Here is a 144,179-nt window from a genome sequence, read left to right as displayed (position 1 = left end):
TGAATGATCCACACATTAGTACTGGAAATGTACTGAAGGATCCACAACTTAGTACTGGGCAAGTACTGAATTATCCACACATTATTACTGGGGAAATACTGAATAACCCACATATTAGTACTGGAGCAATACAGAATGAATTACACCTTAGCACTGGGGAAGTACAGAATGATCCACACATTAGTACTGGAGATGTACTGAATCACCCCACCTTAGCACTGGGGAAGTATTGAATGATCCACACCTTAATACTCGGAAAGTACTGAATGAACCACAAATAGTACTAGACCAGTACAGAATGATCCACACCTTCGTATTGGGGGAGTACTGAATGAACCACACATTAGTACTGAATTATTTACACATTAATACTGGATTAATACTAAATTATCAACATTTTAGTACTGGGGAGAACTGAATGATACACACAATAGTAAAAGAGCAGTACTGAATGATCCACAACTTTGTATTGGGGAAGTACTGAATTATCCACACATTATTACTGGGGAAGTACTGACTGATCCACACATTAGTACTAGAGCAGTATTGAATGTTCCACACCTTAGTACTGGAGATGTACTGAATTTTCCACACCTTGGTACTGGAGAAATACTGAGTGATCCACACATTAGTACTGGATATGTACTGAAGGATCCACAACTTTGTACTGTGGAAGTAATGAATTATCCACACATTATTACTGGGGAAGTACTGAATAACCCACATATTAGTACTGGAGCAATACAGAATGAATTACACCTTAGCACTGGGGAAGTACAGAATGATCCACACATTAGTACTGGAGATGTACTGAATCACCCCACCTTAGCACTGGGGAAGTATTGAATGATCCACACATTAGTACTGGGGAAGTACTGAAGGATCCACAAATTAGTAATGGAGAATTACTGAATAGTCCATACATTAGTACTGGAGAAGTACTAAATGATCCATACATTAGTACTGGAGCAGTACTGAATTATCCACACCTTAGACTGCGGAAGTACTGAATTATCCACACCTTAGTACTAGGGAACTACGGAATTATCCACACATTATTACTGGGAAAGTACTCAATAACCCACATATTAATACTGGACCAATACTGAATGATTCACACCTTAGTTCTGGAGAAATACTGAATTATCCACGCATTAGTGCTGGGGAAGTACTGAATGATCCACAAATTAGTAATGGAGAATTACTGAATAGTCCATACATTAGTTCTGGAGAAGTACTAAATAATACATACATTAGTACTGGAGCAGTACTGAATGATCCACACCTTACTACTGGAGATGTACTGAATGATCCACACCTTAGTAATTGAAAACTACTTCATGATCCACACCTTAGTACTCGGAAAGTACTGAATGAACCACAAATAGTACTAGACCAGTACAGAATGATCCACACCTTCGTATTGGCGAAGCACTGAATGAACCACACATTAGTACTGAATTATTTAAACATTAATACTGGATGAATACTAAATTATCAACATTTTAGTAATGGGGAGAACTGAATGATACACACAATAGAACAAGAGCAGTACTGAATGATCCACAACTTTGTATTGGGGAAGTACTGAATTATCCACACATTATTACTGGGGAAGTACTGACTGATCCACACATTAGTACTGGAGCACTATTGAATGATCCAAACCTTAGACTGCGGAAGTACTGAATTATCCACACCTTAGTACTAGGGAACTACAGATTATCCACACATTATTACTGGGGAAGTACTGAATAACCCATATATTAATACTGGAGCAATACTGAATGATTCACACCTTCGTACTGGAGAAATACTGAATTATCCACGCATTAGTACTGGGGAAGTATTGAATGATCCACACATTAGTACTGAGGAAGTACTCAATCATCCACATATTAGTACTGGAGAAGTACTGAATGACCCACAACTTAGTACTGCAGAATAGGTAATGATCCATACATTAGGTCACGAGAAGTACTGAAGGATCCACAAATTAGTGCTGGGGAAGTACTCAATGATCCATATATTACTTCTGGTTAAGTAATGAATGACCCTAAATTTAGTACTGGAGACGTACGGAATGATCCATACATTAGTACTGGAGTAGTACTGAATGTTCCACACCTTAGTACTGGAGATGTACTGAATGATCCACACCTTAGAAATCGAGAACCACTTAATGATCCATACCTTAGTACTGGGAAAGTACTGAATGAACCACAAATAGTACTAGACCAGTACAGAATGATCCACACCTTCGTATTGGGGAAGTACTGAATGAACTACACATTAGTACTGAATTATTTACACATTAATACTGGATGAATACTAAATGATCAACATTTTAGTACTGGGGAGAACTGAATGATACACACATTAGTACTGGAGAAGTACTGAATGATCCACACATTAGTACTTGGAGAGTACTTAATTGTCCACACGTTAGTACTGGTGAAGTACTGAATGGTCCATACATTAGTATCGGATAATTACTGAATGATCCACAATTTAGTACCGGGGAAGTACTGAATGGTCCATACATTAGTATCAGAGAAGTACTGAATGATCCACACATTAGTAGTGGGGAAGTACTGAATAATCCATACAATAGTACTAGAGCAGTACTGAATGATCCACACATTAGTACTGGAGCAGTACTAAATGATCCACACATTAGTACTAGGGAAGTGCTCAATGATCCACATATTAGTACTGAAGTAGAGAATGACCCACAACTTAGTACTGGAGAAGTACGGAATGATCCATAAATTAGTACTGGAGCAGTACTGAATGATCCACAACTTAGTACAGGGGATGTACACAATGATCCACATATTAGTACTAGAGAAATACTGAATGATCCACAACTTAGAACTGAGGAAGTACTGGATGATCCAAAATTTGTACTGGAGAAGTTCTGAATGATCCACACCTTATTACTGGGGAAGTTCTGTAAGATGAATGATACACACATGAGTACTTGGGAAGTACTGAATGATCCAATCTTAGTACAGGAGAAGTATTGAAAGATCCACAAATTAATATTCCAGAAGTACTGAATGATTCTCACCTTTGTACTGGGGAAGTACTCAATGATCCATATATTAGTACTGGCGAAGTACGGAATGATCCACAACGTCATACTGGAGAAGTACGGAATGATCGATACATTCGTACTGGAGCAATACTGAATGATCCACACCTTAGTACCGGAGAAGTACTGAATGATCCACAACTTAGAACTAAGGAAGTACTGAATGATCCAAAATTAGTACTGTGAAAGTACTGAATGATCCACACTTTAGTAATGGAGAAGAACTGAATGATGCACACATTAGTACTGGCGAAGTACTGAATTATACAAATGAGTACTGGGGAATACTGAATGATCCACACATTAGTACTGAGGAAGTACTCATTGATCCACATATTAGTACTGGAGAATTACTGAATGACCCACAACTTAGTACTGGAGAAGTACGAAATGATCCATACATTAGTACTGGAGCAGAACTAAATGATCCACACCATATTACTGGGGAAGTACTCAATGATCCACATATTAGTACTGGAGAAGTACTGAATGATCTACACCTTATTATTGAGGAAGTACTGTAAGATCCACACATTAGTACCGGAGCAGTACTGAATGATCCACACCTTAGTGATGGAGAAGAACTGAATGATCCACATATTCGTACTGGGGAAGTCCTGAATTATCCACACATTTGTGATTGAGAAATACTCAGTGAACTACACATTAGTACTGGAACAGTGCTGAATGATCCTCACTTTAGTACTGGGGAAGTACTCAATGATCCACATAATAGTACTGGAGAAGTACGGAATGATCCATACATTAGTACTGGAGCAGTACTTAATGATCCACACCTTATTAATTGGGAAGTACTGGATGATCCACACATTAGTACTGGAGAAGTACTGAATGATCCACACAACTGTACTGGAGAAATGCTGAATGCTCCAAACAGTACAGGTGAATTAATGAATTATGCACATATTAGTACTGGTGAAGTACTGAATGATACACACATTAGTACTGGGAAATACTGAATGATCCACACATTAGTACTGGAAATGTACTGAAGGATCCACAACTTAGTACTGGGCAAGTACTGAATTATCCACACATTATTACTGGGGAAGTACTGAATAACCCACATATTAGTACTGGAGCAATACAGAATGAATTACACCTTAGCACTGGGGAAGTACAGAATGATCCACACATTAGTACTGGAGATGTACTGAATCACCCCACCTTAGCACTGGGGAAGTATTGAATGATCCACACATTAGTACTGGGGAAGTACTGAAGGATCCACAAATTAGTAATGGAGAATTACTGAATAGTCCATACATTAGTACTGGAGAAGTACTAAATGATCCATACATTAGTACTGGAGCAGTACTGAATTATCCACACCTTAGACTGCGGAAGTACTGAATTATCCACACCTTAGTACTAGGGAACTACGGAATTATCCACACATTATTACTGGGAAAGTACTCAATAACCCACATATTAATACTGGACCAATACTGAATGATTCACACCTTAGTTCTGGAGAAATACTGAATTATCCACGCATTAGTGCTGGGGAAGTACTGAATGATCCACAAATTAGTAATGGAGAATTACTGAATAGTCCATACATTAGTTCTGGAGAAGTACTAAATAATACATACATTAGTACTGGAGCAGTACTGAATGATCCACACCTTACTACTGGAGATGTACTGAATGATCCACACCTTAGTAATTGAAAACTACTTCATGATCCACACCTTAGTACTCGGAAAGTACTGAATGAACCACAAATAGTACTAGACCAGTACAGAATGATCCACACCTTCGTATTGGCGAAGCACTGAATGAACCACACATTAGTACTGAATTATTTAAACATTAATACTGGATGAATACTAAATTATCAACATTTTAGTAATGGGGAGAACTGAATGATACACACAATAGAACAAGAGCAGTACTGAATGATCCACAACTTTGTATTGGGGAAGTACTGAATTATCCACACATTATTACTGGGGAAGTACTGACTGATCCACACATTAGTACTGGAGCACTATTGAATGATCCAAACCTTAGACTGCGGAAGTACTGAATTATCCACACCTTAGTACTAGGGAACTACAGATTATCCACACATTATTACTGGGGAAGTACTGAATAACCCATATATTAATACTGGAGCAATACTGAATGATTCACACCTTCGTACTGGAGAAATACTGAATTATCCACGCATTAGTACTGGGGAAGTATTGAATGATCCACACATTAGTACTGAGGAAGTACTCAATCATCCACATATTAGTACTGGAGAAGTACTGAATGACCCACAACTTAGTACTGCAGAATAGGTAATGATCCATACATTAGGTCACGAGAAGTACTGAAGGATCCACAAATTAGTGCTGGGGAAGTACTCAATGATCCATATATTACTTCTGGTTAAGTAATGAATGACCCTAAATTTAGTACTGGAGACGTACGGAATGATCCATACATTAGTACTGGAGTAGTACTGAATGTTCCACACCTTAGTACTGGAGATGTACTGAATGATCCACACCTTAGAAATCGAGAACCACTTAATGATCCATACCTTAGTACTGGGAAAGTACTGAATGAACCACAAATAGTACTAGACCAGTACAGAATGATCCACACCTTCGTATTGGGGAAGTACTGAATGAACTACACATTAGTACTGAATTATTTACACATTAATACTGGATGAATACTAAATGATCAACATTTTAGTACTGGGGAGAACTGAATGATACACACATTAGTACTGGAGAAGTACTGAATGATCCACACATTAGTACTTGGAGAGTACTTAATTGTCCACACGTTAGTACTGGTGAAGTACTGAATGGTCCATACATTAGTATCGGATAATTACTGAATGATCCACAATTTAGTACCGGGGAAGTACTGAATGGTCCATACATTAGTATCAGAGAAGTACTGAATGATCCACACATTAGTAGTGGGGAAGTACTGAATAATCCATACAATAGTACTAGAGCAGTACTGAATGATCCACACATTAGTACTGGAGCAGTACTAAATGATCCACACATTAGTACTAGGGAAGTGCTCAATGATCCACATATTAGTACTGAAGTAGAGAATGACCCACAACTTAGTACTGGAGAAGTACGGAATGATCCATAAATTAGTACTGGAGCAGTACTGAATGATCCACAACTTAGTACAGGGGATGTACACAATGATCCACATATTAGTACTAGAGAAATACTGAATGATCCACAACTTAGAACTGAGGAAGTACTGGATGATCCAAAATTTGTACTGGAGAAGTTCTGAATGATCCACACCTTATTACTGGGGAAGTTCTGTAAGATGAATGATACACACATGAGTACTTGGGAAGTACTGAATGATCCAATCTTAGTACAGGAGAAGTATTGAAAGATCCACAAATTAATATTCCAGAAGTACTGAATGATTCTCACCTTTGTACTGGGGAAGTACTCAATGATCCATATATTAGTACTGGCGAAGTACGGAATGATCCACAACGTCATACTGGAGAAGTACGGAATGATCGATACATTCGTACTGGAGCAATACTGAATGATCCACACCTTAGTACCGGAGAAGTACTGAATGATCCACAACTTAGAACTAAGGAAGTACTGAATGATCCAAAATTAGTACTGTGAAAGTACTGAATGATCCACACTTTAGTAATGGAGAAGAACTGAATGATGCACACATTAGTACTGGCGAAGTACTGAATTATACAAATGAGTACTGGGGAATACTGAATGATCCACACATTAGTACTGAGGAAGTACTCATTGATCCACATATTAGTACTGGAGAATTACTGAATGACCCACAACTTAGTACTGGAGAAGTACGAAATGATCCATACATTAGTACTGGAGCAGAACTAAATGATCCACACCATATTACTGGGGAAGTACTCAATGATCCACATATTAGTACTGGAGAAGTACTGAATGATCTACACCTTATTATTGAGGAAGTACTGTAAGATCCACACATTAGTACCGGAGCAGTACTGAATGATCCACACCTTAGTGATGGAGAAGAACTGAATGATCCACATATTCGTACTGGGGAAGTCCTGAATTATCCACACATTTGTGATTGAGAAATACTCAGTGAACTACACATTAGTACTGGAACAGTGCTGAATGATCCTCACTTTAGTACTGGGGAAGTACTCAATGATCCACATAATAGTACTGGAGAAGTACGGAATGATCCATACATTAGTACTGGAGCAGTACTTAATGATCCACACCTTATTAATTGGGAAGTACTGGATGATCCACACATTAGTACTGGAGAAGTACTGAATGATCCACACAACTGTACTGGAGAAATGCTGAATGCTCCAAACAGTACAGGTGAATTAATGAATTATGCACATATTAGTACTGGTGAAGTACTGAATGATACACACATTAGTACTGGGAAATACTGAATGATCCACACATTAGTACTGGAAATGTACTGAAGGATCCACAACTTAGTACTGGGCAAGTACTGAATTATCCACACATTATTACTGGGGAAGTACTGAATAACCCACATATTAGTACTGGAGCAATACAGAATGAATTACACCTTAGCACTGGGGAAGTACAGAATGATCCACACATTAGTACTGGAGATGTACTGAATCACCCCACCTTAGCACTGGGGAAGTATTGAATGATCCACACATTAGTACTGGGGAAGTACTGAAGGATCCACAAATTAGTAATGGAGAATTACTGAATAGTCCATACATTAGTACTGGAGAAGTACTAAATGATCCATACATTAGTACTGGAGCAGTACTGAATGATCCACACCTTACTACTGGAGATGTACTGAATGATCCACACCTTAGAAATCGAGAACTACTTAATGATCCATACCTTAGTACTGGGAAAGTACTGAATGAACCACAAATAGTACTAGACCAGTACAGAATGATCCACACCTTCGTATTGGGGAAGTACTGAATGAACTACACATTAGTACTGAATTATTTACACATTAATACTGGATGAATACTAAATGATCAACATTTTAGTACTGGGGAGAACTGAATGAGACACACATTAGTACTGGAAAAGTACTGAATGATCCACACATTAGTACTTGGAGAGTACTTAATTGTCCACACGTTAGTACTGGTGAAGTACTGAATGGTCCATACATTAGTATCGGAGAATTACTGAATGATCCACAATTTAGTACCGGGTAAGTACTGAATGGTCCATACATTAGTATCGGAGAAGTACTGAATGATCCACACATTAGTAGTGGGGAAGTACTGAATAATCCATACAATAGTACTAGAGCAGTACTGAATGATCGACACATTAGTACTGGAGCAGTACTAAATGATCCACACATTAGTACTAGGGAAGTACTCAATGATCCACATATTAGTACTGAAGTAGAGAATGACCCACAACTTAGTACTGGAGAAGTACGGAATGATACACACATTAGTACTGGGAAATACTGAATGATCCACACATTAGTACTGAGGAAGTACTGAATGATCCACAACTTAGAACTAAGTACTGAATGATCCAAAATTAGTACTGTGAAAGTACTGAATGATCCACACTTTAGTACTGAGGAAGTACTCAGTGATCCACATATTAGTACTGGAGAATTACTGAATGATCCACACCATATTACTGGGGAAGTACTCAATGATCCACATATTAGTACTGGAGAAGTACTGAATGATCCACACCTTATGAACACATTAGTACTGGCGAAGTACTGAATTATACACATGAGTACTGGGGAATACTGAATGATCCACACCTTAGTACTGAGGAAGTACTCAGTGATCCACATATTAGTACTGGAGAATTACTGAATGATCCACACCATATTACTGGGGAAGTACTCAATGATCCACATATTAGTACTGGAGAAGTACTGAATGATCCACACCTTATTATTGAGGAAGTACTGTAAGATCCACACATTAGTACCGGAGCAGTACTGAATGATCCACACCTTAGTGATGGAGAAGAACTGAATGATCCACATATTAGTACTGGGGAAGTCCTGAATTATCCACACATTTGTGATTGAGAAATACTCAGTGATCTACACATTAGTACTGGAACAGTGCTGAATGATCCTCACTTTAGTACTGGGGAAGTACTCAATGATCCACATAATAGTACTAGAGAAGTACGGAATGATCCATACATTAGTACTGGAGCAGTACTGAATGATCCACACCTTATTAATTGGGAAGTACTGGATGATCCACACATTAGTACTGGAGAAGTACTGAATGATCCACACAATTGTACTGGAGAAATGCTGAATGCTCCAAACCTTAGTACAGGTGAATTAATGAATTATGCACATATTAGTACTGGAGAAGTACTGAATGATACACACATTAGTACTGGGAAATACTGAATGATCCACACATTAGTACTGAGGAAGTACTCAATCATCCACATATTAGTACTGGAGAAGTACTAAATTACCCACAACTTAGTACTGCAGAAGTAGGTAATGATCCACACATTAGTACCGGGGAAGTACTGAAGGATGCACAACTTAGAAATGGAGAATTACTGAATAATCCATAGATTAGTACTGGAGCAGTACTGAATGATTCACACATTAGTACTCGAGATGTACTGAAGGATCCACACCTTAGTACTGGAGCAGTACTGAATGATTCACACCTTAGTACTGGAGAAATACTGAATTATCCACGCATTAGTACTGGGGAAGTACTGAATGATCCACACATTAATACTGGAGATGTACTGAATGACCCCACGTTAGTACTGGGGAAGTACTGAATGATCCACACATTTGTACTCGAGAAGTACTGAAGGATCCACACCTTCGTATTGGGGAATTACTGAATGAACCATACATTATTACTGGAGAAGTACTGACTGATCCACACATTAGTACTGGAGTAGTACTGAATGTTCCATGCCTTAGTACTGGGGAAGTACTAAATTATCCACTCCTTGGTACTGGGGAAATACTGAATGATCCACACATTAGTACTGGATATGTACTGAAGGATCCACAACGTAATACTGGGGAAGTTCTGAATGATCCACACAATAGTACAAGAGCAGTACTGAATGATCCACAACTTTGTATTGGGGAAGTACTGAATTATCCACACATTATTACTGGGGAAGTACTGACTGATCCACACATTAGTACTGGAGCAGTACTGAATTATCCACACCTTAGACTGCGGAAGTACTGAATTATCCACACCTTAGTACTAGGGAACTACGGAATTATCCACACATTATTACTGGGGAAGTACTCAATAACCCACATATTAATACTGGACCAATACTGAATGATTCACACCTTAGTTCTGGAGAAATACTGAATTATCCACGCATTAGTGCTGGGGAAGTACTGAATGATCCACAAATTAGTAATGGAGAATTACTGAATAGTCCATACATTAGTTCTGGAGAAGTAATAAATGATCCATACATTAGTACTGGAGCAGTACTGAATGATCCACACCTTACTACTGGAGATGTACTGAATGATCTACACCTTAGTAATTGAGAACTACTTCATGATCCACACCTTAGTACTCGGAAAGTACTGAATGAACCACAAATAGTACTATACCAGTACAGAATGATCCACACCTTCGTATTGGGGAAGTACTGAATGAACCACACATTAGTACTGAATTATTTACACATTAATACTGGATGAATATTAAATTATCAACATTTTAGTACTGGGGAGAACTGAATGATACACACAATAGTACAAGAGCAGTACTGAATGATCCACAACTTTGTATTGGGGAAGTACTGAATTATCCACACATTATTACTGGGGAAGTACTGACTGATCCACACATTAGTACTGGAGCAGTATTGAATGATCCACATCTTAGACTGCGGAAGTACTGAATTATCCACACCTTAGTACTAGGGAACTACAGAATTATCCACACATTATTACTGGGGAAGTACTGAATAACCCATATATTAATACTGGAGCAATACTGAATGATTCACACCTTCGTACTGGAGAAATACTGAATTATCCACGCATTAGTACTGGGGAAGTATTGAATGATCCACACATTAGAACTGAGGAAGTACTCAATCATCCACATATTAGTACTGGAGAAGTACTGAATGACCCACAACTTAGTACTGCAGAATAGGTAATGATCCATACATTAGGTCACGAGAAGTACTGAAGGATCCACAAATTAGTGCTGGGGAAGTACTCAATGATCCATATATTAGTTCTGGTTAAGTACTGAATGACCCTAAATTTAGTACTGGAGACGTACGGAATGATCCATACATTAGTACTGGAGTAGTACTGAATGTTCCACACCTTAGTACTGGAGATGTACTGACTTTTCCACACCTTGGTACTGGAGAAATACTGAGTGATCCACACATTAGTACTGGATATGTACTGAAGGATCCACAACTTTGTACTGTGGAAGTAATGAATTATCCACACATTATTACTGGGGAAGTACTGAATAACCCACATATTAGTACTGGAGCAATACAGAATGAATTACACCTTAGTACTGGGGAAGTATTGAATGATCCACACAATAGTACAAGAGCAGTACTGAATGATCCACAACTTTGTATTGGGGAAGTACTGAATTATCCACACATTATTACTGGGGAAGTACTGACTGATCCACACATTAGTACTGGAGCAGTACTGAATTATCCACACCTTAGACTGCGGAAGTACTGAATTATCCACACCTTAGTACTAGGGAACTACAGAATTAGCCACACATTATTACTGGGGAAGTACTGAATAACCCATATATTAATACTGGAGCAATACTGAATGATTCACACCTTAGTTCTGGAGAAATACTGAATTATCCAATCATTAGTGCTGGGGAAGTACTGAATGATCCACAAATTAGTAATGGAGAATTACTGAATAGTCCATACATTAGTTCTGGAGAATACTAAATGATCCATACATTAGTACTGGAGCAGTACTGAATGATCCACACCTTACTACTGGAGATGTACTGAATGATCCACACCTTAGTAATTGAGAACTACTTCATGATCCACACCTTAATACTCGGAAAGTACTGAATGAACCACAAATAGTACTAGACCAGTACAGAATGATCCACACCTTCGTATTGGGGGAGTACTGAATGAACCACACATTAGTACTGAATTATTTACACATTAATACTGGATTAATACTAAATTATCAACATTTTAGTACTGGGGAGAACTGAATGATACACACAATAGTAAAAGAGCAGTACTGAATGATCCACAACTTTGTATTGGGGAAGTACTGAATTATCCACACATTATTACTGGGGAAGTACTGACTGATCCACACATTAGTACTAGAGCAGTATTGAATGTTCCACACCTTAGTACTGGAGATGTACTGAATTTTCCACACCTTGGTACTGGAGAAATACTGAGTGATCCACACATTAGTACTGGATATGTACTGAAGGATCCACAACTTTGTACTGTGGAAGTAATGAATTATCCACACATTATTACTGGGGAAGTACTGAATAAACCACATATTAGTACTGGAGCAATACAGAATGAATTACACCTTAGTACTGGGGAAGTATTGAATGATCCACACAATAGTATAAGAGCAGTACTGAATGATCCACAACTTTGTATTGGGGAAGTACTGAATTATCCACACATTATTACTGGGGAAGTACTGACTGATCCACACATTAGTACTGGAGCAGTACTGAATTATCCACACCTTAGACTGCGGAAGTACTGAATTATCCACACCTTAGTACTAGGGAACTACGGAATTATCCACACATTATTACTGGGGAAGTACTCAATAACCCACATATTAATACTGGACCAATACTGAATGATTCACACCTTAGTTCTGGAGAAATACTGAATTATCCACGCATTAGTGCTGGAGAAGTACTGAATGATCCACAAATTAGTAATGGAGAATTACTGAATAATCCATACATTAGTTCTGGAGAAGTACTAAATGATCCTAACATTAGTACTGGAGCAGTACTGAATGATCCACACCTTACTACTGGAGATGTACTGAATGATCCACACCTTAGTAATTGAGAACAACTTCATGATCCACACCTTAGTACTCGGAAAGTACTGAATGAACCACAAATAGTACTAGACCAGTACAGAATGATCCACACCTTCGTATTGGGGAACTACTGAATGAACCACACATTAGTACTGAATTATTTACACATTAATACTGGATGAATACTAAATTATCAACATTTTAGTACTGGGGAGAACTGAATGAAACACACAATAGTACAAGAGCAGTACTGAATGATCCACAACTTTGTATTGGGGAAGTACTGAATTATCCACACATTATTACTGGGGAAGTTCTGACTGATCCACACATTAGTACTAGAGCAGTACTGAATTATCCACACCTTAGACTGCGGAAGTACTGAATTATCCACACCTTAGTACTAGGGAACTACAGAATTATCCACACATTATTACTGGGGAAGTACTCAATAACCCACATATTAATACTGGACCAATACTGAATGATTCACACCTTAGTTCTGGAGAAATACTGAATTATCCACGCATTAGTGCTGGGGAAGTACTGAATGATCCACAAATTAGTAATGGAGAATTACTGAATAGTCCATACATTAGTTCTGGAGAAGTACTAAATGATACATACATTAGTACTGGAGCAGTACTGAATGATCCACACCTTACTACTGGAGATGTACTGAATGATCCACACCTTAGTAATTGAGAACTACTTCATGATCCACACCTTAGTACTCGGAAAGTACTGAATGAACCACAAATAGTACTAGACCAGTACAGAATGATCCACCCCTTCGTATTGGCGAAGTACTGAATGAACCACACATTAGTACTGAATTATTTACACATTAATACTGGATGAATACTAAATTATCAACATTTTAGTAATGGGGAGAACTGAATGATACACACAATAGTACAAGAGCAGTACTGAATGATCCACAACTTTGTATTGGGGAAGTACTGAATTATCCACACATTATTACTGGGGAAGTACTGACTGATCCACACATTAGTACTGGAGCAGTATTGAATGATCCACACCTTAGACTGCGGAAGTACTGAATTATCCACACCTTAGTACTAGGGAACTACAGAATTATCCACACATTATTACTGGGGAAGTACTGAATGATCCACACATTCGTACTGGAGCAGTACTAAATGATCCACACATTAGTACTAGGGAAGTGCTCAATGATCCACATATTAGTACTGAAGTAGAGAATGACCCACAACTTAGTACTGGAGAAGTACGGAATGATCCATACATTAGTACTGGAGCAGTACTGAATGATCCACAACTTAGTACAGGGGATGTACACAATGATCCACATATTAGTACTAGAGAAATACTGAATGATCCACAACTTAGAACTGAGGAAGTACTGGATGATCCAAAATTTGTACTGGAGAAGTTCTGAATGATCCACACCTTATTACTGGGGAAGTTCTGTAAGGTGAATGATACACACATGGGTACTTGGGAAGTACTGAATGATCCAATCTTAGTACAGGAGAAGTATTGAAAGATCCACAAATTAATATTCCAGAAGTACTGAATGATTCTCACCTTTGTACTGGGGAAGTACTCAATGATCCATATATTAGTACTGGCGAAGTACGGAATGATCCACAACGTCATACTGGAGAAGTACGGAATGATCGATACATTCGTACTGGAGCAATACTGAATGATCCACACCTTAGTACCGGAGAAGTACTGAATGATCCACAACTTAGAACTAAGGAAGTACTGAATGATCCAAAATTAGTACTGTGAAAGTACTGAATGATCCACACTTTAGTAATGGAGAAGAACTGAATGATGCACACATTAGTACTGGCGAAGTACTGAATTATACAAATGAGTACTGGGGAATACTGAATGATCCACACATTAGTACTGAGGAAGTACTCATTGATCCACATATTAGTACTGGAGAATTACTGAATGACCCACAACTTAGTACTGGAGAAGTACGAAATGATCCATACATTAGTACTGGAGCAGAACTAAATGATCCACACCATATTACTGGGGAAGTACTCAATGATCCACATATTAGTACTGGAGAAGTACTGAATGATCTACACCTTATTATTGAGGAAGTACTGTAAGATCCACACATTAGTACCGGAGCAGTACTGAATGATCCACACCTTAGTGATGGAGAAGAACTGAATGATCCACATATTCGTACTGGGGAAGTCCTGAATTATCCACACATTTGTGATTGAGAAATACTCAGTGAACTACACATTAGTACTGGAACAGTGCTGAATGATCCTCACTTTAGTACTGGGGAAGTACTCAATGATCCACATAATAGTACTGGAGAAGTACGGAATGATCCATACATTAGTACTGGAGCAGTACTGAATGATCCACACCTTATTAATTGGGAAGTACTGGATGATCCACACATTAGTACTGGAGAAGTACTGAATGATCCACACAACTGTACTGGAGAAATGCTGAATGCTCCAAACAGTACAGGTGAATTAATGAATTATGCACATATTAGTACTGGAGAAGTACTGAATGATACACACATTAGTACTGGGAAATACTGAATGATCCACACATTAGTACTGGAAATGTACTGAAGGATCCACAACTTAGTACTGGGCAAGTACTGAATTATCCACACATTATTACTGGGGAAGTACTGAATAACCCACATATTAGTACTGGAGCAATACAGAATGAATTACACCTTAGCACTGGGGAAGTACAGAATGATCCACACATTAGTACTGGAGATGTACTGAATCACCCCACCTTAGCACTGGGGAAGTATTGAATGATCCACACCTTAATACTCGGAAAGTACTGAATGAACCACAAATAGTACTAGACCAGTACAGAATGATCCACACCTTCGTATTGGGGGAGTACTGAATGAACCACACATTAGTACTGAATTATTTACACATTAATACTGGATTAATACTAAATTATCAACATTTTAGTACTGGGGAGAACTGAATGATACACACAATAGTAAAAGAGCAGTACTGAATGATCCACAACTTTGTATTGGGGAAGTACTGAATTATCCACACATTATTACTGGGGAAGTACTGACTGATCCACACATTAGTACTAGAGCAGTATTGAATGTTCCACACCTTAGTACTGGAGATGTACTGAATTTTCCACACCTTGGTACTGGAGAAATACTGAGTGATCCACACATTAGTACTGGATATGTACTGAAGGATCCACAACTTTGTACTGTGGAAGTAATGAATTATCCACACATTATTACTGGGGAAGTACTGAATAACCCACATATTAGTACTGGAGCAATACAGAATGAATTACACCTTAGCACTGGGGAAGTACAGAATGATCCACACATTAGTACTGGAGATGTACTGAATCACCCCACCTTAGCACTGGGGAAGTATTGAATCATCCACACATTAGTACTGGGAAAGTACTGAAGGATCCACAAATTAGTAATGGAGAATTACTGAATAGTCCATACATTAGTACTGGAGAAGTACTAAATGATCCATACATTAGTACTGGAGCAGTACTGAATTATCCACACCTTAGACTGCGGAAGTACTGAATTATCCACACCTTAGTACTAGGGAACTACGGAATTATCCACACATTATTACTGGGAAAGTACTCAATAACCCACATATTAATACTGGACCAATACTAAATGATTCACACCTTAGTTCTGGAGAAATACTGAATTATCCACGCATTAGTGCTGGGGAAGTACTGAATGATCCACAAATTAGTAATGGAGAATTACTGAATAGTCCATACATTAGTTCTGGAGAAGTACTAAATAATACATACATTAGTACTGGAGCAGTACTGAATGATCCACACCTTACTACTGGAGATGTACTGAATGATCCACACCTTAGTAATTGAAAACTACTTCATGATCCACACCTTAGTACTTGGAAAGTACTGAATGAACCACAAATAGTACTAGACCAGTACAGAATGATCCACACCTTCGTATTGGCGAAGCACTGAATGAACCACACATTAGTACTGAATTATTTACACATTAATACTGGATGAATACTAAATTATCAACATTTTAGTAATGGGGAGAACTGAATGATACACACAATAGAACAAGAGCAGTACTGAATGATCCACAACTTTGTATTGGGGAAGTACTGAATTATCCACACATTATTACTGGGGAAGTACTGACTGATCCACACATTAGTACTGGAGCACTATTGAATGATCCAAACCTTAGACTGCGGAAGTACTGAATTATCCACACCTTAGTACTAGGGAACTACAGATTATCCACATATTATTACTGGGGAAGTACTGAATAACCCATATATTAATACTGGAGCAATGCTGAATGATTCACACCTTCGTACTGGAGAAATACTGAATTATCCACGCATTAGTACTGGGGAAGTATTGAATGATCCACACATTAGTACTGAGGAAGTACTCAATCATCCACATATTAGTACTGGAGAAGTACTGAATGACCCACAACTTAGTACTGCAGAATAGGTAATGATCCATACATTAGGTCACGAGAAGTACTGAAGGATCCACAAATTAGTGCTGGGGAAGTACTCAATGATCCATATATTAGTACTGGTTAAGTACTGAATGACCCTAAATTTAGTACTGGAGACGTACGGAATGATCCATACATTAGTACTGGAGTAGTACTGAATGTTCCACACCTTAGTACTGGAGATGTACTGAATTTTCCACACCTTGGTACTGGAGAAATACTGAGTGATCCACACATTAGTACTGGATATGTACTGAAGGATCCACAACTTTGTACTGTGGAAGTAATGAATTATCCACACATTATTACTGGGGAAGAACTGAATAACCCACATATTAGTACTGGAGCAATACAGAATGAATTACACCTTAGTACTGGGGAAGTATTGAATGATCCACACAATAGTACAAGAGCAGTACTGAATGATCCACAACTTTGTATTGGGGAAGTACTGAATTATCCACACATTATTACTGGGGAAGTACTGACTGATCCACACATTAGTACTGGAGCAGTACTGAATTATCCACACCTTAGACTGCGGAAGTACTGAATTATCCACACCTTAGTACTAGGGAACTACGGAATTATCCACACATTATTACTGGGGAAGTACTCAATAACCCACATATTAATACTGGACCAATACTGAATGATTCACACCTTAGTTCTGGAGAAATACTGAATTATCCAATCATTAGTGCTGGGGAAGTACTGAATGATCCACAAATTAGTAATGGAGAATTACTGAATAGTCCATACATTAGTTCTGGAGAATACTAAATGATCCATACATTAGTACTGGAGCAGTACTGAATGATCCACACCTTACTACTGGAGATGTACTGAATGATCCACACCTTAGTAATTGAGAACTACTTCATGATCCACACCTTAATACTCGGAAAGTACTGAATGAACCACAAATAGTACTAGACCAGTACAGAATGATCCACACCTTCGTATTGGGGGAGTACTGAATGAACCACACATTAGTACTGAATTATTTACACATTAATACTGGATTAATACTAAATTATCAACATTTTAGTACTGGGGAGAACTGAATGATACACACAATAGTAAAAGAGCAGTACTGAATGATCCACAACTTTGTATTGGGGAAGTACTGAATTATCCACACATTATTACTGGGGAAGTACTGACTGATCCACACATTAGTACTAGAGCAGTATTGAATGTTCCACACCTTAGTACTGGAGATGTACTGAATTTTCCACACCTTGGTACTGGAGAAATACTGAGTGATCCACACATTAGTACTGGATATGTACTGAAGGATCCACAACTTTGTACTGTGGAAGTAATGAATTATCCACACATTATTACTGGGGAAGTACTGAATAAACCACATATTAGTACTGGAGCAATACAGAATGAATTACACCTTAGTACTGGGGAAGTATTGAATGATCCACACAATAGTATAAGAGCAGTACTGAATGATCCACAACTTTGTATTGGGGAAGTACTGAATTATCCACACATTATTATTGGGGAAGTACTGACTGATCCACACATTAGTACTGGAGCAGTACTGAATTATCCACACCTTAGACTGCGGAAGTACTGAATTATCCACACCTTAGTACTAGGGAACTACGGAATTATCCACACATTATTACTGGGGAAGTACTCAATAACCCACATATTAATACTGGACCAATACTGAATGATTCACACCTTAGTTCTGGAGAAATACTGAATTATCCACGCATTAGTGCTGGAGAAGTACTGAATGATCCACAAATTAGTAATGGAGAATTACTGAATAATCCATACATTAGTTCTGGAGAAGTACTAAATGATCCTAACATTAGTACTGGAGCAGTACTGAATGATCCACACCTTACTACTGGAGATGTACTGAATGATCCACACCTTAGTAATTGAGAACAACTTCATGATCCACACCTTAGTACTCGGAAAGTACTGAATGAACCACAAATAGTACTAGACCAGTACAGAATGATCCACACCTTCGTATTGGGGAACTACTGAATGAACCACACATTAGTACTGAATTATTTACACATTAATACTGGATGAATACTAAATTATCAACATTTTAGTACTGGGGAGAACTGAATGAAACACACAATAGTACAAGAGCAGTACTGAATGATCCACAACTTTGTATTGGGGAAGTACTGAATTATCCACACATTATTACTGGGGAAGTTCTGACTGATCCACACATTAGTACTGGAGCAGTACTGAATTATCCACACCTTAGACTGCGGAAGTACTGAATTATCCACACCTTAGTACTAGGGAACTACAGAATTATCCACACATTATTACTGGGGAAGTACTCAATAACCCACATATTAATACTGGACCAATACTGAATGATTCACACCTTAGTTCTGGAGAAATACTGAATTATCCACGCATTAGTGCTGGGGAAGTACTGAATGATCCACAAATTAGTAATGGAGAATTACTGAATAGTCCATACATTAGTTCTGGAGAAGTACTAAATGATACATACATTAGTACTGGAGCAGTACTGAATGATCCACACCTTACTACTGGAGATGTACTGAATGATCCACACCTTAGTAATTGAGAACTACTTCATGATCCACACCTTAGTACTCGGAAAGTACTGAATGAACCACAAATAGTACTAGACCAGTACAGAATGATCCACCCCTTCGTATTGGCGAAGTACTGAATGAACCACACATTAGTACTGAATTATTTACACATTAATACTGGATGAATACTAAATTATCAACATTTTAGTAATGGGGAGAACAGAATGATACACACAATAGTACAAGAGCAGTACTGAATGATCCACAACTTTGTATTGGGGAAGTACTGAATTATCCACACATTATTACTGGGGAAGTACTGACTGATCCACACATTAGTACTGGAGCAGTATTGAATGATCCACACCTTAGACTGCGGAAGTACTGAATTATCCACACCTTAGTACTAGGGAACTACAGAATTATCCACACATTATTACTGGGGAAGTACTGAATGATCCACACATTCGTACTGGAGCAGTACTAAATGATCCACACATTAGTACTAGGGAAGTGCTCAATGATCCACATATTAGTACTGAAGTAGAGAATGACCCACAACTTAGTACTGGAGAAGTACGGAATGATCCATACATTAGTACTGGAGCAGTACTGAATGATCCACAACTTAGTACCGGGGATGTACACAATGATCCACATATTAGTACTAGAGAAATACTGAATGATCCACAACTTAGAACTGAGGAAGTACTGGATGATCCAAAATTTGTACTGGAGAAGTTCTGAATGATCCACACCTTATTACTGGGGAAGTTCTGTAAGATGAATGATACACACATGGGTACTTGGGAAGTACTGAATGATCCAATCTTAGTACAGGAGAAGTATTGAAAGATCCACAAATTAATATTCCAGAAGTACTGAATGATTCTCACCTTTGTACTGGGGAAGTACTCAATGATCCATATATTAGTACTGGCGAAGTACGGAATGATCCACAACGTCATACTGGAGAAGTACGGAATGATCGATACATTCGTACTGGAGCAATACTGAATGATCCACACCTTAGTACCGGAGAAGTACTGAATGATCCACAACTTAGAACTAAGGAAGTACTGAATGATCCAAAATTAGTACTGTGAAAGTACTGAATGATCCACACTTTAGTAATGGAGAAGAACTGAATGATGAACACATTAGTACTGGCGAAGTCCTGAATTATACACATGAGTACTGGGGAATACTGAATGATCCACACCTTAGTACTGAGGAAGTACTCATTGATCCACATATTAGTGCTGGAGAATTACTGAATGACCCACAACTTAGTACTGGAGAAGTACGAAATGATCCATACATTAGTACTGGAGCAGAACTAAATGATCCACACCATATTACTGGGGAAGTACTCAATGATCCACATATTAGTACTGGAGAAGTACTGAATGATCCACAACTTATTATTGAGGAAGTACTGTAAGATCCACACATTAGTACCGGAGCAGTACTGAATGATCCACACCTTAGTGATGGAGAAGAACTGAATGATCCACATATTAGTACTGGGGAAGTCCTGAATTATCCACACATTTGTGATTGAGAAATACTCAGTGATCTACACATTAGTACTGGAACAGTGCTGAATGATCCTCACTTTAGTACTGGGGAAGTACTCAATGATCCACATAATAGTACTGGAGAAGTACGGAATGATCCATACATTAGTACTGGAGCAGTACTGAATGATCCACACCTTATTAATTGGGAAGTACTGGATGATCCACACATTAGTACTGGAGAAGTACTGAATGATCCACACAATTGTACTGGAGAAATGCTGAATGCTCCAAACCTTAGTGCAGGTGAATTAATGAATTATTCACATATTAGTACTGGAGAAGTACTGAATGATACACACATTAGTACTGGGAAATACTGAATGATCCACACATTGGTACTGAGGAAGTACTCAATCATCCACATATTAGTACTGGAGAAGTACTGAATTACCCACAACTTAGTACTGCAGAAGTAGGTAATGATCCACACATTAGTACCGGGGAAGTACTGAAGGATGCACAACTTAGAAATGGAGAATTACTGAATAATCCATAGATTAGTACTGGAGCAGTACTGAATGATTCACACATTAGTACTCGAGATGTACTGAAGGATCCACACCTTAGTACTGGAGCAGTACTGAATGATTCACACCTTAGTACTGGAGAAATAGTGAATTATCCACGCATTAGTACTGGGGAAGTACTGAATGATCCACACATTAATACTGGAGATGTACTGAATGACCCCACGTTAGTACTGGGGAAGTACTGAATGATCCACACATTTGTACTCGAGAAGTACTGAAGGATCCACACCTTCGTATTGGGGAATTACTGAATGAACCATACATTATTACTGGGGAAGTACTGACTGATCCACACATTAGTACTGGAGTAGTACTGAATGTTCCATGCCTTAGTACTGGGGAAGTACTAAATTATCCACTCCTTTGTACTGGGGAAATACTGAATGATCCACACATTAGTACTGGATATGTACTGAAGGATCCACAACGTAATACTGGGGAAGTTCTGAATGATCCACACAATAGTACAAGAGCAGTACTGAATGATCCACAACTTTGTATTGGGGAAGTACTGAATTATCCACACATTATTACTGGGGAAGTACTGAATAACCCATATATTAATACTGGAGCAATACTGAATGATTCACACCTTCGTACTGGAGAAATACTGAATTATCCACGCATTAGTACTGGGGAAGTATTGAATGATCCACACATTAGTACTGAGGAAGTACTCAATCATCCACATATTAGTACTGGAGAAGTACTGAATGACCCACAACTTAGTACTGCAGAATAGGTAATGATCCATACATTAGGTCACGAGAAGTACTGAAGGATCCACAAATTAGTGCTGGGGAAGTACTCAATGATCCATATATTAGTACTGCTTAAGTACTGAATGACCCTAAATTTAGTACTGGAGACGTACGGAATGATCCATACATTAGTACTGGAGTAGTACTGAATGTTCCACACCTTAGTACTGGAGATGTACTGACTTTTCCACACCTTGGTACTGGAGAAATACTGAGTGATCCACACATTAGTACTGGATATGTACTGAAGGATCCACAACTTTGTACTGTGGAAGTAATGAATTATCCACACATTATTACTGGGGAAGTACTGAATAACCCACATATTAGTACTGGAGCAATACAGAATGAATTACACCTTAGTACTGGGGAAGTATTGAATGATCCACACAATAGTACAAGAGCAGTACTGAATGATCCACAACTTTGTATTGGGGAAGTACTGAATTATCCACACATTATTACTGGGGAAGTACTGACTGATCCACACATTAGTACTGGAGCAGTACTGAATTATCCACACCTTAGACTGCGGAAGTACTGAATTATCCACACCTTAGTACTAGGGAACTACGGAATTATCCACACATTATTACTGGGGAAGTACTCAATAACCCACATATTAATACTGGACCAATACTGAATGATTCACACCTTAGTTCTGGAGAAATACTGAATTATCCACGCATTAGTGCTGGAGAAGTACTGAATGATCCACAAATTAGTAATGGAGAATTACTGAATAATCCATACATTAGTTCTGGAGAAGTACTAAATGATCCTAACATTAGTACTGGAGCAGTACTGAATGATCCACACCTTACTACTGGAGATGTACTGAATGATCCACACCTTAGTAATTGAGAACAACTTCATGATCCACACCTTAGTACTCGGAAAGTACTGAATGAACCACAAATAGTACTAGACCAGTACAGAATGATCCACACCTTCGTATTGGGGAACTACTGAATGAACCACACATTAGTACTGAATTATTTACACATTAATACTGGATGAATACTAAATTATCAACATTTTAGTACTGGGGAGAACTGAATGAAACACACAATAGTACAAGAGCAGTACTGAATGATCCACAACTTTGTATTGGGGAAGTACTGAATTATCCACACATTATTACTGGGGAAGTTCTGACTGATCCACACATTAGTACTGGAGCAGTACTGAATTATCCACACCTTAGACTGCGGAAGTACTGAATTATCCACACCTTAGTACTAGGGAACTACAGAATTATCCACACATTATTACTGGGGAAGTACTCAATAACCCACATATTAATACTGGACCAATACTGAATGATTCACACCTTAGTTCTGGAGAAATACTGAATTATCCACGCATTAGTGCTGGGGAAGTACTGAATGATCCACAAATTAGTAATGGAGAATTACTGAATAGTCCATACATTAGTTCTGGAGAAGTACAAAATGATACATACATTAGTACTGGAGCAGTACTGAATGATCCACACCTTACTACTGGAGATGTACTGAATGATCCACACCTTAGTAATTGAGAACTACTTCATGATCCACACCTTAGTACTCGGAAAGTACTGAATGAACCACAAATAGTACTAGACCAGTACAGAATGATCCACCCCTTCGTATTGGCGAAGTACTGAATGAACCACACATTAGTACTGAATTATTTACACATTAATACTGGATGAATACTAAATTATCAACATTTTAGTAATGGGGAGAACTGAATGATACACACAATAGTACAAGAGCAGTACTGAATGATCCACAACTTTGTATTGGGGAAGTACTGAATTATCCACACATTATTACTGGGGAAGTACTGACTGATCCACACATTAGTACTGGAGCAGTATTGAATGATCCACACCTTAGACTGCGGAAGTACTGAATTATCCACACCTTAGTACTAGGGAACTACAGAATTATCCACACATTATTACTGGGGAAGTACTGAATGATCCACACATTCGTACTGGAGCAGTACTAAATGATCCACACATTAGTACTAGGGAAGTGCTCAATGATCCACATATTAGTACTGAAGTAGAGAATGACCCACAACTTAGTACTGGAGAAGTACGGAATGATCCATACATTAGTACTGGAGCAGTACTGAATGATCCACAACTTAGTACCGGGGATGTACACAATGATCCACATATTAGTACTAGAGAAATACTGAATGATCCACAACTTAGAACTGAGGAAGTACTGGATGATCCAAAATTTGTACTGGAGAAGTTCTGAATGATCCACACCTTATTACTGGGGAAGTTCTGTAAGATGAATGATACACACATGGGTACTTGGGAAGTACTGAATGATCCAATCTTAGTACAGGAGAAGTATTGAAAGATCCACAAATTAATATTCCAGAAGTACTGAATGATTCTCACCTTTGTACTGGGGAAGTACTCAATGATCCATATATTAGTACTGGCGAAGTACGGAATGATCCACAACGTCATACTGGAGAAGTACGGAATGATCGATACATTCGTACTGGAGCAATACTGAATGATCCACACCTTAGTACCGGAGAAGTACTGAATGATCCACAACTTAGAACTAAGGAAGTACTGAATGATCCAAAATTAGTACTGTGAAAGTACTGAATGATCCACACTTTAGTAATGGAGAAGAACTGAATGATGAACACATTAATACTGGCGAAGTCCTGAATTATACACATGAGTACTGGGGAATACTGAATGATCCACACCTTAGTACTGAGGAAGTACTCATTGATCCACATATTAGTGCTGGAGAATTACTGAATGACCCACAACTTAGTACTGGAGAAGTACGAAATGATCCATACATTAGTACTGGAGCAGAACTAAATGATCCACACCATATTACTGGGGAAGTACTCAATGATCCACATATTAGTACTGGAGAAGTACTGAATGATCCACAACTTATTATTGAGGAAGTACTGTAAGATCCACACATTAGTACCGGAGCAGTACTGAATGATCCACACCTTAGTGATGGAGAAGAACTGAATGATCCACATATTAGTACTGGGGAAGTCCTGAATTATCCACACATTTGTGATTGAGAAATACTCAGTGATCTACACATTAGTACTGGAACAGTGCTGAATGATCCTCACTTTAGTACTGGGGAAGTACTCAATGATCCACATAATAGTACTGGAGAAGTACGGAATGATCCATACATTAGTACTGGAGCAGTACTGAATGATCCACACCTTATTAATTGGGAAGTACTGGATGATCCACACATTAGTACTGGAGAAGTACTGAATGATCCACACAATTGTACTGGAGAAATGCTGAATGCTCCAAATCTTAGTGCAGGTGAATTAATGAATTATTCACATATTAGTACTGGAGAAGTACTGAATGATACACATATTAGTACTGGGAAATACTGAATGATCCACACATTAGTACTGAGGAAGTACTCAATCATCCACATATTAGTACTGGAGAAGTACTGAATTACCCACAACTTAGTACTGCAGAAGTAGGTAATGATCCACACATTAGTACCGGGGAAGTACTGAAGGATGCACAACTTAGAAATGGAGAATTACTGAATAATCCATAGATTAGTACTGGAGCAGTACTGAATGATTCACACATTAGTACTCGAGATGTACTGAAGGATCCACACCTTAGTACTGGAGCAGTACTGAATGATTCACACCTTAGTACTGGAGAAATAGTGAATTATCCACGCATTAGTACTGGGGAAGTACTGAATGATCCACACATTAATACTGGAGATGTACTGAATGACCCCACGTTAGTACTGGGGAAGTACTGAATGATCCACACATTTGTACTCGAGAAGTACTGAAGGATCCACACCTTCGTATTGGGGAATTACTGAATGAACCATACATTATTACTGGGGAAGTACTGACTGATCCACACATTAGTACTGGAGTAGTACTGAATGTTGCATGCCTTAGTACTGGGGAAGTACTAAATTATCCACTCCTTTGTACTGGGGAAATACTGAATGATCCACACATTAGTACTGGATATGTACTGAAGGATCCACAACGTAATACTGGGGAAGTTCTGAATGATCCACACAATAGTACAAGAGCAGTACTGAATGATCCACAACTTTGTATTGGGGAAGTACTGAATTATCCACACATTATTACTGGGGAAGTACTGACTGATCCACACATTAGTACTGGAGCAGTACTGAATTATCCACACCTTAGACTGCGGAAGTACTGAATTATCCACACCTTAGTACTAGGGAACTACGGAATTATCCACACATTATTACTGGGGAAGTACTCAATAACCCACATATTAATACTGGACCAATACGGAATGATTCACACCTTAGTTCTGGAGAAATACTGAATTATCCACGCATTAGTGCTGGGGAAGTACTGAATGATCCACAAATTAGTAATGGAGAATTACTGAATAGTCCATACATTAGTTCTGGAGAAGTACTAAATGATACATACATTAGTACTGGAGCAGTACTGAATGATCCACACCTTACTACTGGAGATGTAATGAATGATCCACACCTTAGTAATTGAGAACTACTTCATGATCCACACCTTAGTACTCGGAAAGTACTGAATGAACCACAAATAGTACTAGACCAGTACAGAATGATCCACACCTTCGTATTGGGGAAGTACTGAATGAACCACACATTAGTACTGAATTATTTACACATTAATACTGGATGAATACCAAATTATCAACATTTTAGTAATGGGGAGAACTGAATGATACACACAATAGTACAAGAGCAGTACTGAATGATCCACAACTTTGTATTGGGGAAGTACTGAATTATCCACACATTATTACTGGGGAAGTACTGACTGATCCACACATTAGTACTGGAGCAGTATTGAATGATCCACACCTTAGACTGCGGAAGTACTGAATTATCCACACCTTAGTACTAGGGAACTACAGAATTATCCACACATTATTACTGGGGAAGTACTGAATAACCCATATATTAATACTGGAGCAATACTGAATGATTCACACCTTCGTACTGGAGAAATACTGAATTATCCACGCATTGGTACTGGGGAAGTATTGAATGATCCACACATTAGTACTGAGGAAGTACTCAATCATCCACATATTAGTACTGGAGAAGTACTGAATGACCCACAACTTAGTACTGCAGAATAGGTAATGATCCATACATTAGGTCACGAGAAGTACTGAAGGATCCACAAATTAGTGCTGGGGAAGTACTCAATGATCCATATATTAGTTCTGGTTAAGTACTGAATGACCCTAAATTTAGTACTGGAGACGTACGGAATGATCCATACATTAGTACTGGAGTAGTACTGAATGTTCCACACCTTAGTACTGGAGATGTACTGAATGATCCACACCTTAGAAATCGAGAACCACTTAATGATCCATACCTTAGTACTGGGAAAGTACTGAATGAACCACAAATAGTACTAGACCAGTACAGAATGATCCACACCTTCGTATTGGGGAAGTACTGAATGAACTACACATTAGTACTGAATTATTTACACATTAATACTGGATGAATACTAAATGATCAACATTTTAGTACTGGGGAGAACTGAATGATACACACATTAGTACTGGAGAAGTACTGAATGATCCACACATTAGTACTTGGAGAGTACTTAATTGTCCACACGTTAGTACTGGTGAAGTACTGAATGGTCCATACATTAGTATCGGAGAATTACTGAATGATCCACAATTTAGTACCGGGGAAGTACTGAATGGTCCATACATTAGTATCGGAGAAGTACTGAATGATCCACACATTAGTAGTGGGGAAGTACTGAATAATCCATACAATAGTACTAGAGCAGTACTGAATGATCCACACATTAGTACTGGAGCAGTACTAAATGATCCACACATTAGTACTAGGGAAGTACTCAATGATCCACATATTAGTACTGAAGTAGAGAATGACCCACAACTTAGTACTGGAGAAGTACGGAATGATCCATACATTAGTACTGGAGCAGTACTGAATGATCCACAACTTAGTACAGGGGATGTACACAATGATCCACATATTAGTACTAGAGAAATACTGAATGATCCACAACTTAGAACTGAGGAAGTACTGGATGATCCAAAATTTGTACTGGAGAAGTTCTGAATGATCCACACCTTATTACTGGGGAAGTTCTGTAAGATGAATGATACACACATGGGTACTTGGGAAGTACTGAATGATCCAATCTTAGTACAGGAGAAGTATTGAAAGATCCACAAATTAATATTCCAGAAGTACTGAATGATTCTCACCTTTGTACTGGGGAAGTACTCAATGATCCATATATTAGTACTGGCGAAGTACGGAATGATCCACAACGTCATACTGGAGAAGTACGGAATGATCGATACATTCGTACTGGAGCAATACTGAATGATCCACACCTTAGTACCGGAGAAGTACTGAATGATCCACAACTTAGAACTAAGGAAGTACTGAATGATCCAAAATTAGTACTGTGAAAGTACTGAATGATCCACACTTTAGTAATGGAGAAGAACTGAATGATGAACACATTAGTACTGGCGAAGTACTGAATTATACACATGAGTACTGGGGAATACTGAATGATCCACACCTTAGTACTGAGGAAGTACTCATTGATCCACATAGTAGTACTGGAGAATTACTGAATGACCCACAACTTAGTACTGGAGAAGTACGAAATGATCCATACATTAGTACTGGAGCAGAACTAAATGATCCACACCATATTACTGGAGAAGTACTCAATGATCCACATATTAGTACTGGAGAAGTACTGAATGATCCACACCTTATTATTGAGGAAGTACTGTAAGATCCACACATTAGTACCGGAGCAGTACTGAATGATCCACACCTTAGTGATGGAGAAGAACTGAATGATCCACATATTAGTACTGGGGAAGTCCTGAATAATCCGCACATTTGTGATTGAGAAATACTCAGTGATCTACACATTAGTACTGGAACAGTGCTGAATGATCCTCACTTTAGTACTGGGGAAGTACTCAATGATCCACATAATAGTACTGGAGAAGTACGGAATGATCCATACATTAGTACTGGAGCAGTACTGAATGATCCACACCTTATTAATTGGGAAGTACTGGATGATCCACACATTAGTACTGGAGAAGTACTGAATGATCCACACAATTGTACTGGAGAAATGCTGAATGCTCCAAACCTTAGTACAGGTGAATTAATGAATTATGCACATATTAGTACTGGAGAAGTACTGAATAATACACACATTAGTAATGGGAAATACTGAATGATCCACACATTAGTACTGAGGAAGTACTCAATCATCCACATATTAGTACTGGAGAAGTACTGAATTACCCACAACTTAGTACTGCAGAAGTAGGTAATGATCCACACATTAGTACCGGGGAAGTACTGAATGATCCACAAATTAGTAATGGAGAATTACTGAATAGTCCATACATTAGTTCTGGAGAAGTACTAAATGATACATACATTAGTACTGGAGCAGTACTGAATGATCCACACCTTACTACTGGAGATGTAATGAATGATCCACACCTTAGTAATTGAGAACTACTTCATGATCCACACCTTAGTACTCGGAAAGTACTGAATGAACCACAAATAATACTAGACCAGTACAGAATGATCCACACCTTCGTATTGGGGAAGTACTGAATGAACCACACATTAGTACTGAATTATTTACACATTAATACTGGATGAATACTAAATTATCAACATTTTAGTAATGGGGAGAACTGAATGATACACACAATAGTACAAGAGCAGTACTGAATGATCCACAACTTTGTATTGGGGAAGTACTGAATTATCCACACATTATTACTGGGGAAGTACTGACTGATCCACACATTAGTACTGGAGCAGTATTGAATGATCCACACCTTAGACTGCGGAAGTACTGAATTATCCACACCTTAGTACTAGGGAACTACAGAATTATCCACACATTATTACTGGGGAAGTACTGAATAACCCATATATTAATACTGGAGCAATACTGAATGATTCACACCTTCGTACTGGAGAAATACTGAATTATCCACGCATTAGTACTGGGGAAGTATTGAATGATCCACACATTAGTACTGAGGAAGTACTCAATCATCCACATATTAGTACTGGAGAAGTACTGAATGACCCACAACTTAGTACTGCAGAATAGGTAATGATCCATACATTAGGTCACGAGAAGTACTGAAGGATCCACAAATTAGTGCTGGGGAAGTACTCAATGATCCATATATTACTTCTGGTTAAGTACTGAATGACCCTAAATTTAGTACTGGAGACGTACGGAATGATCCATACATTAGTACTGGAGTAGTACTGAATGTTCCACACATTAGTACTGGAGATGTACTGAATGATCCACACCTTAGAAATCGAGAACCACTTAATGATCCATACCTTAGTACTGGGAAAGTACTGAATGAACCACAAATAGTACTAGAACAGTACAGAATGATCCACACCTTCGTATTGGGGAAGTACTGAATGAACTACACATTAGTACTGAATTATTTACACATTAATACTGGATGAATACTAAATGATCAACATTTTAGTACTGGGGAGAACTGAATGATACACACATTAGTACTGGAGAAGTACTGAATGATCCACACATTAGTACTTGGAGAGTACTTAATTGTCCACTCGTTAGTACTCGTGAAGTACTGAATGGTCCATACATTAGTATCGGAGAATTACTGAATGATCCACAATTTAGTACCGGGGAAGTACTGAATGGTCCATACATTAGTATCGGAGAAGTACTGAATGATCCACACATTAGTAGTGGGGAAGTACTGAATAATCCATACAATAGTACTAGAGCAGTACTGAATGATCCACACATTAGTACTGGAGCAGTACTAAATGATCCACACATTAGTACTAGGGAAGTGCTCAATGATCCACATATTAGTACTGAAGTAGAGAATGACCCACAACTTAGTACTGGAGAAGTACGGAATGATCCATACATTAGTACTGGAGCAGTACTGAATGATCCACAACTTAGTACAGGGGATGTACACAATGATCCACATATTAGTACTAGAGAAATACTGAATGATCCACAACTTAGAACTGAGGAAGTACTGGATGATCCAAAATTTGTACTGGAGAAGTTCTGAATGATCCACACCTTATTACTGGGGAAGTTCTGTAAGATGAATGATACACACATGGGTACTTGGGAAGTACTGAATGATCCAATCTTAGTACAGGAGAAGTATTGAAAGATCCACAAATTAATATTCCAGAAGTACTGAATGATTCTCACCTTTGTACTGGGGAAGTACTCAATGATCCATATATTAGTACTGGCGAAGTACGGAATGATCCACAACGTCATACTGGAGAAGTACGGAATGATCGATACATTCGTACTGGAGCAATACTGAATGATCCACACCTTAGTACCGGAGAAGTACTGAATGATCCACAACTTAGAACTAAGGAAGTACTGAATGATCCAAAATTAGTACTGTGAAAGTACTGAATGATCCACACTTTAGTAATGGAGAAGAACTGAATGATGAACACATTAGTACTGGCGAAGTACTGAATTATACACATGAGTACTGGGGAATACTGAATGATCCACACCTTAGTACTGAGGAAGTACTCATTGATCCACATATTAGTACTGGAGAATTACTGAATGACCCACAACTTAGTACTGGAGAAGTACGAAATGATCCATACATTAGTACTGGAGCAGAACTAAATGATCCACACCATATTACTGGGGAAGTACTCAATGATCCACATATTAGTACTGGAGAAGTACTGAATGATCCACACCTTATTATTGAGGAAGTACTGTAAGATCCACACATTAGTACCGGAGCAGTACTGAATGATCCACACCTTAGTGATGGAGAAGAACTGAATGATCCACATATTAGTACTGGGGAAGTCCTGAATTATCCACACATTTGTGATTGAGAAATACTCAGTGATCTACACATTAGTACTGGAACAGTGCTGAATGATCCTCACTTTAGTACTGGGGAAGTACTCAATGATCCACATAATAGTACTGGAGAAGTACGGAATGATCCATACATTAGTACTGGAGCAGTACTGAATGATCCACACCTTATTAATTGGGAAGTACTGGATGATCCACACATTAGTACTGGAGAAGTACTGAATGATCCACACAATTGTACTGGAGAAATGTTGAATGCTCCAAACCTTAGTGCAGGTGAATTAATGAATTATTCACATATTAGTACTGGAGAAGTACTGAATGATAAACACATTAGTACTGGGAAATACTGAATGATCCACACATTAGTACTGAGGAAGTACTCAATCATCCACATATTAGTACTGGAGAAGTACTGAATTACCCACAACTTAGTACTGCAGAAGTAGGTAATGATCCACACATTAGTACCGGGGAAGTACTGAAGGATGCACAACTTAGAAATGGAGAATTACTGAATAATCCATAGATTAGTACTGGAGCAGTACTGAATGATTCACACATTAGTACTCGAGATGTACTGAAGGATCCACACCTTAGTACTGGAGCAGTACTGAATGATTCACACCTTAGTACTGGAGAAATAGTGAATTATCCACGCATTAGTACTGGGGAAGTACTGAATGATCCACACATTAATACTGGAGATGTACTGAATGACCCCACGTTAGTACTGGGGAAGTACTGAATGATCCACACATTTGTACTCGACAAGTACTGAAGGATCCACACCTTCGTATTGGGGAATTACTGAATGAACCATACATTATTACTGGGGAAGTACTGACTGATCCACACATTAGTACTGGAGTAGTACTGAATGTTCCATGCCTTAGTACTGGGGAAGTACTAAATTATCCACTCCTTGGTACTGGGGAAATACTGAATGATCCACACATTAGTACTGGATATGTACTGAAGGATCCACAACGTAATACTGGGGAAGTTCTGAATGATCCACACATTAGTACTGGAGATGTACTGAATCACCCCACCTTAGCACTGGGGAAGTATTGAATGATCCACACCTTAATACTCGGAAAGTACTGAATGAACCACAAATAGTACTAGACCAGTACAGAATGATCCACACCTTCGTATTGGGGGAGTACTGAATGAACCACACATTAGTACTGAATTATTTACACATTAATACTGGATTAATACTAAATTATCAACATTTTAGTACTGGGGAGAACTGAATGATACACACAATAGTAAAAGAGCAGTACTGAATGATCCACAACTTTGTATTGGGGAAGTACTGAATTATCCACACATTATTACTGGGGAAGTACTGACTGATCCACACATTAGTACTAGAGCAGTATTGAATGTTCCACACCTTAGTACTGGAGATGTACTGAATTTTCCACACCTTGGTACTGGAGAAATACTGAGTGATCCACACATTAGTACTGGATATGTACTGAAGGATCCACAACTTTGTACTGTGGAAGTAATGAATTATCCACACATTATTACTGGGGAAGTACTGAATAACCCACATATTAGTACTGGAGCAATACAGAATGAATTACACCTTAGCACTGGGGAAGTACAGAATGATCCACACATTAGTACTGGAGATGTACTGAATCACCCCACCTTAGCACTGGGGAAGTATTGAATGATCCACACATTAGTACTGGGGAAGTACTGAAGGATCCACAAATTAGTAATGGAGAATTACTGAATAGTCCATACATTAGTACTGGAGAAGTACTAAATGATCCATACATTAGTACTGGAGCAGTACTGAATTATCCACACCTTAGACTGCGGAAGTACTGAATTATCCACACCTTAGTACTAGGGAACTACGGAATTATCCACACATTATTACTGGGAAAGTACTCAATAACCCACATATTAATACTGGACCAATACTGAATGATTCACACCTTAGTTCTGGAGAAATACTGAATTATCCACGCATTAGTGCTGGGGAAGTACTGAATGATCCACAAATTAGTAATGGAGAATTACTGAATAGTCCATACATTAGTTCTGGAGAAGTACTAAATAATACATACATTAGTACTGGAGCAGTACTGAATGATCCACACCTTACTACTGGAGATGTACTGAATGATCCACACCTTAGTAATTGAAAACTACTTCATGATCCACACCTTAGTACTCGGAAAGTACTGAATGAACCACAAATAGTACTAGACCAGTACAGAATGATCCACACCTTCGTATTGGCGAAGCACTGAATGAACCACACATTAGTACTGAATTATTTACACATTAATACTGGATGAATACTAAATTATCAACATTTTAGTAATGGGGAGAACTGAATGATACACACAATAGAACAAGAGCAGTACTGAATGATCCACAACTTTGTATTGGGGAAGTACTGAATTATCCACACATTATTACTGGGGAAGTACTGACTGATCCACACATTAGTACTGGAGCACTATTGAATGATCCAAACCTTAGACTGCGGAAGTACTGAATTATCCACACCTTAGTACTAGGGAACTACAGATTATCCACACATTATTACTGGGGAAGTACTGAATAACCCATATATTAATACTGGAGCAATACTGAATGATTCACACCTTCGTACTGGAGAAATACTGAATTATCCACGCATTAGTACTGGGGAAGTATTGAATGATCCACACATTAGTACTGAGGAAGTACTCAATCATCCACATATTAGTACTGGAGAAGTACTGAATGACCCACAACTTAGTACTGCAGAATAGGTAATGATCCATACATTAGGTCACGAGAAGTACTGAAGGATCCACAAATTAGTGCTGGGGAAGTACTCAATGATCCATATATTACTTCTGGTTAAGTAATGAATGACCCTAAATTTAGTACTGGAGACGTACGGAATGATCCATACATTAGTACTGGAGTAGTACTGAATGTTCCACACCTTAGTACTGAAGATGTACTGAATGATCCACACCTTAGAAATCGAGAACCACTTAATGATCCATACCTTAGTACTGGGAAAGTACTGAATGAACCACAAATAGTACTAGACCAGTACAGAATGATCCACACCTTCGTATTGGGGAAGTACTGAATGAACTACACATTAGTACTGAATTATTTACACATTAATACTGGATGAATACTAAATGATCAACATTTTAGTACTGGGGAGAACTGAATGATACACACATTAGTACTGGAGAAGTACTGAATGATCCACACATTAGTACTTGGAGAGTACTTAATTGTCCACACGTTAGTACTGGTGAAGTACTGAATGGTCCATACATTAGTATCGGATAATTACTGAAGGATCCACAATTTAGTACCGGGGAAGTACTGAATGGTCCATACATTAGTATCGGAGAAGTACTGAATGATCCACACATTAGTAGTGGGGAAGTACTGAATAATCCATACAATAGTACTAGAACAGTACTGAATGATCCACACATTAGTACTGGAGCAGTACTAAATGATCCACACATTAGTACTAGGGAAGTGCTCAATGATCCACATATTAGTACTGAAGTAGAGAATGACCCACAACTTAGTACTGGAGAAGTACGGAATGATCCATACATTAGTACTGGAGCAGTACTGAATGATCCACAACTTAGTACAGGGGATGTACACAATGATCCACATATTAGTACTAGAGAAATACTGAATGATCCACAACTTAGAACTGAGGAAGTACTGGATGATCCAAAATTTGTACTGGAGAAGTTCTGAATGATCCACACCTTATTACTGGGGAAGTTCTGTAAGATGAATGATACACACATGGGTACTTGGGAAGTACTGAATGATCCAATCTTAGTACAGGAGAAGTATTGAAAGATCCACAAATTAATATTCCAGAAGTACTGAATGATTCTCACCTTTGTACTGGGGAAGTACTCAATGATCCATATATTAGTACTGGCGAAGTACGGAATGATCCACAACGTCATACTGGAGAAATACGGAATGATCGATACATTCGTACTGGAGCAATACTGAATGATCCACACCTTAGTACCGGAGAAGTACTGAATGATCCACAACTTAGAACTAAGGAAGTACTGAATGATCCAAAATTAGTACTGTGAAAGTACTGAATGATCCACACTTTAGTAATGGAGAAGAACTGAATGATGCACACATTAGTACTGGCGAAGTACTGAATTATACAAATGAGTACTGGGGAATACTGAATGATCCACACATTAGTACTGAGGAAGTACTCATTGATCCACATATTAGTACTGGAGAATTACTGAATGACCCACAACTTAGTACTGGAGAAGTACGAAATGATCCATACATTAGTACTGGAGCAGAACTAAATGATCCACACCATATTACTGGGGAAGTACTCAATGATCCACATATTAGTACTGGAGAAGTACTGAATGATCTACACCTTATTATTGAGGAAGTACTGTAAGATCCACACATTAGTACCGGAGCAGTACTGAATGATCCACACCTTAGTGATGGAGAAGAACTGAATGATCCACATATTCGTACTGGGGAAGTCCTGAATTATCCACACATTTGTGATTGAGAAATACTCAGTGAACTACACATTAGTACTGGAACAGTGCTGAATGATCCTCACTTTAGTACTGGGGAAGTACTCAATGATCCACATAATAGTACTGGAGAAGTACGGAATGATCCATACATTAGTACTGGAGCAGTACTTAATGATCCACACCTTATTAATTGGGAAGTACTGGATGATCCACACATTAGTACTGGAGAAGTACTGAATGATCCACACAACTGTACTGGAGAAATGCTGAATGCTCCAAACAGTACAGGTGAATTAATGAATTATGCACATATTAGTACTGGTGAAGTACTGAATGATACACACATTAGTACTGGGAAATACTGAATGATCCACACATTAGTACTGGAAATGTACTGAAGGATCCACAACTTAGTACTGGGCAAGTACTGAATTATCCACACATTATTACTGGGGAAGTACTGAATAACCCACATATTAGTACTGGAGCAATACAGAATGAATTACACCTTAGCACTGGGGAAGTACAGAATGATCCACACATTAGTACTGGAGATGTACTGAATCACCCCACCTTAGCACTGGGGAAGTATTGAATGATCCACACATTAGTACTGGGGAAGTACTGAAGGATCCACAAATTAGTAATGGAGAATTACTGAATAGTCCATACATTAGTACTGGAGAAGTACTAAATGATCCATACATTAGTACTGGAGCAGTACTGAATGATCCACACCTTACTACTGGAGATGTACTGAATGATCCACACCTTAGAAATCGAGAACTACTTAATGATCCATACCTTAGTACTGGGAAAGTACTGAATGAACCACAAATAGTACTAGACCAGTACAGAATGATCCACACCTTCGTATTGGGGAAGTACTGAATGAACTACACATTAGTACTGAATTATTTACACATTAATACTGGATGAATACTAAATGATCAACATTTTAGTACTGGGGAGAACTGAATGATACACACATTAGTACTGGAAAAGTACTGAATGATCCACACATTAGTACTTGGAGAGTACTTAATTGTCCACACGTTAGTACTGGTGAAGTACTGAATGGTCCATACATTAGTATCGGAGAATTACTGAATGATCCACAATTTAGTACCGGGTAAGTACTGAATGGTCCATACATTAGTATCGGAGAAGTACTGAATGATCCACACATTAGTAGTGGGGAAGTACTGAATAATCCATACAATAGTACTAGAGCAGTACTGAATGATCCACACATTAGTACTGGAGCAGTACTAAATGATCCACACATTAGTACTTGGAGAGTACTTAATTGTCCACACGTTAGTACTGGTGAAGTACTGAATGGTCCATACATTAGTATCGGATAATTACTGAATGATCCACAATTTAGTACCGGGGAAGTACTGAATTGTCCATACATTAGTATCGGAGAAGTACTGAATGATCCACACATTAGTAGTGGGGAAGTACTGAATAATCCATACAATAGTACTAGAACAGTACTGAATGATCCACACATTAGTACTGGAGCAGTACTAAATGATCCACACATTAGTACTAGGGAAGTGCTCAATGATCCACATATTAGTACTGAAGTAGAGAATGACCCACAACTTAGTACTGGAGAAGTACGGAATGATCCATACATTAGTACTGGAGCAGTACTGAATGATCCACAACTTAGTACAGGGGATGTACACAATGATCCACATATTAGTACTAGAGAAATACTGAATGATCCACAACTTAGAACTGAGGAAGTACTGGATGATCCAAAATTTGTACTGGAGAAGTTCTGAATGATCCACACCTTATTACTGGGGAAGTTCTGTAAGATGAATGATACACACATGGGTACTTGGGAAGTACTGAATGATCCAATCTTAGTACAGGAGAAGTATTGAAAGATCCACAAATTAATATTCCAGAAGTACTGAATGATTCTCACCTTTGTACTGGGGAAGTACTCAATGATCCATATATTAGTACTGGCGAAGTACGGAATGATCCACAACGTCATACTGGAGAAATACGGAATGATCGATACATTCGTACTGGAGCAATACTGAATGATCCACACCTTAGTACCGGAGAAGTACTGAATGATCCACAACTTAGAACTAAGGAAGTACTGAATGATCCAAAATTAGTACTGTGAAAGTACTGAATGATCCACACTTTAGTAATGGAGAAGAACTGAATGATGCACACATTAGTACTGGCGAAGTACTGAATTATACAAATGAGTACTGGGGAATACTGAATGATCCACACATTAGTACTGAGGAAGTACTCATTGATCCACATATTAGTACTGGAGAATTACTGAATGACCCACAACTTAGTACTGGAGAAGTACGAAATGATCCATACATTAGTACTGGAGCAGAACTAAATGATCCACACCATATTACTGGGGAAGTACTCAATGATCCACATATTAGTACTGGAGAAGTACTGAATGATCTACACCTTATTATTGAGGAAGTACTGTAAGATCCACACATTAGTACCGGAGCAGTACTGAATGATCCACACCTTAGTGATGGAGAAGAACTGAATGATCCACATATTCGTACTGGGGAAGTCCTGAATTATCCACACATTTGTGATTGAGAAATACTCAGTGAACTACACATTAGTACTGGAACAGTGCTGAATGATCCTCACTTTAGTACTGGGGAAGTACTCAATGATCCACATAATAGTACTGGAGAAGTACGGAATGATCCATACATTAGTACTGGAGCAGTACTTAATGATCCACACCTTATTAATTGGGAAGTACTGGATGATCCACACATTAGTACTGGAGAAGTACTGAATGATCCACACAACTGTACTGGAGAAATGCTGAATGCTCCAAACAGTACAGGTGAATTAATGAATTATGCACATATTAGTACTGGTGAAGTACTGAATGATACACACATTAGTACTGGGAAATACTGAATGATCCACACATTAGTACTGGAAATGTACTGAAGGATCCACAACTTAGTACTGGGCAAGTACTGAATTATCCACACATTATTACTGGGGAAGTACTGAATAACCCACATATTAGTACTGGAGCAATACAGAATGAATTACACCTTAGCACTGGGGAAGTACAGAATGATCCACACATTAGTACTGGAGATGTACTGAATCACCCCACCTTAGCACTGGGGAAGTATTGAATGATCCACACATTAGTACTGGGGAAGTACTGAAGGATCCACAAATTAGTAATGGAGAATTACTGAATAGTCCATACATTAGTACTGGAGAAGTACTAAATGATCCATACATTAGTACTGGAGCAGTACTGAATGATCCACACCTTACTACTGGAGATGTAATGAATGATCCACACCTTAGAAATCGAGAACTACTTAATGATCCATACCTTAGTACTGGGAAAGTACTGAATGAACCACAAATAGTACTAGACCAGTACAGAATGATCCACACCTTCGTATTGGGGAAGTACTGAATGAACTACACATTAGTACTGAATTATTTACACATTAATACTGGATGAATACTAAATGATCAACATTTTAGTACTGGGGAGAACTGAATGATACACACATTAGTACTGGAAAAGTACTGAATGATCCACACATTAGTACTTGGAGAGTACTTAATTGTCCACACGTTAGTACTGGTGAAGTACTGAATGGTCCATACATTAGTATCGGAGAATTACTGAATGATCCACAATTTAGTACCGGGTAAGTACTGAATGGTCCATACATTAGTATCGGAGAAGTACTGAATGATCCACACATTAGTAGTGGGGAAGTACTGAATAATCCATACAATAGTACTAGAGCAGTACTGAATGATCCACACATTAGTACTGGAGCAGTACTAAATGATCCACACATTAGTACTAGGGAAGTACTCAATGATCCACATATTAGTACTGAAGTAGAGAATGACCCACAACTTAGTACTGGAGAAGTACGGAATGATACACACATTAGTACTGGGAAATACTGAATGATCCACACATTAGTACTGAGGAAGTACTGAATGATCCACAACTTAGAACTAAGTACTGAATGATCCAAAATTAGTACTGTGAAAGTACTGAATGATCCACACTTTAGTAATGGAGAAGAACTGAATGATGAACACATTAGTACTGGCGAAGTACTGAATTATACACATGAGTACTGGGGAATACTGAATGATCCACACATTAGTACTGAGGAAGTACTCATTGATCCACATATTAGTACTGGAGAATTACTGAATGATCCACACCATATTACTGGGGAAGTACTCAATGATCCACATATTAGTACTGGAGAAGTACTGAATGATCTACACCTTATTATTGAGGAAGTACTGTAAGATCCACACATTAGTACCGGAGCAGTACTGAATGATCCACACCTTAGTGATGGAGAAGAACTGAATGATCCACATATTAGTACTGGGGAAGTCCTGAATTATCCACACATTTGTGATTGAGAAATACTCAGTGATCTACACATTAGTACTGGAACAGTGCTGAATGATCCTCACTTTAGTACTGGGGAAGTACTCAATGATCCACATAATAGTACTGGAGAAGTACGGAATGATCCATACATTAGTACTGGAGCAGTACTGAATGATCCACACCTTATTAATTGGGAAGTACTGGATGATCCACACATTAGTACTGGAGAAGTACTGAATGATCCACACAATTGTACTGGAGAAATGCTGAATGCTCCAAACCTTAGTACAGGTGAATTAATGAATTATGCACATATTAGTACTGGAGAAGTACTGAATGATACACACATTAGTACTGGGAAATACTGAATGATCCACACATTAGTACTGAGGAAGTACTCAATCATCCACATATTAGTACTGGAGAAGTACTAAATTACCCACAACTTAGTACTGCAGAAGTAGGTAATGATCCACACATTAGTACCGGGGAAGTACTGAAGGATGCACAACTTAGAAATGGAGAATTACTGAATAATCCATAGATTAGTACTGGAGCAGTACTGAATGATTCACACATTAGTACTCGAGATGTACTGAAGGATCCACACCTTAGTACTGGAGCAGTACTGAATGATTCACACCTTAGTACTGGAGAAATACTGAATTATCCACGCATTAGTACTGGGGAAGTACTGAATGATCCACACATTAATACTGGAGATGTACTGAATGACCCCACGTTAGTACTGGGGAAGTACTGAATGATCCACACATTTGTACTCGAGAAGTACTGAAGGATCCACACCTTCGTATTGGGGAATTACTGAATGAACCATACATTATTACTGGAGAAGTACTGACTGATCCACACATTAGTACTGGAGTAGTACTGAATGTTCCATGCCTTAGTACTGGGGAAGTACTAAATTATCCACTCCTTGGTACTGGGGAAATACTGAATGATCCACACATTAGTACTGGATATGTACTGAAGGATCCACAACGTAATACTGGGGAAGTTCTGAATGATCCACACAATAGTACAAGAGCAGTACTGAATGATCCACAACTTTGTATTGGGGAAGTACTGAATTATCCACACATTATTACTGGGGAAGTACTGACTGATCCACACATTAGTACTGGAGCAGTACTGAATTATCCACACCTTAGACTGCGGAAGTACTGAATTATCCACACCTTAGTACTAGGGAACTACGGAATTATCCACACATTATTACTGGGGAAGTACTGAATAACCCACATATTAGTACTGGAGCAATACAGAATGAATTACACCTTAGCACTGGGGAAGTACAGAATGATCCACACATTAGTACTGGAGATGTACTGAATCACCCCACCTTAGCACTGGGGAAGTATTGAATGATCCACACCTTAATACTCGGAAAGTACTGAATGAACCACAAATAGTACTAGACCAGTACAGAATGATCCACACCTTCGTATTGGGGGAGTACTGAATGAACCACACATTAGTACTGAATTATTTACACATTAATACTGGATTAATACTAAATTATCAACATTTTAGTACTGGGGAGAACTGAATGATACACACAATAGTAAAAGAGCAGTACTGAATGATCCACAACTTTGTATTGGGGAAGTACTGAATTATCCACACATTATTACTGGGGAAGTACTGACTGATCCACACATTAGTACTAGAGCAGTATTGAATGTTCCACACCTTAGTACTGGAGATGTACTGAATTTTCCACACCTTGGTACTGGAGAAATACTGAGTGATCCACACATTAGTACTGGATATGTACTGAAGGATCCACAACTTTGTACTGTGGAAGTAATGAATTATCCACACATTATTACTGGGGAAGTACTGAATAACCCACATATTAGTACTGGAGCAATACAGAATGAATTACACCTTAGCACTGGGGAAGTACAGAATGATCCACACATTAGTACTGGAGATGTACTGAATCACCCCACCTTAGCACTGGGGAAGTATTGAATGATCCACACATTAGTACTGGGGAAGTACTGAAGGATCCACAAATTAGTAATGGAGAATTACTGAATAGTCCATACATTAGTACTGGAGAAGTACTAAATGATCCATACATTAGTACTGGAGCAGTACTGAATTATCCACACCTTAGACTGCGGAAGTACTGAATTATCCACACCTTAGTACTAGGGAACTACGGAATTATCCACACATTATTACTGGGAAAGTACTCAATAACCCACATATTAATACTGGACCAATACTGAATGATTCACACCTTAGTTCTGGAGAAATACTGAATTATCCACGCATTAGTGCTGGGGAAGTACTGAATGATCCACAAATTAGTAATGGAGTATTACTGAATAGTCCATACATTAGTTCTGGAGAAGTACTAAATAATACATACATTAGTACTGGAGCAGTACTGAATGATCCACACCTTACTACTGGAGATGTACTGAATGATCCACACCTTAGTAATTGAAAACTACTTCATGATCCACACCTTAGTACTCGGAAAGTACTGAATGAACCACAAATAGTACTAGACCAGTACAGAATGATCCACACCTTCGTATTGGCGAAGCACTGAATGAACCACACATTAGTACTGAATTATTTACACATTAATACTGGATGAATACTAAATTATCAACATTTTAGTAATGGGGAGAACTGAATGATACACACAATAGAACAAGAGCAGTACTGAATGATCCACAACTTTGTATTGGGGAAGTACTGAATTATCCACACATTATTACTGGGGAAGTACTGACTGATCCACACATTAGTACTGGAGCACTATTGAATGATCCAAACCTTAGACTGCGGAAGTACTGAATTATCCACACCTTAGTACTAGGGAACTACAGATTATCCACACATTATTACTGGGGAAGTACTGAATAACCCATATATTAATACTGGAGCAATACTGAATGATTCACACCTTCGTACTGGAGAAATACTGAATTATCCACGCATTAGTACTGGGGAAGTATTGAATGATCCACACATTAGTACTGAGGAAGTACTCAATCATCCACATATTAGTACTGGAGAAGTACTGAATGACCCACAACTTAGTACTGCAGAATAGGTAATGATCCATACATTAGGTCACGAGAAGTACTGAAGGATCCACAAATTAGTGCTGGGGAAGTACTCAATGATCCATATATTACTTCTGGTTAAGTAATGAATGACCCTAAATTTAGTACTGGAGACGTACGGAATGATCCATACATTAGTACTGGAGTAGTACTGAATGTTCCACACCTTAGTACTGGAGATGTACTGAATGATCCACACCTTAGAAATCGAGAACCACTTAATGATCCATACCTTAGTACTGGGAAAGTACTGAATGAACCACAAATAGTACTAGACCAGTACAGAATGATCCACACCTTCGTATTGGGGAAGTACTGAATGAACTACACATTAGTACTGAATTATTTACACATTAATACTGGATGAATACTAAATGATCAACATTTTAGTACTGGGGAGAACTGAATGATACACACATTAGTACTGGAGAAGTACTGAATGATCCACACATTAGTACTTGGAGAGTACTTAATTGTCCACACGTTAGTACTGGTGAAGTACTGAATGGTCCATACATTAGTATCGGATAATTACTGAATGATCCACAATTTAGTACCGGGGAAGTACTGAATGGTCCATACATTAGTATCGGAGAAGTACTGAATGATCCACACATTAGTAGTGGGGAAGTACTGAATAATCCATACAATAGTACTAGAGCAGTACTGAATGATCCACACATTAGTACTGGAGCAGTACTAAATGATCCACACATTAGTACTAGGGAAGTGCTCAATGATCCACATATTAGTACTGAAGTAGAGAATGACCCACAACTTAGTACTGGAGAAGTACGGAATGATCCATACATTAGTACTGGAGCAGTACTGAATGATCCACAACTTAGTACAGGGGATGTACACAATGATCCACATATTAGTACTAGAGAAATACTGAATGATCCACAACTTAGAACTGAGGAAGTACTGGATGATCCAAAATTTGTACTGGAGAAGTTCTGAATGATCCACACCTTATTACTGGGGAAGTTCTGTAAGATGAATGATACACACATGGGTACTTGGGAAGTACTGAATGATCCAATCTTAGTACAGGAGAAGTATTGAAAGATCCACAAATTAATATTCCAGAAGTACTGAATGATTCTCACCTTTGTACTGGGGAAGTACTCAATGATCCATATATTAGTACTGGCGAAGTACGGAATGATCCACAACGTCATACTGGAGAAGTACGGAATGATCGATACATTCGTACTGGAGCAATACTGAATGATCCACACCTTAGTACCGGAGAAGTACTGAATGATCCACAACTTAGAACTAAGGAAGTACTGAATGATCCAAAATTAGTACTGTGAAAGTACTGAATGATCCACACTTTAGTAATGGAGAAGAACTGAATGATGAACACATTAGTACTGGCGAAGTACTGAATTATACACATGAGTACTGGGGAATACTGAATGATCCACACCTTAGTACTGAGGAAGTACTCATTGATCCACATATTAGTACTGGAGAATTACTGAATGACCCACAACTTAGTACTGGAGAAGTACGAAATGATCCATACATTAGTACTGGAGCAGAACTAAATGATCCACACCATATTACTGGGGAAGTACTCAATGATCCACATATTAGTACTGGAGAAGTACTGAATGATCTACACCTTATTATTGAGGAAGTACTGTAAGATCCACACATTAGTACCGGAGCAGTACTGAATGATCCACACCTTAGTGATGGAGAAGAACTGAATGATCCACATATTCGTACTGGGGAAGTCCTGAATTATCCACACATTTGTGATTGAGAAATACTCAGTGAACTACACATTAGTACTGGAACAGTGCTGAATGATCCTCACTTTAGTACTGGGGAAGTACTCAATGATCCACATAATAGTACTGGAGAAGTACGGAATGATCCATACATTAGTACTGGAGCAGTACTTAATGATCCACACCTTATTAATTGGGAAGTACTGGATGATCCACACATTAGTACTGGAGAAGTACTGAATGATCCACACAACTGTACTGGAGAAATGCTGAATGCTCCAAACAGTACAGGTGAATTAATGAATTATGCACATATTAGTACTGGTGAAGTACTGAATGATACACACATTAGTACTGGGAAATACTGAATGATCCACACATTAGTACTGGAAATGTACTGAAGGATCCACAACTTAGTACTGGGCAAGTACTGAATTATCCACACATTATTACTGGGGAAGTACTGAATAACCCACATATTAGTACTGGAGCAATACAGAATGAATTACACCTTAGCACTGGGGAAGTACAGAATGATCCACACATTAGTACTGGAGATGTACTGAATCACCCCACCTTAGCACTGGGGAAGTATTGAATGATCCACACATTAGTACTGGGGAAGTACTGAAGGATCCACAAATTAGTAATGGAGAATTACTGAATAGTCCATACATTAGTACTGGAGAAGTACTAAATGATCCATACATTAGTACTGGAGCAGTACTGAATGATCCACACCTTACTACTGGAGATGTACTGAATGATCCACACCTTAGAAATCGAGAACTACTTAATGATCCATACCTTAGTACTGGGAAAGTACTGAATGAACCACAAATAGTACTAGACCAGTACAGAATGATCCACACCTTCGTATTGGGGAAGTACTGAATGAACTACACATTAGTACTGAATTATTTACACATTAATACTGGATGAATACTAAATGATCAACATTTTAGTACTGGGGAGAACTGAATGATACACACATTAGTACTGGAAAAGTACTGAATGATCCACACATTAGTACTTGGAGAGTACTTAATTGTCCACACGTTAGTACTGGTGAAGTACTGAATGGTCCATACATTAGTATCGGAGAATTACTGAATGATCCACAATTTAGTACCGGGTAAGTACTGAATGGTCCATACATTAGTATCGGAGAAGTACTGAATGATCCACACATTAGTAGTGGGGAAGTACTGAATAATCCATACAATAGTACTAGAGCAGTACTGAATGATCCACACATTAGTACTGGAGCAGTACTAAATGATCCACACATTAGTACTAGGGAAGTACTCAATGATCCACATATTAGTACTGAAGTAGAGAATGACCCACAACTTAGTACTGGAGAAGTACGGAATGATACACACATTAGTACTGGGAAATACTGAATGATCCACACATTAGTACTGAGGAAGTACTGAATGATCCACAACTTAGAACTAAGTACTGAATGATCCAAAATTAGTACTGTGAAAGTACTGAATGATCCACACTTTAGTAATGGAGAAGAACTGAATGATGAACACATTAGTACTGGCGAAGTACTGAATTATACACATGAGTACTGGGGAATACTGAATGATCCACACCTTAGTACTGAGGAAGTACTCATTGATCCACATATTAGTACTGGAGAATTACTGAATGATCCACACCATATTACTGGGGAAGTACTCAATGATCCACATATTAGTACTGGAGAAGTACTGAATGATCCACACCTTATTATTGAGGAAGTACTGTAAGATCCACACATTAGTACCGGAGCAGTACTGAATGATCCACACCTTAGTGATGGAGAAGAACTGAATGATCCACATATTAGTACTGGGGAAGTCCTGAATTATCCACACATTTGTGATTGAGAAATACTCAGTGATCTACACATTAGTACTGGAACAGTGCTGAATGATCCTCACTTTAGTACTGGGGAAGTACTCAATGATCCACATAATAGTACTGGAGAAGTACGGAATGATCCATACATTAGTACTGGAGCAGTACTGAATGATCCACACCTTATTAATTGGGAAGTACTGGATGATCCACACATTAGTACTGGAGAAGTACTGAATGATCCACACAATTGTACTGGAGAAATGCTGAATGCTCCAAACCTTAGTACAGGTGAATTAATGAATTATGCACATATTAGTACTGGAGAAGTACTGAATGAAACACACATTAGTACTGGGAAATACTGAATGATCCACACATTAGTACTGAGGAAGTACTCAATCATCCACATATTAGTACTGGAGAAGTACTAAATTACCCACAACTTAGTACTGCAGAAGTAGGTAATGATCCACACATTAGTACCGGGGAAGTACTGAAGGATGCACAACTTAGAAATGGAGAATTACTGAATAATCCATAGATTAGTACTGGAGCAGTACTGAATGATTCACACATTAGTACTCGAGATGTACTGAAGGATCCACACCTTAGTACTGGAGCAGTACTGAATGATTCACACCTTAGTACTGGAGAAATACTGAATTATCCACGCATTAGTACTGGGGAAGTACTGAATGATCCACACATTAATACTGGAGATGTACTGAATGACCCCACGTTAGTACTGGGGAAGTACTGAATGATCCACACATTTGTACTCGAGAAGTACTGAAGGATCCACACCTTCGTATTGGGGAATTACTGAATGAACCATACATTATTACTGGAGAAGTACTGACTGATCCACACATTAGTACTGGAGTAGTACTGAATGTTCCATGCCTTAGTACTGGGGAAGTACTAAATTATCCACTCCTTGGTACTGGGGAAATACTGAATGATCCACACATTAGTACTGGATATGTACTGAAGGATCCACAACGTAATACTGGGGAAGTTCTGAATGATCCACACAATAGTACAAGAGCAGTACTGAATGATCCACAACTTTGTATTGGGGAAGTACTGAATTATCCACACATTATTACTGGGGAAGTACTGACTGATCCACACATTAGTACTGGAGCAGTACTGAATTATCCACACCTTAGACTGCGGAAGTACTGAATTATCCACACCTTAGTACTAGGGAACTACGGAATTATCCACACATTATTACTGGGGAAGTACTCAATAACCCACATATTAATACTGGACCAATACTGAATGATTCACACCTTAGTTCTGGAGAAATACTGAATTATCCACGCATTAGTGCTGGGGAAGTACTGAATGATCCACAAATTAGTAATGGAGAATTACTGAATAGTCCATACATTAGTTCTGGAGAAGTAATAAATGATCCATACATTAGTACTGGAGCAGTACTGAATGATCCACACCTTACTACTGGAGATGTACTGAATGATCTACACCTTAGTAATTGAGAACTACTTCATGATCCACACCTTAGTACTCGGAAAGTACTGAATGAACCACAAATAGTACTAGACCAGTACAGAATGATCCACACCTTCGTATTGGGGAAGTACTGAATGAACCACACATTAGTACTGAATTATTTACACATTAATACTGGATGAATATTAAATTATCAACATTTTAGTACTGGGGAGAACTGAATGATACACACAATAGTACAAGAGCAGTACTGAATGATCCACAACTTTGTATTGGGGAAGTACTGAATTATCCACACATTATTACTGGGGAAGTACTGACTGATCCACACATTAGTACTGGAGCAGTATTGAATGATCCACATCTTAGACTGCGGAAGTACTGAATTATCCACACCTTAGTACTAGGGAACTACAGAATTATCCACACATTATTACTGGGGAAGTACTGAATAACCCATATATTAATACTGGAGCAATACTGAATGATTCACACCTTCGTACTGGAGAAATACTGAATTATCCACGCATTAGTACTGGGGAAGTATTGAATGATCCACACATTAGTACTGAGGAAGTACTCAATCATCCACATATTAGTACTGGAGAAGTACTGAATGACCCACAACTTAGTACTGCAGAATAGGTAATGATCCATACATTAGGTCACGAGAAGTACTGAAGGATCCACAAATTAGTGCTGGGGAAGTACTCAATGATCCATATATTAGTACTGGTTAAGTACTGAATGACCCTAAATTTAGTACTGGAGACGTACGGAATGATCCATACATTAGTACTGGAGTAGTACTGAATGTTCCACACCTTAGTACTGGAGATGTACTGACTTTTCCACACCTTGGTACTGGAGAAATACTGAGTGATCCACACATTAGTACTGGATATGTACTGAAGGATCCACAACTTTGTACTGTGGAAGTAATGAATTATCCACACATTATTACTGGGGAAGTACTGAATAACCCACATATTAGTACTGGAGCAATACAGAATGAATTACACCTTAGTACTGGGGAAGTATTGAATGATCCACACAATAGTACAAGAGCAGTACTGAATGATCCACAACTTTGTATTGGGGAAGTACTGAATTATCCACACATTATTACTGGGGAAGTACTGACTGATCCACACATTAGTACTGGAGCAGTACTGAATTATCCACACCTTAGACTGCGGAAGTACTGAATTATCCACACCTTAGTACTAGGGAACTACAGAATTAGCCACACATTATTACTGGGGAAGTACTGAATAACACATATATTAATACTGGAGCAATACTGAATGATTCACACCTTAGTTCTGGAGAAATACTGAATTATCCAATCATTAGTGCTGGGGAAGTACTGAATGATCCACAAATTAGTAATGGAGAATTACTGAATAGTCCATACATTAGTTCTGGAGAATACTAAATGATCCATACATTAGTACTGGAGCAGTACTGAATGATCCACACCTTACTACTGGAGATGTACTGAATGATCCACACCTTAGTAATTGAGAACTACTTCATGATCCACACCTTAATACTCGGAAAGTACTGAATGAACCACAAATAGTACTAGACCAGTACAGAATGATCCACACCTTCGTATTGGGGGAGTACTGAATGAACCACACATTAGTACTGAATTATTTACACATTAATACTGGATTAATACTAAATTATCAACATTTTAGTACTGGGGAGAACTGAATGATACACACAATAGTAAAAGAGCAGTACTGAATGATCCACAACTTTGTATTGGGGAAGTACTGAATTATCCACACATTATTACTGGGGAAGTACTGACTGATCCACACATTAGTACTAGAGCAGTATTGAATGTTCCACACCTTAGTACTGGAGATGTACTGAATTTTCCACACCTTGGTACTGGAGAAATACTGAGTGATCCACACATTAGTACTGGATATGAACTGAAGGATCCACAACTTTGTACTGTGGAAGTAATGAATTATCCACACATTATTACTGGGGAAGTACTGAATAAACCACATATTAGTACTGGAGCAATACAGAATGAATTACACCTTAGTACTGGGGAAGTATTGAATGATCCACACAATAGTATAAGAGCAGTACTGAATGATCCACAACTTTGTATTGGGGAAGTACTGAATTATCCACACATTATTACTGGGGAAGTACTGACTGATCCACACATTAGTACTGGAGCAGTACTGAATTATCCACACCTTAGACTGCGGAAGTACTGAATTATCCACACCTTAGTACTAGGGAACTACGGAATTATCAACACATTATTACTGGGGAAGTACTCAATAACCCACATATTAATACTGGACCAATACTGAATGATTCACACCTTAGTTCTGGAGAAATACTGAATTATCCACGCATTAGTGCTGGAGAAGTACTGAATGATCCACAAATTAGTAATGGAGAATTACTGAATAATCCATACATTAGTTCTGGAGAAGTACTAAATGATCCTAACATTAGTACTGGAGCAGTACTGAATGATCCACACCTTACTACTGGAGATGTACTGAATGATCCACACCTTAGTAATTGAGAACAACTTCATGATCCACACCTTAGTACTCGGAAAGTACTGAATGAACCACAAATAGTACTAGACCAGTACAGAATGATCCACACCTTCGTATTGGGGAACTACTGAATGAACCACACATTAGTACTGAATTATTTACACATTAATACTGGATGAATACTAAATTATCAACATTTTAGTACTGGGGAGAACTGAATGAAACACACAATAGTACAAGAGCAGTACTGAATGATCCACAACTTTGTATTGGGGAAGTACTGAATTATCCACACATTATTACTGGGGAAGTTCTGACTGATCCACACATTAGTACTAGAGCAGTACTGAATTATCCACACCTTAGACTGCGGAAGTACTGAATTATCCACACCTTAGTACTAGGGAACTACAGAATTATCCACACATTATTACTGGGGAAGTACTCAATAACCCACATATTAATACTGGACCAATACTGAATGATTCACACCTTAGTTCTGGAGAAATACTGAATTATCCACGCATTAGTGCTGGGGAAGTACTGAATGATCCACAAATTAGTAATGGAGAATTACTGAATAGTCCATACATTAGTTCTGGAGAAGTACTAAATGATACATACATTAGTACTGGAGCAGTACTGAATGATCCACACCTTACTACTGGAGATGTACTGAATGATCCACACCTTAGTAATTGAGAACTACTTCATGATCCACACCTTAGTACTCGGAAAGTACTGAATGAACCACAAATAGTACTAGACCAGTACAGAATGATCCACCCCTTCGTATTGGCGAAGTACTGAATGAACCACACATTAGTACTGAATTATTTACACATTAATACTGGATGAATACTAAATTATCAACATTTTAGTAATGGGGAGAACTGAATGATACACACAATAGTACAAGAGCAGTACTGAATGATCCACAACTTTGTATTGGGGAAGTACTGAATTATCCACACATTATTACTGGGGAAGTACTGACTGATCCACACATTAGTACTGGAGCAGTATTGAATGATCCACACCTTAGACTGCGGAAGTACTGAATTATCCACACCTTAGTACTAGGGAACTACAGAATTATCCACACATTATTACTGGGGAAGTACTGAATGATCCACACATTCGTACTGGAGCAGTACTAAATGATCCACACATTAGTACTAGGGAAGTGCTCAATGATCCACATATTAGTACTGAAGTAGAGAATGACCCACAACTTAGTACTGGAGAAGTACGGAATGATCCATACATTAGTACTGGAGCAGTACTGAATGATCCACAACTTAGTACAGGGGATGTACACAATGATCCACATATTAGTACTAGAGAAATACTGAATGATCCACAACTTAGAACTGAGGAAGTACTGGATGATCCAAAATTTGTACTGGAGAAGTTCTGAATGATCCACACCTTATTACTGGGGAAGTTCTGTAAGGTGAATGATACACACATGGGTACTTGGGAAGTACTGAATGATCCAATCTTAGTACAGGAGAAGTATTGAAAGATCCACAAATTAATATTCCAGAAGTACTGAATGATTCTCACCTTTGTACTGGGGAAGTACTCAATGATCCATATATTAGTACTGGCGAAGTACGGAATGATCCACAACGTCATACTGGAGAAGTACGGAATGATCGATACATTCGTACTGGAGCAATACTGAATGATCCACACCTTAGTACCGGAGAAGTACTGAATGATCCACAACTTAGAACTAAGGAAGTACTGAATGATCCAAAATTAGTACTGTGAAAGTACTGAATGATCCACACTTTAGTAATGGAGAAGAACTGAATGATGCACACATTAGTACTGGCGAAGTACTGAATTATACAAATGAGTACTGGGGAATACTGAATGATCCACACATTAGTACTGAGGAAGTACTCATTGATCCACATATTAGTACTGGAGAATTACTGAATGACCCACAACTTAGTACTGGAGAAGTACGAAATGATCCATACATTAGTACTGGAGCAGAACTAAATGATCCACACCATATTACTGGGGAAGTACTCAATGATCCACATATTAGTACTGGAGAAGTACTGAATGATCTACACCTTATTATTGAGGAAGTACTGTAAGATCCACACATTAGTACCGGAGCAGTACTGAATGATCCACACCTTAGTGATGGAGAAGAACTGAATGATCCACATATTCGTACTGGGGAAGTCCTGAATTATCCACACATTTGTGATTGAGAAATACTCAGTGAACTACACATTAGTACTGGAACAGTGCTGAATGATCCTCACTTTAGTACTGGGGAAGTACTCAATGATCCACATAATAGTACTGGAGAAGTACTGAATGATCCATACATTAGTACTGGAGCAGTACTGAATGATCCACACCTTATTAATTGGGAAGTACTGGATGATCCACACATTAGTACTGGAGAAGTACTGAATGATCCACACAACTGTACTGGAGAAATGCTGAATGCTCCAAACAGTACAGGTGAATTAATGAATTATGCACATATTAGTACTGGAGAAGTACTGAATGATACACACATTAGTACTGGGAAATACTGAATGATCCACACATTAGTACTGGAAATGTACTGAAGGATCCACAACTTAGTACTGGGCAAGTACTGAATTATCCACACATTATTACTGGGGAAGTACTGAATAACCCACATATTAGTACTGGAGCAATACAGAATGAATTACACCTTAGCACTGGGGAAGTACAGAATGATCCACACATTAGTACTGGAGATGTACTGAATCACCCCACCTTAGCACTGGGGAAGTATTGAATGATCCACACCTTAATACTCGGAAAGTACTGAATGAACCACAAATAGTACTAGACCAGTACAGAATGATCCACACCTTCGTATTGGGGGAGTACTGAATGAACCACACATTAGTACTGAATTATTTACACATTAATACTGGATTAATACTAAATTATCAACATTTTATTACTGGGGAGAACTGAATGATACACACAATAGTAAAAGAGCAGTACTGAATGATCCACAACTTTGTATTGGGGAAGTACTGACTGATCCACACATTAGTACTAGAGCAGTATTGAATGTTCCACACCTTAGTACTGGAGATGTACTGAATTTTCCACACCTTGGTACTGGAGAAATACTGAGTGATCCACACATTAGTACTGGATATGTACTGAAGGATCCACAACTTTGTACTGTGGAAGTAATGAATTATCCACACATTATTACTGGGGAAGTACTGAATAACCCACATATTAGTACTGGAGCAATACAGAATGAATTACACCTTAGCACTGGGGAAGTACAGAATGATCCACACATTAGTACTGGAGATGTACTGAATCACCCCACCTTAGCACTGGGGAAGTATTGAATGATCCACACATTAGTACTGGGAAAGTACTGAAGGATCCACAAATTAGTAATGGAGAATTACTGAATAGTCCATACATTAGTACTGGAGAAGTACTAAATGATCCATACATTAGTACTGGAGCAGTACTGAATTATCCACACCTTAGACTGCGGAAGTACTGAATTATCCACACCTTAGTACTAGGGAACTACGGAATTATCCACACATTATTACTGGGAAAGTACTCAATAACACACATATTAATACTGGACCAATACTGAATGATTCACACCTTAGTTCTGGAGAAATACTGAATTATCCACGCATTAGTACTGGGGAAGTATTGAATGATCCACACATTAGTACTGAGGAAGTACTCAATCATCCACATATTAGTACTGGAGAAGTACTGAATGACCCACAACTTAGTACTGCAGAATAGGTAATGATCCATACATTAGGTCACGAGAAGTACTGAAGGATCCACAAATTAGTGCTGGGGAAGTACTCAATGATCCATATATTAGTACTGGTTAAGTACTGAATGACCCTAAATTTAGTACTGGAGACGTACGGAATGATCCATACATTAGTACTGGAGTAGTACTGAATGTTCCACACCTTAGTACTGGAGATGTACTGACTTTTCCACACCTTGGTACTGGAGAAATACTGAGTGATCCACACATTAGTACTGGATATGTACTGAAGGATCCACAACTTGGTACTGTGGAAGTAATGAATTATCCACACATTATTACTGGGGAAGTACTGAATAACCCACATATTAGTACTGGAGCAATACAGAATGAATTACACCTTAGTACTGGGGAAGTATTGAATGATCCACACAATAGTACAAGAGCAGTACTGAATGATCCACAACTTTGTATTGGGGAAGTACTGAATTATCCACACATTATTACTGGGGAAGTACTGACTGATCCACACATTAGTACTGGAGCAGTACTGAATTATCCACACCTTAGACTGCGGAAGTACTGAATTATCCACACCTTAGTACTAGGGAACTACAGAATTAGCCACACATTATTACTGGGGAAGTACTGAATAACACATATATTAATACTGGAGCAATACTGAATGATTCACACCTTAGTTCTGGAGAAATACTGAATTATCCAATCATTAGTGCTGGGGAAGTACTGAATGATCCACAAATTAGTAATGGAGAATTACTGAATAGTCCATACATTAGTTCTGGAGAATACTAAATGATCCATACATTAGTACTGGAGCAGTACTGAATGATCCACACCTTACTACTGGAGATGTACTGAATGATCCACACCTTAGTAATTGAGAACTACTTCATGATCCACACCTTAATACTCGGAAAGTACTGAATGAACCACAAATAGTACTAGACCAGTACAGAATGATCCACACCTTCGTATTGGGGGAGTACTGAATGAACCACACATTAGTACTGAATTATTTACACATTAATACTGGATTAATACTAAATTATCAACATTTTAGTACTGGGGAGAACTGAATGATACACACAATAGTAAAAGAGCAGTACTGAATGATCCACAACTTTGTATTGGGGAAGTACTGAATTATCCACACATTATTACTGGGGAAGTACTGACTGATCCACACATTAGTACTAGAGCAGTATTGAATGTTCCACACCTTAGTACTGGAGATGTACTGAATTTTCCACACCTTGGTACTGGAGAAATACTGAGTGATCCACACATTAGTACTGGATATGTACTGAAGGATCCACAACTTTGTACTGTGGAAGTAATGAATTATCCACACATTATTACTGGGGAAGTACTGAATAAACCACATATTAGTACTGGAGCAATACAGAATGAATTACACCTTAGTACTGGGGAAGTATTGAATGATCCACACAATAGTATAAGAGCAGTACTGAATGATCCACAACTTTGTATTGGGGAAGTACTGAATTATCCACACATTATTACTGGGGAAGTACTGACTGATCCACACATTAGTACTGGAGCAGTACTGAATTATCCACACCTTAGACTGCGGAAGTACTGAATTATCCACACCTTAGTACTAGGGAACTACGGAATTATCCACACATTATTACTGGGGAAGTACTCAATAACCCACATATTAATACTGGACCAATACTGAATGATTCACACCTTAGTTCTGGAGAAATACTGAATTATCCACGCATTAGTGCTGGAGAAGTACTGAATGATCCACAAATTAGTAATGGAGAATTACTGAATAATCCATACATTAGTTCTGGAGAAGTACTAAATGATCCTAACATTAGTACTGGAGCAGTACTGAATGATCCACACCTTACTACTGGAGATGTACTGAATGATCCACACCTTAGTAATTGAGAACAACTTCATGATCCACACCTTAGTACTCGGAAAGTACTGAATGAACCACAAATAGTACTAGACCAGTACAGAATGATCCACACCTTCGTATTGGGGAACTACTGAATGAACCACACATTAGTACTGAATTATTTACACATTAATACTGGATGAATACTAAATTATCAACATTTTAGTACTGGGGAGAACTGAATGAAACACACAATAGTACAAGAGCAGTACTGAATGATCCACAACTTTGTATTGGGGAAGTACTGAATTATCCACACATTATTACTGGGGAAGTTCTGACTGATCCACACATTAGTACTAGAGCAGTACTGAATTATCCACACCTTAGACTGCGGAAGTACTGAATTATCCACACCTTAGTACTAGGGAACTACAGAATTATCCACACATTATTACTGGGGAAGTACTCAATAACCCACATATTAATACTGGACCAATACTGAATGATTCACACCTTAGTTCTGGAGAAATACTGAATTATCCACGCATTAGTGCTGGGGAAGTACTGAATGATCCACAAATTAGTAATGGAGAATTACTGAATAGTCCATACATTAGTTCTGGAGAAGTACTAAATGATACATACATTAGTACTGGAGCAGTACTGAATGATCCACACCTTACTACTGGAGATGTACTGAATGATCCACACCTTAGTAATTGAGAACTACTTCATGATCCACACCTTAGTACTCGGAAAGTACTGAATGAACCACAAATAGTACTAGACCAGTACAGAATGATCCACCCCTTCGTATTGGCGAAGTACTGAATGAACCACACATTAGTACTGAATTATTTACACATTAATACTGGATGAATACTAAATTATCAACATTTTAGTAATGGGGAGAACTGAATGATACACACAATAGTACAAGAGCAGTACTGAATGATCCACAACTTTGTATTGGGGAAGTACTGAATTATCCACACATTATTACTGGGGAAGTACTGACTGATCCACACATTAGTACTGGAGCAGTATTGAATGATCCACACCTTAGACTGCGGAAGTACTGAATTATCCACACCTTAGTACTAGGGAACTACAGAATTATCCACACATTATTACTGGGGAAGTACTGAATGATCCACACATTCGTACTGGAGCAGTACTAAATGATCCACACATTAGTACTAGGGAAGTGCTCAATGATCCACATATTAGTACTGAAGTAGAGAATGACCCACAACTTAGTACTGGAGAAGTACGGAATGATCCATACATTAGTACTGGAGCAGTACTGAATGATCCACAACTTAGTACAGGGGATGTACACAATGATCCACATATTAGTACTAGAGAAATACTGAATGATCCACAACTTAGAACTGAGGAAGTACTGGATGATCCAAAATTTGTACTGGAGAAGTTCTGAATGATCCACACCTTATTACTGGGGAAGTTCTGTAAGGTGAATGATACACACATGGGTACTTGGGAAGTACTGAATGATCCAATCTTAGTACAGGAGAAGTATTGAAAGATCCACAAATTAATATTCCAGAAGTACTGAATGATTCTCACCTTTGTACTGGGGAAGTACTCAATGATCCATATATTAGTACTGGCGAAGTACGGAATGATCCACAACGTCATACTGGAGAAGTACGGAATGATCGATACATTCGTACTGGAGCAATACTGAATGATCCACACCTTAGTACCGGAGAAGTACTGAATGATCCACAACTTAGAACTAAGGAAGTACTGAATGATCCAAAATTAGTACTGTGAAAGTACTGAATGATCCACACTTTAGTAATGGAGAAGAACTGAATGATGCACACATTAGTACTGGCGAAGTACTGAATTATACAAATGAGTACTGGGGAATACTGAATGATCCACACATTAGTACTGAGGAAGTACTCATTGATCCACATATTAGTACTGGAGAATTACTGAATGACCCACAACTTAGTACTGGAGAAGTACGAAATGATCCATACATTAGTACTGGAGCAGAACTAAATGATCCACACCATATTACTGGGGAAGTACTCAATGATCCACATATTAGTACTGGAGAAGTACTGAATGATCTACACCTTATTATTGAGGAAGTACTGTAAGATCCACACATTAGTACCGGAGCAGTACTGAATGATCCACACCTTAGTGATGGAGAAGAACTGAATGATCCACATATTCGTACTGGGGAAGTCCTGAATTATCCACACATTTGTGATTGAGAAATACTCAGTGAACTACACATTAGTACTGGAACAGTGCTGAATGATCCTCACTTTAGTACTGGGGAAGTACTCAATGATCCACATAATAGTACTGGAGAAGTACTGAATGATCCATACATTAGTACTGGAGCAGTACTGAATGATCCACACCTTATTAATTGGGAAGTACTGGATGATCCACACATTAGTACTGGAGAAGTACTGAATGATCCACACAACTGTACTGGAGAAATGCTGAATGCTCCAAACAGTACAGGTGAATTAATGAATTATGCACATATTAGTACTGGAGAAGTACTGAATGATACACACATTAGTACTGGGAAATACTGAATGATCCACACATTAGTACTGGAAATGTACTGAAGGATCCACAACTTAGTACTGGGCAAGTACTGAATTATCCACACATTATTACTGGGGAAGTACTGAATAACCCACATATTAGTACTGGAGCAATACAGAATGAATTACACCTTAGCACTGGGGAAGTACAGAATGATCCACACATTAGTACTGGAGATGTACTGAATCACCCCACCTTAGCACTGGGGAAGTATTGAATGATCCACACCTTAATACTCGGAAAGTACTGAATGAACCACAAATAGTACTAGACCAGTACAGAATGATCCACACCTTCGTATTGGGGGAGTACTGAATGAACCACACATTAGTACTGAATTATTTACACATTAATACTGGATTAATACTAAATTATCAACATTTTATTACTGGGGAGAACTGAATGATACACACAATAGTAAAAGAGCAGTACTGAATGATCCACAACTTTGTATTGGGGAAGTACTGAATTATCCACACATTATTACTGGGGAAGTACTGACTGATCCACACATTAGTACTAGAGCAGTATTGAATGTTCCACACCTTAGTACTGGAGATGTACTGAATTTTCCACACCTTGGTACTGGAGAAATACTGAGTGATCCACACATTAGTACTGGATATGTACTGAAGGATCCACAACTTTGTACTGTGGAAGTAATGAATTATCCACACATTATTACTGGGGAAGTACTGAATAACCCACATATTAGTACTGGAGCAATACAGAATGAATTACACCTTAGCACTGGGGAAGTACAGAATGATCCACACATTAGTACTGGAGATGTACTGAATCACCCCACCTTAGCACTGGGGAAGTATTGAATGATCCACACATTAGTACTGGGAAAGTACTGAAGGATCCACAAATTAGTAATGGAGAATTACTGAATAGTCCATACATTAGTACTGGAGAAGTACTAAATGATCCATACATTAGTACTGGAGCAGTACTGAATTATCCACACCTTAGACTGCGGAAGTACTGAATTATCCACACCTTAGTACTAGGGAACTACGGAATTATCCACACATTATTACTGGGAAAGTACTCAATAACCCACATATTAATACTGGACCAATACTGAATGATTCACACCTTAGTTCTGGAGAAATACTGAATTATCCACGCATTAGTGCTGGGGAAGTACTGAATGATCCACAAATTAGTAATGGAGAATTACTGAATAGTCCATACATTAGTTCTGGAGAAGTACTAAATAATACATACATTAGTACTGGAGCAGTACTGAATGATCCACACCTTACTACTGGAGATGTACTGAATGATCCACACCTTAGTAATTGAAAACTACTTCATGATCCACACCTTAGTACTCGGAAAGTACTGAATGAACCACAAATAGTACTAGACCAGTACAGAATGATCCACACCTTCGTATTGGCGAAGCACTGAATGAACCACACATTAGTACTGAATTATTTACACATTAATACTGGATGAATACTAAATTATCAACATTTTAGTAATGGGGAGAACTGAATGATACACACAATAGAACAAGAGCAGTACTGAATGATCCACAACTTTGTATTGGGGAAGTACTGAATTATCCACACATTATTACTGGGGAAGTACTGACTGATCCACACATTAGTACTGGAGCACTATTGAATGATCCAAACCTTAGACTGCGGAAGTACTGAATTATCCACACCTTAGTACTAGGGAACTACAGATTATCCACATATTATTACTGGGGAAGTACTGAATAACCCATATATTAATACTGGAGCAATACTGAATGATTCACACCTTCGTACTGGAGAAATACTGAATTATCCACGCATTAGTACTGGGGAAGTATTGAATGATCCACACATTAGTACTGAGGAAGTACTCAATCATCCACATATTAGTACTGGAGAAGTACTGAATGACCCACAACTTAGTACTGCAGAATAGGTAATGATCCATACATTAGGTCACGAGAAGTACTGAAGGATCCACAAATTAGTGCTGGGGAAGTACTCAATGATCCATATATTAGTACTGGTTAAGTACTGAATGACCCTAAATTTAGTACTGGAGACGTACGGAATGATCCATACATTAGTACTGGAGTAGTACTGAATGTTCCACACCTTAGTACTGGAGATGTACTGAATTTTCCACACCTTGGTACTGGAGAAATACTGAGTGATCCACACATTAGTACTGGATATGTACTGAAGGATCCACAACTTTGTACTGTGGAAGTAATGAATTATCCACACATTATTACTGGGGAAGTACTGAATAACCCACATATTAGTACTGGAGCAATACAGAATGAATTACACCTTAGTACTGGGGAAGTATTGAATGATCCACACAATAGTACAAGAGCAGTACTGAATGATCCACAACTTTGTATTGGGGAAGTACTGAATTATCCACACATTATTACTGGGGAAGTACTGACTGATCCACACATTAGTACTGGAGCAGTACTGAATTATCCACACCTTAGACTGCGGAAGTACTGAATTATCCACACCTTAGTACTAGGGAACTACGGAATTATCCACACATTATTACTGGGGAAGTACTCAATAACCCACATATTAATACTGGACCAATACTGAATGATTCACACCTTAGTTCTGGAGAAATACTGAATTATCCAATCATTAGTGCTGGGGAAGTACTGAATGATCCACAAATTAGTAATGGAGAATTACTGAATAGTCCATACATTAGTTCTGGAGAATACTAAATGATCCATACATTAGTACTGGAGCAGTACTGAATGATCTACACCTTACTACTGGAGATGTACTGAATGATCCACACCTTAGTAATTGAGAACTACTTCATGATCCACACCTTAATACTCGGAAAGTACTGAATGAACCACAAATAGTACTAGACCAGTACAGAATGATCCACACCTTCGTATTGGGGGAGTACTGAATGAACCACACATTAGTACTGAATTATTTACACATTAATACTGGATTAATACTAAATTATCAACATTTTAGTACTGGGGAGAACTGAATGATACACACAATAGTAAAAGAGCAGTACTGAATGATCCACAACTTTGTATTGGGGAAGTACTGAATTATCCACACATTATTACTGGGGAAGTACTGACTGATCCACACATTAGTACTAGAGCAGTATTGAATGTTCCACACCTTAGTACTGGAGATGTACTGAATTTTCCACACCTTGGTACTGGAGAAATACTGAGTGATCCACACATTAGTACTGGATATGTACTGAAGGATCCACAACTTTGTACTGTGGAAGTAATGAATTATCCACACATTATTACTGGGGAAGTACTGAATAAACCACATATTAGTACTGGAGCAATACAGAATGAATTACACCTTAGTACTGGGGAAGTATTGAATGATCCACACAATAGTATAAGAGCAGTACTGAATGATCCACAACTTTGTATTGGGGAAGTACTGAATTATCCACACATTATTACTGGGGAAGTACTGACTGATCCACACATTAGTACTGGAGCAGTACTGAATTATCCACACCTTAGACTGCGGAAGTACTGAATTATCCACACCTTAGTACTAGGGAACTACGGAATTATCCACACATTATTACTGGGGAAGTACTCAATAACCCACATATTAATACTGGACCAATACTGAATGATTCACACCTTAGTTCTGGAGAAATACTGAATTATCCACGCATTAGTGCTGGAGAAGTACTGAATGATCCACAAATTAGTAATGGAGAATTACTGAATAATCCATACATTAGTTCTGGAGAAGTACTAAATGATCCTAACATTAGTACTGGAGCAGTACTGAATGATCCACACCTTACTACTGGAGATGTACTGAATGATCCACACCTTAGTAATTGAGAACAACTTCATGATCCACACCTTAGTACTCGGAAAGTACTGAATGAACCACAAATAGTACTAGACCAGTACAGAATGATCCACACCTTCGTATTGGGGAACTACTGAATGAACCACACATTAGTACTGAATTATTTACACATTAATACTGGATGAATACTAAATTATCAACATTTTAGTACTGGGGAGAACTGAATGAAACACACAATAGTACAAGAGCAGTACTGAATGATCCACAACTTTGTATTGGGGAAGTACTGAATTATCCACACATTATTACTGGGGAAGTTCTGACTGATCCACACATTAGTACTGGAGCAGTACTGAATTATCCACACCTTAGACTGCGGAAGTACTGAATTATCCACACCTTAGTACTAGGGAACTACAGAATTATCCACACATTATTACTGGGGAAGTACTCAATAACCCACATATTAATACTGGACCAATACTGAATGATTCACACCTTAGTTCTGGAGAAATACTGAATTATCCACGCATTAGTGCTGGGGAAGTACTGAATGATCCACAAATTAGTAATGGAGAATTACTGAATAGTCCATACATTAGTTCTGGAGAAGTACTAAATGATACATACATTAGTACTGGAGCAGTACTGAATGATCCACACCTTACTACTGGAGATGTACTGAATGATCCACACCTTAGTAATTGAGAACTACTTCATGATCCACACCTTAGTACTCGGAAAGTACTGAATGAACCACAAATAGTACTAGACCAGTACAGAATGATCCACCCCTTCGTATTGGCGAAGTACTGAATGAACCACACATTAGTACTGAATTATTTACACATTAATACTGGATGAATACTAAATTATCAACATTTTAGTAATGGGGAGAACTGAATGATACACACAATAGTACAAGAGCAGTACTGAATGATCCACAACTTTGTATTGGCAAGTACTGAATTATCCACACATTATTACTGGGGAAGTACTGACTGATCCACACATTAGTACTGGAGCAGTATTGAATGATCCACACCTTAGACTGCGGAAGTACTGAATTATCCACACCTTAGTACTAGGGAACTACAGAATTATCCACACATTATTACTGGGGAAGTACTGAATGATCCACACATTCGTACTGGAGCAGTACTAAATGATCCACACATTAGTACTAGGGAAGTGCTCAATGATCCACATATTAGTACTGAAGTAGAGAATGACCCACAACTTAGTACTGGAGAAGTACGGAATGATCCATACATTAGTACTGGAGCAGTACTGAATGATCCACAACTTAGTACCGGGGATGTACACAATGATCCACATATTAGTACTAGAGAAATACTGAATGATCCACAACTTAGAACTGAGGAAGTACTGGATGATCCAAAATTTGTACTGGAGAAGTTCTGAATGATCCACACCTTATTACTGGGGAAGTTCTGTAAGATGAATGATACACACATGGGTACTTGGGAAGTACTGAATGATCCAATCTTAGTACAGGAGAAGTATTGAAAGATCCACAAATTAATATTCCAGAAGTACTGAATGATTCTCACCTTTGTACTGGGGAAGTACTCAGTGATCCATATATTAGTACTGGCGAAGTACGGAATGATCCACAACGTCATACTGGAGAAGTACGGAATGATCGATACATTCGTACTGGAGCAATACTGAATGATCCACACCTTAGTACCGGAGAAGTACTGAATGATCCACAACTTAGAACTAAGGAAGTACTGAATGATCCAAAATTAGTACTGTGAAAGTACTGAATGATCCACACTTTAGTAATGGAGAAGAACTGAATGATGAACACATTAGTACTGGCGAAGTCCTGAATTATACACATGAGTACTGGGGAATACTGAATGATCCACACCTTAGTACTGAGGAAGTACTCATTGATCCACATATTAGTGCTGGAGAATTACTGAATGACCCACAACTTAGTACTGGAGAAGTACGAAATGATCCATACATTAGTACTGGAGCAGAACTAAATGATCCACACCATATTACTGGGGAAGTACTCAATGATCCACATATTAGTACTGGAGAAGTACTGAATGATCCACAACTTATTATTGAGGAAGTACTGTAAGATCCACACATTAGTACCGGAGCAGTACTGAATGATCCACACCTTAGTGATGGAGAAGAACTGAATGATCCACATATTAGTACTGGGGAAGTCCTGAATTATCCACACATTTGTGATTGAGAAATACTCAGTGATCTACACATTAGTACTCGAACAGTGCTGAATGATCCTCACTTTAGTACTGGGGAAGTACTCAATGATCCACATAATAGTACTGGAGAAGTACGGAATGATCCATACATTAGTACTGGAGCAGTACTGAATGATCCACACCTTATTAATTGGGAAGTACTGGATGATCCACACATTAGTACTGGAGAAGTACTGAATGATCCACACAATTGTACTGGAGAAATGCTGAATGCTCCAAACCTTAGTGCAGGTGAATTAATGAATTATTCACATATTAGTACTGGAGAAGTACTGAATGATACACACATTAGTACTGGGAAATACTGAATGATCCACACATTAGTACTGAGGAAGTACTCAATCATCCACATATTAGTACTGGAGAAGTACTGAATTACCCACAACTTAGTACTGCAGAAGTAGGTAATGATCCACACATTAGTACCGGGGAAGTACTGAAGGATGCACAACTTAGAAATGGAGAATTACTGAATAATCCATAGATTAGTACTGGAGCAGTACTGAATGATTCACACATTAGTACTCGAGATGTACTGAAGGATCCACACCTTAGTACTGGAGCAGTACTGAATGATTCACACCTTAGTACTGGAGAAATAGTGAATTATCCACGCATTAGTACTGGGGAAGTACTGAATGATCCACACATTAATACTGGAGATGTACTGAATGACCCCACGTTAGTACTGGGGAAGTACTGAATGATCCACACATTTGTACTCGAGAAGTACTGAAGGATCCACACCTTCGTATTGGGGAATTACTGAATGAACCATACATTATTACTGGGGAAGTACTGACTGATCCACACATTAGTACTGGAGTAGTACTGAATGTTCCATGCCTTAGTACTGGGGAAGTACTAAATTATCCACTCCTTTGTACTTGGGAAATACTGAATGATCCACACATTAGTACTGGATATGTACTGAAGGATCCACAACGTAATACTGGGGAAGTTCTGAATGATCCACACAATAGTACAAGAGCAGTACTGAATGATCCACAACTTTGTATTGGGGAAGTACTGAATTATCCACACATTATTACTGGGGAAGTACTGAATAACCCATATATTAATACTGGAGCAATACTGAATGATTCACACCTTCGTACTGGAGAAATACTGAATTATCCACGCATTTGTACTGGGGAAGTATTGAATGATCCACACATTAGTACTGAGGAAGTACTCAATCATCCACATATTAGTACTGGAGAAGTACTGAATGACCCACAACTTAGTACTGCAGAATAGGTAATGATCCATACATTAGGTCACGAGAAGTACTGAAGGATCCACAAATTAGTGCTGGGGAAGTACTCAATGATCCATATATTAGTACTGCTTAAGTACTGAATGACCCTAAATTTAGTACTGGAGACGTACGGAATGATCCATACATTAGTACTGGAGTAGTACTGAATGTTCCACACCTTAGTACTGGAGATGTACTGACTTTTCCACACCTTGGTACTGGAGAAATACTGAGTGATCCACACATTAGTACTGGATATGTACTGAAGGATCCACAACTTTGTACTGTGGAAGTAATGAATTATCCACACATTATTACTGGGGAAGTACTGAATAACCCACATATTAGTACTGGAGCAATACAGAATGAATTACACCTTAGTACTGGGGAAGTATTGAATGATCCACACAATAGTACAAGAGCAGTACTGAATGATCCACAACTTTGTATTGGGGAAGTACTGAATTATCCACACATTATTACTGGGGAAGTACTGACTGATCCACACATTAGTACTGGAGCAGTACTGAATTATCCACACCTTAGACTGCGGAAGTACTGAATTATCCACACCTTAGTACTAGGGAACTACGGAATTATCCACACATTATTACTGGGGAAGTACTCAATAACCCACATATTAATACTGGACCAATACTGAATGATTCACACCTTAGTTCTGGAGAAATACTGAATTATCCACGCATTAGTGCTGGAGAAGTACTGAATGATCCACAAATTAGTAATGGACAATTACTGAATAATCCATACATTAGTTCTGGAGAAGTACTAAATGATCCTAACATTAGTACTGGAGCAGTACTGAATGATCCACACCTTACTACTGGAGATGTACTGAATGATCCACACCTTAGTAATTGAGAACAACTTCATGATCCACACCTTAGTACTCGGAAAGTACTGAATGAACCACAAATAGTACTAGACCAGTACAGAATGATCCACACCTTCGTATTGGGGAACTACTGAATGAACCACACATTAGTACTGAATTATTTACACATTAATACTGGATGAATACTAAATTATCAACATTTTAGTACTGGGGAGAACTGAATGAAACACACAATAGTACAAGAGCAGTACTGAATGATCCACAACTTTGTATTGGGGAAGTACTGAATTATCCACACATTATTACTGGGGAAGTTCTGACTGATCCACACATTAGTACTGGAGCAGTACTGAATTATCCACACCTTAGACTGCGGAAGTACTGAATTATCCACACCTTAGTACTAGGGAACTACAGAATTATCCACACATTATTACTGGGGAAGTACTCAATAACCCACATATTAATACTGGACCAATACTGAATGATTCACACCTTAGTTCTGGAGAAATACTGAATTATCCACGCATTAGTGCTGGGGAAGTACTGAATGATCCACAAATTAGTAATGGAGAATTACTGAATAGTCCATACATTAGTTCTGGAGAAGTACTAAATGATACATACATTAGTACTGGAGCAGTACTGAATGATCCACACCTTACTACTGGAGATGTACTGAATGATCCACACCTTAGTAATTGAGAACTACTTCATGATCCACACCTTAGTACTCGGAAAGTACTGAATGAACCACAAATAGTACTAGACCAGTACAGAATGATCCACCCCTTCGTATTGGCGAAGTACTGAATGAACCACACATTAGTACTGAATTATTTACACATTAATACTGGATGAATACTAAATTATCAACATTTTAGTAATGGGGAGAACTGAATGATACACACAATAGTACAAGAGCAGTACTGAATGATCCACAACTTTGTATTGGGGAAGTACTGAATTATCCACACATTATTACTGGGGAAGTACTGACTGATCCACACATTAGTACTGGAGCAGTATTGAATGATCCACACCTTAGACTGCGGAAGTACTGAATTATCCACACCTTAGTACTAGGGAACTACAGAATTATCCACACATTATTACTGGGGAAGTACTGAATGATCCACACATTCGTACTGGAGCAGTACTAAATGATCCACACATTAGTACTAGGGAAGTGCTCAATGATCCACATATTAGTACTGAAGTAGAGAATGACCCACAACTTAGTACTGGAGAAGTACGGAATGATCCATACATTAGTACTGGAGCAGTACTGAATGATCCACAACTTAGTACCGGGGATGTACACAATGATCCACATATTAGTACTAGAGAAATACTGAATGATCCACAACTTAGAACTGAGGAAGTACTGGATGATCCAAAATTTGTACTGGAGAAGTTCTGAATGATCCACACCTTATTACTGGGGAAGTTCTGTAAGATGAATGATACACACATGGGTACTTGGGAAGTACTGAATGATCCAATCTTAGTACAGGAGAAGTATTGAAAGATCCACAAATTAATATTCCAGAAGTACTGAATGATTCTCACCTTTGTACTGGGGAAGTACTCAATGATCCATATATTAGTACTGGCGAAGTACGGAATGATCCACAACGTCATACTGGAGAAGTACGGAATGATCGATACATTCGTACTGGAGCAATACTGAATGATCCACACCTTAGTACCGGAGAAGTACTGAATGATCCACAACTTAGAACTAAGGAAGTACTGAATGATCCAAAATTAGTACTGTGAAAGTACTGAATGATCCACACTTTAGTAATGGAGAAGAACTGAATGATGAACACATTAATACTGGCGAAGTCCTGAATTATACACATGAGTACTGGGGAATACTGAATGATCCACACCTTAGTACTGAGGAAGTACTCATTGATCCACATATTAGTGCTGGAGAATTACTGAATGACCCACAACTTAGTACTGGAGAAGTACGAAATGATCCATACATTAGTACTGGAGCAGAACTAAATGATCCACACCATATTACTGGGGAAGTACTCAATGATCCACATATTAGTACTGGAGAAGTACTGAATGATCCACAACTTATTATTGAGGAAGTACTGTAAGATCCACACATTAGTACCGGAGCAGTACTGAATGATCCACACCTTAGTGATGGAGAAGAACTGAATGATCCACATATTAGTACTGGGGAAGTCCTGAATTATCCACACATTTGTGATTGAGAAATACTCAGTGATCTACACATTAGTACTGGAACAGTGCTGAATGATCCTCACTTTAGTACTGGGGAAGTACTCAATGATCCACATAATAGTACTGGAGAAGTACGGAATGATCCATACATTAGTACTGGAGCAGTACTGAATGATCCACACCTTATTAATTGGGAAGTACTGGATGATCCACACATTAGTACTGGAGAAGTACTGAATGATCCACACAATTGTACTGGAGAAATGCTGAATGCTCCAAACCTTAGTGCAGGTGAATTAATGAATTATTCACATATTAGTACTGGAGAAGTACTGAATGATACACATATTAGTACTGGGAAATACTGAATGATCCACACATTAGTACTGAGGAAGTACTCAATCATCCACATATTAGTACTGGAGAAGTACTGAATTACCCACAACTTAGTACTGCAGAAGTAGGTAATGATCCACACATTAGTACCGGGGAAGTACTGAAGGATGCACAACTTAGAAATGGAGAATTACTGAATAATCCATAGATTAGTACTGGAGCAGTACTGAATGATTCACACATTAGTACTCGAGATGTACTGAAGGATCCACACCTTAGTACTGGAGCAGTACTGAATGATTCACACCTTAGTACTGGAGAAATAGTGAATTATCCACGCATTAGTACTGGGGAAGTACTGAATGATCCACACATTAATACTGGAGATGTACTGAATAACCCCACGTTAGTACTGGGGAAGTACTGAATGATCCACACATTTGTACTCGAGAAGTACTGAAGGATCCACACCTTCGTATTGGGGAATTGCTGAATGAACCATACATTATTACTGGGGAAGTACTGACTGATCCACACATTAGTACTGGAGTAGTACTGAATGTTCCATGCCTTAGTACTGGGGAAGTACTAAATTATCCACTCCTTTGTACTGGGGAAATACTGAATGATCCACACATTAGTACTGGATATGTACTGAAGGATCCACAACGTAATACTGGGGAAGTTCTGAATGATCCACACAATAGTACAAGAGCAGTACTGAATGATCCACAACTTTGTATTGGGGAAGTACTGAATTATCCACACATTATTACTGGGGAAGTACTGACTGATCCACACATTAGTACTGGAGCAGTACTGAATTATCCACACCTTAGACTGCGGAAGTACTGAATTATCCACACCTTAGTACTAGGGAACTACGGAATTATCCACACATTATTACTGGGGAAGTACTCAATAACCCACATATTAATACTGGACCAATACGGAATGATTCACACCTTAGTTCTGGAGAAATACTGAATTATCCACGCATTAGTGCTGGGGAAGTACTGAATGATCCACAAATTAGTAATGGAGAATTACTGAATAGTCCATACATTAGTTCTGGAGAAGTACTAAATGATACATACATTAGTACTGGAGCAGTACTGAATGATCCACACCTTACTACTGGAGATGTAATGAATGATCCACACCTTAGTAATTGAGAACTACTTCATGATCCACACCTTAGTACTCGGAAAGTACTGAATGAACCACAAATAGTACTAGACCAGTACAGAATGATCCACACCTTCGTATTGGGGAAGTACTGAATGAACCACACATTAGTACTGAATTATTTACACATTAATACTGGATGAATACCAAATTATCAACATTTTAGTAATGGGGAGAACTGAATGATACACACAATAGTACAAGAGCAGTACTGAATGATCCACAACTTTGTATTGGGGAAGTACTGAATTATCCACACATTATTACTGGGGAAGTACTGACTGATCCACACATTAGTACTGGAGCAGTATTGAATGATCCACACCTTAGACTGCGGAAGTACTGAATTATCCACACCTTAGTACTAGGGAACTACAGAATTATCCACACATTATTACTGGGGAAGTACTGAATAACCCATATATTAATACTGGAGCAATACTGAATGATTCACACCTTCGTACTGGAGAAATACTGAATTATCCACGCATTGGTACTGGGGAAGTATTGAATGATCCACACATTAGTACTGAGGAAGTACTCAATCATCCACATATTAGTGCTGGAGAAGTACTGAATGACCCACAACTTAGTACTGCAGAATAGGTAATGATCCATACATTAGGTCACGAGAAGTACTGAAGGATCCACAAATTAGTGCTGGGGAAGTACTCAATGATCCATATATTAGTTCTGGTTAAGTACTGAATGACCCTAAATTTAGTACTGGAGACGTACGGAATGATCCATACATTAGTACTGGAGTAGTACTGAATGTTCCACACCTTAGTACTGGAGATGTACTGAATGATCCACACCTTAGAAATCGAGAACCACTTAATGATCCATACCTTAGTACTGGGAAAGTACTGAATGAACCACAAATAGTACTAGACCAGTACAGAATGATCCACACCTTCGTATTGGGGAAGTACTGAATGAACTACACATTAGTACTGAATTATTTACACATTAATACTGGATGAATACTAAATGATCAACATTTTAGTACTGGGGAGAACTGAATGATACACACATTAGTACTGGAGAAGTACTGAATGATCCACACATTAGTACTTGGAGAGTACTTAATTGTCCACACGTTAGTACTGGTGAAGTACTGAATGGTCCATACATTAGTATCGGAGAATTACTGAATGATCCACAATTTAGTACCGGGGAAGTACTGAATGGTCCATACATTAGTATCGGAGAAGTACTGAATGATCCACACATTAGTAGTGGGGAAGTACTGAATAATCCATACAATAGTACTAGAGCAGTACTGAATGATCCACACATTAGTACTGGAGCAGTACTAAATGATCCACACATTAGTACTAGGGAAGTACTCAATGATCCACATATTAGTACTGAAGTAGAGAATGACCCACAACTTAGTACTGGAGAAGTACGGAATGATCCATACATTAGTACTGGAGCAGTACTGAATGATCCACAACTTAGTACAGGGGATGTACACAATGATCCACATATTAGTACTAGAGAAATACTGAATGATCCACAACTTAGAACTGAGGAAGTACTGGATGATCCAAAATTTGTACTGGAGAAGTTCTGAATGATCCACACCTTATTACTGGGGAAGTTCTGTAAGATGAATGATACACACATGGGTACTTGGGAAGTACTGAATGATCCAATCTTAGTACAGGAGAAGTATTGAAAGATCCACAAATTAATATTCCAGAAGTACTGAATGATTCTCACCTTTGTACTGGGGAAGTACTCAATGATCCATATATTAGTACTGGCGAAGTACGGAATGATCCACAACGTCATACTGGAGAAGTACGGAATGATCGATACATTCGTACTGGAGCAATACTGAATGATCCACACCTTAGTACCGGAGAAGTACTGAATGATCCACAACTTAGAACTAAGGAAGTACTGAATGATCCAAAATTAGTACTGTGAAAGTACTGAATGATCCACACTTTAGTAATGGAGAAGAACTGAATGATGAACACATTAGTACTGGCGAAGTACTGAATTATACACATGAGTACTGGGGAATACTGAATGATCCACACCTTAGTACTGAGGAAGTACTCATTGATCCACATATTAGTACTGGAGAATTACTGAATGACCCACAACTTAGTACTGGAGAAGTACGAAATGATCCATACATTAGTACTGGAGCAGAACTAAATGATCCACACCATATTACTGGGGAAGTACTCAATGATCCACATATTAGTACTGGAGAAGTACTGAATGATCCACACCTTATTATTGAGGAAGTACTGTAAGATCCACACATTAGTACCGGAGCAGTACTGAATGATCCACACCTTAGTGATGGAGAAGAACTGAATGATCCACATATTAGTACTGGGGAAGTCCTGAATTATCCGCACATTTGTGATTGAGAAATACTCAGTGATCTACACATTAGTACTGGAACAGTGCTGAATGATCCTCACTTTAGTACTGGGGAAGTACTCAATGATCCACATAATAGTACTGGAGAAGTACGGAATGATCCATACATTAGTACTGGAGCAGTACTGAATGATCCACACCTTATTAATTGGGAAGTACTGGATGATCCACACATTAGTACTGGAGAAGTACTGAATGATCCACACAATTGTACTGGAGAAATGCTGAATGCTCCAAACCTTAGTACAGGTGAATTAATGAATTATGCACATATTAGTACTGGAGAAGTACTGAATAATACACACATTAATAATGGGAAATACTGAATGATCCACACATTAGTACTGAGGAAGTACTCAATCATCCACATATTAGTACTGGAGAAGTACTGAATTACCCACAACTTAGTACTGCAGAAGTAGGTAATGATCCACACATTAGTACCGGGGAAGTACTGAATGATCCACAAATTAGTAATGGAGAATTACTGAATAGTCCATACATTAGTTCTGGAGAAGTACTAAATGATACATACATTAGTACTGGAGCAGTACTGAATGATCCACACCTTACTACTGGAGATGTAATGAATGATCCACACCTTAGTAATTGAGAACTACTTCATGATCCACACCTTAGTACTCGGAAAGTACTGAATGAACCACAAATAATACTAGACCAGTACAGAATGATCCACACCTTCGTATTGGGGAAGTACTGAATGAACCACACATTAGTACTGAATTATTTACACATTAATACTGGATGAATACTAAATTATCAACATTTTAGTAATGGGGAGAACTGAATGATACACACAATAGTACAAGAGCAGTACTGAATGATCCACAACTTTGTATTGGGGAAGTACTGAATTATCCACACATTATTACTGGGGAAGTACTGACTGATCCACACATTAGTACTGGAGCAGTATTGAATGATCCACACCTTAGACTGCGGAAGTACTGAATTATCCACACCTTAGTACTAGGGAACTACAGAATTATCCACACATTATTACTGGGGAAGTACTGAATAACCCATATATTAATACTGGAGCAATACTGAATGATTCACACCTTCGTACTGGAGAAATACTGAATTATCCACGCATTAGTACTGGGGAAGTATTGAATGATCCACACATTAGTACTGAGGAAGTACTCAATCATCCACATATTAGTACTGGAGAAGTACTGAATGACCCACAACTTAGTACTGCAGAATAGGTAATGATCCATACATTAGGTCACGAGAAGTACTGAAGGATCCACAAATTAGTGCTGGGGAAGTACTCAATGATCCATATATTACTTCTGGTTAAGTACTGAATGACCCTAAATTTAGTACTGGAGACGTACGGAATGATCCATACATTAGTACTGGAGTAGTACTGAATGTTCCACACCTTAGTACTGGAGATGTACTGAATGATCCACACCTTAGAAATCGAGAACCACTTAATGATCCATACCTTAGTACTGGGAAAGTACTGAATGAACCACAAATAGTACTAGAACAGTACAGAATGATCCACACCTTCGTATTGGGGAAGTACTGAATGAACTACACATTAGTACTGAATTATTTACACATTAATACTGGATGAATACTAAATGATCAACATTTTAGTACTGGGGAGAACTGAATGATACACACATTAGTACTGGAGAAGTACTGAATGATCCACACATTAGTACTTGGAGAGTACTTAATTGTCCACTCGTTAGTACTCGTGAAGTACTGAATGGTCCATACATTAGTATCGGAGAATTACTGAATGATCCACAATTTAGTACCGGGGAAGTACTGAATGGTCCATACATTAGTATCGGAGAAGTACTGAATGATCCACACATTAGTAGTGGGGAAGTACTGAATAATCCATACAATAGTACTAGAGCAGTACTGAATGATCCACACATTAGTACTGGAGCAGTACTAAATGATCCACACATTAGTACTAGGGAAGTGCTCAATGATCCACATATTAGTACTGAAGTAGAGAATGACCCACAACTTAGTACTGGAGAAGTACGGAATGATCCATACATTAGTACTGGAGCAGTACTGAATGATCCACAACTTAGTACAGGGGATGTACACAATGATCCACATATTAGTACTAGAGAAATACTGAATGATCCACAACTTAGAACTGAGGAAGTACTGGATGATCCAAAATTTGTACTGGAGAAGTTCTGAATGATCCACACCTTATTACTGGGGAAGTTCTGTAAGATGAATGATACACACATGGGTACTTGGGAAGTACTGAATGATCCAATCTTAGTACAGGAGAAGTATTGAAAGATCCACAAATTAATATTCCAGAAGTACTGAATGATTCTCACCTTTGTACTGGGGAAGTACTCAATGATCCATATATTAGTACTGGCGAAGTACGGAATGATCCACAACGTCATACTGGAGAAGTACGGAATGATCGATACATTCGTACTGGAGCAATACTGAATGATCCACACCTTAGTACCGGAGAAGTACTGAATGATCCACAACTTAGAACTAAGGAAGTACTGAATGATCCAAAATTAGTACTGTGAAAGTACTGAATGATCCACACTTTAGTAATGGAGAAGAACTGAATGATGAACACATTAGTACTGGCGAAGTACTGAATTATACACATGAGTACTGGGGAATACTGAATGATCCACACCTTAGTACTGAGGAAGTACTCATTGATCCACATATTAGTACTGGAGAATTACTGAATGACCCACAACTTAGTACTGGAGAAGTACGAAATGATCCATACATTAGTACTGGAGCAGAACTAAATGATCCACACCATATTACTGGGGAAGTACTCAATGATCCACATATTAGTACTGGAGAAGTACTGAATGATCCACACCTTATTATTGAGGAAGTACTGTAAGATCCACACATTAGTACCGGAGCAGTACTGAATGATCCACACCTTAGTGATGGAGAAGAACTGAATGATCCACATATTAGTACTGGGGAAGTCCTGAATTATCCACACATTTGTGATTGAGAAATACTCAGTGATCTACACATTAGTACTGGAACAGTGCTGAATGATCCTCACTTTAGTACTGGGGAAGTACTCAATGATCCACATAATAGTACTGGAGAAGTACGGAATGATCCATACATTAGTACTGGAGCAGTACTGAATGATCCACACCTTATTAATTGGGAAGTACTGGATGATCCACACATTAGTACTGGAGAAGTACTGAATGATCCACACAATTGTACTGGAGAAATGTTGAATGCTCCAAACCTTAGTGCAGGTGAATTAATGAATTATTCACATATTAGTACTGGAGAAGTACTGAATGATAAACACATTAGTACTGGGAAATACTGAATGATCCACACATTAGTACTGAGGAAGTACTCAATCATCCACATATTAGTACTGGAGAAGTACTGAATTACCCACAACTTAGTACTGCAGAAGTAGGTAATGATCCACACATTAGTACCGGGGAAGTACTGAAGGATGCACAACTTAGAAATGGAGAATTACTGAATAATCCATAGATTAGTACTGGAGCAGTACTGAATGATTCACACATTAGTACTCGAGATGTACTGAAGGATCCACACCTTAGTACTGGAGCAGTACTGAATGATTCACACCTTAGTACTGGAGAAATAGTGAATTATCCACGCATTAGTACTGGGGAAGTACTGAATGATCCACACATTAATACTGGAGATGTACTGAATGACCCCACGTTAGTACTGGGGAAGTACTGAATGATCCACACATTTGTACTCGAGAAGTACTGAAGGATCCACACCTTCGTATTGGGGAATTACTGAATGAACCATACATTATTACTGGGGAAGTACTGACTGATCCACACATTAGTACTGGAGTAGTACTGAATGTTCCATGCCTTAGTACTGGGGAAGTACTAAATTATCCACTCCTTGGTACTGGGGAAATACTGAATGATCCACACATTAGTACTGGATATGTACTGAAGGATCCACAACGTAATACTGGGGAAGTTCTGAATGATCCACACAATAGTACAAGAGCAGTACTGAATGATCCACAACTTTGTATTGGGGAAGTACTGAATTATCCACACATTATTACTGGGGAAGTACTGACTGATCCACACATTAGTACTGGAGCAGTACTGAATTATCCACACCTTAGACTGCGGAAGTACTGAATTATCCACACCTTAGTACTAGGGAACTACGGAATTATCCACACATTATTACTGGGGAAGTACTCAATAACCCACATATTAATACTGGACCAATACGGAATGATTCACACCTTAGTTCTGGAGAAATACTGAATTATCCACGCATTAGTGCTGGGGAAGTACTGAATGATCCACAAATTAGTAATGGAGAATTACTGAATAGTCCATACATTAGTTCTGGAGAAGTACTAAATGATACATACATTAGTACTGGAGCAGTACTGAATGATCCACACCTTACTACTGGAGATGTAATGAATGATCCACACCTTAGTAATTGAGAACTACTTCATGATCCACACCTTAGTACTCGGAAAGTACTGAATGAACCACAAATAGTACTAGACCAGTACAGAATGATCCACACCTTCGTATTGGGGAAGTACTGAATGAACCACACATTAGTACTGAATGATTTACACATTAATACTGGATGAATACCAAATTATCAACATTTTAGTAATGGGGAGAACTGAATGATACACACAATAGTACAAGAGCAGTACTGAATGATCCACAACTTTGTATTGGGGAAGTACTGAATTATCCACACATTATTACTGGGGAAGTACTGACTGATCCACACATTAGTACTGGAGCAGTATTGAATGATCCACACCTTAGACTGCGGAAGTACTGAATTATCCACACCTTAGTACTAGGGAACTACAGAATTATCCACACATTATTACTGGGGAAGTACTGAATAACCCATATATTAATACTGGAGCAATACTGAATGATTCACACCTTCGTACTGGAGAAATACTGAATTATCCACGCATTGGTACTGGGGAAGTATTGAATGATCCACACATTAGTACTGAGGAAGTACTCAATCATCCACATATTAGTACTGGAGAAGTACTGAATGACCCACAACTTAGTACTGCAGAATAGGTAATGATCCATACATTAGGTCACGAGAAGTACTGAAGGATCCACAAATTAGTGCTGGGGAAGTACTCAATGATCCATATATTAGTTCTGGTTAAGTACTGAATGACCCTAAATTTAGTACTGGAGACGTACGGAATGATCCATACATTAGTACTGGAGTAGTACTGAATGTTCCACACCTTAGTACTGGAGATGTACTGAATGATCCACACCTTAGAAATCGAGAACCACTTAATGATCCATACCTTAGTACTGGGAAAGTACTGAATGAACCACAAATAGTACTAGACCAGTACAGAATGATCCACACCTTCGTATTGGGGAAGTACTGAATGAACTACACATTAGTACTGAATTATTTACACATTAATACTGGATGAATACTAAATGATCAACATTTTAGTACTGGGGAGAACTGAATGATACACACATTAGTACTGGAGAAGTACTGAATGATCCACACATTAGTACTTGGAGAGTACTTAATTGTCCACACGTTAGTACTGGTGAAGTACTGAATGGTCCATACATTAGTATCGGAGAATTACTGAATGATCCACAATTTAGTACCGGGGAAGTACTGAATGGTCCATACATTAGTATCGGAGAAGTGCTGAATGATCCACACATTAGTAGTGGGGAAGTACTGAATAATCCATACAATTGTACTAGAGCAGTACTGAATGATCCACACATTAGTACTGGAGCAGTACTAAATGATCCACACATTAGTACTAGGGAAGTGCTCAATGATCCACATATTAGTACTGAAGTAGAGAATGACCCACAACTTAGTACTGGAGAAGTACGGAATGATCCATACATTAGTACTGGAGCAGTACTGAATGATCCACAACTTAGTACAAGGGATGTACACAATGATCCACATATTAGTACTAGAGAAATACTGAATGATCCACAACTTAGAACTGAGGAAGTACTGGATGATCCAAAATTTGTACTGGAGAAGTTCTGAATGATCCACACCTTATTACTGGGGAAGTTCTGTAAGATGAATGATACACACATGGGTACTTGGGAAGTACTGAATGATCCAATCTTAGTACAGGAGAAGTATTGAAAGATCCACAAATTAATATTCCAGAAGTACTGAATGATTCTCACCTTTGTACTGGGGAAGTACTCAATGATCCATATATTAGTACTGGCGAAGTACGGAATGATCCACAACGTCATACTGGAGAAGTACGGAATGATCGATACATTCGTACTGGAGCAATACTGAATGATCCACACCTTAGTACCGGAGAAGTACTGAATGATCCACAACTTAGAACTAAGGAAGTACTGAATGATCCAAAATTAGTACTGTGAAAGTACTGAATGATCCACACTTTAGTAATGGAGAAGAACTGAATGATGAACACATTAGTACTGGCGAAGTACTGAATTATACACATGAGTACTGGGGAATACTGAATGATCCACACCTTAGTACTGAGGAAGTACTCATTGATCCACATATTAGTACTGGAGAATTACTGAATGACCCACAACTTAGTACTGGAGAAGTACGAAATGATCCATACATTAGTACTGGAGCAGAACTAAATGATCCACACCATATTACTGGGGAAGTACTCAATGATCCACATATTAGTACTGGAGAAGTACTGAATGATCCACACCTTATTATTGAGGAAGTACTGTAAGATCCACACATTAGTACCGGAGCAGTACTGAATGATCCACACCTTAGTGATGGAGAAGAACTGAATGATCCACATATTAGTACTGGGGAAGTCCTGAATTATCCGCACATTTGTGATTGAGAAATACTCAGTGATCTACACATTAGTACTGGAACAGTGCTGAATGATCCTCACTTTAGTACTGGGGAAGTACTCAATGATCCACATAATAGTACTGGAGAAGTACGGAATGATCCATACATTAGTACTGGAGCAGTACTGAATGATCCACACCTTATTAATTGGGAAGTACTGGATGATCCACACATTAGTACTGGAGAAGTACTGAATGATCCACACAATTGTACTGGAGAAATGCTGAATGCTCCAAACCTTAGTACAGGTGAATTAATGAATTATGCACATATTAGTACTGGAGAAGTACTGAATGATACACACATTAGTAATGGGAAATACTGAATGATCCACACATTAGTACTGAGGAAGTACTCAATCATCCACATATTAGTACTGGAGAAGTACTGAATTACCCACAACTTAGTACTGCAGAAGTAGGTAATGATCCACACATTAGTACCGGGGAAGTACTGAATGATCCACAAATTAGTAATGGAGAATTACTGAATAGTCCATACATTAGTTCTGGAGAAGTACTAAATGATACATACATTAGTACTGGAGCAGTACTGAATGATCCACACCTTACTACTGGAGATGTAATGAATGATCCACACCTTAGTAATTGAGAACTACTTCATGATCCACACCTTAGTACTCGGAAAGTACTGAATGAACCACAAATAGTACTAGACCAGTACAGAATGATCCACACCTTCGTATTAGGGAAGTACTGAATGAACCACACATTAGTACTGAATTATTTACACATTAATACTGGATGAATACTAAATTATCAACATTTTAGTAATGGGGAGAACTGAATGATACACACAATAGTACAAGAGCAGTACTGAATGATCCACAACTTTGTATTGGGGAAGTACTGAATTATCCACACATTATTACTGGGGAAGTACTGACTGATCCACACATTAGTACTGGAGCTGTATTGAATGATCCACACCTTAGACTGCGGAAGTACTGAATTATCCACACCTTAGTACTAGGGAACTACAGAATTATCCACACATTATTACTGGGGAAGTACTGAATAACCCATATATTAATACTGGAGCAATACTGAATGATTCACACCTTCGTACTGGAGAAATACTGAATTATCCACGCATTAGTACTGGGGAAGTATTGAATGATCCACACATTAGTACTGAGGAAGTACTCAATCATCCACATATTAGTACTGGAGAAGTACTGAATGACCCACAACTTAGTACTGCAGAATAGGTAATGATCCATACATTAGGTCACGAGAAGTACTGAAGGATCCACAAATTAGTGCTGGGGAAGTACTCAATGATCCATATATTAGTTCTGGTTAAGTACTGAATGAACCTAAATTTAGTACTGGAGACGTACGGAATGATCCATACATTAGTACTGGAGTAGTACTGAATGTTCCACACCTTAGTACTGGAGATGTACTGAATGATCCACACCTTAGAAATCGAGAACCACTTAATGATCCATACCTTAGTACTGGGAAAGTACTGAATGAACCACAAATAGTACTAGACCAGTACAGAATGATCCACACCTTCGTATTGGGGAAGTACTGAATGAACTACACATTAGTACTGAATTATTTACACATTAATACTGGATGAATACTAAATGATCAACATTTTAGTACTGGGGAGAACTGAATGATACACACATTAGTACTGGAGAAGTACTGAATGATCCACACATTAGTACTTGGAGAGTACTTAATTGTCCACACGTTAGTACTGGTGAAGTACTGAATGGTCCATACATTAGTATCGGAGAATTACTGAATGATCCACAATTTAGTACCGGGGAAGTACTGAATGGTCCATACATTAGTATCGGGGAAGTACTGAATGATCCACACATTAGTAGTGGGGAAGTACTGAATAATCCATACAATAGTACTAGAGCAGTACTGAATGATCCACACATTAGTACTGGAGCAGTACTAAATGATCCACACATTAGTACTAGGGAAGTGCTCAATGATCCACATATTAGTACTGAAGTAGAGAATGACCCACAACTTAGTACTGGAGAAGTACGGAATGATCCATACATTAGTACTGGAGCAGTACTGAATGATCCACAACTTAGTACAGGGGATGTACACAATGATCCACATATTAGTACTAGAGAAATACTGAATGATCCACAACTTAGAACTGAGGAAGTACTGGATGATCCAAAATTTGTACTGGAGAAGTTCTGAATGATCCACACCTTATTACTGGGGAAGTTCTGTAAGATGAATGATACACACATGGGTACTTGGGAAGTACTGAATGATCCAATCTTAGTACAGGAGAAGTATTGAAAGATCCACAAATTAATATTCCAGAAGTACTGAATGATTCTCACCTTTGTACTGGGGAAGTACTCAATGATCCATATATTAGTACTGGCGAAGTACGGAATGATCCACAACGTCATACTGGAGAAGTACGGAATGATCGATACATTCGTACTGGAGCAATACTGAATGATCCACACCTTAGTACCGGAGAAGTACTGAATGATCCACAACTTAGAACTAAGGAAGTACTGAATGATCCAAAATTAGTACTGTGAAAGTACTGAATGATCCACACTTTAGTAATGGAGAAGAACTGAATGATGAACACATTAGTACTGGCGAAGTACTGAATTATACACATGAGTACTGGGGAATACTGAATGATCCACACCTTAGTACTGAGGAAGTACTCATTGATCCACATATTAGTACTGGAGAATTACTGAATGACCCACAACTTAGTACTGGAGAAGTACGAAATGATCCATACATTAGTACTGGAGCAGAACTAAATGATCCACACCATATTACTGGGGAAGTACTCAATGATCCACATATTAGTACTGGAGAAGTACTGAATGATCCACACCTTATTATTGAGGAAGTACTGTAAGATCCACACATTAGTACCGGAGCAGTACTGAATGATCCACACCTTAGTGATGGAGAAGAACTGAATGATCCACATATTAGTACTGAGGAAGTCCTGAATTATCCACACATTTGTGATTGAGAAATACTCAGTGATCTACACATTAGTACTGGAACAGTGCTGAATGATCCTCACTTTAGTACTGGGGAAGTACTCAATGATCCACATAATAGTACTGGAGAAGTACGGAATGATCCATACATTAGTACTGGAGCAGTACTGAATGATCCACACCTTATTAATTGGGAAGTACTGGATGATCCACACATTAGTACTGGAGAAGTACTGAATGATCCACACAATTGTACTGGAGAAATGCTGAATGCTCCAAACCTTAGTACAGGTGAATTAATGAATTATTCACATATTAGTACTGGAGAAGTACTGAATGATACACACATTAGTACTGGGAAATACTGAATGATCCACACATTAGTACTGAGGAAGTACTCAATCATCCACATATTAGTACTGGAGAAGTACTGAATTACCCACAACTTAGTACTGCAGAAGTAGGTAATGATCCACACATTAGTACCGGGGAAGTACTGAAGGATGCACAACTTAGAAATGGAGAATTACTGAATAATCCATAGATGAGTACTGGAGCAGTACTGAATGATTCACACATTAGTACTCGAGATGTACTGAAGGATCCACACCTTAGTACTGGAGCAGTACTGAATGATTCACACCTTAGTACTGGAGAAATAGTGAATTATCCACGCATTAGTACTGGGGAAGTACTGAATGATTCACACATTAATACTGGAGATGTACTGAATGACCCCACGTTAGTACTGGGGAAGTACTGAATGATCCACACATTTGTACTCGAGAAGTACTGAAGGATCCACACCTTCGTATTGGGGAATTACTGAATGAACCATACATTATTACTGGGGAAGTACTGACTGATCCACAAATTAGTACTGGAGTAGTACTGAATGTTCCATGCCTTAGTACTGGGGAAGTACTAAATTATCCACTCCTTGGTACTGGGGAAATACTGAATGATCCACACATTAGTACTGGATATGTACTGAAGGATCCACAACGTAATACTGGGGAAGTTCTGAATGATCCACACAATAGTACAAGAGCAGTACTGAATGATCCACAACTTTGTATTGGGGAAGTACTGAATTATCCACACATTATTACTGGGGAAGTACTGACTGATCCACACATTAGTACTGGAGCAGTACTGAATTATCCACACCTTAGACTGCGGAAGTACTGAATTATCCACACCTTAGTACTAGGGAACTACGGAATTATCCACACATTATTACTGGGGAAGTACTCAATAACCCACATATTAATACTGGACCAATACTGAATGATTCACACCTTAGTTCTGGAGAAATACTGAATTATCCACGCATTAGTGCTGGGGAAGTACTGAATGATCCACAAATTAGTAATGGAGAATTACTGAATAGTCCATACATTAGTTCTGGAGAAGTACTAAATGATCCATACATTAGTACTGGAGCAGTACTGAATGATCCACACCTTACTACTGGAGATGTACTGAATGATCTACACCTTAGGAATTGAGAACTACTTCATGATCCACACCTTAGTACTCGGAAAGTACTGAATGAACCACAAATAGTACTAGACCAGTACAGAATGATCCACACCTTCGTATTGGGCAAGTACTGAATGAACCACACATTAGTACTGAATGATTTACACATTAATACTGGATGAATACTAAATTATCAACATTTTAGTACTGGGGAGAACTGAATGATACACACAATAGTACAAGAGCAGTACTGAATGATCCACAACTTTGTATTGGGGAAGTACTGAATTATCCACACATTATTACTGGGGAAGTATTGACTGATCCACACATTAGTACTGGAGCAGTATTGAATGATCCACATCTTAGACTGCGGAAGTACTGAATTATCCACACCTTAGTACTAGGGAACTACAGAATTATCCACACATTATTACTGGGGAAGTAATGAATAACCCATATATTAATACTGGAGCAATACTGAATGATTCAAACCTTCGTACTGGAGAAATACTGAATTATCCACGCATTAGTACTGGGGAAGTATTGAATGATCCACACATTAGTACTGAGGAAGTACTCAATCATCCACATATTAGTACTGGAGAAGTACTGAATGACCCACAACTTAGTACTGCAGAATAGGTAATGATCCATACATTAGGTCACGAGAAGTACTGAAGGATCCACAAATTAGTGCTGGGGAAGTACTCAATGATCCATATATTAGTACTGGTTAAGTACTGAATGACCCTAAATTTAGTACTGGAGACGTACGGAATGATCCATACATTAGTACTGGAGTAGTACTGAATGTTCCACACCTTAGTACTGGAGATGTACTGAATTTTCCACACCTTGGTACTGGAGAAATACTGAGTGATCCACACATTAGTACTGGATATGTACTGAAGGATCCACAACTTTGTACTGTGGAAGTAATGAATTATCCACACATTATTACTGGAGAATTACTGAATAACCCACATATTAGTACTGGAGCAATACAGAATGAATTACACCTTAGTACTGGGGAAGTATTGAATGATCCACACAATAGTACAAGAGCAGTACTGAATGATCCACAACTTTGTATTGGGGAAGTACTGAATTATCCACACATTATTACTGGGGAAGTACTGACTGATCCACACATTAGTACTGGAGCAGTACTGAATTATCCACACCTTAGACTGCGGAAGTACTGAATTATCCACACCTTAGTACTAGGGAACTACGGAATTATCCACACATTATTACTGGGGAAGTACTCAATAACCCACATATTAATACTGGACCAATACTGAATGATTCACACCTTAGTTCTGGAGAAATACTGAATTATCCAATCATTAGTGCTGGGGAAGTACTGAATGATCCACAAATTAGTAATGGAGAATTACTGAATAGTCCATACATTAGTTCTGGAGAATACTAAATGATCCATACATTAGTACTGGAGCAGTACTGAATGATCCACACCTTACTACTGGAGATGTACTGAATGATCCACACCTTAGTAATTGAGAACTACTTCATGATCCACACCTTAGTACTCGGAAAGTACTGAATGAACCACAAATAGTACTAGACCAGTACAGAATGATCCACACCTTCGTATTGGGGGAGTACTGAATGAACCACACATTAGTACTGAATTATTTACACATTAATACTGGATGAATACTAAATTATCAACATTTTAGTACTGGGGAGAACTGAATGATACACACAATAGTACAAGAGCAGTACTGAATGATCCACAACTTTGTATTGGGGAAGTACTGAATTATCCACACATTATTACTGGGGAAGTACTGACTGATCCACACATTAGTACTAGAGCAGTATTGAATGTTCCACACCTTAGTACTGGAGATGTACTGAATTTTCCACACCTTGGTACTGGAGAAATACTGAGTGATCCACACATTAGTACTGGATATGTACTGAAGGATCCACAACTTTGTACTGTGGAAGTAATGAATTATCCACACATTATTACTGGGGAAGTACTGAATAAACCACATATTAGTACTGGAGCAATACAGAATGAATTACACCTTAGTACTGGGGAAGTATTGAATGATCCACACAATAGTATAAGAGCAGTACTGAATGATCCACAACTTTGTATTGGGGAAGTACTGAATTATCCACACATTATTACTGGGGAAGTACTGACTGATCCACACATTAGTACTGGAGCAGTACTGAATTATCCACACCTTAGACTGCGGAAGTAATGAATTATCCACACCTTAGTACTAGGGAACTACGGAATTATCCACACATTATTACTGGGGAAGTACTCAATAACCCACATATTAATACTGGACCAATACTGAATGATTCACACCTTAGTTCTGGAGAAATACTGAATTATCCACGCATTAGTGCTGGAGAAGTACTGAATGATCCACAAATTAGTAATGGAGAATTACTGAATAGTCCATACATTAGTTCTGGAGAAGTACTAAATGATCCTAACATTAGTACTGGAGCAGTACTGAATGATCCATACCTTACTACTGGAGATGTACTGAATGATCCACACCTTAGTAATTGAGAACAACTTCATGATCCACACCTTAGTACTCGGAAAGTACTGAATGAACCACAAATAGTACTAGACCAGTACAGAATGATCCACACCTTCGTATTGGGGAACTACTGAATGAACCACACATTAGTACTGAATTATTTACACATTAATACTGGATGAATACTAAATTATCAACATTTTAGTACTGGGGAGAACTGAATGAAACACACAATAGTACAAGAGCAGTACTGAATGATCCACAACTTTGTATTGGGGAAGTACTGAATTATCCACACATTATTACTGGGGAAGTTCTGACTGATCCACACATTAGTACTGGAGCAGTACTGAATTATCCACACCTTAGACTGCGGAAGTACTGAATTATCCACACCTTAGTACTAGGGAACTACGGAATTATCCACACATTATTACTGGGGAAGTACTCAATAACCCACATATTAATACTGGACCAATACTGAATGATTCACACCTTAGTTCTGGAGAAATACTGAATTATCCACGCATTAGTGCTGGGGAAGTACTGAATGATCCACAAATTAGTAATGGAGAATTACTGAATAGTCCATACATTAGTTCTGGAGAAGTACTAAATGATACATACATTAGTACTGGAGCAGTACTGAATGATCCACACCTTACTACTGGAGATGTACTGAATGATCCACACCTTAGTAATTGAGAACTACTTCATGATCCACACCTTAGTACTCGGAAAGTACTGAATGAACCACAAATAGTACTAGACCAGTACAGAATGATCCACCCCTTCGTATTGGCGAAGTACTGAATGAACCACACATTAGTACTGAATTATTTACACATTAATACTGGATGAATACTAAATTATCAACATTTTAGTAATGGGGAGAACTGAATGATACACACAATAGTACAAGAGCAGTACTGAATGATCCACAACTTTGTATTGGGGAAGTACTGAATTATCCACACATTATTACTGGGGAAGTACTGACTGATCCACACATTAGTACTGGAGCAGTATTGAATGATCCACACCTTAGACTGCGGAAGTACTGAATTATCCACACCTTAGTACTAGGGAACTACAGAATTATCCACACATTATTACTGGGGAAGTACTGAATAACCCATATATTAATACTGGAGCAATACTGAATGATTCACACCTTCGTACTGGAGAAATACTGAATTATCCACGCATTAGTACTGGGGAAGTATTGAATGATCCACACATTATTACTGAGGAAGTACTCAATCATCCACATATTAGTAGTGGAGAAGTACTGAATGACCCACAACTTAGTACTGCAGAATAGGTAATGATCCATACATTAGGTCACGAGAAGTACTGAAGGATCCACAAATTAGTGCTGGGGAAGTACTCAATGATCCATATATTAGTTCTGGTTAAGTACTGAATGACCCTAAATTTAGTACTGGAGACGTACGGAATGATCCATACATTAGTACTGGAGTAGTACTGAATGTTCCACACCTTAGTACTGGAGATGTACTGAATGATCCACACCTTAGAAATCGAGAACCACTTAATGATCCATACCTTAGTACTGGGAAAGTACTGAATGAACCACAAATAGTACTAGACCAGTACAGAATGATCCACACCTTCGTATTGGGGAAGTACTGAATGAACTACACATTAGTACTGAATTATTTACACATTAATACTGGATGAATACTAAATGATCAACATTTTAGTACTGGGGAGAACTGAATGATACACACATTAGTACTGGAGAAGTACTGAATGATCCACACATTAGTACTTGGAGAGTACTTAATTGTCCACACGTTAGTACTGGTGAAGTACTGAATGGTCCATACATTAGTATCGGAGAATTACTGAATGATCCACAATTTAGTACCGGGGAAGTACTGAATGGTCCATACATTAGTATCGGAGAAGTACTGAATGATCCACACATTAGTAGTGGGGAAGTACTGAATAATCCATACAATAGTACTAGAGCAGTACTGAATGATCCACACATTAGTACTGGAGCAGTACTAAATGATCCACACATTAGTACTAGGGAAGTGCTCAATGATCCACATATTAGTACTGAAGTAGAGAATGACCCACAACTTAGTACTGGAGAAGTACGGAATGATCCATACATTAGTACTGGAGCAGTACTGAATGATCCACAACTTAGTACCGGGGATGTACACAATGATCCACATATTAGTACTAGAGAAATACTGAATGATCCACAACTTAGAACTGAGGAAGTACTGGATGATCCAAAATTTGTACTGGAGAAGTTCTGAATGATCCACACCTTATTACTGGGGAAGTTCTGTAAGATGAATGATACACACATGGGTACTTGGGAAGTACTGAATGATCCAATCTTAGTACAGGAGAAGTATTGAAAGATCCACAAATTAATATTCCAGAAGTACTGAATGATTCTCACCTTTGTACTGGGGAAGTACTCAATGATCCATATATTAGTACTGGCGAAGTACGGAATGATCCACAACGTCATACTGGAGAAGTACGGAATGATCGATACATTCGTACTGGAGCAATACTGAATGATCCACACCTTAGTACCGGAGAAGTACTGAATGATCCACAACTTAGAACTAAGGAAGTACTGAATGATCCAAAGTTAGTACTGTGAAAGTACTGAATGATCCACACATTAGTAATGGAGAAGAACTGAATGATGAACACATTAGTACTGGCGAAGTACTGAATTATACACATGAGTACTGGGGAATACTGAATGATCCACACCTTAGTACTGAGGAAGTACTCATTGATCCACATATTAGTACTGGAGAATTACTGAATGACCCACAACTTAGTACTGGAGAAGTACGAAATGATCCATACATTAGTACTGGAGCAGAACTAAATGATCCACACCATATTACTGGGGAAGTACTCAATGATCCACATATTAGTACTGGAGAAGTACTGAATGATCCACACCTTATTATTGAAGAAGTACTGTAAGATCCACACATTAGTACCGGAGCAGTACTGAATGATCCACACCTTAGTGATGGAGAAGAACTGAATGATCCACATATTAGTACTGGGGAAGTCCTGAATTATCCACACATTTGTGATTGAGAAATACTCAGTGATCTACACATTAGTACTGGAACAGTGCTGAATGATCCTCACTTTAGTACTGGGGAAGTACTCAATGATCCACATAATAGTACTGGAGAAGTACGGAATGATCCATACATTAGTACTGGAGCAGTACTGAATGATCCACACCTTATTAATTGGGAAGTACTGGATGATCCACACATTAGTACTGGAGAAGTACTGAATGATCCACACAATTGTACTGGAGAAATGCTGAATGCTCCAAACCTTAGTACAGGTGAATTAATGAATTATTCACATATTAGTACTGGAGAAGTACTGAATGATACACACATTAGTACTGGGAAATACTGAATGATCCACACATTAGTACTGAGGAAGTACTCAATCATCCACATATTAGTACTGGAGAAGTACTGAATTACCCACAACTTAGTACTGCAGAAGTAGGTAATGATCCACACATTAGTACCGGGGAAGTACTGAAGGATGCACAACTTAGAAATGGAGAATTACTGAATAATCCATAGATTAGTACTGGAGCAGTACTGAATGATTCACACATTAGTACTCGAGATGTACTGAAGGATCCACACCTTAGTACTGGAGCAGTACTGAATGATTCACACCTTAGTACTGGAGAAATAGTGAATTATCCACGCATTAGTACTGGGGAAGTACTGAATGATTCACACATTAATACTGGAGATGTACTGAATGACCCCACGTTAGTACTGGGGAAGTACTGAATGATCCACACATTTGTACTCGAGAAGTACTGAAGGATCCACACCTTCGTATTGGGGAATTACTGAATGAACCATACATTATTACTGGGGAAGTACTGACTGATCCACACATTAGTACTGGAGTAGTACTGAATGTTCCATGCCTTAGTACTGGGGAAGTACTAAATTATCCACTCCTTGGTACTGGGGAAATACTGAATGATCCACACATTAGTACTGGATATGTACTGAAGGATCCACAACGTAATACTGGGGAAGTTCTGAATGATCCACACAATAGTACAAGAGCAGTACTGAATGATCCACAACTTTGTATTGGGGAAGTACTGAATTATCCACACATTATTACTGGGGAAGTACTGACTGATCCACACATTAGTACTGGAGCAGTACTGAATTATCCACACCTTAGACTGCGGAAGTACTGAATTATCCACACCTTAGTACTAGGGAACTACGGAATTATCCACACATTATTACTGGGGAAGTACTCAATAACCCACATATTAATACTGGACCAATACGGAATGATTCACACCTTAGTTCTGGAGAAATACTGAATTATCCACGCATTAGTGCTGGGGAAGTACTGAATGATCCACAAATTAGTAATGGAGAATTACTGAATAGTCCATACATTAGTTCTGGAGAAGTACTAAATGATACATACATTAGTACTGGAGCAGTACTGAATGATCCACACCTTACTACTGGAGATGTAATGAATGATCCACACCTTAGTAATTGAGAACTACTTCATGATCCACACCTTAGTACTCGGAAAGTACTGAATGAACCACAAATAGTACTAGACCAGTACAGAATGATCCACACCTTCGTATTGGGGAAGTACTGAATGAACCACACATTAGTACTGAATTATTTACACATTAATACTGGATGAATACCAAATTATCAACATTTTAGTAATGGGGAGAACTGAATGATACACACAATAGTACAAGAGCAGTACTGAATGATCCACAACTTTGTATTGGGGAAGTACTGAATTATCCACACATTATTACTGGGGAAGTACTGACTGATCCACACATTAGTACTGGAGCAGTATTGAATGATCCACACCTTAGACTGCGGAAGTACTGAATTATCCACACCTTAGTACTAGGGAACTACAGAATTATCCACACATTATTACTGGGGAAGTACTGAATAACCCATATATTAATACTGGAGCAATACTGAATGATTCACACCTTCGTACTGGAGAAATACTGAATTATCCACGCATTGATACTGGGGAAGTATTGAATGATCCACACATTAGTACTGAGGAAGTACTCAATCATCCACATATTAGTACTGGAGAAGTACTGAATGACCCACAACTTAGTACTGCAGAATAGGTAATGATCCATACATTAGGTCACGAGAAGTACTGAAGGATCCACAAATTAGTGCTGGGGAAGTACTCAATGATCCATATATTAGTTCTGGTTAAGTACTGAATGACCCTAAATTTAGTACTGGAGACGTACGGAATGATCCATACATTAGTACTGGAGTAGTACTGAATGTTCCACACCTTAGTACTGGAGATGTACTGAATGATCCACACCTTAGAAATCGAGAACCACTTAATGATCCATACCTTAGTACTGGGAAAGTACTGAATGAACCACAAATAGTACTATACCAGTACAGAATGATCCACACCTTCGTATTGGGGAAGTACTGAATGAACTACACATTAGTACTGAATTATTTACACATTAATACTGGATGAATACTAAATGATCAACATTTTAGTACTGGGGAGAACTGAATGATACACACATTAGTACTGGAGAAGTACTGAATGATCCACACATTAGTACTTGGAGAGTACTTAATTGTCCACACGTTAGTACTGGTGAAGTACTGAATGGTCCATACATTAGTATCGGAGAATTACTGAATGATCCACAATTTAGTACCGGGGAAGTACTGAATGGTCCATACATTAGTATCGGAGAAGTAGTGAATGATCCACACATTAGTAGTGGGGAAGTACTGAATAATCCATACAATAGTACTAGAGCAGTACTGAATGATCCACACATTAGTACTGGAGCAGTACTAAATGATCCACACATTAGTACTAGGGAAGTGCTCAATGATCCACATATTAGTACTGAAGTAGAGAATGACCCACAACTTAGTACTGGAGAAGTACGGAATGATCCATACATTAGTACTGGAGCAGTACTGAATGATCCACAACTTAGTACAGGGGATGTACACAATGATCCACATATTAGTACTAGAGAAATACTGAATGATCCACAACTTAGAACTGAGGAAGTACTGGATGATCCAAAATTTGTACTGGAGAAGTTCTGAATGATCCACACCTTATTACTGGGGAAGTTCTGTAAGATGAATGATACACACATGGGTACTTGGGAAGTACTGAATGATCCAATCTTAGTACAGGAGAAGTATTGAAAGATCCACAAATTAATATTCCAGAAGTACTGAATGATTCTCACCTTTGTACTGGGGAAGTACTCAATGATCCATATATTAGTACTGGCGAAGTACGGAATGATCCACAACGTCATACTGGAGAAGTACGGAATGATCGATACATTCGTACTGGAGCAATACTGAATGATCCACACCTTAGTACCGGAGAAGTACTGAATGATCCACAACTTAGAACTAAGGAAGTACTGAATGATCCAAAATTAGTACTGTGAAAGTACTGAATGATCCACACTTTAGTAATGGAGAAGAACTGAATGATGAACACATTAGTACTGGCGAAGTACTGAATGACCCACAACTTAGTACTGGAGAAGTACGAAATGATCCATACATTAGTACTGGAGCAGAACTAAATGATCCACACAATATTACTGGGGAAGTACTCAATGATCCACATATTAGTACTGGAGAAGTACTGAATGATCCACACCTTATTATTGAGGAAGTACTGTAAGATCCACACATTAGTACCGGAGCAGTACTGAATGATCCACACCTTAGTGATGGAGAAGATCTGAATGATCCACATAATAGTACTGGAGAAGTACGGAATGATCCATACATTAGTACTGGAGCAGTACTGAATGATCCACACCTTATTAATTGGGAAGTACTGGATGATCCACACATTAGTACTGGAGAAGTACTGAATGATCCACACAATTGTACTGGAGAAATGCTGAATGCTCCAAACCTTAGTACAGGTGAATTAATGAATTATGCACATATTAGTACTGGAGAAGTACTGAATGATACACACATTAGTAATGGGAAATACTGAATGATCCACACATTAGTACTGAGGAAGTACTCAATCATCCACATATTAGTACTGGAGAAGTACTGAATTACCCACAACTTAGTACTGCAGAAGTAGGTAATGATCCACACATTAGTACCGGGGAAGTACTGAAGGATGCACAACTTAGAAATGGAGAATTACTGAATAATCCATAGATTAGTACTGGAGCAGTACTGAATGATTCACACATTAGTACTCGAGATGTACTGAAGGATCCACACCTTAGTACTGGAGCAGTACTGAATGATTCACACCTTAGTACTGGAGAAATACTGAATTATCCACGCATTAGTACTGGGGAAGTACTGAATGATCCACACATGAATACTGGAGATGTACTGAATGACCCCACGTTAGTACTGGGGAAGTACTGAATGATCCACACATTTGTACTCGAGAAGTACTGAAGGATCCACACCTTCGTATTGGGGAATTACTGAATGAACCATACATTATTACTGGGGAAGTACTGACTGATCCACACATTAGTACTGGAGTAGTACTGAATGTTCCATGCCTTAGTACTGGGGAAGTACTAAATTATCCACTCCTTGGTACTGGGGAAATACTGAATGATCCACACATTAGTACTGGATATGTACTGAAGGATCCACAACGTAATACTGGGGAAGTTCTGAATGATCCACACAATAGTACAAGAGCAGTACTGAATGATCCACAACTTTGTATTGGGGAAGTACTGAATTATCCACACATTATTACTGGGGAAGTACTGACTGATCCACACATTAGTACTGGAGCAGTACTGAATTATCCACACCTTAGACTGCGGAAGTACTGAATTATCCACACCTTAGTACTAGGGAACTACGGAATTATCCACACATTATTACTGGGGAAGTACTCAATAACCCACATATTAATACTGGACCAATACTGAATGATTCACACCTTAGTTCTGGAGAAATACTGAATTATCCAATCATTAGTGCTGGGGAAGTACTGAATGATCCACAAATTAGTAATGGAGAATTACTGAATAGTCCATACATTAGTTCTGGAGAATACTAAATGATCCATACATTAGTACTGGAGCAGTACTGAATGATCCACACCTTACTACTGGAGATGTACTGAATGATCCACACCTTAGTAATTGAGAACTACTTCATGATCCACACCTTAGTACTCGGAAAGTACTGAATGAACCACAAATAGTACTAGACCAGTACAGAATGATCCACACCTTCGTATTGGGGGAGTACTGAATGAACCACACATTAGTACTGAATTATTTACACATTAATACTGGATGAATACTAAATTATCAACATTTTAGTACTGGGGAGAACTGAATGATACACACAATAGTACAAGAGCAGTACTGAATGATCCACAACTTTGTATTGGGGAAGTACTGAATTATCCACACATTATTACTGGGGAAGTACTGACTGATCCACACATTAGTACTAGAGCAGTATTGAATGTTCCACACCTTAGTACTGGAGATGTACTGAATTTTCCACACCTTGGTACTGGAGAAATACTGAGTGATCCACACATTAGTACTGGATATGTACTGAAGGATCCACAACTTTGTACTGTGGAAGTAATGAATTATCCACACATTATTACTGGGGAAGTACTGAATAAACCACATATTAGTACTGGAGCAATACAGAATGAATTACACCTTAGTACTGGGGAAGTATTGAATGATCCACACAATAGTATAAGAGCAGTACTGAATGATCCACAACTTTGTATTGGGGAAGTACTGAATTATCCACACATTATTACTGGGGAAGTACTGACTGATCCACACATTAGTACTGGAGCAGTACTGAATTATCCACACCTTAGACTGCGGAAGTAATGAATTATCCACACCTTAGTACTAGGGAACTACGGAATTATCCACACATTATTACTGGGGAAGTACTCAATAACCCACATATTAATACTGGACCAATACTGAATGATTCACACCTTAGTTCTGGAGAAATACTGAATTATCCACGCATTAGTGCTGGAGAAGTACTGAATGATCCACAAATTAGTAATGGAGAATTACTGAATAGTCCATACATTAGTTCTGGAGAAGTACTAAATGATCCTAACATTAGTACTGGAGCAGTACTGAATGATCCATACCTTACTACTGGAGATGTACTGAATGATCCACACCTTAGTAATTGAGAACAACTTCATGATCCACACCTTAGTACTCGGAAAGTACTGAATGAACCACAAATAGTACTAGACCAGTACAGAATGATCCACACCTTCGTATTGGGGAACTACTGAATGAACCACACATTAGTACTGAATTATTTACACATTAATACTGGATGAATACTAAATTATCAACATTTTAGTACTGGGGAGAACTGAATGAAACACACAATAGTACAAGAGCAGTACTGAATGATCCACAACTTTGTATTGGGGAAGTACTGAATTATCCACACATTATTACTGGGGAAGTTCTGACTGATCCACACATTAGTACTGGAGCAGTACTGAATTATCCACACCTTAGACTGCGGAAGTACTGAATTATCCACACCTTAGTACTAGGGAACTACGGAATTATCCACACATTATTACTGGGGAAGTACTCAATAACCCACATATTAATACTGGACCAATACTGAATGATTCACACCTTAGTTCTGGAGAAATACTGAATTATCCACGCATTAGTGCTGGGGAAGTACTGAATGATCCACAAATTAGTAATGGAGAATTACTGAATAGTCCATACATTAGTTCTGGAGAAGTACTAAATGATACATACATTAGTACTGGAGCAGTACTGAATGATCCACACCTTACTACTGGAGATGTACTGAATGATCCACACCTTAGTAATTGAGAACTACTTCATGATCCACACCTTAGTACTCGGAAAGTACTGAATGAACCACAAATAGTACTAGACCAGTACAGAATGATCCACCCCTTCGTATTGGCGAAGTACTGAATGAACCACACATTAGTACTGAATTATTTACACATTAATACTGGATGAATACTAAATTATCAACATTTTAGTAATGGGGAGAACTGAATGATACACACAATAGTACAAGAGCAGTACTGAATGATCCACAACTTTGTATTGGGGAAGTACTGAATTATCCACACATTATTACTGGGGAAGTACTGACTGATCCACACATTAGTACTGGAGCAGTATTGAATGATCCACACCTTAGACTGCGGAAGTACTGAATTATCCACACCTTAGTACTAGGGAACTACAGAATTATCCACACATTATTACTGGGGAAGTACTGAATAACCCATATATTAATACTGGAGCAATACTGAATGATTCACACCTTCGTACTGGAGAAATACTGAATTATCCACGCATTAGTACTGGGGAAGTATTGAATGATCCACACATTATTACTGAGGAAGTACTCAATCATCCACATATTAGTAGTGGAGAAGTACTGAATGACCCACAACTTAGTACTGCAGAATAGGTAATGATCCATACATTAGGTCACGAGAAGTACTGAAGGATCCACAAATTAGTGCTGGGGAAGTACTCAATGATCCATATATTAGTTCTGGTTAAGTACTGAATGACCCTAAATTTAGTACTGGAGACGTACGGAATGATCCATACATTAGTACTGGAGTAGTACTGAATGTTCCACACCTTAGTACTGGAGATGTACTGAATGATCCACACCTTAGAAATCGAGAACCACTTAATGATCCATACCTTAGTACTGGGAAAGTACTGAATGAACCACAAATAGTACTAGACCAGTACAGAATGATCCACACCTTCGTATTGGGGAAGTACTGAATGAACTACACATTAGTACTGAATTATTTACACATTAATACTGGATGAATACTAAATGATCAACATTTTAGTACTGGGGAGAACTGAATGATACACACATTAGTACTGGAGAAGTACTGAATGATCCACACATTAGTACTTGGAGAGTACTTAATTGTCCACACGTTAGTACTGGTGAAGTACTGAATGGTCCATACATTAGTATCGGAGAATTACTGAATGATCCACAATTTAGTACCGGGGAAGTACTGAATGGTCCATACATTAGTATCGGAGAAGTACTGAATGATCCACACATTAGTAGTGGGGAAGTACTGAATAATCCATACAATAGTACTAGAGCAGTACTGAATGATCCACACATTAGTACTGGAGCAGTACTAAATGATCCACACATTAGTACTAGGGAAGTGCTCAATGATCCACATATTAGTACTGAAGTAGAGAATGACCCACAACTTAGTACTGGAGAAGTACGGAATGATCCATACATTAGTACTGGAGCAGTACTGAATGATCCACAACTTAGTACCGGGGATGTACACAATGATCCACATATTAGTACTAGAGAAATACTGAATGATCCACAACTTAGAACTGAGGAAGTACTGGATGATCCAAAATTTGTACTGGAGAAGTTCTGAATGATCCACACCTTATTACTGGGGAAGTTCTGTAAGATGAATGATACACACATGGGTACTTGGGAAGTACTGAATGATCCAATCTTAGTACAGGAGAAGTATTGAAAGATCCACAAATTAATATTCCAGAAGTACTGAATGATTCTCACCTTTGTACTGGGGAAGTACTCAATGATCCATATATTAGTACTGGCGAAGTACGGAATGATCCACAACGTCATACTGGAGAAGTACGGAATGATCGATACATTCGTACTGGAGCAATACTGAATGATCCACACCTTAGTACCGGAGAAGTACTGAATGATCCACAACTTAGAACTAAGGAAGTACTGAATGATCCAAAGTTAGTACTGTGAAAGTACTGAATGATCCACACATTAGTAATGGAGAAGAACTGAATGATGAACACATTAGTACTGGCGAAGTACTGAATTATACACATGAGTACTGGGGAATACTGAATGATCCACACCTTAGTACTGAGGAAGTACTCATTGATCCACATATTAGTACTGGAGAATTACTGAATGACCCACAACTTAGTACTGGAGAAGTACGAAATGATCCATACATTAGTACTGGAGCAGAACTAAATGATCCACACCATATTACTGGGGAAGTACTCAATGATCCACATATTAGTACTGGAGAAGTACTGAATGATCCACACCTTATTATTGAAGAAGTACTGTAAGATCCACACATTAGTACCGGAGCAGTACTGAATGATCCACACCTTAGTGATGGAGAAGAACTGAATGATCCACATATTAGTACTGGGGAAGTCCTGAATTATCCACACATTTGTGATTGAGAAATACTCAGTGATCTACACATTAGTACTGGAACAGTGCTGAATGATCCTCACTTTAGTACTGGGGAAGTACTCAATGATCCACATAATAGTACTGGAGAAGTACGGAATGATCCATACATTAGTACTGGAGCAGTACTGAATGATCCACACCTTATTAATTGGGAAGTACTGGATGATCCACACATTAGTACTGGAGAAGTACTGAATGATCCACACAATTGTACTGGAGAAATGCTGAATGCTCCAAACCTTAGTACAGGTGAATTAATGAATTATTCACATATTAGTACTGGAGAAGTACTGAATGATACACACATTAGTACTGGGAAATACTGAATGATCCACACATTAGTACTGAGGAAGTACTCAATCATCCACATATTAGTACTGGAGAAGTACTGAATTACCCACAACTTAGTACTGCAGAAGTAGGTAATGATCCACACATTAGTACCGGGGAAGTACTGAAGGATGCACAACTTAGAAATGGAGAATTACTGAATAATCCATAGATTAGTACTGGAGCAGTACTGAATGATTCACACATTAGTACTCGAGATGTACTGAAGGATCCACACCTTAGTACTGGAGCAGTACTGAATGATTCACACCTTAGTACTGGAGAAATAGTGAATTATCCACGCATTAGTACTGGGGAAGTACTGAATGATTCACACATTAATACTGGAGATGTACTGAATGACCCCACGTTAGTACTGGGGAAGTACTGAATGATCCACACATTTGTACTCGAGAAGTACTGAAGGATCCACACCTTCGTATTGGGGAATTACTGAATGAACCATACATTATTACTGGGGAAGTACTGACTGATCCACACATTAGTACTGGAGTAGTACTGAATGTTCCATGCCTTAGTACTGGGGAAGTACTAAATTATCCACTCCTTGGTACTGGGGAAATACTGAATGATCCACACATTAGTACTGGATATGTACTGAAGGATCCACAACGTAATACTGGGGAAGTTCTGAATGATCCACACAATAGTACAAGAGCAGTACTGAATGATCCACAACTTTGTATTGGGGAAGTACTGAATTATCCACACATTATTACTGGGGAAGTACTGACTGATCCACACATTAGTACTGGAGCAGTACTGAATTATCCACACCTTAGACTGCGGAAGTACTGAATTATCCACACCTTAGTACTAGGGAACTACGGAATTATCCACACATTATTACTGGGGAAGTACTCAATAACCCACATATTAATACTGGACCAATACGGAATGATTCACACCTTAGTTCTGGAGAAATACTGAATTATCCACGCATTAGTGCTGGGGAAGTACTGAATGATCCACAAATTAGTAATGGAGAATTACTGAATAGTCCATACATTAGTTCTGGAGAAGTACTAAATGATACATACATTAGTACTGGAGCAGTACTGAATGATCCACACCTTACTACTGGAGATGTAATGAATGATCCACACCTTAGTAATTGAGAACTACTTCATGATCCACACCTTAGTACTCGGAAAGTACTGAATGAACCACAAATAGTACTAGACCAGTACAGAATGATCCACACCTTCGTATTGGGGAAGTACTGAATGAACCACACATTAGTACTGAATTATTTACACATTAATACTGGATGAATACCAAATTATCAACATTTTAGTAATGGGGAGAACTGAATGATACACACAATAGTACAAGAGCAGTACTGAATGATCCACAACTTTGTATTGGGGAAGTACTGAATTATCCACACATTATTACTGGGGAAGTACTGACTGATCCACACATTAGTACTGGAGCAGTATTGAATGATCCACACCTTAGACTGCGGAAGTACTGAATTATCCACACCTTAGTACTAGGGAACTACAGAATTATCCACACATTATTACTGGGGAAGTACTGAATAACCCATATATTAATACTGGAGCAATACTGAATGATTCACACCTTCGTACTGGAGAAATACTGAATTATCCACGCATTGATACTGGGGAAGTATTGAATGATCCACACATTAGTACTGAGGAAGTACTCAATCATCCACATATTAGTACTGGAGAAGTACTGAATGACCCACAACTTAGTACTGCAGAATAGGTAATGATCCATACATTAGGTCACGAGAAGTACTGAAGGATCCACAAATTAGTGCTGGGGAAGTACTCAATGATCCATATATTAGTTCTGGTTAAGTACTGAATGACCCTAAATTTAGTACTGGAGACGTACGGAATGATCCATACATTAGTACTGGAGTAGTACTGAATGTTCCACACCTTAGTACTGGAGATGTACTGAATGATCCACACCTTAGAAATCGAGAACCACTTAATGATCCATACCTTAGTACTGGGAAAGTACTGAATGAACCACAAATAGTACTAGACCAGTACAGAATGATCCACACCTTCGTATTGGGGAAGTACTGAATGAACTACACATTAGTACTGAATTATTTACACATTAATACTGGATGAATACTAAATGATCAACATTTTAGTACTGGGGAGAACTGAATGATACACACATTAGTACTGGAGAAGTACTGAATGATCCACACATTAGTACTTGGAGAGTACTTAATTGTCCACACGTTAGTACTGGTGAAGTACTGAATGGTCCATACATTAGTATCGGAGAATTACTGAATGATCCACAATTTAGTACCGGGGAAGTACTGAATGGTCCATACATTAGTATCGGAGAAGTAGTGAATGATCCACACATTAGTAGTGGGGAAGTACTGAATAATCCATACAATAGTACTAGAGCAGTACTGAATGATCCACACATTAGTACTGGAGCAGTACTAAATGATCCACACATTAGTACTAGGGAAGTGCTCAATGATCCACATATTAGTACTGAAGTAGAGAATGACCCACAACTTAGTACTGGAGAAGTACGGAATGATCCATACATTAGTACTGGAGCAGTACTGAATGATCCACAACTTAGTACAGGGGATGTACACAATGATCCACATATTAGTACTAGAGAAATACTGAATGATCCACAACTTAGAACTGAGGAAGTACTGGATGATCCAAAATTTGTACTGGAGAAGTTCTGAATGATCCACACCTTATTACTGGGGAAGTTCTGTAAGATGAATGATACACACATGGGTACTTGGGAAGTACTGAATGATCCAATCTTAGTACAGGAGAAGTATTGAAAGATCCACAAATTAATATTCCAGAAGTACTGAATGATTCTCACCTTTGTACTGGGGAAGTACTCAATGATCCATATATTAGTACTGGCGAAGTACGGAATGATCCACAACGTCATACTGGAGAAGTACGGAATGATCGATACATTCGTACTGGAGCAATACTGAATGATCCACACCTTAGTACCGGAGAAGTACTGAATGATCCACAACTTAGAACTAAGGAAGTACTGAATGATCCAAAATTAGTACTGTGAAAGTACTGAATGATCCACACTTTAGTAATGGAGAAGAACTGAATGATGAACACATTAGTACTGGCGAAGTACTGAATGACCCACAACTTAGTACTGGAGAAGTACGAAATGATCCATACATTAGTACTGGAGCAGAACTAAATGATCCACACAATATTACTGGGGAAGTACTCAATGATCCACATATTAGTACTGGAGAAGTACTGAATGATCCACACCTTATTATTGAGGAAGTACTGTAAGATCCACACATTAGTACCGGAGCAGTACTGAATGATCCACACCTTAGTGATGGAGAAGATCTGAATGATCCACATAATAGTACTGGAGAAGTACGGAATGATCCATACATTAGTACTGGAGCAGTACTGAATGATCCACACCTTATTAATTGGGAAGTACTGGATGATCCACACATTAGTACTGGAGAAGTACTGAATGATCCACACAATTGTACTGGAGAAATGCTGAATGCTCCAAACCTTAGTACAGGTGAATTAATGAATTATGCACATATTAGTACTGGAGAAGTACTGAATGATACACACATTAGTAATGGGAAATACTGAATGATCCACACATTAGTACTGAGGAAGTACTCAATCATCCACATATTAGTACTGGAGAAGTACTGAATTACCCACAACTTAGTACTGCAGAAGTAGGTAATGATCCACACATTAGTACCGGGGAAGTACTGAAGGATGCACAACTTAGAAATGGAGAATTACTGAATAATCCATAGATTAGTACTGGAGCAGTACTGAATGATTCACACATTAGTACTCGAGATGTACTGAAGGATCCACACCTTAGTACTGGAGCAGTACTGAATGATTCACACCTTAGTACTGGAGAAATACTGAATTATCCACGCATTAGTACTGGGGAAGTACTGAATGATCCACACATGAATACTGGAGATGTACTGAATGACCCCACGTTAGTACTGGGGAAGTACTGAATGATCCACACATTTGTACTCGAGAAGTACTGAAGGATCCACACCTTCGTATTGGGGAATTACTGAATGAACCATACATTATTACTGGGGAAGTACTGACTGATCCACACATTAGTACTGGAGTAGTACTGAATGTTCCATGCCTTAGTACTGGGGAAGTACTAAATTATCCACTCCTTGGTACTGGGGAAATACTGAATGATCCACACATTAGTACTGGATATGTACTGAAGGATCCACAACGTAATACTGGGGAAGTTCTGAATGATCCACACAATAGTACAAGAGCAGTACTGAATGATCCACAACTTTGTATTGGGGAAGTACTGAATTATCCACACATTATTACTGGGGAAGTACTGACTGATCCACACATTAGTACTGGAGCAGTACTGAATTATCCACACCTTAGACTGCGGAAGTACTGAATTATCCACACCTTAGTACTAGGGAACTACGGAATTATGCACACATTATTACTGGGGAAGTACTCAATAACCCACATATTAATACTGGACCAATACGGAATGATTCACACCTTAGTTCTGGAGAAATACTGAATTATCCACGCATTAGTGCTGGGGAAGTACTGAATGATCCAAAAATTAGTAATGGAGAATTACTGAATAGTCCATACATTAGTTCTGGAGAAGTACTAAATGATACATACATTAGTACTGGAGCAGTACTGAATGATCCACACCTTACTACTGGAGATGTAATGAATGATCCACACCTTAGTAATTGAGAACTACTTCATGATCCACACCTTAGTACTCGGAAAGTACTGAATGAACCACAAATAGTACTAGACCAGTACAGAATGATCCACACCTTCGTATTGGGGAAGTACTGAATGAACCACACATTAGTACTGAATTATTTACACATTAATACTGGATGAATACCAAATTATCAACATTTTAGTAATGGGGAGAACTGAATGATACACACAATAGTACAAGAGCAGTACTGAATGATCCACAACTTTGTATTGGGGAAGTACTGAATTATCCACACATTATTACTGGGGAAGTACTGACTGATCCACACATTAGTACTGGAGCAGTATTGAATGATCCACACCTTAGACTGCGGAAGTACTGAATTATCCACACCTTAGTACTAGGGAACTACAGAATTATCCACACATTATTACTGGGGAAGTACTGAATAACCCATATATTAATACTGGAGCAATACTGAATGATTCACACCTTCGTACTGGAGAAATACTGAATTATCCACGCATTGATACTGGGGAAGTATTGAATGATCCACACATTAGTACTGAGGAAGTACTCAATCATCCACATATTAGTACTGGAGAAGTACTGAATGACCCACAACTTAGTACTGCAGAATAGGTAATGATCCATACATTAGGTCACGAGAAGTACTGAAGGATCCACAAATTAGTGCTGGGGAAGTACTCAATGATCCATATATTAGTTCTGGTTAAGTACTGAATGACCCTAAATTTAGTACTGGAGACGTACGGAATGATCCATACATTAGTACTGGAGTAGTACTGAATGTTCCACACCTTAGTACTGGAGATGTACTGAATGATCCACACCTTAGAAATCGAGAACCACTTAATGATCCATACCTTAGTACTGGGAAAGTACTGAATGAACCACAAATAGTACTAGACCAGTACAGAATGATCCACACCTTCGTATTGGGGAAGTACTGAATGAACTACACATTAGTACTGAATTATTTACACATTAATACTGGATGAATACTAAATGATCAACATTTTAGTACTGGGGAGAACTGAATGATACACACATTAGTACTGGAGAAGTACTGAATGATCCACACATTAGTACTTGGAGAGTACTTAATTGTCCACACGTTAGTACTGGTGAAGTACTGAATGGTCCATACATTAGTATCGGAGAATTACTGAATGATCCACAATTTAGTACCGGGGAAGTACTGAATGGTCCATACATTAGTATCGGAGAAGTAGTGAATGATCCACACATTAGTAGTGGGGAAGTACTGAATAATCCATACAATAGTACTAGAGCAGTACTGAATGATCCACACATTAGTACTGGAGCAGTACTAAATGATCCACACATTAGTACTAGGGAAGTGCTCAATGATCCACATATTAGTACTGAAGTAGAGAATGACCCACAACTTAGTACTGGAGAAGTACGGAATGATCCATACATTAGTACTGGAGCAGTACTGAATGATCCACAACTTAGTACAGGGGATGTACACAATGATCCACATATTAGTACTAGAGAAATACTGAATGATCCACAACTTAGAACTGAGGAAGTACTGGATGATCCAAAATTTGTACTGGAGAAGTTCTGAATGATCCACACCTTATTACTGGGGAAGTTCTGTAAGATGAATGATACACACATGGGTACTTGGGAAGTACTGAATGATCCAATCTTAGTACAGGAGAAGTATTGAAAGATCCACAAATTAATATTCCAGAAGTACTGAATGATTCTCACCTTTGTACTGGGGAAGTACTCAATGATCCATATATTAGTACTGGCGAAGTACGGAATGATCCACAACGTCATACTGGAGAAGTACGGAATGATCGATACATTCGTACTGGAGCAATACTGAATGATCCACACCTTAGTACCGGAGAAGTACTGAATGATCCACAACTTAGAACTAAGGAAGTACTGAATGATCCAAAATTAGTACTGTGAAAGTACTGAATGATCCACACTTTAGTAATGGAGAAGAACTGAATGATGAACACATTAGTACTGGCGAAGTACTGAATGACCCACAACTTAGTACTGGAGAAGTACGAAATGATCCATACATTAGTACTGGAGCAGAACTAAATGATCCACACAATATTACTGGGGAAGTACTCAATGATCCACATATTAGTACTGGAGAAGTACTGAATGATCCACACCTTATTATTGAGGAAGTACTGTAAGATCCACACATTAGTACCGGAGCAGTACTGAATGATCCACACCTTAGTGATGGAGAAGATCTGAATGATCCACATAATAGTACTGGAGAAGTACGGAATGATCCATACATTAGTACTGGAGCAGTACTGAATGATCCACACCTTATTAATTGGGAAGTACTGGATGATCCACACATTAGTACTGGAGAAGTACTGAATGATCCACACAATTGTACTGGAGAAATGCTGAATGCTCCAAACCTTAGTACAGGTGAATTAATGAATTATGCACATATTAGTACTGGAGAAGTACTGAATGATACACACATTAGTAATGGGAAATACTGAATGATCCACACATTAGTACTGAGGAAGTACTCAATCATCCACATATTAGTACTGGAGAAGTACTGAATTACCCACAACTTAGTACTGCAGAAGTAGGTAATGATCCACACATTAGTACCGGGGAAGTACTGAAGGATGCACAACTTAGAAATGGAGAATTACTGAATAATCCATAGATTAGTACTGGAGCAGTACTGAATGATTCACACATTAGTACTCGAGATGTACTGAAGGATCCACACCTTAGTACTGGAGCAGTACTGAATGATTCACACCTTAGTACTGGAGAAATACTGAATTATCCACGCATTAGTACTGGGGAAGTACTGAATGATCCACACATGAATACTGGAGATGTACTGAATGACCCCACGTTAGTACTGGGGAAGTACTGAATGATCCACACATTTGTACTCGAGAAGTACTGAAGGATCCACACCTTCGTATTGGGGAATTACTGAATGAACCATACATTATTACTGGGGAAGTACTGACTGATCCACACATTAGTACTGGAGTAGTACTGAATGTTCCATGCCTTAGTACTGGGGAAGTACTAAATTATCCACTCCTTGGTACTGGGGAAATACTGAATGATCCACACATTAGTACTGGATATGTACTGAAGGATCCACAACGTAATACTGGGGAAGTTCTGAATGATCCACACAATAGTACAAGAGCAGTACTGAATGATCCACAACTTTGTATTGGGGAAGTACTGAATTATCCACACATTATTACTGGGGAAGTACTGACTGATCCACACATTAGTACTGGAGCAGTACTGAATTATCCACACCTTAGACTGCGGAAGTACTGAATTATCCACACCTTAGTACTAGGGAACTACGGAATTATCCACACATTATTACTGGGGAAGTACTCAATAACCCACATATTAATACTGGACCAATACGGAATGATTCACACCTTAGTTCTGGAGAAATACTGAATTATCCACGCATTAGTGCTGGGGAAGTACTGAATGATCCAAAAATTAGTAATGGAGAATTACTGAATAGTCCATACATTAGTTCTGGAGAAGTACTAAATGATACATACATTAGTACTGGAGCAGTACTGAATGATCCACACCTTACTACTGGAGATGTAATGAATGATCCACACCTTAGTAATTGAGAACTACTTCATGATCCACACCTTAGTACTCGGAAAGTACTGAATGAACCACAAATAGTACTAGACCAGTACAGAATGATCCACACCTTCGTATTGGGGAAGTACTGAATGAACCACACATTAGTACTGAATTATTTACACATTAATACTGGATGAATACCAAATTATCAACATTTTAGTAATGGGGAGAACTGAATGATACACACAATAGTACAAGAGCAGTACTGAATGATCCACAACTTTGTATTGGGGAAGTACTGAATTATCCACACATTATTACTGGGGAAGTACTGACTGATCCACACATTAGTACTGGAGCAGTATTGAATGATCCACACCTTAGACTGCGGAAGTACTGAATTATCCACACCTTAGTACTAGGGAACTACAGAATTATCCACACATTATTACTGGGGAAGTACTGAATAACCCATATATTAATACTGGAGCAATACTGAATGATTCACACCTTCGTACTGGAGAAATACTGAATTATCCACGCATTGATACTGGGGAAGTATTGAATGATCCACACATTAGTACTGAGGAAGTACTCAATCATCCACATATTAGTACTGGAGAAGTACTGAATGACCCACAACTTAGTACTGCAGAATAGGTAATGATCCATACATTAGGTCACGAGAAGTACTGAAGGATCCACAAATTAGTGCTGGGGAAGTACTCAATGATCCATATATTAGTTCTGGTTAAGTACTGAATGACCCTAAATTTAGTACTGGAGACGTACGGAATGATCCATACATTAGTACTGGAGTAGTACTGAATGTTCCACACCTTAGTACTGGAGATGTACTGAATGATCCACACCTTAGAAATCGAGAACCACTTAATGATCCATACCTTAGTACTGGGAAAGTACTGAATGAACCACAAAGAGTACTAGACCAGTACAGAATGATCCACACCTTCGTATTGGGGAAGTACTGAATGAACTACACATTAGTACTGAATTATTTACACATTAATACTGGATGAATACTAAATGATCAACATTTTAGTACTGGGGAGAACTGAATGATACACACATTAGTACTGGAGAAGTACTGAATGATCCACACATTAGTACTTGGAGAGTACTTAATTGTCCACACGTTAGTACTGGTGAAGTACTGAATGGTCCATACATTAGTATCGGAGAATTACTGAATGATCCACAATTTAGTACCGGGGAAGTACTGAATGGTCCATACATTAGTATCGGAGAAGTAGTGAATGATCCACACATTAGTAGTGGGGAAGTACTGAATAATCCATACAATAGTACTAGAGCAGTACTGAATGATCCACACATTAGTACTGGAGCAGTACTAAATGATCCACACATTAGTACTAGGGAAGTGCTCAATGATCCACATATTAGTACTGAAGTAGAGAATGACCCACAACTTAGTACTGGAGAAGTACGGAATGATCCATACATTAGTACTGGAGCAGTACTGAATGATCCACAACTTAGTACAGGGGATGTACACAATGATCCACATATTAGTACTAGAGAAATACTGAATGATCCACAACTTAGAACTGAGGAAGTACTGGATGATCCAAAATTTGTACTGGAGAAGTTCTGAATGATCCACACCTTATTACTGGGGAAGTTCTGTAAGATGAATGATACACACATGGGTACTTGGGAAGTACTGAATGATCCAATCTTAGTACAGGAGAAGTATTGAAAGATCCACAAATTAATATTCCAGAAGTACTGAATGATTCTCACCTTTGTACTGGGGAAGTACTCAATGATCCATATATTAGTACTGGCGAAGTACGGAATGATCCACAACGTCATACTGGAGAAGTACGGAATGATCGATACATTCGTACTGGAGCAATACTGAATGATCCACACCTTAGTACCGGAGAAGTACTGAATGATCCACAACTTAGAACTAAGGAAGTACTGAATGATCCAAAATTAGTACTGTGAAAGTACTGAATGATCCACACTTTAGTAATGGAGAAGAACTGAATGATGAACACATTAGTACTGGCGAAGTACTGAATGACCCACAACTTAGTACTGGAGAAGTACGAAATGATCCATACATTAGTACTGGAGCAGAACTAAATGATCCACACAATATTACTGGGGAAGTACTCAATGATCCACATATTAGTACTGGAGAAGTACTGAATGATCCACACCTTATTATTGAGGAAGTACTGTAAGATCCACACATTAGTACCGGAGCAGTACTGAATGATCCACACCTTAGTGATGGAGAAGAACTGAATGATCCACATATTAGTACTGGGGAAGTACTCAATGATCCAGATAATAGTACTGGAGAAGTACGGAATGATCCATACATTAGTACTGGAGCAGTACTGAATGATCCACACCTTATTAATTGGGAAGTACTGGATGATCCACACATTAGTACTGGAGAAGTACTGAATGATCCACACAATTGTACTGGAGAAATGCTGAATGCTCCAAACCTTAGTACAGGTGAATTAATGAATTATGCACATATTAGTACTGGAGAAGTACTGAATGATACACACATTAGTAATGGGAAATACTGAATGATCCACACATTAGTACTGAGGAAGTACTCAATCATCAACATATTAGTACTGGAGAAGTACTGAATTACCCACAACTTAGTACTGCAGAAGTAGGTAATGATCCACACATTAGTACCGGGGAAGTACTGAAGGATGCACAACTTAGAAATGGAGAATTACTGAATAATCCATAGATTAGTACTGGAGCAGTACTGAATGATTCACACATTAGTACTCGAGATGTACTGAAGGATCCACACCTTAGTACTGGAGCAGTACTGAATGATTCACACCTTAGTACTGGAGAAATACTGAATTATCCACGCATTAGTACTGGGGAAGTACTGAATGATCCACACATTAATACTGGAGATGTACTGAATGACCCCACGTTAGTACTGGGGAAGTACTGAATGATCCACACATTTGTACTCGAGAAGTACTGAAGGATCCACACCTTCGTATTGGGGAATTACTGAATGAACCATACATTATTACTGGGGAAGTACTGACTGATCCACACATTAGTACTGGAGTAGTACTGAATGTTCCATGCCTTAGTACTGGGGAAGTACTAAATTATCCACTCCTTGGTACTGGGGAAATACTGAATGATCCACACATTAGTACTGGATATGTACTGAAGGATCCACAACGTAATACTGGGGAAGTTCTGAATGATCCACACAATAGTACAAGAGCAGTACTGAATGATCCACAACTTTGTATTGGGGAAGTACTGAATTATCCACACATTATTACTGGGGAAGTACTGACTGATCCACACATTAGTACTGGAGCAGTACTGAATTATCCACACCTTAGACTGCGGAAGTACTGAATTATCCACACCTTAGTACTAGGGAACTACGGAATTATCCACACATTATTACTGGGGAAGTACTCAATAACCCACATATTAATACTGGACCAATACTGAATGATTCACACCTTAGTTCTGGAGAAATACTGAATTATCCACGCATTAGTGCTGGGGAAGTACTGAATGATCCACAAATTAGTAATGGAGAATTACTGAATAGTCCATACATTAGTTCTGGAGAAGTACTAAATGATCCATACATTAGTACTGGAGCAGTACTGAATGATCCACACCTTACTACTGGAGATGTACTGAATGATCCACACCTTAGTAATTGAGAACTACTTCATGATCCACACCTTAGTACTCGGAAAGTACTGAATTAACCACAAATAGTACTAGACCAGTACAGAATGATCCACACCTTAGGACTCGGAAAGTACTGAATGAACCACAAATAGTACTGAATTATTTACACATTAATACTGGATGAATACTAAATTATCAACATTTTAGTAATGGGGAGAACTGAATGATACACACAATAGTACAAGAGCAGTACTGAATGATCCACAACTTTGTATTGGGGAAGTACTGAATTATCCACACATTATTACTGGGGAAGTACTGACTGATCCACACATTAGTACTGGAGCAGTATTGAATGATCCACACCTTAGACTGCGGAAGTACTGAATTATCCACACCTTAGTACTAGGGAACTACAGAATTATCCACACATTATTACTGGGGAAGTACTGAATAACCCATATATTAATACTGGAGCAATACTGAATGATTCACACCTTCGTACTGGAGAAATACTGAATTATCCACGCATTAGTACTGGGGAAGTATTGAATGATCCACACATTAGTACTGAGGAAGTACTCAATCATCCACATATTAGTACTGGAGAAGTACTGAATGACCCACAACTTAGTACTGCAGAATAGGTAATGATCCATACATTAGGTCACGAGAAGTACTGAAGGATCCACAAATTAGTGCTGGGGAAGTACTCAATGATCCATATATTAGATCTGGTTAAGTACTGAATGACCCTAAATTTAGTACTGGAGACGTACGGAATGATCCATACATTAGTACTGGAGTAGTACTGAATGTTCCACACCTTAGTACTGGAGATGTACTGAATGATCCACACCTTAGAAATCGAGAACCACTTAATGATCCATACCTTAGTACTGGGAAAGTACTGAATGAACCACAAATAGTACTAGACCAGTACAGAATGATCCACACCTTCGTATTGGGGAAGTACTGAATGAACTACACATTAGTACTGAATTATTTACACATTAATACTGGATGAATACTAAATGATCAACATTTTAGTACTGGGAGAACTGAATGATACACACATTAGTACTGGAGAAGTACTGAATGATCCACACATTAGTACTTGGAGAGTACTTAATTGTCCACACGTTAGTACTGGTGAAGTACTGAATGGTCCATACATTAGTATCGGAGAATTACTGAATGATCCACAATTTAGTACCGGGGAAGTACTGAATGGTCCATACATTAGTATCGGAGAAGTACTGAATGATCCACACATTAGTAGTGGGGAAGTACTGAATAATCCATACAATAGTACTAGAGCAGTACTGAATGATCCACACATTAGTACTGGAGCAGTACTAAATGATCCACACATTAGTACTAGGGAAGTGCTCAATGATCCACATATTAGTACTGAAGTAGAGAATGACCCACAACTTAGTACTGGAGAAGTACGGAATGATCCATACATTAGTACTGGAGCAGTACTGAATGATCCACAACTTAGTACAGGGGATGTACACAATGATCCACATATTAGTACTAGAGAAATACTGAATGATCCACAACTTAGAACTGAGGAAGTACTGGATGATCCAAAATTTGTACTGGAGAAGTTCTGAATGATCCACACCTTATTACTGGGGAAGTTCTGTAAGATGAATGATACACACATGGGTACTTGGGAAGTACTGAATGATCCAATCTTAGTACAGGAGAAGTATTGAAAGATCCACAAATTAATATTCCAGAAGTACTGAATGATTCTCACCTTTGTACTGGGGAAGTACTCAATGATCCATATATTAGTACTGGCGAAGTACGGAATGATCCACAACGTCATACTGGAGAAGTACGGAATGATCGATACATTCGTACTGGAGCAATACTGAATGATCCACACCTTAGTACCGGAGAAGTACTGAATGATCCACAACTTAGAACTAAGGAAGTACTGAATGATCCAAAATTAGTACTGTGAAAGTACTGAATGATCCACACTTTAGTAATGGAGAAGAACTGAATGATGAACACATTAGTACTGGCGAAGTACTGAATTATACACATGAGTACTGGGGAATACTGAATGATCCACACCTTAGTACTGAGGAAGTACTCATTGATCCACATATTAGTACTGGAGAATTACTGAATGACCCACAACTTAGTACTGGAGAAGTACGAAATGATCCATACATTAGTACTGGAGCAGAACTAAATGATCCACACCATATTACTGGGGAAGTACTCAATGATCCTCATATTTGTACTGGAGAAGTACTGAATGATCCACACCTTATTATTGAGGAAGTACTGTAAGATCCACACATTAGTACCGGAGCAGTACTGAATGATCCACACCTTAGTGATGGAGAAGAACTGAATGATCCACATATTAGTACTGGGGAAGTCCTGAATTATCCACACATTTGTGATTGAGAAATACTCAGTGATCTACACATTAGTACTGGAACAGTGCTGAATGATCCTCACTTTAGTACTGGGGAAGTACTCAATGATCCACATAATAGTACTGGAGAAATACGGAATGATCCATACATTAGTACTGGAGCAGTACTGAATGATCCACACCTTATTAATTGGGAAGTACTGGATGATCCACACATTAGTACTGGAGAAGTACTGAATGATCCACACAATTGTACTGGAGAAATGCTGAATGCTCCAAACCTTAGTACAGGTGAATTAATGAATTATGCACATATTAGTACTGGAGAAGTACTGAATGATACACACATTAGTAATGGGAAATACTGAATGATCCACACATTAGTACTGAGGAAGTACTCAATCATCCACATATTAGTACTGGAGAAGTACTGAATTACCCACAACTTAGTACTGCAGAAGTAGGTAATAATCCACACATTAGTACCGGGGAAGTACTGAAGGATGCACAACTTAGAAATGGAGAATTACTGAATAATCCATAGATTAGTACTGGAGCAGTACTGAATGATTCACACATTAGTACTCGAGATGTACTGAAGGATCCACACCTTAGTACTGGAGCAGTACTGAATGATTCACACCTTAGTACTGGAGAAATACTGAATTATCCACGCATTAGTACTGGGGAAGTACTGAATGATCCACACATGAATACTGGAGATGTACTGAATGACCCCACGTTAGTACTGGGGAAGTACTGAATGATCCACACATTTGTACTCGAGAAGTACTGAAGGATCCACACCTTCGTATTGGGGAATTACTGAATGAACCATACATTATTACTGGGGAAGTACTGACTGATCCACACATTAGTACTGGAGTAGTACTGAATGTTCCATGCCTTAGTACTGGGGAAGTACTAAATTATCCACTCCTTGGTACTGGGGAAATACTGAATGATCCACACATTAGTACTGGATATGTACTGAAGGATCCACAACGTAATACTGGGGAAGTTCTGAATGATCCACACAATAGTACAAGAGCAGTACTGAATGATCCACAACTTTGTATTGGGGAAGTACTGAATTATCCACACATTATTACTGGGGAAGTACTGACTGATCCACACATTAGTACTGGAGCAGTACTGAATTATCCACACCTTAGACTGCGGAAGTACTGAATTATCCACACCTTAGTACTAGGGAACTACGGAATTATCCACACATTATTACTGGGGAAGTACTCAATAACCCACATATTAATACTGGACCAATACGGAATGATTCACACCTTAGTTCTGGAGAAATACTGAATTATCCACGCATTAGTGCTGGGGAAGTACTGAATGATCCAAAAATTAGTAATGGAGAATTACTGAATAGTCCATACATTAGTTCTGGAGAAGTACTAAATGATACATACATTAGTACTGGAGCAGTACTGAATGATCCACACCTTACTACTGGAGATGTAATGAATGATCCACACCTTAGTAATTGAGAACTACTTCATGATCCACACCTTAGTACTCGGAAAGTACTGAATGAACCACAAATAGTACTAGACCAGTACAGAATGATCCACACCTTCGTATTGGGGAAGTACTGAATGAACCACACATTAGTACTGAATTATTTACACATTAATACTGGATGAATACCAAATTATCAACATTTTAGTAATGGGGAGAACTGAATGATACACACAATAGTACAAGAGCAGTACTGAATGATCCACAACTTTGTATTGGGGAAGTACTGAATTATCCACACATTATTACTGGGGAAGTACTGACTGATCCACACATTAGTACTGGAGCAGTATTGAATGATCCACACCTTAGACTGCGGAAGTACTGAATTATCCACACCTTAGTACTAGGGAACTACAGAATTATCCACACATTATTACTGGGGAAGTACTGAATAACCCATATATTAATACTGGAGCAATACTGAATGATTCACACCTTCGTACTGGAGAAATACTGAATTATCCACGCATTGATACTGGGGAAGTATTGAATGATCCACACATTAGTACTGAGGAAGTACTCAATCATCCACATATTAGTACTGGAGAAGTACTGAATGACCCACAACTTAGTACTGCAGAATAGGTAATGATCCATACATTAGGTCACGAGAAGTACTGAAGGATCCACAAATTAGTGCTGGGGAAGTACTCAATGATCCATATATTAGTTCTGGTTAAGTACTGAATGACCCTAAATTTAGTACTGGAGACGTACGGAATGATCCATACATTAGTACTGGAGTAGTACTGAATGTTCCACACCTTAGTACTGGAGATGTACTGAATGATCCACACCTTAGAAATCGAGAACCACTTAATGATCCATACCTTAGTACTGGGAAAGTACTGAATGAACCACAAAGAGTACTAGACCAGTACAGAATGATCCACACCTTCGTATTGGGGAAGTACTGAATGAACTACACATTAGTACTGAATTATTTACACATTAATACTGGATGAATACTAAATGATCAACATTTTAGTACTGGGGAGAACTGAATGATACACACATTAGTACTGGAGAAGTACTGAATGATCCACACATTAGTACTTGGAGAGTACTTAATTGTCCACACGTTAGTACTGGTGAAGTACTGAATGGTCCATACATTAGTATCGGAGAATTACTGAATGATCCACAATTTAGTACCGGGGAAGTACTGAATGGTCCATACATTAGTATCGGAGAAGTAGTGAATGATCCACACATTAGTAGTGGGGAAGTACTGAATAATCCATACAATAGTACTAGAGCAGTACTGAATGATCCACACATTAGTACTGGAGCAGTACTAAATGATCCACACATTAGTACTAGGGAAGTGCTCAATGATCCACATATTAGTACTGAAGTAGGGAATGACCCACAACTTAGTACTGGAGAAGTACGGAATGATCCATACATTAGTACTGGAGCAGTACTGAATGATCCACAACTTAGTACAGGGGATGTACACAATGATCCACATATTAGTACTAGAGAAATACTGAATGATCCACAACTTAGAACTGAGGAAGTACTGGATGATCCAAAATTTGTACTGGAGAAGTTCTGAATGATCCACACCTTATTACTGGGGAAGTTCTGTAAGATGAATGATACACACATGGGTACTTGGGAAGTACTGAATGATCCAATCTTAGTACAGGAGAAGTATTGAAAGATCCACAAATTAATATTCCAGAAGTACTGAATGATTCTCACCTTTGTACTGGGGAAGTACTCAATGATCCATATATTAGTACTGGCGAAGTACGGAATGATCCACAACGTCATACTGGAGAAGTACGGAATGATCGATAAATTCGTACTGGAGCAATACTGAATGATCCACACCTTAGTACCGGAGAAGTACTGAATGATCCACAACTTAGAACTAAGGAAGTACTGAATGATCCAAAATTAGTACTGTGAAAGTACTGAATGATCCACACTTTAGTAATGGAGAAGAACTGAATGATGAACACATTAGTACTGGCGAAGTACTGAATGACCCACAACTTAGTACTGGAGAAGTACGAAATGATCCATACATTAGTACTGGAGCAGAACTAAATGATCCACACAATATTACTGGGGAAGTACTCAATGATCCACATATTAGTACTGGAGAAGTACTGAATGATCCACACCTTATTATTGAGGAAGTACTGTAAGATCCACACATTAGTACCGGAGCAGTACTGAATGATCCACACCTTAGTGATGGAGAAGAACTGAATGATCCACATATTAGTACTGGGGAAGTACTCAATGATCCACATAATAGTACTGGAGAAGTACGGAATGATCCATACATTAGTACTGGAGCAGTACTGAATGATCCACACCTTATTAATTGGGAAGTACTGGATGATCCACACATTAGTACTGGAGAAGTACTGAATGATCCACACAATTGTACTGGAGAAATGCTGAATGCTCCAAACCTTAGTACAGGTGAATTAATGAATTATGCACATATTAGTACTGGAGAAGTACTGAATGATACACACATTAGTAATGGGAAATACTGAATGATCCACACATTAGTACTGAGGAAGTACTCAATCATCCACATATTAGTACTGGAGAAGTACTGAATTACCCACAACTTAGTACTGCAGAAGTAGGTAATGATCCACACATTAGTACCGGGGAAGTACTGAAGGATGCACAACTTAGAAATGGAGAATTACTGAATAATCCATAGATTAGTACTGGAGCAGTACTGAATGATTCACACATTAGTACTCGAGATGTACTGAAGGATCCACACCTTAGTACTGGAGCAGTACTGAATGATTCACACCTTAGTACTGGAGAAATACTGAATTATCCACGCATTAGTACTGGGGAAGTACTGAATGATCCACACATTAATACTGGAGATGTACTGAATGACCCCACGTTAGTACTGGGGAAGTACTGAATGATCCACACATTTGTACTCGAGAAGTACTGAAGGATCCACACCTTCGTATTGGGGAATTACTGAATGAACCATACATTATTACTGGGGAAGTACTGACTGATCCACACATTAGTACTGGAGTAGTACTGAATGTTCCATGCCTTAGTACTGGGGAAGTACTAAATTATCCACTCCTTGGTACTGGGGAAATACTGAATGATCCACACATTAGTACTGGATATGTACTGAAGGATCCACAACGTAATACTGGGGAAGTTCTGAATGATCCACAACTTTGTATTGGGGAAGTACTGAATTATCCACACATTATTACTGGGGAAGTACTGACTGATCCACACATTAGTACTGGAGCAGTACTGAATTATCCACACCTTAGACTGCGGAAGTACTGAATTATCCACACCTTAGTACTAGGGAACTACGGAATTATCCACACATTATTACTGGGAAAGTACTCAATAACCCACATATTAATACTGGACCAATACTGAATGATTCACACCTTAGTTCTGGAGAAATACTGAATTATCCACGCATTAGTGCTGGGGAAGTACTGAATGATCCACAAATTAGTAATGGAGAATTACTGAATAGTCCATACATTAGTTCTGGAGAAAAACTAAATGATCCATACATTAGTACTGGAGCAGTACTGAATGATCCACACCTTACTACTGGAGATGTACTGAATGATCCACACCTTAGTAATTGAGAACTACTTCATGATCCACACCTTAGTACTCGGAAAGTACTGAATTAACCACAAATAGTACTAGACCAGTACACAATGATCCACACCTTCGTATTGGGGAAGTACTGAATGAACCACACATTAGTACTGAATTATTTCCACATTAATACTGGATGAATACTAAATTATCAACATTTTAGTACTGGGGAGAACTGAATGATACACACAATAGTACAAGAGCAGTACTGAATGATCCACAACTTTGTATTGGGGAAGTACTGAATTATCCACACATTATTACTGGGGAAGTACTGACTGATCCACACATTAGTACTGGAGCAGTATTGAATGATCCACACCTTAGACTGCGGAAGTACTGAATTATCCACACCTTAGTACTAGGGAACTACAGAATTATCCACACATTATTACTGGGGAAGTACTGAATAACCCATATATTAATACTGGAGCAATACTGAATGATTCACACCTTCGTACTGGAGAAATACTGAATTATCCACGCATTAGTACTGGGGAAGTATTGAATGATCCACACATTAGTACTGAGGAAGTACTCAATCATCCACATATTAGTACTGGAGAAGTACTGAATGACCCACAACTTAGTACTGCAGAATAGGTAATGATCCATACATTAGGTCACGAGAAGTACTGAAGGATCCACAAATTAGTGCTGGGGAAGTACTCAATGATCCATATATTAGTTCTGGTTAAGTACTGAATGACCCTAAATTTAGTACTGGAGACGTACGGAATGATCCATACATTAGTACTGGAGTAGTACTGAATGTTCCACACCTTAGTACTGGAGATGTACTGAATGATCCACACCTTAGAAATCGAGAACCACTTAATGATCCATACCTTAGTACTGGGAAAGTACTGAATGAACCACAAATAGTACTAGACCAGTACAGAATGATCCACACCTTCGTATTGGGGAAGTACTGAATGAACTACACATTAGTACTGAATTATTTACACATTAATACTGGATGAATACTAAATGATCAACATTTTAGTACTGGGGAGAACTGAATGATACACACATTAGTACTGGAGAAGTACTGAATGATCCACACATTAGTACTTGGAGAGTACTTAATTGTCCACACGTTAGTACTGGTGAAGTACTGAATGGTCCATACATTAGTATCGGAGAATTACTGAATGATCCACAATTTAGTACCGGGGAAGTACTGAATGGTCCATACATTAGTATCGGAGAAGTACTGAATGATCCACACATTAGTAGTGGGGAAGTACTGAATAATCCATACAATAGTACTAGAGCAGTACTGAATGATCCACACATTAGTACTGGAGCAGTACTAAATGATCCACACATTAGTACTAGGGAAGTGCTCAATGATCCACATATTAGTACTGAAGTAGAGAATGACCCACAACTTAGTACTGGAGAAGTACGGAATGATCCATACATTAGTACTGGAGCAGTACTGAATGATCCACAACTTAGTACAGGGGATGTACACAATGATCCACATATTAGTACTAGAGAAATACTGAATGATCCACAACTTAGAACTGAGGAAGTACTGGATGATTCAAAATTTGTACTGGAGAAGTTCTGAATGATCCACACCTTATTACTGGGGAAGTTCTGTAAGATGAATGATACACACATGGGTACTTGGGAAGTACTGAATGATCCAATCTTAGTACAGGAGAAGTATTGAAAGATCCACAAATTAATATTCCAGAAGTACTGAATGATTCTCACCTTTGTGCTGGGGAAGTACTCAATGATCCATATATTAGTACTGGCGAAGTACGGAATGATCCACAACGTCATACTGGAGAAGTACGGAATGATCGATACATTTGTACTGGAGCAATACTGAATGATCCACACCTTAGTACCGGAGAAGTACTGAATGATCCACAACTTAGAACTAAGGAAGTACTGAATGATCCAAATTAGTACTGTGAAAGTACTGAATGATCCACACTTTAGTAATGGAGAAGAACTGAATGATGAACACATTAGTACTGGCGAAGTACTGAATTATACACATGAGTACTGGGGAATACTGAATGATCCACACCTTAGTACTGAGGAAGTACTCATTGATCCACATATTAGTACTGGAGAATTACTGAATGACCCACAACTTAGTACTGGAGAAGTACGAAATAATCCATACATTAGTACTGGAGCAGAACTAAATGATCCACACCATATTACTGGGGAAGTACTCAATGATCCACATATTTGTACTGGAGAAGTACTGAATGATCCACACCTTATTATTGAGGAAGTACTGTAAGATCCACACATTAGTACCGGAGCAGTACTGAATGATCCACACCTTAGTGATGGAGAAGAACTGAATGATCCACATATTAGTACTGGGGAAGTCCTGAATTATCCACACATTTGTGATTGAGAAATACTCAGTGATCTACACATTAGTACTGGAACAGTGCTGAATGATCCTCACTTTAGTACTGGGGAAGTACTCAATGATCCACATAATAGTACTGGAGAAGTACGGAATGATCCATTTATTAGTACTGGAGCAGTACTGAATGATCCACACCTTATTAATTGGGAAGTACTGGATGATCCACACATTAGTACTGGAGAAGTACTGAATGATCCACACAATTGTACTGGAGAAATGCTGAATGCTCCAAACCTTAGTACAGGTGAATTAATGAATTATGCACATATTAGTACTGGAGAAGTACTGAATGATACACACATTAGTAATGGGAAATACTGAATGATCCACACATTAGTACTGAGGAAGTACTCAATCATCCACATATTAGTACTGGAGAAGTACTGAATTACCCACAACTTAGTACTGCAGAAGTAGGTAATGATCCACACATTAGTACCGGGGAAGTACTGAAGGATGCACAACTTAGAAATGGAGAATTACTGAATAATCCATAGATTAGTACTGGAGCAGTACTGAATGATTCACACATTAGTACTCGAGATGTACTGAAGGATCCACACCTTAGTACTGGAGCAGTACTGAATGATTCACACCTTAGTACTGGAGAAATACTGAATTATCCACGCATTAGTACTGGGGAAGTACTCATTGATCCACATATTAGTACTGGAGAATTACTGAATGACCCACAACTTAGTACTGGAGAAGTACGAAATGATCCATACATTAGTACTGGAGCAGAACTAAATGATCCACACCATATTACTGGGGAAGTACTCAATGATCCACATATTAGTACTGGAGAAGTACTGAATGATCCACACCTTATTATTGAGGAAGTACTGTAAGATCCACACATTAGTACCGGAGCAGTACTGAATGATCCACACCTTAGTGATGGAGAAGAACTGAATGATCCACATATTAGTACTGGGGAAGTCCTGAATTATCCACACATTTGTGATTGAGAAATACTCAGTGATCTACACATTAGTACTGGAACAGTGCTGAATGATCCTCACTTTAGTACTGGGGAAGTACTCAATGATCCACATAATAGTACTGGAGAAGTACGGAATGATCCATATATTAGTACTGGAGCAGTACTGAATGATCCACACCTTATTAATTGGGAAGTACTGGATGATCCACACATTAGTACTGGAGAAGTACTGAATGATCCACACAATTGTACTGGAGAAATGCTGAATGCTCCAAACCTTAGTACAGGTGAATTAATGAATTATGCACATATTAGTACTGGAGAAGTACTGAATGATACACACATTAGTAATGGGAAATACTGAATGATCCACACATTAGTACTGAGGAAGTACTCAATCATCCACATATTAGTACTGGAGAAGTACTGAATTACCCACAACTTAGTACTGCAGAAGTAGGTAATGATCCACACATTAGTACCGGGGAAGTACTGAAGGATGCACAACTTAGAAATGGAGAATTACTGAATAATCCATAGATTAGTACTGGAGCAGTACTGAATGATTCACACATTAGTACTCGAGATGTACTGAAGGATCCACACCTTAGTACTGGAGCAGTACTGAATGATTCACACCTTAGTACTGGAGAAATACTGAATTATCCACGCATTAGTACTGGGGAAGTACTGAATGATCCACACATTAATACTGGAGATGTACTGAATGACCCCACGTTAGTACTGGGGAAGTACTGAATGATCCACACATTTGTACTCGAGAAGTACTGAAGGATCCACACCTTCGTGTTGGGGAATTACTGAATGAACCATACATTATTACTGGGGAAGTACTGACTGATCCACACATTAGTACTGGAGTAGTACTGAATGTTCCATGCCTTAGTACTGGGGAAGTACTAAATTATCCACTCCTTGGTACTGGGGAAATACTGAATGATCCACACATTAGTACTGGATATGTACTGAAGGATCCACAACGTAATACTGGGGAAGTTCTGAATGATCCACAACTTTGTATTGGGGAAGTACTGAATTATCCACACATTATTACTGGGGAAGTACTGACTGATCCACACATTAGTACTGGAGAAGTACTGAATTATCCACACCTTAGACTGCGGAAGTACTGAATTATCCACACCTTAGTACTAGGGAACTACGGAATTATCCACACATTATTACTGGGAAAGTACTCAATAACCCACATATTAATACTGGACCAATACTGAATGATTCACACCTTAGTTCTGGAGAAATACTGAATTATCCACGCATTAGTGCTGGGGAAGTACTGAATGATCCACAAATTAGTAATGGAGAATTACTGAATAGTCCATACATTAGTTCTGGAGAAGTACTAAATGATCCATACATTAGTACTGGAGCAGTACTGAATGATCCACACCTTACTACTGGAGATGTACTGAATGATCCACACCTTAGTAATTGAGAACTACTTCATGATCCACACCTTAGTACTCGGAAAGTACTGAATTAACCACAAATAGTACTAGACCAGTACAGAATGATCCACACCTTCGTATTGGGGAAGTACTGAATGAACCACACATTAGTACTGAATTATTTCCACATTAATACTGGATGAATACTAAATTATCAACATTTTAGTACTGGGGAGAACTGAATGATACACACAATAGTACAAGAGCAGTACTGAATGATCCACAACTTTGTATTGGGGAAGTACTGAATTATCCACACATTATTACTGGGGAAGTACTGACTGATCCACACATTAGTACTGGAGCAGTATTGAATGATCCACACCTTAGACTGCGGAAGTACTGAATTATCCACACCTTAGTACTAGGGAACTACAGAATTATCCACACATTATTACTGGGGAAGTACTGAATAACCCATATATTAATACTGGAGCAATACTGAATGATTCACACCTTCGTACTGGAGAAATACTGAATTATCCATGCATTAGTACTGGGGAAGTATTGAATGATCCACACATTAGTACTGAGGAAGTACTCAATCATCCACATATTAGTACTGGAGAAGTACTGAATGACCCACAACTTAGTACTGCAGAATAGGTAATGATCCATACATTAGGTCACGAGAAGTACTGAAGGATCCACAAATTAGTGCTGGGGAAGTACTCAATGATCCATATATTAGTACTGGTTAAGTACTGAATGACCCTAAATTTAGTACTGGAGACGTACGGAATGATCCATACATTAGTACTGGAGTAGTACTGAATGTTCCACACCTTAGTAGTGGAGATGTACTGAATTTTCCACACCTTGGTACTGGAGAAATACTGAGTGATCCACACATTAGTACTGGATATGTACTGAAGGATCCACAACTTTGTACTGTGGAAGTAATGAATTATCCGCACATTATTACTGGGGAAGTACTGAATAACCCACATATTAGTACTGGAGCAATACAGAATGAATTACACCTTAGTACTGGGGAAGTATTGAATGATCCACACAATAGTACAAGAGCAGTACTGAATGATCCACAACTTTGTATTGGGGTTGTACTGAATTATCCACACATTATTACTGGGGAAGTACTGACTGATCCACACATTAGTACTGGAGCAGTACTGAATTATCCACAACTTAGACTGCGGAAGTACTGAATTATCCACACCTTAGTACTAGGGAACTACGGAATTATCCACACATTATTACTGGGGAAGTACTCAATAACCCACATATTAATACTGGACCAATACTGAATGATTCACACCATAGTTCTTGAGAAATATTGAATTATCCAATCATTAGTGCTGGGGAAGTACTGAATGATCCACAAATTAGTAATGGAAAATTACTGAATAGTCCATACATTAGTTCTAGAGAAGTACTAAATGATCCATACATTAGTACTGGAGCAGTACTGAATGATCCACACCTTACTACTGGAGATGTACTGAATGATCCACACCTTAGTAATTGAGAACTACTTCATGATCCACACCTTAGTACTCGGAAAGTACTGAATGAACCACAAATAGTACTAGACCAGTACAGAATGATCCACACCTTCGTATTGGGGAAGTACTGAATGAACCACACATTAGTACTGAATTATTTACACATTAATACTGGATGAATACTAAATTATCAACATTTTAGTACTGGGGAGAACTGAATGATACACACAATAGTACAAGAGCAGTACTGAATGATCCACAACTTTGTATTTGGGAAGTACTGAATTATCCACACATTATTACTGGGGAAGTACTGACTGATCCACACATTAGTACTAGAGCAGTATTGAATGATCCACACCTTAGACTGCGGAAGTACTGAATTATCCACACCTTAGTACTAGGGAACTACAGAATTATCCACACATTATTACTGGGGAAGTACTGAATAACCCATATATTAATACTGGAGCAATACTGAATGATTCACACCTTCGTACTGGAGAAATACTGAATTATCCACGCATTAGTACTGGGGAAGTATTGAATGATCCACACATTAGTACTGAGGAAGTACTCAATCATCCACATATTAGTACTGGAGAAGTACTGAATGACCCACAACTTAGTACTGCAGAATAGGTAATGATCCATACATTAGGTCACGAGAAGTACTGAAGGATCCACAAATTAGTGCTGGGGAAGTACTCAATGATCCATATATTAGTTCTGGTTAAGTACTGAATGACCCTAAATTTAGTACTGGAGACGTACGGAATGATCCATACATTAGTACTGGAGTAGTACTGAATGTTCCACACCTTAGTACTGGAGATGTACTGAATGATCCACACCTTAGAAATCGAGAACCACTTAATGATCCATACCTTAGTACTGGGAAAGTACTGAATGAACCACAAATAGTACTAGACCAGTACAGAATGATCCACACCTTCGTATTGGGGAAGTACTGAATGAACTACACATTAGTACTGAATTATTTACACATTAATACTGGATGAATACTAAATGATCAACATTTTAGTACTGGGGAGAACTGAATGATACACACATTAGTACTGGAGAAGTACTGAATGATCCACACATTAGTACTTGGAGAGTACTTAATTGTCCACACGTTAGTACTGGTGAAGTACTGAATGGTCCATACATTAGTATCGGAGAATTACTGAATGATCCACAATTTAGTACCGGGGAAGTACTGAATGGTCCATACATTAGTATCGGAGAAGTACTGAATGATCCACACATTAGTAGTGGGGAAGTACTGAATAATCCATACAATAGTACTAGAGCAGTACTGAATGATCCACACATTAGTACTGGAGCAGTACTAAATGATCCACACATTAGTACTAGGGAAGTGCTCAATGATCCACATATTAGTACTGAAGTAGAGAATGACCCACAACTTAGTACTGGAGAAGTACGGAATGATCCATACATTAGTACTGGAGCAGTACTGAATGATCCACAACTTAGTACAGGGGATGTACACAATGATCCACATATTAGTACTAGAGAAATACTGAATGATCCACAACTTAGAACTGAGGAAGTACTGGATGATTCAAAATTTGTACTGGAGAAGTTCTGAATGATCCACACCTTATTACTGGGGAAGTTCTGTAAGATGAATGATACACACATGGGTACTTGGGAAGTACTGAATGATCCAATCTTAGTACAGGAGAAGTATTGAAAGATCCACAAATTAATATTCCAGAAGTACTGAATGATTCTCACCTTTGTGCTGGGGAAGTACTCAATGATCCATATATTAGTACTGGCGAAGTACGGAATGATCCACAACGTCATACTGGAGAAGTACGGAATGATCGATACATTCGTACTGGAGCAATACTGAATGATCCACACCTTAGTACCGGAGAAGTACTGAATGATCCACAACTTAGAACTAAGGAAGTACTGAATGATCCAAATTAGTACTGTGAAAGTACTGAATGATCCACACTTTAGTAATGGAGAAGAACTGAATGATGAACACATTAGTACTGGCGAAGTACTGAATTATACACATGAGTACTGGGGAATACTGAATGATCCACACCTTAGTACTGAGGAAGTACTCATTGATCCACATATTAGTACTGGAGAATTACTGAATGACCCACAACTTAGTACTGGAGAAGTACGAAATGATCCATACATTAGTACTGGAGCAGAACTAAATGATCCACACCATATTACTGGGGAAGTACTCAATGATCCACATATTTGTACTGGAGAAGTACTGAATGATCCACACCTTATTATTGAGGAAGTACTGTAAGATCCACACATTAGTACCGGAGCAGTACTGAATGATCCACACCTTAGTGATGGAGAAGAACTGAATGATCCACATATTAGTACTGGGGAAGTCCTGAATTATCCACACATTTGTGATTGAGAAATACTCAGTGATCTACACATTAGTACTGGAACAGTGCTGAATGATCCTCACTTTAGTACTGGGGAAGTACTCAATGATCCACATAATAGTACTGGAGAAGTACGGAATGATCCATTTATTAGTACTGGAGCAGTACTGAATGATCCACACCTTATTAATTGGGAAGTACTGGATGATCCACACATTAGTACTGGAGAAGTACTGAATGATCCACACAATTGTACTGGAGAAATGCTGAATGCTCCAAACCTTAGTACAGGTGAATTAATGAATTATGCACATATTAGTACTGGAGAAGTACTGAATGATACACACATTAGTAATGGGAAATACTGAATGATCCACACATTAGTACTGAGGAAGTACTCAATCATCCACATATTAGTACTGGAGAAGTACTGAATTACCCACAACTTAGTACTGCAGAAGTAGGTAATGATCCACACATTAGTACCGGGGAAGTACTGAAGGATGCACAACTTAGAAATGGAGAATTACTGAATAATCCATAGATTAGTACTGGAGCAGTACTGAATGATTCACACATTAGTACTCGAGATGTACTGAAGGATCCACACCTTAGTACTGGAGCAGTACTGAATGATTCACACCTTAGTACTGGAGAAATACTGAATTATCCACGCATTAGTACTGGGGAAGTACTCATTGATCCACATATTAGTACTGGAGAATTACTGAATGACCCACAACTTAGTACTGGAGAAGTACGAAATGATCCATACATTAGTACTGGAGCAGAACTAAATGATCCACACCATATTACTGGGGAAGTACTCAATGATCCACATATTAGTACTGGAGAAGTACTGAATGATCCACACCTTATTATTGAGGAAGTACTGTAAGATCCACACATTAGTACCGGAGCAGTACTGAATGATCCACACCTTAGTGATGGAGAAGAACTGAATGATCCACATATTAGTACTGGGGAAGTCCTGAATTATCCACACATTTGTGATTGAGAAATACTCAGTGATCTACACATTAGTACTGGAACAGTGCTGAATGATCCTCACTTTAGTACTGGGGAAGTACTCAATGATCCACATAATAGTACTGGAGAAGTACGGAATGATCCATATATTAGTACTGGAGCAGTACTGAATGATCCACACCTTATTAATTGGGAAGTACTGGATGATCCACACATTAGTACTGGAGAAGTACTGAATGATCCACACAATTGTACTGGAGAAATGCTGAATGCTCCAAACCTTAGTACAGGTGAATTAATGAATTATGCACATATTAGTACTGGAGAAGTACTGAATGATACACACATTAGTAATGGGAAATACTGAATGATCCACACATTAGTACTGAGGAAGTACTCAATCATCCACATATTAGTACTGGAGAAGTACTGAATTACCCACAACTTAGTACTGCAGAAGTAGGTAATGATCCACACATTAGTACCGGGGAAGTACTGAAGGATGCACAACTTAGAAATGGAGAATTACTGAATAATCCATAGATTAGTACTGGAGCAGTACTGAATGATTCACACATTAGTACTCGAGATGTACTGAAGGATCCACACCTTAGTACTGGAGCAGTACTGAATGATTCACACCTTAGTACTGGAGAAATACTGAATTATCCACGCATTAGTACTGGGGAAGTACTGAATGATCCACACATTAATACTGGAGATGTACTGAATGACCCCACGTTAGTACTGGGGAAGTACTGAATGATCCACACATTTGTACTCGAGAAGTACTGAAGGATCCACACCTTCGTATTGGGGAATTACTGAATGAACCATACATTATTACTGGGGAAGTACTGACTGATCCACACATTAGTACTGGAGTAGTACTGAATGTTCCATGCCTTAGTACTGGGGAAGTACTAAATTATCCACTCCTTGGTACTGGGGAAATACTGAATGATCCACACATTAGTACTGGATATGTACTGAAGGATCCACAACGTAATACTGGGGAAGTTCTGAATGATCCACAACTTTGTATTGGGGAAGTACTGAATTATCCACACATTATTACTGGGGAAGTACTGACTGATCCACACATTAGTACTGGAGAAGTACTGAATTATCCACACCTTAGACTGCGGAAGTACTGAATTATCCACACCTTAGTACTAGGGAACTACGGAATTATCCACACATTATTACTGGGAAAGTACTCAATAACCCACATATTAATACTGGACCAATACTGAATGATTCACACCTTAGTTCTGGAGAAATACTGAATTATCCACGCATTAGTGCTGGGGAAGTACTGAATGATCCACAAATTAGTAATGGAGAATTACTGAATAGTCCATACATTAGTTCTGGAGAAGTACTAAATGATCCATACATTAGTACTGGAGCAGTACTGAATGATCCACACCTTACTACTGGAGATGTACTGAATGATCCACACCTTAGTAATTGAGAACTACTTCATGATCCACACCTTAGTACTCGGAAAGTACTGAATTAACCACAAATAGTACTAGACCAGTACAGAATGATCCACACCTTCGTATTGGGGAAGTACTGAATGAACCACACATTAGTACTGAATTATTTCCACATTAATACTGGATGAATACTAAATTATCAACATTTTAGTACTGGGGAGAACTGAATGATACACACAATAGTACAAGAGCAGTACTGAATGATCCACAACTTTGTATTGGGGAAGTACTGAATTATCCACACATTATTACTGGGGAAGTACTGACTGATCCACACATTAGTACTGGAGCAGTATTGAATGATCCACACCTTAGACTGCGGAAGTACTGAATTATCCACACCTTAGTACTAGGGAACTACAGAATTATCCACACATTATTACTGGGGAAGTACTGAATAACCCATATATTAATACTGGAGCAATACTGAATGATTCACACCTTCGTACTGGAGAAATACTGAATTATCCATGCATTAGTACTGGGGAAGTATTGAATGATCCACACATTAGTACTGAGGAAGTACTCAATCATCCACATATTAGTACTGGAGAAGTACTGAATGACCCACAACTTAGTACTGCAGAATAGGTAATGATCCATACATTAGGTCACGAGAAGTACTGAAGGATCCACAAATTAGTGCTGGGGAAGTACTCAATGATCCATATATTAGTACTGGTTAAGTACTGAATGACCCTAAATTTAGTACTGGAGACGTACGGAATGATCCATACATTAGTACTGGAGTAGTACTGAATGTTCCACACCTTAGTAGTGGAGATGTACTGAATTTTCCACACCTTGGTACTGGAGAAATACTGAGTGATCCACACATTAGTACTGGATATGTACTGAAGGATCCACAACTTTGTACTGTGGAAGTAATGAATTATCCGCACATTATTACTGGGGAAGTACTGAATAACCCACATATTAGTACTGGAGCAATACAGAATGAATTACACCTTAGTACTGGGGAAGTATTGAATGATCCACACAATAGTACAAGAGCAGTACTGAATGATCCACAACTTTGTATTGGTGTAGTACTGAATTATCCACACATTATTACTGGGGAAGTACTGACTGATCCACACATTAGTACTGGAGCAGTACTGAATTATCCACAACTTAGACTGCGGAAGTACTGAATTATCCACACCTTAGTACTAGGGAACTACGGAATTATCCACACATTATTACTGGGGAAGTACTCAATAACCCACATATTAATACTGGACCAATACTGAATGATTCACACCATAGTTCTTGAGAAATATTGAATTATCCAATCATTAGTGCTGGGGAAGTACTGAATGATCCACAAATTAGTAATGGAAAATTACTGAATAGTCCATACATTAGTTCTAGAGAAGTACTAAATGATCCATACATTAGTACTGGAGCAGTACTGAATGATCCACACCTTACTACTGGAGATGTACTGAATGATCCACACCTTAGTAATTGAGAACTACTTCATGATCCACACCTTAGTACTCGGAAAGTACTGAATGAACCACAAATAGTACTAGACCAGTACAGAATGATCCACACCTTCGTATTGGGGAAGTACTGAATGAACCACACATTAGTACTGAATTATTTACACATTAATACTGGATGAATACTAAATTATCAACATTTTAGTACTGGGGAGAACTGAATGATACACACAATAGTACAAGAGCAGTACTGAATGATCCACAACTTTGTATTTGGGAAGTACTGAATTATCCACACATTATTACTGGGGAAGTACTGACTGATCCACACATTAGTACTAGAGCAGTATTGAATGATCCACACCTTAGACTGCGGAAGTACTGAATTATCCACACCTTAGTACTAGGGAACTACAGAATTATCCACACATTATTACTGGGGAAGTACTGAATAACCCATATATTAATACTGGAGCAATACTGAATGATTCACACCTTCGTACTGGAGAAATACTGAATTATCCACGCATTAGTACTGGGGAAGTATTGAATGATCCACACATTAGTACTGAGGAAGTACTCAATCATCCACATATTAGTACTGGAGAAGTACTGAATGACCCACAACTTAGTACTGCAGAATAGGTAATGATCCATACATTAGGTCACGAGAAGTACTGAAGGATCCACAAATTAGTGCTGGGGAAGTACTCAATGATCCATATATTAGTACTGGTTAAGTACTGAATGACCCTAAATTTAGTACTGGAGACGTACGGAATGATTCATACATTAGTACTGGAGCAGTACTGAATGTTCCACACCTTAGTACTGGAGATGTACTGAATTTTCCACACCTTGGTACTGGAGAAATACTGAGTGATCCACACATTAGTACTGGATATGTACTGAAGGATCCACAACTTTGTACTGTGGAAGTAATGAATTATCCACACATTATTACTGGGGAAGTACTGAATAACCCACATATTAGTACTGGAGCAATACAGAATGAATTACACCTTAGTACTGGGGAAGTATTGAATGATCCACACATTAGTACTGGGGAAGTACTGAAGGATCCACAAATTAGTAATGGAGAATTACTGAATAGACCATACATTAGTACTGGAGAAGTACTAAATGATCCATACATTAGTACTGGATCAGTACTGAATGATCCACACCTTACTACTGGAGATGTACTGAATGATCCACACCTTAGTAATCGAGAACTACTTAATGATCCACACCTTCGTATTAGGGAAGTACTGAATGAACTACACATTAGTACTGAATTATTTACACATTAATACTGGATGAATATTAAATTATCAACATTTTAGTACTGGTGAGAACTGAATGATACACACATTAGTACAGGAGAAGTACTGAAAGATCGACACATTAGTACTTGGGGAGTACTTAATTGTCCACACGTTAGTACTGGCGAAGTACTGAATGATCCACACCTTATTATTGAGGAAGTACTGTAAGATCCACACATTAGTACCGGAGCAGTACTGAATGATCCATACCTTAGTGATGGAGAAGAACTGAATGATCCACATATTAGTACTGGGGTAGTCCTGAATTATCCACACATTTGTGATTGAGAAATACTCAATGATCTACACATTAGTACTGGAACAGTGCTGAATGATCCTCACTTTAGTACTGGGGAAGTACTCAATGTTCCACATATTAGTACTAGAGAAATACTGAATGATCCACAACTTAGAACTGAGGAAGTACTGGACGATCCAAAATTTGTACTGGAGAAGTTCTGATTGATCCACACCTTATTACTGGGGAAGTTCTGTAAGATCAATGATACACACATGTGTACTTGGGAAGTACTGAATGTTCCAACCTTAGTACAGGAGAAGTATTGAAAGATTCACACATTAATACTCGTGAAGTACTGAATGATTCTCACCTTTCTACTGGGGAAGAACTCAATGATCCATATATTAGTACTGGCGAAGTACGGAATGATCCACAACGTCATACTGGAGAAGTATGGAATGATCGATACATTTGTACTGGAGCAATACTGAATGATCCACACCTTAGTACCGGAGAAGTACTGAATGATCCACAACTTAGAACAAAGGATGTACTGAAGATCCAAAATTAGTACTGTGAAAGTACTGAATGATCCACACTTTAATAATGGAGAAGAACTGAATGATGCACACATTAGTACTGGCGAAGTACTGAATTATACACATGAGTACTGGGGAATACTGAATGATCCACACATTAGTACTGAGGAAGTACTCATTGATCCACATATTAGTACTGGAGAATTACTGAATGACCCACAACTTAGTACTGGAGAAGTACGAAATGATCCATACATTTGTACTGGAGCAGAACTAAATGATCCACACCATATTACTGGGGAAATACTCAATGATCCACATATTAGTACTGGAGAAGTACTATATGATCCACACCTTATTATTGAGGAAGTACTGTAAGATCCACACATTAGTACCGGAGCAGTACTGAATGATCCACACCTTAGCGATGGAGAAGAACTGAATGATACACATATTAGTACTGGGGAAGTCCTGAATTATCCACACATTTGTGATTGAGAAATACTCAATGATCTACACATTAGTACTGGAACAGTGCTGAATGATCCTCACTTTAGTACTGGGGAAGTACTCAATGATCCACATAATAGTACTGGAGAAGTACTGAATGACCCAAAACTTAGTACGGAATGATCCATACATTAGTACTGGAGCAGTACTGAATGATCCACACCTTATTAATTGGGAAGTACTGGATGATCCACACATTAGTACTGGAGAAGTACTGAATGATCCACACAATTGTACTGGAGAAATGCTGAATGCTCCAAACCTTAGTACAGGTGAATTAATGAATTATGCACATATTTGTACTGGAGAAGTACTGAATGATACACACATTAGTAATGGGAAATACTGAATGATCCACACATTAGTTCTGAGGAAGTACTCAATCATCCACATATTAGTACGGGAGAAGTACTGAATGACCCACAACTTAGTACTGCAGAAGGAGGTAATGATCCACACATTAGTACCGGGGAAGTACTGAAGGATCCACAACTTAGAAATGGAGAATTACTGAATAATCCATAGATTAGTACTGGAGCATTACTGAATGATCCACACATTAGTACTCGAGAAGTACTGAAGGATCCACACCTTAGTACTGGAGCAGTACTGAATGATTCACACCTTAGTACTGGAGAAATACTGAATTATCCACGCATTAGTTCTGGGGACGTACTGAATGATCCACACATTAATACTGGAGATGTACTGAATGACCCCACCTTAGTACTGGGGAAGTACTGAATGATCCACACATTTGTACTCGAGAAGTACTGGAGGATCCACACCTTAGTACTGGAGTAGTACTGAGTGATCCACACAATAGTACAAGAGCAGTACTGAATGATCCACAACTTTGTATTGGGGAAGTGCTGAATTTTACACACATTATTACTGGGGAAGTACTGACTGATCCACACATCAGTACTGGAGTAGTACTGAATGTTCCATGCCTTAGTACTGGGGAAGTACTGAATTATCCACACCTTGGTACTGGAGAAATACTGAATGATCCACACATTAGTACTGGATATGTACTGAAGGATCCACAACTTAGTACTGGGGAAGTACTGAATGATCCACACAATAGTACAAGAGCAGTACTGAATGATCCACAACTTTGTATTGGGGAAGTACTGAATTATCCACACATTATTACTGGGGAAGTACTGACTGATCCACACATTAGTACTGGAGCAGTACTGAATGATCCACACCTTAGCCTGCGGAAGTACTAATTTATCCACACCTTAGTACTAGGGAACTACGGAATTATCCACACATTATTACCGGGGAAGTACTGAATAACCCACATATTAATACTGGAGCAATACTGAATGATTCACACCTTAGTACTGGTGAAATACTGAATTATCCACGCATTAGTGCTGGGGAAGTACTGAATGATCCACAAATTAGTAATGGAGAATTACTGAATAGTCCATACATTAGTTCTGGAGAAGTACTAAATGATCCATACATTAGTACTGGAGCAGTACGGAATGATCCACACCTTACTACTGGAGATGTACTGAATGATCCACACCTTAGTAATTGAGAACTACTTCATGTTCCACACCTTAGTACTCGGAAAGTACTGAATTAACCACAAATAGTACTAGACCAGTACAGAATGATCCACACCTTCGTATTGGGGAAGTACTGAATGAACCACACATTAGTACTGAATTATTTACACATTAATACTGGATGAATACTAAATTATCAACATTTCAGTACTGGGGAGAACTGAATGATACACACAATAGTACAAGAGCAGTACTGAATGATCCACAACTTTGTATTGGGGAAGTACTGAATTATCCACACATTATTACTGGGGAAGTACTGACTGATCCACACATTAGTACTGGAGCAGTATTGAATGATCCACACCTTAGACTGCGGAAGTACTGAATTATCCACACCTTAGTACTAGGGAACTACAGAATTATCCACACATTATTACTGGGGAAGTACTGAATAACCCATATATTAATACTGGAGCAATACTGAATGATTCACACCTTCGTACTGGAGAAATACTGAATTATCCACGCATTAGTACTGGGGAAGTATTGAATGATCCACACATTAGTACTGAGGAAGTACTCAATCATCCACATATTAGTACTGGAGAAGTACTGAATGACCCACAACTTAGTACTGCAGAATAGGTAATGATCCATACATTAGGTCACGAGAAGTACTGAAGGATCCACAAATTAGTGCTGGGGAAGTACTCAATGATCCATATATTAGTACTGGTTAAGTACTGAATGACCCTAAATTTAGTACTGGAGACGTACGGAATGATCCATACATTAGTACTGGAGTAGTACTGAATGTTCCACACCTTAGTACTGGAGATGTACTGAATTTTCCACACCTTGGTACTGGAGAAATACTGAGTGATCCACACATTAGTACTGGATATGTACTGAACGATCCACAACTTTGTACTGTGGATGTAATGAATTATCCACACATTATTACTGGGGAAGTACTGAATAACCCACATATTAGTACTGGAGCAATACAGAATGAATTACACCTTAGTACTGGGGAAGTATTGAATGATGCACACATTAGTACTGGGGAAGTACTGAAGGATCCACAAATTAGTAATGGAGAATTACTGAATAGACCATACATTAGTACTGGAGAAGTACTAAATGATCCATACATTAGTACTGGATCAGTACTGAATGATCCACACCTTACTACTGGAGATGTACTGAATGATCCACAACTTAGAAATCGAGAATTACTGAATAATCCATAGATTAGTACTGGAGCAGTACTGAATGATCCACACATTAGTACTCGAGAAGTACTGAAGGATCCACACCTTAGTACTGGAGCAGTACTGAATGATTCACACCTTAGTACTGGAGAAATACTGAATTATCCACGCATTAGTACTGGGGACGTACTGAATGATCCACACATTAATACTGGAGATGTACTGAATGACCCCACCTTAGTACTGGGGAAGTACTGAATGATCCACACATTTGTACTCGAGAAGTACTGGAGGATCCACACCTTAGTACTGGAGTAGTACTGAGTGATCCACACAATAGTACAAGAGCTGTACTGAATGATCCACAACTTTGTATTGGGGAAGTGCTGAATTATACACACATTATTACTGGGGAAGTACTGACTGATCCACACATTAGTACTGGAGTAGTACTGAATGTTCCATGCCTTAGTACTGGGGAAGTACTGAATTATCCACACCTTAGTAATTGAGAACTACTTCATGATCCACACCTTAGTACTCGGAAAGTACTGAATGAACCACAAATAGTACTAGACCAGTACAGAATGATCCACACCTTCGTATTGGGGAAGTACTGAATGAACCACACATTAGTACTGAATTATTTACACATTAATACTGGATGAATACTAAATTATCATCATTTTAGTACTGGGGAGAACTGAATGATACACACAATAGTACAAGAGCAGTACTGAATGATCCACACATTATTACTGGGGAAGTACTGACTGATCCACACATTAGTACTGGAGCAGTACTGAATGATCCACACCTTAGCCTGCGGAAGTACTAATTTATCCACACCTTAGCACTAGGGAACTACGGAATTATCCACATATTATTACTGGGGAAGTACTGAATAACCCACATATTAATACTGGAGCAATACTGAATGATTCACACCTTAGTACTGGAGAAATACTGAAATATCCACGCATTAGTACTGGGGAAGTACTGAATGATCCACACATTAGTACTGGAGATGTACTGAATGACCCCACCTTAGTACTGTGGAAGTATTGAAAGATCCACACATTAGTACTGGGAAAGTACTAAAGGATCCACAAATTAGGAATGGAGAATTACTAAAGAGTCCATACATTAGTACTGGAGAAGTACTAAATGATCCATACATTAGTACTGGAGCAGTACCTGATGATCCATACTTCAGTTCTGGAGCAGTACTGAATGATCCAAACCTTAGTACTGGCAAAGTACAGAATGATCCACACCTCCGTATTGGGGAAGTACTGACTGATCCACACATTGGTACTGGAGCAGTACTGAATGTTCCACACCTTAGTACTGGAGATGTACTGAATTTTCCACACCTTGGTACTGGAGAAATACTGAATGATCCACACATTAGTACTGGATATGTACTGAAGGATCCACAACTTAGTACTGGGCAAGTACTGAATTATCCACACATTATTACTGGGGAAGTACTGAATAACCCACATATTAGTACTGGAGCAATACAGAATGAATTACACCTTAGCACTGGGGAAGTACAGAATGATCCACACATTAGTACTGGAGGTGTACTGAATCACCCCACCTTAGCACTGGGGAAGTATTGAATGATCCACACATTAGTACTGGGGAAGTACTGAAGGATCCACAAATTAGTAATGGAGAATTACTGAATAGTCCATACATTAGTACTGGAGAAGTACTAAATGATCCATACATTAGTACTGGAGCAGTACTGAATGATCCACACCTTACTACTGGAGATGTACTGAATGATCCACACCTTAGAAATCGAGAACTACTTAATGATCCATACCTTAGTACTGGGAAAGTACTGAATGAACCACAAATAGTACTAGACCAGTACAGAATGATCCACACCTTCGTATTGGGGAAGTACTGAATGAACTACACATTAGTACTGAATTATTTACATATTAATACTGGAGGAATACTAAATGATCAACATTTTAGTACTGGGGAGAACTGAATGGTACACACATTAGTACTGGAGAAGTACTAAAGGATCCACAAATTAGTAATGGAGAATTACTAAAGAGTCCATACATTAGTACTGGAGAAGTACTAAATGATCCATACATTAGTACTGGAGCAGTACTTAATGATCCATACTTCAGTTCTGGAGCAGTACTGAATGATCCAAACCTTAGTACTGGCAAAGTACTGAATGATCCACACCTCCGTATTGGGGAAGTACTGACTGATCCACACATTGGTACTGGAGCAGTACTGAATGTTCCACACCTTAGTACTGGAGATGTACTGAATTTTCCACACCTTGGTACTGGAGAAATACTGAATGATCCACACATTAGTACTGGATATGTACTGAAGGATCATCAACTTAGTACTGGGCAAGTACTGAATTATCCACACATTATTACTGGGGAAGTACTGAATAACCCACATATTAGTACTGGAGCAATACAGAATGAATTACACCTTAGCACTGGGGAAGTACTCAATGATCCACATATTAGTACTGGAGAAGTACTGAATGATCCACACCTTATTATTGAGGAAGTACTGTAAGATCCACACATTAGTACCGGAGCAGTACTGAATGAGCCACACCTTAGTGATGGAGAAGAACTGAATGATCCACATATTAGTACTGGGGAAGTCCTGAATTGTCCACACATTTGTGATTGAGAAATACTCAGTGATCTACACATTAGTACTGGAACAGTGCTGAATGATCCTCACTTTAGTACTGGGGAAGTACTCAATGATCCACATAATAGTACTGGAGAAGTACGGAATGATCCATACATTAGTACTGGAGCAGTACTGAATGATCCACACCTTATTAATTGGGAAGTACTGGATGATCCACGCATTAGTACTGGAGAAGTACTGAATGATCCACACACTTGTACTGGAGAAATGCTGAATGCTCCAAACCTTAGTACAGGTGAATTAATGAATTATGCACATATTAGTACTGGAGAAGTACTGAATGATACACACATTAGTACTGGGAAATACTGAATGATCCACACATTAGTACTGAGGAAGTACTCAATCATCCACATATTAGTACTGGAGAAGTACTGAATTACCCACAACTTAGTACTGCAGAAGTAGGTAATGATCCACACATTAGTACCGGGGAAGTACTGAAGGATGCACAACTTAGAAATGGAGAATTACTGAATAATCCATAGATTAGTACTGGAGCAGTACTGAATGATTCACACATTAGTACTCGAGATGTACTGAAGGATCCACACCTTAGTACTGGAGCAGTACTGAATGATTCACACCTTAGTACTGGAGAAATACTGAATTATCCACGCATTAGTACTGGGGAAGTACTGAATGATCCACACATTAATACTGGAGATGTACTGAATGACCCCACGTTAGTACTGGGGAAGTACTGAATGATCCACACATTTGTACTCGAGAAGTACTGAAGGATCCACACCTTCGTATTGGGGAATTACTGAATGAACCATACATTATTACTGGGGAAGTACTGACTGATCCACACATTAGTACTGGAGTAGTACTGAATGTTCCATGCCTTAGTACTGGGGAAGTACTAAATTATCCACTCCTTGGTACTGGGGAAATACTGAATGATCCACACATTAGTACTGGATATGTACTGAAGGATCCACAACGTAATACTGGGGAAGTTCTGAATGATCCACACAATAGTACAAGAGCAGTACTGAATGATCCACAACTTTGTATTGGGGAAGTACTGAATTATCCACACATTATTACTCGGGAAGTACTGACTGATCCACACATTAGTACTGGAGCAGTACTGAATGATCCACACCTTAGCCTGCGGAAGTACTAATTTATCCACACCTTAGTACTAGGGAACTACGGAATTATCCACACATTATTACCGGGGAAGTACTGAATAACCCACATATTAATACTGGAGCAATACTGAATGATTCACACCTTAGTACTGGTGAAATACTGAATTATCCACGCATTAGTGCTGGGGAAGTACTGAATGATCCACAAATTAGTAATGGAGAATTACTGAATAGTCCATACATTAGTTCTGGAGAAGTACTAAATGATCCATACATTAGTACTGGAGATGTACTGAATGATCCACACCTTAGTAATTGAGAACTACTTCATGATCCACACCTTAGTACTCGGAAAGTACTGAA

The sequence above is a fragment of the Narcine bancroftii genome, chromosome 12 (genome assembly GCF_036971445.1).
Source record: "Narcine bancroftii isolate sNarBan1 chromosome 12, sNarBan1.hap1, whole genome shotgun sequence".
NCBI classification, from domain to species: Eukaryota; Metazoa; Chordata; class Chondrichthyes; order Torpediniformes; family Narcinidae; genus Narcine; species Narcine bancroftii.
The sequence above is the reverse complement of the archived record's forward strand: the minus strand, read 5'-3'. Positions refer to the sequence as shown.